The 144,179-nt window shown below is 42.5% G+C and overlaps 2 protein-coding genes across 2 annotated transcripts; one reads left to right on the top strand and one right to left on the bottom strand.

The window, feature by feature from the left end:
- Nucleotides 1–2,930: 2,930 nt before the first annotated feature.
- LOC147603158 (putative enoyl-CoA hydratase 2, mitochondrial) lies at nucleotides 2,931–82,500 on the bottom strand. The gene is made up of 8 exons (XM_086797398.1): nucleotides 82,196–82,500; nucleotides 64,922–65,091; nucleotides 64,736–64,810; nucleotides 64,513–64,603; nucleotides 23,460–23,511; nucleotides 3,648–3,751; nucleotides 3,482–3,558; nucleotides 2,931–3,389 (listed from the first exon to the last, which is right to left on the bottom strand). Exons 1-8 carry the CDS (start codon nucleotides 82,374–82,376, stop codon nucleotides 3,213–3,215), a joined length of 927 nt encoding a protein of 308 aa, XP_086653524.1. The 5' UTR covers nucleotides 82,377–82,500; the 3' UTR covers nucleotides 2,931–3,212.
- Nucleotides 82,501–117,542: 35,042 nt separating this feature from the next.
- Nucleotides 117,543–120,333, top strand: LOC147603159 (receptor protein kinase-like protein ZAR1). Its single transcript, XM_086797014.1, has 2 exons — nucleotides 117,543–119,342; nucleotides 119,466–120,333. Exons 1-2 carry the CDS (start codon nucleotides 117,875–117,877, stop codon nucleotides 120,140–120,142), a joined length of 2,145 nt encoding a protein of 714 aa, XP_086653140.1. The 5' UTR covers nucleotides 117,543–117,874; the 3' UTR covers nucleotides 120,143–120,333.
- Nucleotides 120,334–144,179: the final 23,846 nt, after the last annotated feature.

Here is a 144,179-nt window from a genome sequence, read left to right on the forward strand (position 1 = left end):
AACCAGTGATTAAATAATCCTTGGTGGGTGTGAAAGTTGTGGGTCTTTTGTGTAGTCTAATACTAACCTAATCAAGTGATATGGTTGATTGGGTCCTAAACAAAGGTGGTTGACATCTATCGACCTAAATTCAGTCTACGCAACCAAAGGTAGCGCATATTCATCAATCAAGCATCCATCTTTGTACTGTATGTACAGCGCCTTGGATACATAGTGCATACAACCATTGTCTAAAAGTTTTTGTGCATGCCATCAAACCTTGTGTCAACCGGAGTACATCATTGAAAAGTCGTCGCCATTCGATGTAACCATCACTTTACAATTTTTTGAGTATTATTCTCTATTTCTTTCATTTGCAAGTTGGGCCTAGCTTTGTCCTATGAAAGATCATGCATATTGTTTTAACACACGTCTGTAAATTGGTTTCCATGGAAATTTGGAGGCTTTGCGAAAAGGTTAAGTTTGCATGTCTTGGAGGATGAGAAGAATTGAAGGCTTGGAGAAATTCCACAAAGAAAGCTTGATAGGAGGCTTTGAATGCTTTGCCTTGGACGATGAGAAGAATCGAAGGCTTGGAAAAATTCCACAAAGAAAGGAGGCTTTCAATGCTGGCATTTTGGCATCAGTAAAGAGGCTATGAAGGTTGACAAACCTTAAGAAGAAAAGACAACAAAGGTGAAAGTGAGACACAGATGGAGAAAGCTTGATGGAAGAAATTGATGTTATATCTAAGACCTTTGACCACTAGTATCTAACCGATGTATCAAAATAGGTTCTTCATTTTTTGTCCACCTTCTTTGCTATATGGACCCTGAGTCCTTAATGGATGCTTTAGCTTTGTATTACTCCTTATGGGACCCTGAGAGAGAGAGTGTTCTCCTCACTTGTTGCTTTCCCTCTACAACGAAAGATCTAGAAACAAAAAGAGATCCCTTGTCTTCCTCTCCCAGGCTGGTAAACCTTCCTTGCTTCTTCATCATGTGTTGCCAGCTTTTTCTTGGCTCATAAAGAGTCCCAACATTATTTAAATTTAAGATTTTTTCTCATTTCTACAATTCGATAACAAAATCCAGGAGGTTTCAATGTGTATCAACTCAAACATAAGGGGGGCAGTCTAATAGAAGCATAGTTGGGAAATCAGTTTACATCTCCTACCTATTTGCAAAGCATTATCCTACACCACCCCTTATCTATGTTTTCTTGCCATGTGCATTCTAGCCTTAGACCAAATCTTAAGTATGCTTAACTTCTAAAGGTGTGCTTATCTTGCTGATGAGCTCTAGGTTTAGTAACACCCTCCACTTGTGGATGTACAGGTCTTGAATTCAAACCCAAACACTAATATAGAATAATAATAATAATTAAATCTCAAAAAAACTAGTGTGCTTATCTAGAAAGGCCTTCATTGTGATTTTGGCAAGTCTTGAATGTATTGCATGATCTCCCTCAACTTAATTTTGAGCATGTCACACAGTTTACTTATCTCGTGAATATGCTCATTGTTGCAAATCCAAACACTCACATTCTTGAACTCTTGTTGTGCCTCTGATAATTACGAGGGGAGGGGGGGGGAACTCATAAACGTACACTACTATGAGTATTCCTAAAGTGGTACTGGATCTAGCAACAAGTCCAAGCATGAAATTGCAACAGGACCCTGTCTCAGGGTCTAGATGTGTGCTCCCCATGAAGCCTTTAGAACCTATACATGACCAAAGTTTGTCTATGGCCAATACAAGAATTGTGCCTCTTTTGGGCTATCTCTAGGTACTAAATATGATTCCACCAATACCCATTTTGCTATAATTATTAGCTTTGATTCTATTTCTGACTAGATGGCTTTGTGGGCAAGTGTTTGTCAAGCATAAAACACCGTCTACAAAGTAACCATGGTAGAAGATCATGACATGGGTCTTGATTCCATGCATATGCCCAAGTAAAACTTGCATAAGGAAACTTGAGAGCATCCCAACTCCTCTAAATATAGTAAGAAATATTGCATCACTTGCAAAAATAAGGCAATTATGCCAAATGAGTTCACAAATGCAAGAATACTCAAATCCTAGGTTCAAATGCTACATACTCTTCTTCTCCAAGATCAATAGAAAATAGACTTAAACACATCAAGACCTTTAAGATTAGAAAACATGGGATGCGTTAGTTGCCCTTACATCCAAATCAAGGGATGGTCAACCTACCTCCACAAGAGTTTAAGAACTGAATGCTCAAATCCTTATCAATGCTTGTTGGTTTAAAGTTAGAAGGTAAGACTTTACAACCTCTCTGAATATAGTAAGTTTTAATAAGCTTGATTGTGCCAAATGAGTTCACAAATGCATGACTTCTTAAATTCTAGGTTCAAATGCTACATAATATATTGCACTCTTCTTCTCCAGAAGCAACTTTAACTCATCAAGATCTGAAGACCGGCAAAACATGGGATGCATTAGTTGCCCTTACATGTAAATTAAGGAATGGTCACACTTGCCTCCACAAGAGTTTAAGAATTGAATACACAAATCCTTATCAATGTTTGCCGAAAAGGTAAGAGTTTTACAACCCGTTTAAATATAGTAAGAGATATTGCATCATCACTTGCATAAACTAGTTTTAAATAAGGTTGATTGTGCCAAATGAGTTCACGAATGCATGACTACAATTCTAGGTTCAAATCATGCATACTACACTGCACTTCTCTTCTCCAGGAGCAATAGAAAACAGAGTTAAACTCATCAAGATCTTGAAGACGGACAATTACACTTACATCTAAATCAAGGGATAGTCACACTTGCCTCCACAAGAGTGAGTTCATTTGTTAGACATGTAACAGTTAACCCCGTGATCCGTTATCCCCCGTTTGAAACTTGGCAATCCATGATTTGTATGATAGAATGTATGCTTTTTACACTGAACCACAGTTGTCAAGCTTGTTTATGCACACAAGTAACATGTTTGGCATTTTTTGAGACTTTCCTTTCTCTGTATAAAACGTTTTTGAAACCTCTGAAATGTTAAAACATTTTCAAATGTGTTTCATGCCACTATGCTTGTGATCCATACGGCTGCATACTAAAACAAAAATAATTACATGGTGACTGCTCGTGTACAAAAATTGTACTTCTATCTTCATCCTTTTATAGCTGTACATTTCCTGTGGTAAATTTTGTGCATTCAGTCTTTGATGAACAACAAGAATGAGAGCTTTGTGCTTGTCATTCACCACAGTAATGAGGCTTTCGCTTTTCAGCAAATGCATTCAATGCTTCTAGCCTGTCTTTCGTATGCAAGGTTTGAGCATAGCAAGCTTCTTCCAACACCATTCCGGAAGCAGCCTCCATTTCAATACCACGGTCAATAGCAACCTTTGCCGCCCTTACTGCTAATGGACCCTGCAGTGCCAACACCATTGATTGCTTCTTTACATTGTGAGTGAGAAAGCACACAGTTTGTTTGGATTTTATGACACTGCCATGAAATCTACCTGCTTCATTATTTCTCTTGCTATCTCAATGGCTTTTGCATGTGCAGCACCACTGTCCACACAGTGCTCTACAAGACCTGCCAAAATTTTCAGATGTAAGCTATAGATACAACTACACATCCATAACTTCCCAACTTTCCCTACCCCAGAACTCAATATACAGTACCTATCTTCTCTGCATACTTCGCATCAATTCTACGTGCAGTGAAAATAAGCTCCTTTGCTCTGGCCTCTCCTATCAATCTTGGCAGCCGTTGGGTTCCCCCTGCCCTGCATGTAAATCCATCCCGCTGTTTGAAGATCAGAGGGGACACATTTTGAACCGGTAAGCTGTTTATGAAAGAACCTCACCTGCAGTGACAACAAAACTACTTGAGAGTACACGCATTTAATAACACAAACGTGCGTTGAAGAATTTAACACCATAATCCAGCTGCCCAAGGGCTATGTTAAAGCCATCATTGAACTCCGTATTTATGTGCAAGTGTGGGTTAATTTGGTCATGAGGTTAAAAATCGAGACGTCTAGGAATAGACTTGGGTTGACATGATACACAAGGTTAAAGTGATATGCAAGGCCAAGCTTATTGTGTAGAAGAAGAGTCCTGCAAGCCTGGCTACACTTGGCTTGCAAACTTGTAACAAAAGGGGGTTTAACCTTACTAATAAACAGAGGAGACATTAGTCATAAAAAAGAAATCTCTAGAAAGTGAACTACAGAACAGCCCCTAAGTGGAGCCTGATATGTAAAACCCTCAAAAGAGGTAGACTGGAAAGAAAGGAAGGGGCTTCCTCTCCAGCTGGCCACTCTCGGGGTGTGTGGCTACATTGAGGGCCTATAGTGTCAAATCGGTTCATCTTCTCAAGTGAGAAAGAAGCCCGTAGCGCCACTAAGACACTCCCAACATCCCGTAAGGTGTGGATGATGTCCAGCCAAATGGAGCGGAATCATTACCGCAGGGGGAGTGGATGCACCCTCACTGTCCTCTCTGCATCTAGCCCACCAGCTATGCGAAGCGGTAATACTGCCAATGATCTCCCAGGATGGCATGGTAGCATACAAAAGTGGCCCAATGGAGTGTGTATTAATAATCTTTACATCTCTTTCCCTTCTCTCTCTCTATCTCTTGTACACGTGGTTCAATCTGTCACTGCACGCTCCGTTGGGCTTAGAGCGAGTGGATGAAGATGAGGGTCTCCTTGCTCTCCACAAGCTTGATGCCCAAAACAAGAGGGCTCTAGCTTCTTTTATACTTGGGGAGGGCCTTGCTTTTCGCCAAAAAGCCATCAAGCTGTTGCTTTCCCTTTTTGCTTTTGCTTTTGCTTTTGCTCTTTTTACTTTTATTAATAAAATATTACTCAACTTTTGGTGCTTTGCTTTTATGGCTTTAAGGCCTTGTTTTTTTGGCCTTAGAGCTGCTTTTTGAGAAAGCGCCTTTTAGCTTTTTGGTCCGGCTCAATCTGCTCTTTCCAATGGTGCCCTTGGCTGGTGGTCAACCGTGTTTGACTTTTTGCTTTTTCTTGCTTTTTGACCAAGAATGGTGCTTTTTCTTAATCAAACCTTATGGATCTTGTCCCCATGTCTTCTTCCACATGTCTGGTGTCCGAGCATGGGTTTCATCATGTGAAATAGAGCTAGGAGTACCAAACATTTACATACAAGGCCTAATAAAAGTAGTTTTCCAAAGCTTGAGTTGTAGTCAGCCCTATGTAAGGTGGAGCATGGCTTTTCTTTGTTCACTTTTGGCCTTAAATCCTTTGTCTCATATAAACGGGTTTGCATCATAAGAAACCCCTTTTTGATGACATAACAAGTCACCAAATCTTCATTTTGCAAACTGTTCCAAAACATCTTTGAAATCCTCTTTGGTAGCATAAAGATCCTTCATCAAAGCAAAATCCATATGGTAACCCATAGAAACCGCATGGCTCAGCATTCTCCGAGATAATACATACGCTACCTTGTTGTCTTTGACGTTCCCAGGTCACAGCATGGCCGTCTTGGTTCAAGACTGCTCCAATGCAATCTCATCATGTTCAACCACAAAAAGGTCTAGAATAACCAACACCTAGTCCTTTGCTAGTATAAAGTCTCAATGCTTAAAGGCTTTTGTTTCAAAACTTGCAATGGTCTAAAATCCACTGCAAACAACTTGATGAACGTCGAGGCATAATGTCAATCTGATGATCTTCTGGCCTCTCTGTCTTCTTGCTTGACATAAAGAGGCTGCATCTGAGATGATAGGCCTAGGGATGGCCTCCTTGTTTCCTACATGAAAAGCAGACCCGGTGGCTCTAGATCCTTCTGCAATGGTGACTCCTTTGGCCCGAAGATAGGCTTTGTCAGCTTCATCTTCCTCAGCTTCGATGGCTCAATCATTAATGAAACCTTTGGTCCTGTTCCCTCTTGGTTCTGCAAGCAAGAAATTCTTCGTCTCTAAGAAGTCATCTAAACTACTAAAAGTCATGGTACTCTTCTGATGTCATAGCCGCGGTTTCATGAGAAATAGATTGACGGACATGGTTCCCATCTTGAAGTCCTGGATCAACTTGGTAATTGTTTCCTTTATTAGGCTCTTGGTTTCCCTCATCTCTTGACATGGCTCTATCACCCCAAGAAAGTTTCTTCAAGAGAAATCCTTCTCTGATACCACTGTAAGCCCAGCTAGGCGTGCCATGACAGATTCAACCACGTGTCCAAGAGATAAAGATATAGAGAGAGGGAGAAGAGAGAGAAGGAAATAGGATCTTGCAGAGTACACCACAGTGAGCACGGAACAAGCCCTGCCCCCTTTCAGGAATTTATTCAAGAACAATCCACGTGCACGTTGGCCAAGATCAATACAATCAATGAATACAAAACAAACAGATATGCCGATGTAGGATATCCAAGTCGATGTCGATGTTGAGGCACAAGATCTCTGATGTCAAGCACACCACGGGGATGACCCACAAGTATCTCTCACTGAGCTAGTACCATATCCAATATCCAAATCCAATGAATCCAAATCCAATATCCAATATCCAAGTCCAAATCAAGTCCAAATCCAAGTCTGAATCGACTCCCAAACCTCAAAGATGTCCAAGTGAACTCAATACCCAATCTTCAGGAGGAAAATCCTCAAGAAGCTTCTCGAAAAAGCAAACACCAAGGTGGCAGCGCTAGTGGCTATGGGCGGCGAGCGGCTATGCACAGGCGGCGAGCGGACAGTCGCGGCGGCGGATCTAGGCGCACAAAGGCAGTGGCGACGACCGCGGCGTATAGAGACAACAGTAGCGACAACGGATCTAGGCAACGGTAGCAGCACAAAGAGGCGACGACAGCGGAGCTGTGCGACGGCGGCATTACACGACGGCAACGGTCGGGCTAAGCTGGGCCAAGGTGGTGCAAGGAGGTGAAGCCGGAGGTGAGACAGATGATGAAGATAATGATCTCCATAACTTTATGCACTTGATTATCTTCACACTCTTGATGAAGCTCCTTCAATCTTCAATGATCTTGTTCATGATGAGAAGAGAGACTCATGCTTCTTTTATACCTTGGGGAAGCCTTGCTTTCTGCCAAAAGCTTGTCCATGCTTTGGCTTTTTCCTTTTAGCCTTTGCTTTTGCTCTTTTTACTTTTATTAATAAAATATTACTCAACTTTTGATAAAGTTCTTGTGCTTTGCTTTTCTAGATTTAAGGCCTTGATTTTTGGCCTTGAAGCTGCTTTAAGAAAGTGCCTTTTAGCTTTTTGATCCGGCTCACTCTCCTCTTTTTAATGGTGTCCTTGGCTCGCGGTCAACTTAGTTTGACTTTTTGTTTTTTTTTGCTTTTTGTCCAAAACGATCCGGAAAATTTTTATAGTTCTCTCCGACATCTATCCTATGGATAGAACAGCCCTACTCGGATACGATATCAAAACACTGTTTGAGCACATGGCTACAGGTTTCCAGAAGACCCTTGATGCTCAGAAGGAACTTTATACCAGACAATTGGACAAACTCCTTGAGCAGTTGGCCAAGCGAGAGTCTTTGTTGAGCAACTACCGACGCTACCCATATGTGGAAAGATTACTATCTGGAAAGGTAGCTTGTGACAAGTCGGTAATGGATATCTTTGGAGATTTAGCACAGGTTCGCTGAAGACCCCGCAGATTTGACTTTTAGGTACCTTTGGGAGAACGGTGACATCAAGGTGCAGCCAATGGCGAATTTCTCATTCCAAAACCTCCTGAGCAGTATAGGAAACCTTCACCCGAGGATTTGGATGAGCACTCATGTTATGTGAGGAAGAGACCTTGCTTTTTCTCTGTGACACCACCTGAGGAGCATCCGAAGACTGAAGATCTCACACAGCTCCCTCTCTTCCTCCTAGGTTCAAGGGAAGAGCAACTCTTGGTAGGAAGCCCCGCGCTAGAGTGAAACAGAATGTGTGGCAGCCTAAGTACAGAGATTGTGGAGCAGTAGGTCACACGACAATCTTTTGCCCTCATCCGAAGATTACACATCATGATGATAAAGAGGCTTCGCCTGAGATATAGATTATTTGACGACGAACTTCAGCCTCCCCATGAAGGCATATGTTTTTATGTAAAGAGGATGCTATTTCGCATACACCTCGGTTGTGTAGTTTTGCCAGTATCATTTGACCAGCTAAGTATTTTGGCTTATGTATATGCAATTCTTTTGAAAGATATATATTCAGTCTTTTGTCGCTTGAATATATGTTTTTACTTTTGCATATATATGTGCAAGGAGAATCCTCATGTTGGTGTTTGTTGCAAGATAGATACTTTGAGCAATTCATTATCTATCGCTTTTTCTTGGCCGCAAAGCCACTAACTAATTTATGATTTTGGTATTCTATGCAATACGGAGTCATTAAAATTCCGATTCATCTACCTGCAATGAGGATTTACTAGATTTCTATGGCACTTTTGTCATTTGCATACACATGACATTTATATTGGCGTCAGTTCTTAAATCACGTTTTTTGCTCCCTGTTTTCTAAGATGCATTGGATTTATGGAATTCATGAATATCTCATGGATCCAGGATTTTTCTATGGATTTCTATCATCAGCCGAAATGCCTGTAAAACTATCAATTGTAGACATACTTATGGAGACCAAGATCTCTATGCCTGTGACTCATTCTTATCTTATGTTGGACACCCAGGAGCATGAAAGACTCACTCATGGAAGAGTTGGTGACTCTTGTGAGCGAGTATCTAAACTCATGCAAGAGTTGGTGACTCTAGTGAGTAAGTCTTCGCGGTCATGGAAGAGTTGGTGACTGTAGTGAGTGAATATCTCTTCGCGGTCATGGAAGAGTTGGTGACTGTAGTGAGTGAATTGCCATGGCAAGATCTTTTGTGGCTATGTATTCTGCTTATTCTCTTTTTGCAGGTACTCAAAGCTACTTATGGATTTATGAATATTTGGGACACAATTGACTCTTGTGCCTGTATCTGGTTATTACTAGAGTTGTTGACTTGGTATATGGCCAAAGTTTGTTTCTCGATTTGGTTGGCTCTTGTGCCCGTATCTGGCTTCGGGTATCTCAACTTATGGGTTTAATGTCCTGATTATGAAATACTAAAGATTAGCAGTGCATCTGCTAAACTTGAAGAGTATTCGAGTCATATCACGCTTATACATGGACAACTGTTTTATAAGACAGAGGGGATGTCACCATTTGGTCCCTTCAACAGTCTTGATCGGTGTTTTGGGGCAAGCCCATGCACTGAACAGAACCAATGAGAACGGGGATTTTCAACAGAAGAAAGCTAAAGCATTCATTGGCAAAGATTGGCCTGAAAAATTGTTATACAACATGAGCATCATGGGATTTAATCATTGAAGTGACTTATAAGATTTATTAGTTTGTTCACACAACATTAAAGTTGGGCTGGACATATTATTATTTTGGGCATGTACAAGTGGAAAGGAGGAGGCGCCTAGCTACAGCTTGGGCAACAAGTTGGGAAAAAGCGAAAGCTGGGATATTTTGAGCAAACTCAGCCACTTATGGCAAAAAGGAAAAGCACAGTTAAAGATAGAGCTGGTCGACTTCATAGAAAGCAAGGAGGGGCTATTGTTGTGGCATCAAGCACACATGGGAGTAATGGCGGGCTGAAGCTGATCTCTTTCTCTCTTATGCGCTTGAGAGTACTGGCCGTACAGCAGTCGTTTTCTTTTGGCTTTCCTACGCTGGCCGTACAGGTGTTCTCCCATATCATGAGCTAGTTAGCTTCTACTGTTGCCTTTCTCTCCTCTCACAGCACAGCAGCACTCTACTGTTCAAAATCTAGTCGCCAGCCGTGTTTTGCATCTACTAACCACCCCCAAAATCTAGCCGACTCCTGGCTGTACTGACAGTCGTACAGTAGCAGTACAGCAGCCGTACAGTCAGCCACACATGTGACTTCAGCTAGTGTTTTTCTCTCTTACAATCCTGGCCATGCAACAGGCAGATTTGGGGCTGATTGTGGGATTGTTTTGAGCCAGAGTTTTTGGACAACTTTTGGAACTGTTTTTTTGTCTTTGGTTCTAGGAAGAGAGCCAGGCCAGAGTCTTGTTTACGCTTTGTGAAAAGTTGCTCAATATAGCTGTGGAAAATCTGGTGCACCTTGAGTTCTTGAAAAGCTTCTGCTGAATAAAGAAGTTCCTACGGGAGCCGGCCATTCTGGCTCAATGTGTTGTCTTTAAATTGTTGTGGCTTCCTGTTGTGTTCATACTCTGTTTATATATTTGAAGTGTTTGTCTATTGTTCCAAATCCCTAATCGGTTACACAGGATGCACGTGATAGCACATGTTCCTATCCACTCTTTGTGTAGACATTGAAAGGTGAGTGAGTCCTTGTGGACAGTGAAGCAGCTTCCTCTACAATAGAGGACAAAAAGGAGAGAAGCAGGCAACCACCGGTGGATGGCTTCAAGAGACCCAAGCTTGGACAGCTCCATCCTTGGGGAATGGTTTGCGGTGTATCTTTTCCCAAAATACACCCCTCACATACATGTCATGTTGGAGACTCAAGAGGTACCATATTGTCAACCATATGATGCTTCTGCAAAAGCATCAAAATCCCAAAGTTTCAAGGCCCAAAATGAGCATGCCATAGCTTTGCAACATGCATAGCAAGAGTGTGGGCAGCCACTGTATGTGCATCATATGGACACTTCTTATAGCTGTCCAGCTTTATACAAGCCATTGCACTGTGTTTCAGAAGTGACTATAGCATGACCCCTTGAAGGGTCCTTAACTAAACACTTCACTGATCTCAAGATTTACACTACAGGTAGTGTAAATACTAAAAGGAATCCGCTAAAAAACCAATAGTCAAATACCAATTGAATGCATACTCACAAGAAACATTTTGAGGGTTTTTTTTTGTTTCGAGGCTTTGAAGTTTCGCTTATAAACATTTCGTAAAAAACCAATAGGTTTTGAAAAAGCAAAATATTATTGTTATTTTTTAAACATAAAGCATCTAGGGACCATTATGTAAAATGCAAAAGCTTGATGGGTAGAATTGGTAACTTCAATGGACAGAATTCAGCAATCTTTCGCGACAAAGATAACGCACAAGATAGAAAACTGCACAGAGAGAGAGAGAGAGAGAGAGAGAGAAACACAAAGAAAGATATATTAACGTCTGCAAAAGGCCAAAATTGGCCTATGAGACAAACAAGTAGTACAATGATGTTCCTCCAGTCATCAAGAGGAAAATGTGGAGTGAGAATAAAATGTACAAGTATGACAACACGACCATAGGGGACTCAATGGTGGTGTACAAACAAGAGGGTGTGGATGGAGTACTAGGGCTACTAATGCATCTCTATATGCTGAAGGGGTGATACAAGTATGATATGTTATCTACTCCTAACTCCATCCAATCCCATAGTCAGGGTACAATATGTCATACTTTATACATCCGATCTGAGGATGCCGTAAATGTCTAGAACATGCGTCCTGGATCAGAGTGAAAATGTGCCAGCTGCTCCTGGACCTCCTGCTGGTGTCGAGACCGGATGGCCGCGATCTCTCTGTGGTGTAGCCGTGGCGTCTGGTAGCCGGCTAGTCTGGGTCGTCGTCTAGCTCGAATCTCCTCCGCTCGCTGAGATGTCACTCCCAATGTGTGTGGCTGGGCTACTGGTGCCAATCTCTAGAAGAAGTCAGTCAACTGGGACTGTCTTCCTCCGCTATGATGTGCGGGTGTCTAAAGTAAGATCTCCCTATGTCTCTGTAGTGCTAGTAGTAGTCTGCCTAGCTGTCTCTGGTCCGATGTCTCCCAGATCTATCTAAGTGATGTGGTCCCTCTAAAAACCTCAGGATAGCATGCCCTGATCTCCTGCAAAGCACCACACTGGCAAACAAAATGCTCCTCTGTCTCTACCCCCGTCTGGCATAATCTGCAAATGCGCTCTGCTCGAGGGATGCGTGCTACTCTCCCAGTCTCGATCTCTAGTTGGTGTGATGAGACCCTTAGTCGCCCAATGGCTACTCTGGCTCCATGTGATAAGTGGACCTCCGTCTGGATACCTCAAAAGCAGCCCGAGATACCTGATTTAGTGGGAGCTCCCGCATCCTGTCGCCCTCAGTCTCTGTCTCCGTGCCCAAGTTTGGTCAATCAGGCATCTCAGGGTGAAAATGTGATCAATAGTAGAGAAGGCTCGCCAAAAACCTGCCTGACCAGGGGCACGAAGCCCCTCCCTCTCAGCGTGTGTGCTCAATTCTGCCTCCAGGATAGCCCCATAGAGTTTGGCCAAGGTATGACCAATCATGATAGTCCTGTAATTACCGAGGTCCAACATGTCCCAGCTTTGTGGATCGGTACAATAGTGTGCATCGTCCACTCAGCCGGGAAACCTTCTACCAGAGCCCTGTTAAAGAGGTAAGCAATAAAAGGAGAGAGTGCGTCAGCTGCATAAATGAAATGCTCACCCTGTAAGCCGCTGTGATCCTCAGCTCTCCCATGTTGGAATCTATGTATAGCTCGAGATACCATATTGATAGTAAAGAAAACCGATGAGGTCGGTGGAGTCTCGGTGGGGCAAGGGATGAGTGGCTGGTGCGGAACATCATAAAGCCCTTCTGCATAACTCTGCCAGCGTTGAGGATCAGTAATCGGGGTGGGGGGGGCGTGGCTCTCTGAGTCGTCGCCAAGCAGTGGCTGCATCTTTGCTCATGAGCATGTGGTAGATGTCCCAGTATTGAGCCTCCTCATATGTGCGTCGCTTACGGCGTGTAAGAGACCGCATCTGTCTACGGCCTGCTGCTGTGTTATTTCCCCTTTCGCTATCTGGACTCGGAGATGTCGATGAAGCTCTCTGCACTCATTATCATACCATCTATTCTGGGGCATGTCCCCGGATCTAGGTGGCTTCCCTGTCTGGAGATGGTGTGGAAAGCTGTGGCTAGCTACTGTGTGCAGTATGTGTGAAAACTGGGCCGTCAGTACATCGATGGGTGCTGTAGGGTCCATACCAAAGAGGCCATCATGTACTTTTGAATCATAAACGTCTGCAAGCTCCCGGGTAAAGTGGAAGATGGTACGAGATGCCTGAGTGGTCGGGGGTGGCAGATCAAGAGAGCTCCTGAGAGAAAAAGCCAAATAAGTATGGTCCGCACCAATGGGGCATGTAGGGATAGTGAAAGAGTCTATCAGGTCTGTGTTCTCCCGCGAGCCCAATATGTAGTCCACAGTGCTGCTGCCTCCTGATGATGGGAAACATGTGAGTCTTCCCGATTCTGGCCATTGTGACATCCCGTTATAAATAACAAGATGGTGTCTAACTCCCACGTCTAGAAGGTGTTGCCCATAACCTGTACTGTCTGGCCCACTGTCCTCTGACATCCTCGTGGTCCCTGCATCTACATCGTCTAGTGCCTGTAGGATGAGGGGATCTGTGAAGTCGAATGATTCACACTGTCGATTCTGTGTGCGTGCATTGAAGTCCCCCATCAGGAGAACCTCCCCCATAGTCGAATAGTGTAGGATATCTGTGGATAGAGTGGCGTATGGAGACTCACTAGGAAGGGCCCCTCTCTTCTCTCCTCCTCCAATCTGGTCCTCCATGTGACCTGTGTTGAATCTCGACCCCTTCGGCGGGAAGTAGCATATTGCCAAGTAAACTGTTCTCACCTCTGAGAGCTGTAGGCTAATCCACATGTAGCGTGCCTCTGGGTCTCTCAACACCACCCTGATAGGCTGGTGTAGTGCTCGTCTGAATAGTATAGCGATCCCACCTGAGCCTCTTGAAGTGCCCTGTCCCATCCCTTGTCTATACACTGATTCCCACTGGTACCCTGCTACCCGTGGTAAGCCTCTCTCTGGGCTTTCATGTGTCTCTGTCAGAAACATGATGTCCCAGTTCTCAATAACCTCCTCTAGTCTGCCTGGATGTGTCCATAGAGCCCCATAGTAGTTCCAAACTGTTGCATATATCTCCTTGTGCTTCTTGATAATTTCCTGTATCCCATAGGCCATATGGCGCTATGCCACCATCTTGCCCTCTATGTATACATGGCCGTCTCTGTAATGTGCCTTTTTCCCTTCAGCACGTGCTGCTTTAATTTGTGGCATGCATGATTTCCTATGTTGTCTCTGCATCCAAGTTAGGTCATCATCAAAGTAGATGGGGTCCCCTGGTAGGTTTCTCAATTTAACTCTCTGTCTCATGAAGGTTTGCCTGCTCACTTTGTCTGCGAACTGTAGCACTAGGGCTTTACTTTGGGTGGGGTCCGTTGGGTGGGGTTGTCCTCCATATCTTGGTGAATGGAAGTGGTGCATCTTCCGCATGGCCTAATTTTATGCATAAGTTTCGGCCGTCTGCCTCAGGGGTGCAACCCTCTGTCTCTAGAATACCTATCACGCGTATATTCAGGCGACGGATTCTCCTCGTCTTCTCTTCATCTAGTGTGGATTGGACCATGTGCGTGTCCTCTTGTACTTCTTTCTTAATGTTTTTCTTGACCACTTCCACCCATCCTTCTCTTACTGCTTCCATCTTGCCCTCCAGGGTTTTGGTAATCGTCTGGGTGAGCTCCTCCTTCATGGCTTCTTTGTCTGCCTCGAGGATTTCCCCTTCTTCTGGGCGTTCACGCAGTGAAGCTACTTCGCCTTTAAGCTGGCTCCTCTTGCATTGTTTCCTTTTCTTTCTTCCATGTTTCTGCCTCGGTCTCCAGCTTAGCAATGCAATCAAGGAGGCTCTTCTGGACAGTGTTGAGGTTGTTGTCCGTGGTTTTCTTCAAGTCCTTCAGCATCTTTTCGAGCTTTTCCATACGTGCCTCCATGACGTTTCTTCTGTCGTTAATCCTTGTGGGCTGTGACTGTTACTTCAGCAGACCAGGGTTGGTCTCAACATGGTGCTGACCTTCAGGAGAGAGAGAGAGAGATGGAGGGGACAAAGGGCGGGGTGCAGGCGGGCAAGAGGGCGCACAGGTGGGAGGGAGGGGAGGGAGAGATGCGCAGGAGAGAGACGGGGGGAGGGCAGAGAGAGAGCGAAGGGCAGGCAACGTGAGGGGGGGCCAAGGTAGGCAGCAAGAGGGGGAGGGCGAAGGGCAGGCAGCGGGAGAGAGAGCGAAGGGGGGCGCAGGCAGGCAGCGGGAGGGGGGGGGGGGGCGCAGGGAGAGAGAGAGAGAGAGTTGGACACACTATTGGGTCCCAAATACCCTCAGTAGGGCCCCCACCACGAATGGTGTATTTGCTTTATTAGAATGATACAAATCTGTAAAATATTCTCGTTCTTGACCTTTCACCTTCATCTTGGTTGAGGGTTTTCCCCTTGGCTGTCCTGGCCCTTGGAAGACTCCCGCCCTTTGTGAATGCTAAGATGATTGACTCGATTTCATGCCTATGCTATTTATAGCACCTTAGGTGCTGGTCGGTTCTTGACCTTTCACCTTCACCTTGGTTGAGGGTTTTCCCCTTGGCTGTCCTGGCCCTTGGAAGACTCCCGCCCTTTGTGAATGCTAAGATGATTGACTCGATTTCATGCCTATGCTATTTATAGCACCTTAGGTGCTGGTCGGTTTGCTCTAGAAGCAGTCGGCCTGCTGATTTATTCTACACGAACTGAATTCATGCTTTTTAATCATGCGCCTGTTTTCACACTTGTCTTGGCCGCCTTTTGCTGGCTGTCCAGGCTGTGCATGGCTGGGTGCCTGCTGGGCAGCCACTGTGCCCTGGCCGCCTACAGCCTTGGCTGACCATGAGCTAGCCAACTGGCTGGCCTGGCCATTGGGGCTGGGCAACTCACTGCCCAGGCCATCTAGGCCTGGCCTAAGGCCTACCCCGTGCCCACTCAAGGGATACAAGAACCCCTTTCTGGGGTAGCCCAAAGTGCTGCCCCCTTCTCCTACATGCAATCTACATTGCATCCACACAGACGCTTGGTATCTGGCTACAAGCCGAACACCTTACATCATTTCAGAGGGAGACTCACAATATGGACTGGCACTGCTTCATGTGCAGGGCAATGCACACTTGACCAAGATCATGTACAGGACTTATACACTTAACCTTGGACGCTTAGAGTGAAACCCTGGCTAACTCATGGAACTAGTTTTCCACTAGTTTTCCCAGATTGGGGGTGACATGGAACTAGTTTTCCACTCTAGGTCCTACACGTGCTGTAAGATATGTCCACATGGCATCCAAGTACCGGATGCACATGACATCCCCTTCTGGTTAACTTGACGGAAGCTACATAGCCTCAAGATAGTCCGTCAATAAAGTTGGATAGTCTTCGAAGAATTCTTTGTCAAGCCAAACCGCTTCATGACTCCCTCGGTCTTGAAACTCGCGAGGAACTGTCTTTGCCTTCGGCTGGAGCCGTGTTTGAAGCGGTGCAAAAGGATGTGCTTGGGAACCATTACTTCGCTTTGTGAACTATGTCTAGTTCAGCTTCAACTTAAATCTATGAAGGGATTAGACCTGCATATGGTTTTAGCCAACTGACATGGAACACATCGTGCATAGTCCAACTTGGAGGTGACTTCAACTTCATTGACACCTCGTTAATCTTTCTCTAGATAGGAAAAAGTCTGAAGCTTCTGAAAGATCTTTGGGCACCGCTTGCCCACCTGTTTCAACCATTGCTTCATAATGCGAAGATAAACCCAATCTCCTTTCGAGAACTTCACATCCCTTCAATCTTTATTGGCCTGTCGAGTGTAGGGCTCCTACGCTTTAGCCAGCCTATCTTTCATTGATTCCAAGATCTCCTAGTAAGACTCCATCAATCTGTTTGCTTCAAGGAATAAAGACAAGATTTTGGTCAATAGCGATTGGAATGGCCTTTCAAACGCTGTTTCATAAGGAGTCCTGCCAATAGCTCAAGAAAATGAATCATTCAAAACTGCTTGAACTAAAGGCAAATATGGTTCCCACTTACCTTGCTAATCGTGGACATAGCACTTCAGCACATCAAAGGCCAACTAGTTGTAAATTTTTGTCTAGCCATCTATCTGTGGGTGAAACGCATTGGAAAATTTCAGTTTAGTACCAAAATTGTCAAACAACACCCTCCAAAAATGACTGGTTAACTCAGCATCTCAGTCTAATACTATGGTCCTAAGAATCCCACCAATCGGGTATAATTTCCTGGAAGGTAAAATTTGGCTCCAACAGTGCTGTCAGTCATTCCATTGTGCACTTGGCACTATCTGAATCCAGCGCAATGCCTGATGGTCACTGGGAACCTCAAATTCTCGACCATAAAGGAAATCCTTCCAATGTTTCAAGGCCTGAATTATTGCTAGGAGTTTCCAACAGTGCTGTCAGTCATTCCATTGTGCACTTGGCACTATCTGAATCCAGCGCAATGCCTGATGGTCACTGGGAACCTCAAATTCTCGACCATAAAGGAAATCCTTCCAATGTTTCAAGGCCTGAATTATTGCTAGGAGTTTCCAATCATAGACCGAGTAGACCTCGCCTTCTAAATACCAGTTCGCCAAGATCACTCTTGCCAATACCATTTTTTCTTACAGCAGCAAAATAAGCTTCAAATTGATGCAACCACGAATAAAGCTAGTGTCGCCCTTGCGTATAAAGCCGCAAGAAATCTTTCGTGCTCCAAGTGTCGCTTGGCATCTTCTTGTGTGGCAATACGGGATGCTGTCGCATGATCTTTCATTAAACGAATCTACAATGCTCGCATCTTTTGGAATCACAAGTTCAACCATGGAGCTATGGAGAATGAAATCTCTCCATGGTTGAGGAGAAAGAAGAAGAGAGAGGAGAGAGCAAGTTGGACACAACACAAGGTGATTATATTTTTTATTTTTATTTTTTTCAAATGGCCTTTGGCCCAGATCCTCCCATAGTTACCAAATGTCACCGCTCGTAGATAGCCGCCCGTAGGCACTTATTTATCCACCCGTAGGCAGTGCCGCCGAGGAAGCACCAAGGGGGGTTTTGAACCCAGGACCTCTTGATCCTGGGCAAACACCTTCACCGCTTAAGCTATAACCTCATTGGCCACAAGGTGATTGTATTATGAATGAATGAGAAAGATATAAATGAACCACCAAGTACAATATCCTTTTATAGGCATCAAACCCTATCTTTTGACTTCAAGAGGTTGTTCACACCTAGAGTGTCCACACCAAGTCATAATGACCGGATGCCCGTATCCCCAATGTCACATGGTATTTTGGTGTATTATTTCAACACCCTCCCTCAACAAAATATCCATGGCTACTATGATGTCAATTGAGATCTTTTATTTGTAGCTAGTAATGTCAATGTAGCTCTTGATCTTCTTTGTGTCGATGTAGATCTTGATGTTGATATAGCCCTTGGTCTTCTTCATCCTTGATTTGATTATGTAATGAAATCCATGTAGGCAAAGATGGATCATATTCTCAATGTGTTCATGAAGCCTGACATGATGATGATGCATGTCCCTTTCAAATCATAATACGTTGAAGATGCTGAAGGGGATCTTAGCCTTATCAATGGCCAGTGTCTTGCCCTTGTACAACTGATTTATGAGCATGATGGATGAGGTACATGAAGCATATAAGCTCATAAATCCCATTGTCCCAAACAATGCTAATACAGATTTATACCCGATTTTGGATTAACAAATAGACCACTCAAATCAAGGAGTAAATCTTATTTGAGGCTTTACAGAGGTTTAGCAACACTTGAATGTGAGATATGAACCATTAATGGCCCTAAAAACCTCAGAAGATTAGCACTAATCAAGGTATTAGTGAATGTAATTTTCTGTTAATTGAGCAAAAAATACCCTAATTTAGAGAGCACCGTCAGAGGGGCAAATCAAAGAGCTTTCTCAATATGAACCTTTAGCAAGCTGTAGCAAGTTCCCAATGGTATGATTGAACCCTCAATGGCCCAAGAACACAAGGATTAGTGCCGATTAATCACTCATTAGAAGAGGCAATTTATTGTTTGTAGTGCAGAAGAAGGGCGATTTGGAGTGTTAAATTGAAGCCTTTTCACAAATCTTCTTCAAAAAACCTTCAAGGGACACTAGTAGCAACATATCTAGTTGAGATTAAAGCCCATAATCATGAGATTAACCAAAATATTCATACCTTAATCTTTCTTTGACCAAAATGACTAATAGAAGAGTACCCAGCACTATAGCGATTTGTACATGCCTCCTTTTGAGAAACCGATGCTTCGGTCGGATTTGTAGCACCCAAAAACCCCCAAGGTAGTGTGGAATTGCACCGATTTGAAAAGATTAGGCCGCCATTGCATTTTTGCCCAAATAATTGCATTTTTCTTAATCATATTCTCCCGGCTGCTCTTGTAGACCAAATGACCTCACACTTTGTGAGCTTGTTGCTTATACCATGTAGTAGCTTCAGCTAATAGGAATTGGGCAAATTCAAAGTGGAAAAGATGCATTCAAGAAAATACTCCAAATTTGCTGCGTTTTTAAATCATCTGCTACTGGCGTTTTTGCGCGCGATTGAGCTCGATTGAATCGGCTGCCGGATGCGCCCTTAAGCTGTTGTGAAGCTCCAACTTGAAGATTATGATTTGGTTGGGTATAGCTCTTGATTTGAAGCCTCCAATGAGCAATAGTGAATGGAGAAGATGAAGTCTTGAAAAGATGAGATTATAGCTTAATTAGTAATAAGCATAAGTGGTAATGAGATTAACTATGAGTAAAGATTTAGCATGAATCACTGATCTAGGGACAGGAGTCACACCGAAAGGGGTGGTCCTTCGGAGTCTATAAACCAACCACACAAGCGAAAAAAAAAAATCTTTCTTTTCTTTCTAGTTTTCTAGCTAAGCCTTCAGACTTGAAGAAGGATTTGATACCAATGTAACGTGTGGAAGCTCGATGGGTAGAATGGATAACTTCAATGAACAGGATTCAGCAATCTTTCACGACGAAGATAATGCATAAGATAGAGAGAGAAGTGCAGAAATAGAGAGAGAGAGAGAGAGAGAGAGAGAGAGAGAGAGAGAGAGAGGGAGGGAGGGAGTTGGACACAGTATTGGGTCCTGAATACCCTCTGTAGGGCCCCCACCAGAAATGGTGTATTCGCTTTATTATCCGGTTCTTGACCTTGGAAGTTACCTTCACCTTCTGATAACTTCTGATTCTATCCACGAAATGGTGTATTCGCTTTATTATCCGGTTCTTGACCTTGAAAGTTATCCGAAAGGGGTGGTCCTCCGGAGTCTAGAAACCAGCCCCACAAGCGAAAAAAAATATATATATTCTTTTCTGTCTAGTTTTCTGGCTGAGTCTTCACACTTGAAGTTACCAATTCTACCCATGAAGCTCGATGGTGTATTCGCTTTATTATCCGGTTCTTGACCTTAAAAGTTATCCGAAAGGGGTGGTCCTCCGAAGTCTAGAAACCAACCACACAAGCGAAAAAGAAAAAAATCTTTCTTTTCTTTCTAGTTTTCTGGCTAAGTCTTCACACTTGATACCAATGTAACATGTGGAAGCTCCATGGGTAGAATCGGTAAATTCACCTTCACCTTGGCTGTCCTAGCCCTAGGCAGACTTCTGCCCTTAGTGAATGCTAAGATGATTGACTGGATTTCATGCCTATGCTATTTATAGCACCTTAGGTGCTGGTCAGTTTGCTCTAGCAGCAGTCGGCCTGCTGATTTATTCTACACAACCTGATTTCATGATTTTTAATCATGCGCTTGTTTTCACACTTGGTCTTGGCTGCCTTTTTCTGGCTGTCCAGGCTGTGCATGGCTGGTCTGGCTGCTGGGCAGCCACTGTGCCCTGGCTGCCTACAGCCTTGGCTGCCCATGGGCTAGCCAACTGGCTGGCAGACTGGCTGCCCACGCCATGTAGGCCTGGCCGACAGCCATGCCCCCTAGGGGCTGGCTGGCTGGCCCCCTTGTCTTTTATAGGCTGGCCCTCAGGCCTATGGGCCCTTGGGGTGGCCTAAGGCCTACCCTACACAGCGTGCCCACTAAAGGGATACAAGAACCCCTTTCTGGGGTAGCCCAAAGGGCTGTCCCCTTCTCCTACATGCTATCTACATGCCTCTACACAGACACCTAATATCTGGCTACAAGCCGAACAACTGGAATGCCTGACATCATTCCAAAGGGAGACTCACAGTACAGACTGGCACTGCTTCGTGTGCAAGACAATGCACACCTAACCAAGACCATGTACGGGACTTGTACACCTGACCCTTGGATGCTTAGAGTGGAATCCTCGCTGACTTGTCCCAGAGTGGGGTTGACATGGAACTAGTTTTCCACTCCAGGTCCTGCACCTATATGTCCACGTGACATCGAAGTGCGGGATGCACGTGACACATTTTACCTTTATAGATGACTCGAAAACATAACAAGTCATGAATTTGAAAGCTTGAAACATAGAAACTTCAAAGCTCAAACTCCTAGACTCTAAGATGTAATCTTAGAGTCTACAAGTTTGAAAACACATTTAACCTTTATAGATGACTCGAAAACATAACAATTCATGAATTTGAAAGCTTGAAACATAGAAACTTCAAAGCTCAAACTCCTAGACTCTACGATGTAATCTTCAAGGTGTAAACTCCTAGACTCTAAGGTGCCAAGTCTCAAGACTCAATAGTGAAGTTTGGAAAACATCAACTCCTAGACTCTTAAGATGCAAACTCTAAGGTGCAAACTCTCAAGATTCAATAGTGAAGTTTGAAGAACATCAACTAAATTTTAATTTCTGTGGTAGCTGTATAATGTCAACACGCAAGGGATATTGTACCCATCTGCTAATTGCCTATTTTAAAAATTAAATTTTAACGTCGTTAGACTAGGATCTCAGAAGGTAATTTTTTTTCTCAAGGTGGATGTTAGAATGGTGTCTTCCCATACATCAATGATAGAATCACCGAGATTTCGGTGAGGGATTGTGGAAAATCAGGAAAAATAGGGAGATGTTGAAAATTTAAAAAAGTGAGATAGGAAGATGGAGGTTTGATGGACAAAAGGAAGAAGAAAAGAGAAGAAGAAAATTGAAGAAAAGAGAGCAAAGGCTTAAGGGGGGAGAAAAAAATTGGAGGAGAGCATAGGGAGAAGAAAATTGAAAAAATAACAGCCAAGGAAGGAGCAAGGAGGAAGCAAAGGATAAGCAATGGGCTGCCAAAATGGGCTCCAAAAAAGGGGTGCGAGGATAAGCAATGGGCTGCAAAAGAGCTTAAAAATAGGCAAGCAGAGGTGTAGGGAGACACCAAACCGAAGGCGCACCAAAAAAAAAGACTTAAGGTTTTGGCGAATCATTTTCCAAGTGGTTTCACGGGTTTCTGATTTTTCAACATCAGTCGGTTCGGACCTCCACTTAGCTTCACCCAAGCTTCATCTTGGTCATGGATACCTCACCCAAGCAATCGTTAGAGCCGCTTCTAGGTGCAGTTTATTTTAGATTGACTGAAATTTCATAGTAATGTTTCTTCCTAGAAACGTCTCGAAATGCGTTTTTTTGTATCCCTTAATTCTAGGTTGAATGCAAAGCTTATCGCTAAACCCTCAACCTTATTTACACAAGGATTAAGGGATACATCTTGGAAGAGTTGAATGAATTACTGGACTTTTATTAGGAATAGTGATCTTTATAAAGGCAATACACACGAGATAAGAGTTTACCAGAGTTGACAAGCGTCCATGCCAAGTCCACAATTCGTCGATGGTCAACACCTTACACAGAGGATATAACATCCAAACTAAGGATTGACCATGAACCCCAATATATAGGTGTTATTTGATCTTATTTCAACCTTGAATCACACCATGTAATGTACTAAGTCACGTGTATTAGGCTCTTTATGAGTTATGCCACAGTACATGCACCCTTTCTACTTCATGGAACTTTACTCTGAAGTCTTGAGTCTAACCTCTGAACTTTCACCTCAGGACTAAACATTATTATCATGTATAGAATCTTCACCTTGACAGAAAATCTTGTATAGGTAATAGGTGTCATGCATGTATCTAAAGACAAAACACGCTTTTCTATATAGTTTTGATTTGTTAGAGAATGTGTGTGTGAATGTATATTTATCTATCAAAACGTGGCAGCATATAATACATTCTGTATTTTTTGAAGTCATTGCGTACTTGTACCACACACTATTCCACCTTGCAAAACACACGCCCAAACTCTCTCTTTCGTTCATTTTGAGCAATCTACAATTTACTACTTGATTTGGGAATCACTCCCATCCTCTACCGCTCCCCCAAAAAACCTCAGGTCCACCTCTTCCCTTTTTCGAAGGGCTATACCCTGCTAGATGTAAAATTATTTACTTATGTGCATGATACATAACTCTTCCTTTATCTCATAGACCTTTGCGGCCTTTTGTAAGACCTACCCAACTGATCAAACTATCTGACTGACCTCAACATCTACTATCCAAAGAGGTCCAAATAATCCATCTTACATTGAAAAATCACCATAACCCGTTGAATTTTTCTACACCTCAGCATAAAGTTATGAATAAAGCTAAAAGACGCAGTTTCACCACTTATTACTTACCCTGGAATAATCGCAAGACTCGTCTCTGGTAATCCAAGTATAGCTTCACTTCCTGCATTGCTCCCCATGGAAAACAAAGATGGCCTAAGACATCCACATATGCATGCCTCTAAAATATGTGTTTGGCACAGTAAATGTATTACAGAACTACTGCTATTACATGCATTTCACATATGCTTTCACCCTTTTTTATTGTTTTCTCATTCAAACAAGAAACAAATTTGGGAAAAAAAAAAAACAAGAAAGTCGATATATAAGAATGAAATAGTATATAATACACAATTACTGCATGTCTCCGGTATTTAAAAATAGAGCTTCAAAATATAATTTAACGTCATTCCCATTCTGATATGCAAATGAGAGATACAAACCTCACTTCTAGATAAGGTGCAGTCCAGGAATTATCTATGGCTTCAACCATTTGCAATCATATGCAGAAGAGAAAGAAAGAAAGAAAGAACTTAAAAGTTCATTAAAGCTATGCAGGGCCCATGATGATAAGTGTGTGAGTACAATGGTGAAGTATGCATAGGGCATTTTGTAAATCCTAAACAAAACATAACATAAATGAGCACTCAAAACTAAGAAGTATACCTGGTAGATAGTGATGGTAACGTTTGCCAAAGCCTAAGGCATGGCCATCTCAAGACCTTGTCCTGTTACAGACGTTACAGGGATCCAAACTTGTGGATATTCATGAAAGAAAAAATTAGTCCTCCACCTTGTAGGAGGAATGTGTCTCTTGGTGTGACATTGCCTAGGAGGTGATGCATTGTGTGTGACATCCAAGTGAATAACTACAACTAGTTGACTAGAAGTTACAATGGAAACTCCCTTAAATTAGGTATGCATGCTGTGATCTGACCCCTCGCATCTCCTCATCACATGGGTATATGTGCTATGAGATACAAGGGAGGTTTCACTATCTCTTCACGGAAGGGTTCGGCCTCCTCACACGGGAAATGCATTTTCGAGATCAAAGGTTTTTGGGCATCTATTTACTAGAGCTGCATCGTCTCACACATGGGCCTTGTTGAGGCTACTAACAAGGAGACAGAAAGGAGGATGACACGTGACAAGCCCCACTAGCACTATTCATTGTACATGTACTACGCTACGCAGACCTAATTCTTTTGGCTTTTTTTTGTTTACATGTTTAGGATCTTTAGTTTACACAAGGCGCATATGTAACACCTTTTGGTCTCATAGATCCGTTAGGTCTAAAGAAGATGTTGATAAATCTGTCTTTCTTTCTTTCTCTAGCTTGGTGCTATCAAATGCTTTGGTAGAAAGATGTGAGAAATGTCTAGTTCTAGCTATCGCCCTCTCGCTTCCTTTCTCCCTTCATGGTTCAGTCCGTACCTAATGTAAAAAGACTACCTGTAACATGAGCACGAAAGCTACTATAGATTGACACTAATTACAAGTTGATTAGGGATTGATTAATGCAAATGACAAAGCTAACAAGGCAATAGACCTAAACTACTATATATTGCAAAACATGAATATATACAATGATGTCATAGATCCAAACACATTCCACCTACATGGGAACGATACACTCCCCGATGATGGCCTCCTGTCTATCGAAAACTAGACTGATCACACATGGTGGCTCAAAAAACAGCATATCAATACTCACATATCTTGTAGAAGCCTAGTTGTCACAATCTGCAACTACAACTCCCAAAAAACTATCTACCCAATGGACAAATATCAAGGAGTTGTGAGCACCTCTCCCTTTATGTCATCGAACTGTAGGCTTTGCTGCAAGCTCTTTAGCTCTGAATCCAATAGTACCTCACATCCTCCTCCGTACTAGATTTGCAGGGAAACATCTGGAGTGTTGGGTATTTCGGAGCTTCACGTGTGTGTCCATCATGTGCGTGTCTACCCATGTTTGTGTACCTGTGTGTGTCCGGACGTATGTACAGCCTCTAAAAGGGGTAAGTATATGTGTGTACCGTTTATGTGCGTGAACAGCCTCGTGAACAGCCTCTAAGGCTAGATATTATGTCTGTGTGTAAAAGTGTGTGTGAAACCACTCTCAGGGTGGTTAGAACATCTATTATACTACATTAGCAATGATGTCATCTAGATGAGCCTCCAGAGGCTATAAAAGCATTGTACTTGGTAAAGGCTTTACATCAATCTAATCTAGTGATCATTGAGTCGTGCAATCTCTCTCTCACTTGAATATTTGTCTTTCTCTCTCTAAACACTGGCAGCCATGGCATTTGCGTTTGAGCCTCCATAGCCTCTATCTTTGCACCCCTAATACCCTAATACCTAACAGTGGTATCAGAGCCCGGTTTAGCAATTTCAAAGTTAGAGTTTCTGCTTATTTAGGGTTTTTGCATCTGCACAGTCTGTGCATGTCCCTCGTCTTTGCACCCACTGCACCAATCATGAAACGCCATCACTGTCGTCCAAGCATTATCCGTTGTTGATGACCATGTGCTCTACTAGTCAAATGCGCTAGTCAACAATGACATGCACCTCTGCTTCCGCATGTAGACAAACATTCCATCTTCCACGCAGCTCCTCGTGTTGACTCGTCGCCTCTGCCACTGTGAAGCACCACCTGCAAAGGACATGCTTGCGAATCACCGTCGTTGCCAGTTCATGTTCTGTGCCCACGTATCATCTCCAACCGCCGGTGACTGTAGTCTCCACCTACTACCTGTTGCCGACTCATCACTACTATGCTATCATAGTCGCCCCTTCTGCCGCCTAAGTATCCCGACTACTCTCTAGGCGCTCACAGCTCTTGCCGATGCCTGTTGGTCATGTCCACTCCCGGCTAGTTCAGGTGTGAACACAGCTTACTCACGGGCATTTTTTTCCTATGACTGGACACTCTATTGCACACATCAAAGCATTAGGGTTAGGGTTTTTGAGCATTAGGGTTAGGGTTTCTCCCTGCATCCTGCATTAGGGTTAGGGTTTCCCCTATTGCCCTCTGCATCCACCCTCAGCTGACCTGCCACCACCCTCAGATCTGCCGTTGCCCCTGCGCCACCCTGCATCGTACGACGCCGCCCGACTGTTGCTCAGATTTGCGCCGCCGCCGCTGTCACCCCTGCGCCGCCCTACATCGTAGGATGCCACCCAACTATTGCTCAGATCTGTCAAATCTACGCCGCCTGCTTTTTGTACGTGTTGTTTGCACTTCACTTCCCCCTGTGCCACCTGCACTTCGCTGCCCCAGTTCGCTACTTCGCCCGACTGTACCAACTACGCCTTACAACTGCCACCGCCGCCTGTTGACTGCCCGACTGTACTTGCGCCGACCTACTGCCCTTGCCCGACTGTTCACCTTTAGATTTCTGCAAGTTCAGTAATTTTTCATAGATTTGTTTTTGCAATTTTTTCCAAAAATTCAAAAATTGCTAGAAAATTAGCAAATTAGTTGCATTAATTTTGGGGCTTTTCACCATTGAGCCTGAGATTGCAACATTGGTACACATCGGCATTGATTTCAGCAGATTTGGTGCATAATTGCACTAGAAAATTGGAGATTTAGCAGAAATTGACACTATATGCAGGCATTTTTGGGTTGTTACGGGCACATTTACTTGGCATTGGGGCATTACAGCATTTGGTACAAGTGACAATTGCTTTAGCAGATTTACAGGTGTAGATCCAGTTCAGATTTGGTCTAATTGGCTACCTAAAAATTGGGGCTTTTCTACATTGAGCCCATTTTTGCAGCATTCGGCCAATTTACCTTTGATTTTGTCAAGATTTGAGCACTTGCACCTCTTACAGGTGTCAGCTGATCGTGTTTTTCACGGCACATGTATACATTTGTGGTTTGCTGCAGTATATGTATGCCATTGTGGACACTTTGACAGATTGCAGATTTGGGACATGCATATGTATTTCTTGTGGTGAAGGAGTTCCCTTTCAGTCCATTGATTATCCTGCTATTTATCTCCCGCATTCTTACAGTTTTGTTGGACATTGCCTACTCATGGTGACTTGTGACAGATTTGTTGTGTTATCATGGCCAACAGTAATAATGACCTCTTTGGAATGCTATCTCAAGAGGACAAGCTCAATGGGGATAACTACCCTATGTGGGCTTATATGATGCGTCATGTTTTGGTTGCCAAGAATGTATGGCTATATGTGGATGGCACTGAGGAGCGTCCTCTTGCACCTGCTCCAGCGGAAGGTGAAGTGATTCCCACTCACCCTCCTGTAGGTCCACCTCCTCCTACTCAGCAGCAGCGTCCTTGGGATGCTAGGGATGCTCACGCCCATGCGTTGATTGCTCTCTCGTGCCACAGGCATATCATTCCACACATTCATTCCTGCACCACTGCAAAGGATGCTTGGGATACCTTGGCGGCGCTGCATTCAAGTCGCAATGAGACTCGTGTAGCTTACCTTCAGGGCAAGCTTGAGACTGACCACATGCTTGAAGGTGACTCTATCGATCAGTACCTTACGCATGTGAAAGACCTACGAGAGCAGCTCATTAACATTGATGAGGTCTTGACAGATGGCTATCTTGTTCAGATAGTTTTGCGTAATTTTATCAAGCATTTGGCACCACTTTGCGGTTGTTGGTTGGCAATGCACCTAATGCGGTCACTTTTGGCAACCTTGTGACTCTCTTGCTCAGTGAAGAGCAATCTCGTTCCAACAGGAACAACATGATGTCTGTTGAGTCAGCAATGGCTGCTCCCTTTCGTGGGAATAGATCTGGGCCTAAACCTAACCCATCGGATCCTCCCAAGACACAGGACCAGCCTGAAAAGAAAAAGCGTTGTAATTATTGCAAGAAAACAGGGCACACCATAGAGGATTGCAGGAAGCGTATTGAGAGTGAAAAAAAGAAGCTGGCATCTTCTTCCACAAGTGCAGATCACGCCAATTTGGCTACACATGTATCAACCTTGACCCTTACATCTTCATCACCTACAAAGATGTCTTTTGATGCCGTTGCTTTTGATGACTATGCTCTATATAGTCTGTACTCCTTGGTATGCATTGTCTGGCAGATGCATTTCAGGGGGGGATTTTACTTGCCCACATGAAGTTGGTGATGCCTCATGGTCACTTATGCTTGTTGACCCTGATGCTTGTCTATGCTAGACGCTTTCTCTTATGTGATGTCTACTGGAGATGCCTTTTATGTTGTTTTTCCCTTGCAGCGGGATCGTTTCTACAGTGTTGACATTGTCACTTTCTCACATGTGATGTTTACTGGGAGTGCCTTTTACACACTTGGCCAGTGTTGGCTTGCCCTCATGGTTTTGACATGTCACATGTATATTATTCATTGTGGGATTATGCATGTTTACACTTGCCATACATGACATTAATCATGGCATCGCTAAGAGTTTAAACATCCTCTCATAGCATTGGCTGATGCCCGCCTCGAGCCCCCACTTTTTCTCCCGATTTTCAACTTTTCCCATTGCTGAATTTTTACTTTTATCAGCCCTACCATTGCTGATTTTTTCCTCGTCGGATCCTCCATTGATGAGTTTCTATCTTGCAGCTTACATTGCATGTCTCACAGGCATGACTTCTAGATCCTGTTGCCTTTACACATGCGTATATCTGCTACGGTCTACCTCTTCTTATGCTTATCACTGGTGCAGTTACAGAGCTATGCTTTGCTCTCTTGTTGTCACCGATGTGGATTACATGCCGTTCAGCTTGGCATTTGGATGCTTGCCTTCAGGGGGGTATCATGCAAAGCCTCTTGATTTGATGCAGTTGATGTCCACATGATCTTTGCCATGCATTTCAGGTGATGCGTTTATGTACTAATGTGCTCTAGCATTAGCACTATGACATTGGGGCTTCTCTATTTCCCCGTCATATAGTGCTTGCTTTTCCCATTGGCACTGCAGTTCATCTTTGCCATCATGATCTCTCTTGATCACTCTCACTATGGAGCATAGTGCAAGGCAGCATTCACAGCTTTATCACCCTGCTTCCCGTTCACACCGTTCACTTGAGGGAGGTTTGTTGGTCATGTCCACTCCCGACTAGTTCAGGTGTGAACACAGCTTACTCACGGGCATTTTTTCCTTGTGACTAGACATAGGTTTTTTCCCTGTGTGAACACACTTATGTGTGTTGGGCGCTTTGCCCTAGGCTACTTTATGTACTCACTTGTACTTTCATTTTATCATTATTAAGTACATCTTTTCCAGCACTCTCACGTTTCTCTGTGCTTGAGGTTGTGTGTGTGTGTGTGTGTGTGTGTGTGTGTGTGTGTGTGCAGGCTAGCTGCCCTCCTATCCAGCAACGCCCACTCCTCTACGTGGTGCCACTTCAACACGAACCTACATGCATTTTTTCCTTGGCATTTGTTTTCCTTTGACACCACATTCTTTACCTACATCAGCAGCAGCATCATCATCATCATCATTACCAGTACCTACAGCACCTCAAAATTTAGGGTATTTTTTGAGTAAAATCATCAAAATTAAAGCCCCATACATCCATAAAATTTAGGCTTTTACCAAAATTGTGCTCTTGCATCAGCATTGAAGCATTTGCTACAATTTATTTGACCCCTAAACCCTAATTGAGCCTCTCAATCGCACCATTTTCAGAGTCATGGACTAAATGCCCTAGCAGTTGTTCCCACATGAGCTACACCCACCTTATGTTCCGGGGCATTCTTGCCAAGATCTTCACCGATAACATCACTAAAGAGCAAGAATGTACACACGTGTGCAACAGCTATGTGAGAAGCATCTCCCAACTTGGGGGATTTATCACTTTTTCTACATGTTCCTATGTGTAAGGACCCTCTGCCCAGGATGTCCCCTGAAAAAGATGTGTAATGAATGTTCATGTGTGTCGGTGTTTTCCCATCTATGTTTGTACCGCCTTGTGATATAAAAGGCCCTATAATTTTCTCGTATCCCTATTTTCAGTCAAGGGAGGCTAGTTCAGAAGGTTGAGGAATCACATGTATGGTCAAGCTCCTATCAGGCCTAACATGAGAGCTTCAAGTGTTAGTGCATTGTGATCTTTTGTATCACATGTGCACTTGTTGGTCCAAATCATCATGTGTATGAAGGCTTATCCTCATAACACCTCCGTGGCTCCGAAGGGGGTTTGTCGGGTATTTCGGAGCTTCAAGTGTGTCCATATGTATACCAGTGTTTGTTTACTCATGTGTGTCCGTATGTACAGCCTCTAAAAGGGCTAAGTATATGTGTGTGAACACACTCTAAGGCTAGATATTATGTGTGTATGTAAGAAACCACTCTTAGGGTGGTTACAACATCTAGATATTATACCTATTTGACATAAGCAAAGATGTCATCTAGATGAGCCTCCAATGGCTATACAAGCATTGTACTTGGTGAAGGCTTTACATTAATCTAATCCACTGATCATTGAGTCGTGCCATCTCTCTCTCACTTGAATATTTGTCTCTCTCTCTCTACACACAAGCACCCATGGCATTCGCGTTTGAGCCTCCATAGCCTCTATCTCTACATCCCTAATGCCCTAATATCTAACATGGAGCTCCTCGGATAATTGTTAGCGTTTAGAAACTGGCTCCGTCTCTCGGAGTATCACTCCTTCAAGATAACACAATCTTGATTGTACATCTCCCATCCAAAACCCATCGAGAGAAAATGCTAATTTTGCCACTAGACCTAGACTTGACTTATAGAGACTCTCTACATGCAAGAACGAATGCCACGTGCCAAACTTGGCTATAAGAAACCCCAACACAAATCCTGCTATTAATAAACCACCATATCCAAATCATAAGCTTGATAAATAGACAAGAAGAAGATGAGTAAAGCAACTATGTACGACAAAGAGAGTGGGTTCAATCTCCCTCGTGCATGAGTGAGCACGCTTCCTCATGCATGTATTTATGTATTAGCAAAAAGCAAGTACTCACAAATATAGCTTGATACATTCCACTTTGGGCCATTAATATCAAAAAGTAACTTGGTCCCCAAGCTAGACTATTTACATTAAAATTATAGCAATTTAATTAAATGAAACTATGGACGGGCGACCATCGTTGCACATCAAAATACGACTGCCGCGCACCGGCCAAAATCCATCGCACCCACGCTACTCCGTGCACTGGTCTGCTCACCAAAAACACAAGACATATTAAATCTCGCTTATCCGCCAAACACGATGCGACCACTGCTCCACGCTCTCGCACGTAGCCAATCACAACCATGTGGCAAATGAGCGTACCATACATATCACATAAATATCAAATAATTCCATAATTCTCATTTCCATAACATACCTCTGTTGTGTGAAATAAACAAAAGCAAGGATGGCCAACCTCATGCTAACGTGCTGCATTAGTCGGTGAATCGGCACTAAATGAATGTGCTGCCTCAGTCGGCGAATCGGCACCAAAACATGTGGAGGAACTATAACACTGCCTCAATCGGCGAATCGGTGTCCATAAAAGAATCAATGTGAATGTTAGTGGTATGCTAGAATCAAGTGTCGATAGTGCGGGGTAAGCAATGTTTCAAGAATCCACTGTGATTCCTCAATAGAATGATTCTTATACTCACCAAGTAACGATGATACACAGTGCTAGTACGGGTGGTTGTTTGGTCATGGTCTATGATACTTTCAGGTACTAGAACTTCAGTGTCATCCTCGAGGAGAGATGGATCATCAATAACAAGGTTAACAGGAGTGGGACCTTTAAAGGGTCTCAATAAACTAATGTAGAATGAGTTATGTATCTTCCAATGAGTGGGAATGCCCAAGCGGAATGCATTTTCATTGATTTGTTAGATAATTGAGAATGATTCATAAAATCTAGGAGCCAACTTGATCTTAGGACGCTTGGCAATATTCTTTAAGCGTCTTTTCTCTATGCGAAGCTAAATTTTGCAATGTCATGTTTCATGTCATGCCAAAAGAAATATTCTTTACATGCAACTAATGTGGACTGAATGTCCCATATATGCAGGAGCATGCATCTCAGTTATGGTTAGTTCTCTAATTGATGCAGTGATGCAAAGTTTCTTTGGAAAGAACAAAAAATCCATTTGCATAAGAGTAATCATTTAGTTACAAAGAATAAACAGTTTAAATCTATATATTTACCTTAATCTCAAACGAAATGATAATGAAAAGATTAATTTGCATCTGAAGTTGAAATAACTTCAATAATAAATATGAAAGTCAGCCATCATAAGGTTGTGTCAAGCGTAAGAAAGTCATACCTTTACATATATTCGATTGCAATGATGTTTTTGGAAGATGTTCGAATCACTGTCTGCTTTGCTACAAGATACATTATTAAAAAGGACACCAATATCACAAGCATATGTGACGTTTTAATTTACTGTGATAATTAAAATTGCGAAAAAATGAAGAAACTTACTATGATAATAAAAAATAAAAAATAAATTGACTATGGGCATAAAGATAAAAGGATACCAACCCCGAGACAAAAATTATTTGATAACGTAAATAAAATAACAAGAAAAATGAATACACGAAGTCGGACAATATTTACATTCTTCTAATGATGCGGGTATAGTCGGGTACTATCATTTTCTCAGGGGATAATCTGGTTCCAAGGTAATGGAGTCGATTCATAAACTCTTCATCTGAAATCGACAAATTATCCTCTATACTATATCCACGAATGATATAGATCCGCTCCAGAAGGTGACAAAAGCGTATGTTTGGAGTAAAACTGTGGTGTTACCAATGGGTATGAAAAAGGAAAGAGAGAGAGAGAGAGAGAGCCTATTATTATGAGCTTCAAAAAACTTCCTGTAAAAAGGGAAGAGAGAGAGCTTATTACTATGAGCTTCAAAAAGCTTTAAACCTCAAAAAGCTTATCACTCTCATCCTTACAAAGAAAACATTTATAAACTTTATCTCAAGATCTCTCAACTCACCTCATCCCTAATTCAATTAAACTGACCACCTATATGTTTTATTCTTTTCTTTATTTTATCGATTTTCAGTACCTTCTAACTATGTTTAATAGTAAATCATAGCATATAAAAAAGAGTAGTTTAAAATTACGCTTCTTGTTCAATTGTTTAAATGTTATGGAAGTATTTAAGAGAACCTTACCTAGAATTTTACATAAAATACGTTTGTTCACAAGCTTCTTTATATTGTAAAGTTCGACGACTTTGGCTTGAAGTCAACATCGACAAAATGGCTGGTCAACCCTCAATCCGACCACTCTTATTGGCCCTCAAAGAGACTTTTGGACCACATATCTATCTTTTAGTCAAGAAACTCATCGACCACGAGCCTCCTCCATGGCCCTTCTTTGAGGGATGGACTTCTATCACCCTATGGGCGTGAGGAATCATTTGGGACTCAACAACAAAAGTTGTGGATTTTGACATCACAGCAATGACCCATAATATCTTTCCTGACGCCTTACCTAAACTGTATATTCTATACTTTTTCGACATTGTATCTGAAATTCGTATCCACGTATTCAACTTTTTGGTAACATTTCCGATAGTAGCTATCACAAACCTTATGAACACTTTTCCTCGACATCTTTTTAGATTGTTTGAACAAAGTTCTTGGCACCCTTAGCCCTAGACGAACGATATACTTAAATATATTTTGTTTTGAATTATAGACTTTAACAATTGTGTTCCTTCCTTTCATTTCTTTTACAATCTAGATTGTTAAAATTGTTATTAGTTTATCATTGTATTTAAATTTTAATAGTACACAACTCTATAAACTCTCCAACTGAAACCAAAATTAATTGTACAACATCGCACGAACTACACTCACCAAGTCCTCATGTCAAAATTTTTATGTTTATAGCATTATGACTCGATCATCACCTCATGATCCTCACCCGCCTTCGGAGCTCTTACGACTCATGACACAATGTCCCCGCTTAGCATATTTGTCTAAACGAAATCGTGCTATTTTTCAATAATTACTACGGATATTCAACAATCAACAACAAGCCGAATGGTCAAAAATCTAGACACATTATCATGAAGAATATTTTGTTTTCATACCCATTGGCAACACCACAGTTTTTACTCCAAACATACGCTTTTGTCACCTTCTGGAGCGGATCTACATCATTCGTGGGTATAGTATAGAGGATGATTGGCTGATTCCAGATGAAGAGTTTATGAATCGACTCCGTTACCTTAGAACCAGATTATCCCCTGAGAAAATGATAGTACCCGACCATACCCGCATCATTAGAAGAATATAAATATTGTCAAACTTCATGTATTCATTTTTCTTGTTATTTTATTTTCGTTATCAAATAACTTTTTGTCTCGAGGTTGGTATCCCTTTATCTTTATGCCCATAGTCAATTTATTTTTATTTTTTTATCATAGTAAGTTTCTCCATTTTTTCATAATTTTAATCATCACAACAAATTAAAATGTCACATATACTTGTGATATTGGTGTCCTTTTTAATAATGTATCTTGTAGCAAAGCTATCCGACACTTAAAAGTAGTTCCAAACGTATGAAACGGTACGACTTTAATAAGTAGTACATAACGTTGACGATGATAAAGTACGTACAAAACGTTACGTACTTTTCAATGTTAAAATCATATATATGCAATTTAGTTAACCTAAGGTTGTGTTTACGACGGTCAATTCTCCCACATGTCACATTGGTATCAGAGCGTTACAGGGTAACCAGCCTTAGATCACTTTCATTCCATCAGTCATTCAGTCAGACATCATGCTAAACGCTTCCGCACAGTTAAACCCAGTTCTCAAAATCTTGCAGGCCATCCTTAGGGATTTTCCCTTAGGTATGCATTAGTAACCCATCCATATGCATTCTTGCACAGCATATAGAGTTGCACATGGCTTGCATAGCAGACATCCTAGCAATCAGTCTTGCATCTGCAAGGCATACATGTTTTCCCATGAATTCTCTGGGGAAGAATGACATCCATCATCAAAGGAGTACATAAAGTTTTGGGCTTCAACTGGCAACAGCAAGGGGTTCTCTTCCACACAAAAAAAGACGAAAGTTTGCTCCAACATCGCCTCAGGAGTTCAGAGTTTCAGGAACGACCGAGATGGTAGGTGAAAGGATTCCAAAGACAGGTCAGGGGTGACTTAGGTATTTCCAAGCAGTTTTAGCAGCATTTGCCATTCAGTTCCCGCAGTAGACAAGCCTTTGGCTCAAAGGATTCAACTCCTACAGTCGACCTCAATCCCGGCACAAGAAGTCAAAAGGGGGCAGTGGGTTCAGTGGAGAAGGATCACCAGAGGAGTCGAAAGGTTGCCAGGTATACCACCTAGCAACAGTTTAGCAGAGGGGAATGTCACGTGCACACCCATCAGGTTTACAAGTGGCATGGCATCATCAAGCATTAAACATGACATCTAAGTATTAGTCACGCATATATCAGCATAAGCATGGGGGTGTTTCAGCACCAACATCAGCACTTTAGTCATCATGAGCATATAAGCCATTCAACCGACAGCGCATTTGCACCAGCCGACAAGCATTTATGGCATTTATGGCCAGTCGTGAGCATCCAGGAGCTGGCCGACTGCAGCAAGGCTGGCCAACCAGCATCATTCACACATATAAATTGTCACGTGCATCCCACACTTGGATGCCACGTAGACATTTCTGTACAGAAGGTGCAGGACCTGGGATGGTGAACTGGTCCCATGTGAGCCCAGTCCGGGACGAGTCAGCCAGGGATCCATCTCAGTCGTCCGAGGTCAGGTGTGCATTGTCCTGCACATGAGTCCAAGGTCAGGTGTGCAATGTCCTGCACAAGAAGCAGTGCTAGTCCGCGCTGTGAGTCTCCCTCTGGAATGATGTCAGATGTGCTGAGTATCTGGTTTGCAACTGGATGCCAGGCCTCTGTAGGCATGTAGTTTGCATGTAGAGATGGGGCCAGCCCATAGGGCTACCCCAGGGCAAGGATTTGCATTTGCATACTTAGTATGGGCATGGGGGAGGTATAGAACCACCCCCAAGGGGCCAGGAGGGCCCAAGATATTGCCCACCAGCCAAGGCAAGGGCTGGAGGGGCTGTCGGCCAGCTCCAGAGCTTCTGGACAGGCAGCCGACAGAGATTAAAGCCCTAAACAGCAGGCGGCCAGGTGTGGGGGGCAGTCCCACACCCATGCGCAGCATGCCCAGCATGCCAGGGTGCTGTCCAGAAGCATGCGCAGGCTGGACAGCAGGGATTACAAGTGTGAAAACACTTTATTAAAGTGTGTGAGTATTTTATTAAAAATACTCAGTCGTGGGCTGTCCTGAAGCCAGCCGACTGCATGAAGGGAGTAGTATAAAAGCCCAGCCCATAATTCATTGTAGTCATCTCATAATTCACCAAGAGCTCCAAGCAACCAAGGGCCAGGACAGCCAAGAACATTGCTAAAGCAAAGGGGTGAAGGACTGAAGGTCAAGGGCAGGTTTTCCAGCCAAGAAAAGGTCAAGTACTTTGTATTTGTTTCAGATTTACATCATTCTAATAAAGCAAATACACCATCCGTGGTGGGGGCCCTACAGAGGGTAATTGGGACCCAATACTGTGTCCTCTCCATCTCCCCCTTCTCTCTCTATTTTCTGCACATCGTCTTTCAGTTTGTGCGTTAATTCCGTCGCGAAAAGAGTGCTGTTTTCTGAGTTTTGAAGTACCGATCCTTCTCCGAAGCTTCCGCATATTACAGTGGTATCAGAGCTCACTTCAAGGACAAAGATTCAGCAAAGAAAACCAGAAAATTTTTTCGCTAGTGTGTTTGGTTTTTAGACACCGGTGGACTACCCCTTTCGGAGTGACTCCTGTCCCTCGAAGGACGGTTGGTTTTTAGCCTCCGGAAGCCTCCGGAAGTCTCCCACACAGATAGTGGATGGTCAGATTGCGTTCCGGAAAGGAACTGCATTTTCCCGCTATGGCGAACTTCGGCGACGAGAGAGAACCAGAACCATGGGACCAGAGTGCACCAGGCAGCCCAGCTAGGGCACCCGGCTTGAGTGTACAAGACATGTTCCAGCAGATGATGCGAGCAATCGCAGACCAGACAACCAAGTTGGATGAGCAGAAGGCGCGGATTTTGGCTCTGGAGGAGCGTTCTCGCTCTCCAGCGTCGCATTTTCCATCTCCTCCTCCCTCTCCTTCCGTACCCCAGATACCAGATCCTCGTCACAGGGACCCTTTCGAGGGGTCACAGCCGCAGCCAAGCTCCTTGCTTGAGATGCAGATGCGTGCATTGGAGATTCGACAACGAGAAGACGAAGCCATGAGACGAGTGGAACACGAGCGTTACCTCCGAGCTTTGGACGCGAGATTGACACCGGCGGCGCCCTCGAATCATTTTCCCGAGAAAATGAACTTCAGTAAGTATAATGGTAATCTCGATCCCACTACTCTGTATTCATGGTTACATCAATTTGAAGCTTACTTTGCCGTAGTTAGGAAATCAGATATTGACAAAGTGATCTTAGCCAGTTGGTATTTGGAAGGTGAGGCCATTCCTTGGTGGACTCAGTGGGCTCATGCCCACACCAGATCAGGTATGGCAGCTTATGGGTGGGACGAGTTCATCCGTGACCTTAAGCAGCGGTTTTTACCGCCCCACTACCTTGAGCGACTCGAAGACGAGTTCAGGGGTGCGCGTCAGAATGCGCAACCAGTCCTTCAGTTTGCCAATAGAATTTCGACCTTGTGTCTACAATTAGGCTTATCTGATGCGGACAAGAAAGGGCAGTTTCTGTATGGCCTGGACACGCAAATCCAATGGGAGGTGCGTATGTTTAGGCCAGCCACCTTTGAGGACGCACTCTCGCTTGCGCAGAGTGCAGAAATGAAACACAATGGTGGCAAGCCCAAGACTTCCCAGCCGGCTTCTCCCAAGGCTAACACCTCGGGGGGCAAAAGCCAGAACCAGACGAGGTCTTCCCCAGGACAGAGCCCGGGAGCCTCTGGCTCCAAGAACTCGAACAATGCGTCTAAGCTTACTCCAGACCAGAAAGCGGAGGCAGGCAAGACAGGTGGCAAGTTGAGTGCTGAGGAGCTTTCTCAGTACAGGAAGGAGGGTAGATGTTACTTTTGTCACACAAAAGGACATACTTCTCGGGATTGTCCGAAGAAGCCTCCAAAGGCCGCCGCCGCCTCCACAGCTTCCGTGGTGAGCACAGCTCCCACACAGACCCCAGTGGCTACCCCTAGTTCTTCAACCCCCGGTGCTTCAGTTGGAGCAATTATTAGCCGGGAGCTCGAAGATAAGCAGAAGGGCGCCCATGACCAGGAGTATGAGCGCAACGAATTGCTCAAGTCCTTTGGCTACATAGGTGGCCAGAGAGTCGTTGTCTTGTTTGACAGCGGCAGCACGGAGGATGTGATCACGGAAGAGGCCGCTAGGCGTGCCCGTTTCGAGCTGACTCCGGTGGACAAACAAGTTGAGGGTTTTAGCACAGGTATGACAACGAGCGTCAAGTATGAAGCTCTAGGTGCTAAGTTAGTCATTCAGGGCATAGAGTTTGTGCGTGACTTTATGGTTGCCCCTCTTGTAGGAGCAGACATAATTTTGGGTATCCAGTGGTTTCACAAGTTTCTTCCTGATGTCAAGTGGGACAAGCACACGTTCCAGATTGATCAGAATGTGTCAAACACCCCGGTGACCATTAAGTGTGAGCCAGGTATTCCAAACTTTCCGCTCATAAGCCACTTGCAGGCTAAGCGAGCAGTCAGGAAAGGCGCACAGTGTGCAATGATTTACGTCCAGACAGCCTAGACAGTGGCCAGTGCTTCCGAGAAGTACTCGGTTCTCCATGAAAAGTTCCAGAAGATTTTTCTTCGGGACAGTCTCCCTCCCCAGCTTCCCCCGTCCAGACCGGAGGATCACAAGATTGACCTCCTCCCAGGCTCGGAACCCCCGAGCAAGTTTCCGTATCGTCTTTCTAAGGCAATGGAATCGGAGTTGGACCGCCAACTCCAAGAATTGTTGCAAGCTGGCTTCATCCGCCCCAGCGTGTCGCCATTTGCAGCACCGATCTTATTTGTCAAGAAGAAAGATGGGTCTTCTCGGTTGTGTGTCGATTATCGTGCACTCAACAAGCTGACTATCAAGAGCAGATTCCCGATGCCTCGAATTGACTATATTCTCGAGAGGCTGAATGGAGCTAAGGTGTTCTCTAAATTGGATTTAAAGAGTGGGTACCACCAGGTTCGGATTGTTGAGGGGACATCCCCAAGACAGCTTTCCGTACAGAACGGGCCCACTATGAATTTGTGGTTATGCCATTTGGATTGACGAACGCCCCAGCTACATTTAACCGCATGATGATGCGTATTTTCCGGGAGTTGATCGGAGTGTGTGTGTTCATATTTCTGGACGACATACTCATATTTTCAGCTACAGTTGAGCAGCATGACATTGATGTGGAGAAAGTCCTTAAGTTGCTGGAAAGCAACGAGCTCTATATCAATGAAAAGAAGTCAGAATTTTATCTGTTCCAGGTACATTACTTGGGATATATAATCAGTGCCGAAGGCATTCGACTTGATCCGGCTAAAGTGGCCGAGATTGTTAACTGGGAAGTACCTCAGACTGCTTATGACATTAGATCATTTGTGGGTATATGCCAGGCATATTCCACCCACATTGACAAGTTTTCTGATCTCTCGGCAGACCTCACCGATCTGCTAAAGGGAGTGAAAACAAGGAGGCAAAAGATTCGAATGACTCCACGAGCGTTGGAGGCATTCCAGAACCTCAAGGTGGCTTTGTCTGAAGCGCCTTGTTTAGCCCTTGCCTCGTGGGACGAACCATTTCAGGTGATCACCGATGCGAGTAACATCGCAATTGGAGGTGTATTGCAACAGAATGGTCATCCGGTAGCTTACATGTCTCGTAAGTTACTGCCCGCCGAAAAGAATTACTCAGTCTATGATCGTGAACTCCTAGCAGTCATTCAGGCCTTGAAACATTGAAAACATTTCCTGTATGGCCGTGACTTCGAGGTTCGCACTGACCATCAGGCATTGCGCTGGATTCAGACGATGCCAAGTGCACAGTGGAGTGATCGACAACACCGCTGGAGTCAGATATTCCAGCAGTTCGGTGGTATGATTGAGTACCTTCCAGGAAAGGCCAATCCAGTGGCCGATGCTTTGAGCAGGAAGGGACAAGTATCTGCGATTCAGACCACTAGACTTGACCTTGTTGGTACAGGACTAGAAGACATGAAGCACACGTACACGGATTCCGAGGAATTCGGTACACAGTGGGAACAGGCATTGGATGCCACAGGACCATGCCATTTTCTGATACGCGATGGTTGGCTTTACTACAAAGGCCGACTGTGTGTCATGAAATCATTCCGGGCAGCTCTTCTCCATGATGCCCATGACGCCAATACAGGTAAGACATTTCAATGGATTTTGTCACAAATCTGCCTCCCAGTCCGAGTAAGCGTAATACACAGTGTTTGACTATTGTTGACAGGTTCAGCAAATTTGTGATGCTTATTCCTTGCAGGGCCAATGTGACCGCCGAGGATGTCGCCCAGCTATTCATTCGGCATTGGTACCCGATTGGTGGGATTCCTAGGACCATAGTGTCAGACCGAGATGCCAAGTTTACCAGTCATTTTTGGAGGGCATTGTTTGATAATTTTGGTACTAAGTTGAATTTTTCCAGTGCATTCCACCCACAGACAGATGGCCAGACAGAGATATACAACCAGTTGGCCTTTGATGTGCTGAAGTGTGTTGTCCACGATCAGCAAGGTAAGTGGGAATCGTTTTTGCCTTTAGTTCAAGCTGTGTTGAATGACTCTTTTTCTTCAGCTATTGGCAGGACTCCATATGAGGCAGCGTTTGGAAGGCCTTTCCAGTCATTGTTAACCAGGACTTCGTCTTCAGTACCGGAGGCGAACAGAGTGACGGAGTCTTACCAGGAGATCCTAGAGTCTGTTAAAGACAGATTGGCTAAAGCGCAAGAGGCCTACACTCGACAGGCCAATAAAGACCGAAGGGACATGAAGGTTTCGGAAGGAGATTGGGTGTATCTTCGGATTATGAAGCAAAGATTAAAGCAGGTGGGCAAGCGATGCCCAAAGTTGTCTTTCAGGAGCTTCGGACCATTCCCCATCCGGAAAAAGATTAATGAGGTGTCTATGCAGTTAAAGCTACCTCCGAGTTGGACTATGCACGATGTATTTCATGTCAGTTGGTTGAAGCCATATGCAAGTCCACCCCCTTCAGAGGTCAAAGACGAAGCGGAACCAGACATCATTGATGAAGCAGAAGTAATGGTTCCAGAACAGATCCTTCTGCACCGTTTCAAGCATGGCTCAGGCCGAAGACTACGACAGTTTCTCACGAAGTTTCAGGACCGAGGAACTCATGAAGCGGTGCGGCTCGACAAAGGATTTTTCGAAGACTATCCGGCTTTATTGACGGATTATTTGGAGGCTATGCAGCTTCCGTCAAGTTAAGCAGAAGGGGATGTCACGTGCATCCCGCACTTGGATGCCACGTAGACATTTCTGTACTGAAGGTGCAGGACCTGGGATGGTGAACTGGTCCCATGTGAGCCCAGTCCGGGACGAGTCAGCCAGGGATCCATCTCAGTCGTCCGAGGTCAGGTGTGCATTGTCCTGCACATGAGTCCAAGGTCAGGTGTGCAATGTCCTGCACAAGAAGCAGTGCCAGTCCGCGCTGTGAGTCTCCCTCTGGAATGATGTCAGATGTGCTGAGTATCTGGTTTGCAACTGGATGCCAGGCCTCTGTAGGCATGTAGTTTGCATGTAGAGATGGGGCCAGCCCATAGGGCTACCCCAGGGCAAGGATTTGCATTTGCATACTTAGTATGGGCATGGGGGAGGTATAGAACCACCCCCAAGGGGCCAGGAGGGCCCAAGATATTGCCCACCAGCCAAGGCAAGGGCTGGAGGGGCTGTCGGCCAGCTCCAGAGCTTCTGGACAGGCAGCCGACAGAGATTAAAGCCCTAAACAGCAGGCGGCCAGGTGTGGGGGGCAGTCCCACACCCATGCGCAGCATGCCCAGCATGCCAGGGTGCTGTCCAGAAGCATGCGCAGGCTGGACAGCAGGGATTACAAGTGTGAAAACACTTTATTAAAGTGTGTGAGTATTTTATTAAAAATACTCAGTCGTGGGCTGTCCTGAAGCCAGCCGACTGCATGAAGGGAGTAGTATAAAAGCCCAGCCCATAATTCATTGTAGTCATCTCATAATTCACCAAGAGCTCCAAGCAACCAAGGGCCAGGACAGCCAAGAACATTGCTAAAGCAAAGGGGTGAAGGACTGAAGGTCAAGGGCAGGTTTTCCAGCCAAGAAAAGGTCAAGTACTTTGTATTTGTTTCAGATTTACATCATTCTAATAAAGCAAATACACCATCCGTGGTGGGGGCCCTACAGAGGGTAATTGGGACCCAATACTGTGTCCTCTCCATCTCCCCCTTCTCTCTCTATTTTCTGCACATCGTCTTTCAGTTTGTGCGTTAATTCCGTCGCGAAAAGAGTGCTGTTTTCTGAGTTTTGAAGTACCGATCCTTCTCCGAAGCTTCCGCATATTACATAAATAGAGGCGCATCCATTCAGTCCATCAGATATCAGCGTTTCAGCATACAGCATCTCATATCAGTTCAGCAACGCATTGAGCATCCATCTTCTCAGCGTTTCCTTCCCAAGCAACAAGGAGAGCATCAATGTTTTCAGCATCAGTTCAGCATCGCATCAGTTCCAAGCCATTCCTTCAGCGTTTCCTTCCCAGGAGACAAGGGAAAATCAGTGGGACAGCAGTTCATCCAGCATATAGGCAGCATATTCAGCATATAAGTCATCATTCCTATCTCCTACATAGAGGGAAGCCGGCATCGAAGGGTGGACCTCAGCATTGGAGCAAGGAACAGTCCTCAGCATCAGCATTCAGCCCATCCATCTCATCCCGAGAAGGATCTTCATCTAGGACAGCATCATAGATCTATTTAGATCTCATTGTAACCCATTCATCTAATATAGCTAAATTGCATTGCATTGACACTATTTGTCTATCTCTTAAGCATCATTAAGTGCAGTTTAGTTAACCTAAGGTTGTGTTTACGACGGTCAATTCTCCCACGTCACATTGGTATCAGAGCGTTACAAGGTAACGAGCCTTAGATCACTTTCATTCCATCAATCATTCAGTCAGACATCATGTTAATCGCTTCCGCATAGTTAAACCCAGTTCTCAAAATCTTGCATCATAGATCTATTTAGATCTCATTGTAACCCATTCATCTAATATAGCTAAATTGCATTGCATTGACACTATTTGTCTATCTCTTAAGCATCATTAAGTGCAGTTTAGTTAACCTAAGGTTGTGTTTACGACGGTCAATTCTCCCACATGTCACATTGGTATCAGAGCGTTACAAGGTAACGAGCCTTAGATCACTTTCATTCCATCAATCATTCAGTCAGACATCATGTTAATCGCTTCCGCATAGTTAAACCCAGTTCTCAAAATCTTGCAGGCCATCCTTAGGGATTTTCCCTTTAGTATGCATTAGTAACCCATCCATCTGCATTCTTGCACAGCATATAGGGTTGCACAGGCTTGCATAGCAGACATCCTAGCAATCAGTCTTGCATTTGCAAGGCATACATGTTTTTGTCAAAATACACAGTGGAAATGATAACCAAACTTGGGTCCACAAGAGCAAGTAGAGTACAGAAAATAGACAGCACAAGAAACACTGAGAGATAGGCGTGTAAACTCTTCTCTATACACAAGATCCCGTAAAAAACTGAATGAGAAAATGGTGAGGAACATGGGGCCTATTTATATGCCCCATGGATGCAGTCGGCCAGCGCTTGAGGGCTCTCCACGACTACATAAAGCAAGTCGGCTAGCAGAAAATATCTCCACGACTGTACAAAACAGGTTGGCCACCATCAAAACCTCCACGAAGCATCATAGGCAATCGGCCAGCCACCAGGAGCACATGAGGTGCAGTCGGCCAGCACCAGGGGCTCCTGCCAACATGTGGCATCCATCCGCACCATGGAAAAATGGAAAAAAATGGGGAAAAAAATACGGGGAGTGAGGAAAAATGATAAAACACCTATACAGGGCAGGCACACCCACAACAGAAGCCCTGGTGTCTGATTAAGACAGGAGATGACTTCTAACACCCCCTCTCAGCTTCTGGCGGTGCAATCAACCCAAGGGAGCTGGAGTGCCACCTGAGCGTAGCCTGAGGTAGAGACTTCATGAAGAGGTCCGCCGCATTGTCCTCCGTCGAACAATAAAGGAGCAAGATGTCACCAGCCAAGATCTTCTCACGTACAGAGTGATATTGTATCTCTATGTGCTTGGTCCGGGCATGGAAGACCGGGTTCCGAGCAATAGCTATACAACTCTAGTTATCGCACTGGATGACTGTGGGCTCCTTCTGTGGCCAGTTTACCCAGCGGTCCAAGAAGTCCAAGAGGGTATAAAAGGCAAAGGGTGCTCCTCATTGTAGGCATTCTCTCCCACTAGGGGATTGGATCATTAGAGGTCCCATAGGGGACAGATTTAGGTGTCATCACCTTTTATGTAAGGCAGCCCCATGGCTGCAAATTCAGATACCTTTTTGTATCATAGAAATATACTGAATTTTCCAGCACTTCCCTCTCTCTCTACTCTCTCTCCATATCTGCGTTTTTGTGTCACCAGTCTGGACATTTCCCAGTTTGAAAGGGGTCTGGTGGACTCCAGAATGTTTAAATATTTGGAAAGTACAAGCTTTGGGAATGGGGGATTATCCTAGAATACAAAGAACCACACTCCTAAAGTTTAGGAGAGTTGCTACTTTTGGCCCGACTCCGATGGAAATTCTGTTCGCATCATTACATCTGGAATTGAGCAGATACCAAGAGTTGGCAAAGTGCCTATGAGAGAATGTCTACCAGTTGGGATATTTTTAGAGGTAAAGATTATGGAAGGACCCATCTCTTAGATTGGGACATGTGGCAAGAAAGTGGACCAAAGTGAGACAAGTGGCCTGACACTTGTTAGAAAAAGGATCAAAATGAGACAAGTGGCCTCACACTTGTCACTTCAGCTATTGTGTGGCTCTCCACTTGTCATCGTAGCCTTCTCTTGCCATTTTAGCTCATGGGAGGCCCAAATCTATAAATTGGAGCCCTCTCTCTTCATTAATGGCGGCTCTCTTGCTGCACACTAGCCTCTACCACCGTTGAAGGTTGCCCTAATGATGGCTACTCTCTTTCTCCCTCTCTTGAAGGCTGCCCATGAAGAATACCGGCTGTTGGGGACTGTTTTGGAGGCTTCCATCGCGAAGAAATACTGAAGGCAAGGGTATTTAATCATTTATTATGATTTCTAGCCATTGTACTTGTTGCACCAGCATTTGTACTTGCTGTACTTGCTGTACCAGCCATCGTACCGGCTGTACCAACCACTGTACCTGCTGTACCAGCCATCGTACCGACTGTACCAGCCACTGTACCTATTGTACTAGTCATTGTACCTACTGTACCGGCTGAATGGAGAGTTGTACTTGCTGTACCAGCTCTATTGCATGAAGACCCGTGGTTTTTGGGGAAGAATCAGTACCCACACGGAGGTATATGGATTATATTGTTGGCTCGGCATTTCTACAGCCTATCTTCCGGCTTGGTTGCCTCGTGTTGGGTTGTGTTATGGCATTTGTATATGGATAATCCGGCATCTCCCGTGGGGAGAGTAAGGCCCTCAAAGCTTGTACATGATATTATTCTCCTTGGGTAATAAAATACTCCAAGGGGGGGGGGGGGGGGGTCGGCCCATTCCGGCCTCTATGCGGTGTCACACGTGCAAGCTCCATTTTCAGCATTTGTGGATGTTTTGTCCAGCTTTATGTTTTATGCAAAGTGATGATGGATATGTGTTAAGGCTGTGGCCATGTTTAAATGTTTTAATATGCATTGATGGTATCAACAAGTGTGTAAAAGGCCCTAGTTCCCCGGGCACCCGCCGCGAGTTTCATTGGTATCAGAGCATAGACTTCCTTGGAAGCGGAGGCTTCCTTCTATCAATAAGGAAGAGAAAAGATCTCAAGTGGGGACCACACTTACCATCATTGCTATTAAGCATGGCCAGCCACTTCAGAGCCTATGAAGCAAGAGCATGAGCAATAGATAGCTTGGTCTAAGGATTTATGAATTCACAAAATTTATCTTGGAAGTATGGAGTTGGCTTTATGTGCACACATTTAGCACTCTTACCATATGAATATTGTGGATTATATTATCAAGCTTAGAGGCAAGCTATATGGAGATATATCTCAGGATATCTGAAGGATATGGTCACGAGATATTTCTTTTGGCTTCATGACCAACCTGGCAAAGAAACGCTAAGTATACTTTGAGTTTACAAAGTTAGTGCTTTTGCTATGAAGTGTTTTTGATGTTCACTAACCCTTGTATAGCTATGCAAGGAGAAAGGTGTTGTTGTTTGCCTTGAGATGGTTTCAGGGAAACACTGTTTATGGCTCCCTTTAATGGGATGAATTCTTTTCATGGCTCCTTTTATTGGGATGGATTATATCTATGGAGATTTCTTTCTTGGACGAGATTTATATGGATATTGGGCTTCACAAGCAATTTCTATGGACGAATCTGTCCGAGTTTATAGAGAAGAAATCTTTGGTTATCTCATGGATATGATGCTTTTATGGATAAAGTCCACCTCTACTCCAAGGTGTGTGGTTAGTACGGAGTATGTGGTAAGACTTATGGTATACAAGGATTATGGTATTCAGGTCTATGGATTCCTGGACTTCTTTTCTAGGAATTTGGATCCATCCTCAAGTTTATGGATTATTCTTTTTAGCTCCCTTTATTTGGGATGCATTGGACTTATGGAACTCATGGTTCACTTACCTTGTGTAGTGTTCTCTTGTCCTACGTGCTCTCTTGAAGATTGTTTCTACCATGTGTGGGTGGAACAATAGAGAGCAGATGGAAGGGAACATGGGCACTTCAAAGGGTAGTGACAAGCACAACATACCCTGTGTAGTGTTCTCTTGTCCTACGTGCTCTCTTGAAGATTGTTTCTACCATGTGTGGGTGGAACAATAGAGAGCAGATGGAAGGGAACATGGGCACTTGAGAGGGTAGTGTGAGTTGGTGGCCGAAATGCCTACAAACTATTGGTGGCCGAAATACCTATAAACCATGTGTAGCAGAAATGCTTATGGAACACCAGGTTATCTATGCCTGCGAGTGATTGTTTTATCTTGTTACTTGAGTCCACCTCTCATCCAAGGTGTGTGGTCAGAGTACCAACACGGAGTGCAAGTGGTAAAGTGGACATGACGGGACTTATGTCTATGCCAAGGGTCATGTGGACCGATGTCTTGTTGGCAGGAGACTTATTTTGTCTCGCCCATTTACTTGGGACATGGATTATGATATCTAGACTTATGGGACTGATTTATCTCGCCCATTTACTTGGGACATGGATTATGATATCTGGACTTATCGGACTGTTTTGTCTCGCCCATTTACTTAGGACATGGATTATGATATCTGGACTTATGGGACTGTTTTGTCTCGCCCATTTACTTGGGACATGGATTATGATATCTGGACTTATGGGACTGATTTGTCTCGCCCATTTATCTTGGGACATGGATTATGATATCTGGACTTATGGGACTGATTTGTCTCGCCCATTCACTTGGGACATCATTATGATATCTGGACTTATGGGACTGTTTTTTGTCTCGTCCATTTATCTTGGGACATGATTTTGATATTGGTATTATGGAGACTTATTTAGTCTCGCCCATTTCTTTGGGACATGGATTCTTCAGTTATATTGGATTTTTGAGACTCTCTCGTCTCGCCCAATCGATGGGACATGATTATATCTTGAATATATGGCTTGAAGCTTAAAGTTGCGGACAACTTTTAAGAAGTTGGGGAGGACGTCACCAGCCTGGACATTTCCCAGTCTGGAAGGGGTCTGGTGGACTCCAGAATGTTTAAATATTTGGAAAGTACAAGCTTTGGGAATGGGGGATTATCCTAGAATACAAAGAACCACACTCCTAAAATTTAGGAGAGTTGCTATTTTTGGCCCGACTCCGATGGAAATTCTGTTCGCGTCATTACATCTGGAATTGAGCGAATACCAAGAGTTGGCAAAGTGCCTATGACAGAATGTCTACCAGTTGGGATATTTTTAGAGGTAAAGATTATGGAAGGACCCATCTCTTAGATTGGGACATGTGGCAAGAAAGTGGACCAAAGTGAGACAAGTGGCCTGACACTTGTTAGAAAAAGGATCAAAATGAGACAAGTGGCCTCACACTTGTCACTTCAGCTATTGTGTGGCTCTCCACTTGTCATCGTAGCCTTCTCTTGCCATTTTAGCTCATGGGAGGCCCAAATCTATAAATTGGAGCCCTCTCTCTTCATTAATGGAGGCTCTCTTGCTGCACACTAGCCTCTACCACCGTTGAAGGTTGCCCTAATGATGGCTACTCTCTTTCTCTCTCTCTTGAAGGCTGCCCATGAAGAATACCGGCTGTGCTGGGGACTGTTTTGGAGGCTTCCATCACGAAGAAATACTGAAGGCAAGGGTATTTAATCATTTATTATGATTTCTAGCCATTGTACTTGTAGCACCAGCATTCCAGCCACTGTACCTGCTGTACCAGCCACTATACTTGCTGTAACAGCCATCGTACCGACTGTACCAGCCACTGTACCTATTGTACTAGTCATTGTACCTACTGTACCGACTGAATGGAGAGTTGTACTTGCTGTACCGGCTCTATTGCATGAAGACCCGTGGTTTTTGGGAAGAATCAGTACCCACACGGAGGTATATGGATTATATTGTTGGCTCGGCATTTCTACAGCCTATCTTCCGGCTTGGTTGCCTCGTGTTGGGTTGTGTTATGGCATTTGTATATCGATAATCCGGCATCTCCCGTGGGGAGAGTAAGGCCCTCAAAGCTTGTACATGATATTATTCTCCTTGGGTAATAAAATACTCCAAGGGGGGGGGGGGGGGGTCGGGCCTCTATGCGGTGTCACACGTGCAAGCTCCATTTTCAGCATTTGTGGATGTTTTGTCCAGCTTTATGTTTTATGCAAAGTGATGATGGATATGTGTTAAGGTTGTGGCCATGTTTAAATGTTTTAATATGCATTGATGATATCAACAAGTGTGTAAAAGGCCCTAGTTCCCCGGGCACCCGCCGCGAGTTTCATTTTGCATCAGATGGTGCGTTTTTGCATCAGAAGGTTTCCAAGAGTGTTTAGGGCTGAAAAAAGACCCCCAGAGCTTCCGCGTGTTACAAAAGCCCACTACATGCTCGGGGCCAACGATCTCCATGGTGGTAGCCCACTCCGCCGCAAGCACATCCGCGCTCTGCCCAGTGCCGGATGCATCATGAGATGAGATGAAGTACATCTCTCCGCGGGAATATGCAACCATGTTGTGAATACTCCTCTTGCGAGTGTCACTCCATCCATCCACAATGAGGGAGACTCCGTTCCTCTCCCATTGACGCTTTGTGTTGTCGGCCACTTGCTCTACAATGCGCTTCTCCTTCTCGAGCAATGTAGTGCGCAAGCTCTCGGATGAGGGGGGCGTATACGTTGAGCCATACTCCCCAATCTTCTTAACCATGACCTTGAAGTATTCCGACCTATTCAAGAAAGTAATTTACTAATGAGAAGGGGACTAGGATAATGAAAACATGAATGATGAATTGGCAATGATCGATTGCACTTACCTAGCCGCTTGAAAGGCAATGTGGTCGTGGAAGAAGAAGCGGGCCACCACCATATCCACCTCCTCCTTCAACTTGGGGTTCCAATTCTCCCGAAGTGTAGATTGTCATCGTGGGCCACGTAATGGTTGAGAGGCCGTGGAGATGGAGGGTGCCAGCGTCATGGATGGAGTAACATTCCGACTTGATGGTGAAGGTGATGGTGTGCATGATCCCGATCCACCACATGACTCCATTGTAGAGGCTTGAGTTGCTCTCCCCATCGTCGCGGGATCCACGGCCACTCGTGGTGTCCTTCTTGTCGCTTCGACCGCCTCGTAGATGCTAAGCTTGTCAAGAAATTCCCGTCTCTTCTCGGGCGTGACATTCGTGCAAAACCTCACCTCATGCCCACTCTCATGAAAGAGGTGGGCTCGAACTTTGTCGGTGCCACCCGTTCGCCGGTACGGGCAAAGCTTACATACCCATGGCCGAGAACCGCCTCCATGAGCGGATGGGGTGTAGTTAACCTCCCACCATGTCCATCTTGTTGTCCTTCTACGGGAAGCCCCGGCACGTGAGGAGGATGCCATGGTTGAAGATGGCTTGACTCTTGAGCCTTGAGGTGAGAGAGAGAGAGAGAGAGAGAGAGAGAAAGAAAGAAAGAAAGAAAGAAAGATTTTATTAACGTCTTCCAAAAGACCGAACTCGGCCTATGAGACAAATCGGAGTACCTGTATGGGGTATCCTCTATCATCCCAACAAAATGAAAAAGTACTGAATAAAAAAGCTGAATCTGGGTGTGCAGGGGATGGAGCTCTATTACTAGGAGAATGCAAAGCTATATGCATGGAGTATACAATCATGATATGCAACCTAGCTAGCTCCATCCTGTACCATACTGGGGGTATAAAATGGTATACATCAGTGAAGGGGGTGTCCACAGCTCCCTGAAGAACATGCCTGGGTGTGCTCTGAAGCGAGCCAGTCGCTCCGCACCCTCTCTGTGAAACTGAGCTCTGATCTCTGTCATCTCTCTCTGGTATAGGCGTGGTGTCCGAAAGCCAAGTGTCCTCTGTCTCCTGCGGGCTCTAAGTGTCTCTGCTCTCTGGAGAGTAATTCCCTGCCGTGTAGGGGCTGGGAGGGGTATGGATCTCTGAAAAAATGTAGTAATCTGTGTCTATCGCCCCCCCTCTGGAGCTGTCTGAGCCTGTAATAATGTCTCTCTGTGGCGCTGTATGTCTAGAATGTATCTCCCCAGTATGCGCTGGTCTGCTGTCTCAAAGATCTGGCGTAGGAAATGTGGCTCTCTGAATAAAATGGGATATCTCTCTCTGATGGCTGTATATGCTCTGCATCTGCATACATAATGCTCCTCACTCTCCACCTCCTCTCTGCACAATCTGCATACCCTCTCCTCTCGGGGGATCCGTGCTGCTCTGCCAGTCTCAATCTCCAATCGGTGTGATGAAACTCTGAGCTGACCAATAGCCACTCGGGAGCCGTGTGGTAAAAAGCCCTCCATGTATCTAGGCCTCTCTATAAATCCATCATCAGTGATACTCATGAAGTGATCTCTGTAGTATAGCATCTTCGGTGGAAGAGGCTGTGTAGGCGATATCCATGTCTCTCGTGTATAGAGCTGCCATAGATCCTGTCTCAATACTCTGTTCCTCTCACTATGAGAGAGACGGATATGTGGTGCATCCCTGTCATACTGGAATGGTGGTAGATGATCCATGTCTAGGCCATGCTGTGAGAACCAATGTGTGACCTGTGCATACCTTGATCCTCTGTCTCCTGCCTCAGCCAACTGTCTAGATGCCTGAAAAGCTCTGTATGATAATCTGTCCTGTGGCATCTCTCTAAATCTGTCTAGCAGGCATATAGTCTGAAATATGGCCTCTACCATCATAGGAGGCGTAGCAAACTCTGCTCGGATAATGTCATGAGGTACTGACGGTTTGCTGCGTATCATGCGTGCCATCATGAGGGCCTGTGGTCTCTCTATCTGTGTCCACCAATGGGTAGCAAGGCCTGGCGCCCATACTGCTGCTCCATACATCAATGCCGGTGTGACTAATGTGTCAAATAGCCACCCCTTCGTCCGGGGCTCCTGAAAATGCGCCTGGTGGCACTGTCTCTCTAGCATAGCCAATGCTGCATATCCCCGTGTCAATCTAGCTCTGGCTGCTGAACCCATGGTAAAGCGTGTGGCTGCTGCAGAGAAGGTAACCCCTAGGTACACGTATGATGTCACCACCTCCACCTGGCATCCGGCGAGAGTGAATGTCAGCTGACTCCTGCCCTGTCTCGATGTATGAAAGACCATAACCTTGGTTTTCCCAAGGTTCACAGTAAGACCCCTCTGTGTGCAGAAATCATGGAGTGCATGTAGATGCTGCTGTAGACCACCTGGGGACTCAGACACTAATACAATATCATCAGCATAGAGCATAATATGTACTGAGGTACCTGCTAAATCAACTCCATCTCCGCCTCCCCGTGTAATGAAGTCAGCCACCTCATCAATGTATAACCCAAATAGCGTGGGGGAAAGTGGGCATCCTTGCTTCACACCAATGGTGCTAGCAATAGTCTCGGACATACCTCCTGGACATCTGACTCGCCCAAAAACCTGCTCATATAATGCATAGATGCCCCATGTCATATCTGCTGGTATGCCAAGAGACTGCAGGCGCTGAAAGAGCCTCTCTCGTGGTACTGTGTCAAATGCCTTGCGGAAATCCACAAAGCAGCAATAGAGCTTTCTCTTCCTCACTCTGGCCTGATCAATCATACATCTCAAAGTGAATACATGGTCAGTGGTAGAGAAAGCTCTCCTGAAGCCTGCCTGCCCTGATGAGCGTAAACCTGCTCGCTCAGCATATAAGCTAAGCTCCTGCTCCAGCACTGCACCATAGAGTTTGGCCAGCACGTGGCCAACCATAACCGTCCTGTAGTTGCTCGGATCGAGCATATCCCCTGTTTTGTGAATCGGCACAATGGTGTGCATCGTCCACTCCGCAGGCAAACCCTCTGCTAGTGCCCTGTTAAACAGGTGTGCAAGAAAAGGAGCTAAAGAATCTACTGCATATATGAGATGCTCACCCTGCAGGCCCATATGGTCGGCGGCCCGTCCATGCTGTAGGCGGCAGATAGCTTCCTGTACCATCGAGTGGGTAAAGAAGCTAGCTGTGGTAGGTCGAGGCTCCTGTGGCTGAGGTATAGGTGGCTGCTGTGGGGCATGGTATAGACCCTCTGCATATGTGTGCCATGTCTGTGGGTCTGCAATAGGTGTCGGGGTCCGGGGCTCTCTAAAGTGCCGCCATGAGACAGGGCTATCTCTACTCATGAAGAAATGAAAGATCTCTAGCTCCTGCATCTCTGCGAAGGCCCGCCTTTTGCGGCGAGTAAGTCTCCTCATCTCTCTCCTCGACTCCTGCTCTGTGATGGCTCCCAAAGCTCTCTGTATGCGGAGTCGTGAGTATAGGGCTCTGCACTCGTCATAGTACCATCTGTTCTGGGGCATAGTCCCAGGTCTCGCAGGCTCTCCTGAGTGTACACGATGTGGGAAGCTCTGTAATGCAGCCGTGTGTAGGAGTGATGCGAGCTGGGCTGTAATGGTATCCATAGATGCCAGGGGATCCATGAGTAGGAGCCCATCCTCTACTCTGCCAGTGTATATGTCTGCCATGTCATGTGTGAAGTAGATGGTAGTGTGTGGCGTCGGTATGTGGGGGACTGGTGATACTGGTGATCCGGCTAGTGAAAATGCCAAGTATGTATGATCTGCCCCAATAGGACGAGGTGGAATGGAGAATGAGGTGACAAGCTGTGATGCCTCCAAAGACCCCATAATGTAGTCTACCACCGTGCCTCCGGTCCGTGTATGACCCCCATGTGGGAAGCATGTCAGCCCTCCTGATCCCGGCCACTGTAGCATCCCGTTATAAATAACGAGACGATGCCTGGCTCCCAACTCTAGTAAGTGGTCCCCATAATGTCCTCTATCTGGTCCAGTGTCCTCTGATGCCCGACTAGCCCCTATCTCCTCTGGATCCACAGGGTGGAGGATCTCCATGTCATCATAGTCATACACCTCACACTGTCTGCTCTGTGTGTGGGCATTGAAGTCGCCCGTAAGAAATACTTCCCCTAGTGTAGAATAATGCATAATCTCCTCTGACAGACGAGTGTATGGCGAGGCTCCTATCTCCTCCTCCTGTGGCATGTCCTCTGTAATGACATAGGAGGATCCTGATGGAGAAAAGTAACATAGAGCTATGTATATAACCATGTCCTGTGAGAGCTGTAAGCTAATCCACATGTATCTGGCCTCTGGATCCTAGAGAGAGAGGCCTAGAGCCTAGAGGCTTGGAAGTTGGAAGACTCAAGACTCAAGAGGCTTGAGGGAGAGAGAGAGAGAGAGAGAGAGAGAGAGAGAGTCTAGATAGTAGGGCGGCGGCCCGCGGGCCTTGTGTGAGAGGCTTGGAACTTGGAAGTTGGAAGCTAGAAGAAGCTTGAAAAGTTGAAAGCTTGAGAGTTGTGTGTGCTTGTAGCCTTGTAGAGGCTTGTTCTTATATAGATAGGCAAGAGAGAGAGACAAGCCTCAAGGGCAAGAGAGAGAGAGAGGGCCAAGCCTCAAAGGCTCAAGGGCCAAGGCCCAAGCAAGCGGCGGCTGAAAACGGCTGGAAACGCGACTGCAACGGCTATAAACGGCGGGCGCAACGGCAGAAAAACACGCAAAACTCCATCCCCTCCTGTGTAAAAGAGTCCTAGATCCTTCGTACTCTGCAGATACCGCAAGATCCGCAATCCTGCGTCCCAATGAGACTTGAATGGCGTCTGCATAAAAGAGCTCAACAGCCCCACGGAGAAGCTCAAGTCCAATCTGAGTTCAGCAACCAGATCAATGAACCAACCAACTTCCGGTACTGCAAGGCATCAACTGGCTCACAAGGATCAGTAACAGTTAACTTTGTGTTTGGGTCCATCGGCGAAGTAATAGGCTTGCAGTTCTCCATCTCAGGCCTCAAGCAACTCATGAACATACCGCTGCTGAGAGACAAAAAACCCCCTCTAGGTCTGCCAGATCTCCAATCGCAAAAAGAAGTGGAGTAAGCCTAAGTCAATCATCTCAAACTCCTTTGACAAGGCAGCCTTCATCACACCAATGTGCTCCACATGACCGCCGGTGAGAATGAGATCATCCACATAAAGGATGATTATCATAACCATGCCGTGTTCCCGAAAGAGATACAGGTTAGGATCTGCAACCGATCTCTGAAATCCAGTCCGAATAAAGAAGGAATCAATCTTCTGATTCCAAGCCCTGGGAGCCTGCTTAAGACCATACAAGGCCTTACGTTACCTGTAAACCATCCCTTCTGATCCTGGAACAACAAAGCCTGGAGGTTGCTCAACATACACCTCCTCCTGCAGGTCACCATTAAGGAACACAGATTTTACATCCATTTGATACATGTGCCACCTTTGAGAAGAAGCAAGGGCAAGAACGGTCTGAATCGTGGACATCCGTGATGTCAGTGCAAAGGTACCCTCGTAGTCGATGCCTGGCCGCTGAGCATAACCTTTAGCCACAAGTCTGGCTTTGTGTTTGTCCACCAACCCATCAGACGCATATTTGGTCTTAAAGACCCATTTGACACCAATGACTGACCGTTTCGACGACCTCGGTACCAACTCCTATGTGTTGTTCTTCTCGATGGCATCAAGTTCCATCTGCATGGCTTTCCTCCAAGTATCCTGTGAAAGGACTTCCTTGACGGAAGTGGGCTCTTTGTCCCGCATAATACGAGACATCAGAGCATAGTTTACCTGAAGAAGCTCCGCTGTATTGCTTTTATCTCGGACTCTGTGTGATCTTCGAGGGCCGTCCTCTGTGGTCCACTCGGAGGGTAACTCCGTGACACCTGACTCCCGAAGGGTGTCCAACAACCACCTAGGTACTCGAACAGATCGTGGAGCCTCCTGTGGTTGCGGGGGCTCTACTCCAGCTACAGGCTCAACCTCCTATACTGACTGAGGTTGATCAACTGGAATAATGGTCTGGGAATCATCATGAGACTCCTTTGGATCTCCAAGAAGTGGCGGCTCCTCGACAGTGGATACTGGAACATGCTCGTCAAAGACCACATCCCTGCTGACAACAATCTCGTTCCTGTCTGGATCATACAATACAATCTCGTTCCTGTCTGGATCATACAATCTGTATCCCTTGGAAAGAGAATTATACCCCACAAATACAAGCTTGCGGGACTTGGAGTCAAGCTTCCCCCTCTGCTTCTTCGGAATATGTACATACGCATCACTCCCAAAAACACGAAAGTGCAAGACATCAGGTTTCCTACCAAAGTATGCCTCAAATGGAGTCATATGAGGTACTGAAGTCGTCGAAGATCGGTTGAGGGTATGGACAGCGTTGCCACAACCTCTCCCCAAAGTGGACGAGGAAGATCACAATGCTCCAGCATGGTCCTCGCCATCTCCACCACAGTCCTATTCTTGCGTTCTACAACTCCATTCTCCGAAGGCAATCCTGTATTGGCCAGTTCCCTCTTGATGCCATGATCTACACAAAATCTGAGAAATACAGTCGAGGAGAATTCACCTCCTTTGTCAGCCTTGAGAATCTTTACCTGAAATCCAGACTCTTTCTCCACCATCACGTGCCAATCCTTGAACCGTGCAAAAGCTTGGTCCTTCTGGGAAAGAAAGTAGACCCACGTGGATCTGGTACAATCATCAACAAGCAGCATAAAGTAGAGAGATCCTCCTAAAGATGGTGTCTGTTGAGGTCCACACAAGTCAATGTGAATCAACTCCAATGGTTTCAAAGCCCGCCTGGAAGCCTGCTTCGGAAAGAATTCCCTATGCTGCTTACCACGTATGCAAGAACTGCAACGCCCTTGCCTACTGCCAACATCTGGCAAGCTAACCACCATCTGGTCTCGGAAAGCTCGCCGAAGTGCATCCACATTTAAGTGGCCAAAACGAAAGTGCCACAAATCTCCGACCTGAGAACCAGAGTGCAGAGAGCTTGTAGATACCATTCTCCACACCGCCTTCCCAAACAACCTGGCCAATCTCACGGTCCCGTAGAGCAACTGAATGCTCCTCAAATTCCACCCGAAAACCAGTCTTGCATACTTCATGCACTGACAGAAGATGAAAACCCAGAGCAGGGACATAAAGAACACGGGAAGCATGCTTGCCCACCTTGCCGTCGGGAATAATCTCCATCCGGCCCTCACTATGTATCGGAATCGTGGAGTTGTCGCCAATAAAGATGCGACCTGACTGCCGTTTCAGATCCAAAAAGAAGTCACGGGACGAAGTCATATGCCTGGAAGCACCACTGTCAAGAATCCATTCCCGGGTATCCTTCGCGGTGAAGCCAACTGCCTCCTCGCTTGAAGACGATGAAGCATCGGAGTCCATCATCTATGAGTGCATAAATACAGGAGTCTTTGCAACTTAGGCTGAGGAATCAGCACTCTTCCCAGTCCGCTTAGGACACTTCCTCCAATAGTGGCCTTTCTCACCACAATCATTGCAGGATCTTTCGGCCTTCAGCTTCTCTCGTTCTATGTCACGCTTCTTCTTAGAAGACTTCTCCGGTGAAGCCTTCCCTTTGCCCTTGTTGTTATTCCGGCCTTTCGACCGTTGGCCAGTTAAGGCCTCCGAACCGCCGCTGTGAGGAGGGTTCGTGAAACGTTCCTCTTGGTCCAAGACCATTGGACCAAGCTCCTCCCAGGTAATGGTGCTGAGCCTGCCACTCGTAATCAACGAGGAGTAGAAAGCAGAATACTGAGCAGGCAAGTGGGACAGCAAAGTGATGGCCATGTCTTCAGATGATATCTCCTTCCCAGCCTGGAGGATTGGAGGACTTCCTGCTGAAGGGCCTGCAGCCTGAAGGACCAAGAGGGTTCGTGAAACGTTCCTCCTGGTCCAAGACCATTGGCACAAGCTCCTCCCAAGTAATGGTGCTGAGCCTGCCACTCGTAATTAACGAGGAGTAGAAAGCAAAATACTGAGCAGGCAAGTGGGCCTGGAGGACTTCCTGCTGCTGAAGGGCCTGTAGCTTGTTTATGTGTTCCCGCATCGTCGAGGACTTTGCAGGGTTCATAACCCGCATCTGCACTTCCAAGGAGATCCTCTTCATGGGTGATACCCTGTTATAAAGAGAAGCCAAGTGCTGCCATACGCCTCTGGCCAGCGTCATGTGCTTTACATGATTGATCACTTGTGGTGTGCAGTTGAGGAGAAATAAATGACCAAACCCTGGCGTTGACACGATCCCACATCTGTGCCTATGCCTCCCGGTCCTTCTTCATCGACAGTACCTCCCCATCCTCTGCCTTCGGCCGTGGAACCCCGATGACGATGAAATCAGCAAGGTCATATGACTCCAATAAAGACTCCATCTAACCTTCCAGATGCCGTAATTGTTCCCGTCCAACTGAGGGTCCACAGGGAACGTGGGGAGAGTCGGGATCTTCACGTGCTTCTCAGCCTAACAAATCTGCCATTGCGGTGATTAAACTGAAAAAGGGTGGGTGGGTGGGTGGGAAAAAAAAAACTCTAAACCTGCAAGTGGCTGTCCAGCACCTTAGCCCGCCTTACTCTTGCAATTTCTCTTCCCGAACAGTCCAAAACAGTCCACCAATCAGCAACTTAACTATCCCCCTCTTGCTCAGAAAACTCCCAAGATCTATCAAGAGCCTAGGGCTCTGATACCATGTCAAAATACACAGCGGAAATGATAACCAAACTTGGGTCCCCGAGAGCAAGTAGAGTGCAGAAAATAGACAGCACAAGAAACCCTGAGAGATAGGCGTGTAAACTCCTCTATACACAAGATCCCGTACAAAACTGAATGAGAAAATGGTGAGGAACATGGGGCCTATTTATATGCCCCATGGATGCAATCGGCCAGCGCTTGAGGGCTCTCCACGACTGCATAAAGCAAGTCGGCTAGCAGAAAATATCTCCACGACTGTACAAAACAAGTCGGCCAGCATCAAAACCTCCACGACTGCATCATAGGCAGTCAGCCAGCCACCAGGAGCACATGAGGTGCAGTCGGCCAGCACCAGGGACTCCTGCCAACATGTGGCATCCATTCGCACCATGGAAAAATGGGAAAAAATGGGGAAAAAAATACGGGGAGTGAGGAAAAATGATAAAACACCTATACAGCGTGGGCACACCCACAACAGAAGCCCTTGTGTCTGATTAAGATAGGAGATGACTTCTAACAGTTTTCCCATGAATTCTCTGGGGAAGAATGACATCCATCATCAAAGGAGTATATAAAGTTTTGGGCTTCAACTAGCAGCAGCAGGGGGTTCTCTTCCACAGAAAAAGACGAAAGTTTGCTCCAACATTGCCTCAGGAGGTTCAGAGTTTCAGGAACGACAGAGATGGTAGGTGAGGATTCCATAGACAGGTCAAGGGTGACTCAGGTTTTTCCAAGCAGTTTTAGCAGCATTTGCCATGCAGTTCCCGCAGTAGACAAGTCTTTGGCTCAAAGGATTCAACTCCTACAGTCGACCTCAATCCCGGCACAAGAAGTCAGGAGGGGGCAGTGGGTTCAAGGGAGAAGGATCACCAGAGTCGTCGAAAGGTTGCCAGGTATACCACCTAGCAACAGTTTAGCAAAGGGGAATGTCACGTGCACACCCATCAGGTGTACAAGTGGCATGGCATCATCAAGCATTAAACAGGACATCTAAGTATTAGTCAGGCATATATCAGCATAAGCATGGGGGTGTTTCAGCACCAACATCAGCACTTTAGTCATCATGAGCATATAAGGCATTCATGTGCATCAGGTCGGGGCTGTTAGCATCAATCGATAGCGCATTTGCACCAGCCGACAGCATTTTATGACCACTTGACAAGCATTTATGACATTTATGGCATTTATGGCCAGTCGTGAGCATCCAGGGGCTGGCCGACCAGCATCATTCACACATAAATAGAGGCGCATCCATTCAGTCCATCAGATATCAGCGTTTCAGCATACAGCATCTCATATCATTTCAGCATCAATTCAGCATCGCATCAGTTCCAAGCCATCCCTTCAGCGTTTCCTTCCAAGGAGACAAGGAAAAATCAGTGGGACAGCAGTTCATCCAGCATATAGGCAGCATATTCAGCGTATAAGTCATCATTCCTATCTCCTACATAGAGGGAAGCCAGCATCGCAGGGTGGACCTTAGCATTGGAGCAAGGAACAGTCCTCAGCATCAGCATTCAGCCCATCCATCTCATCCCGAGAAGGATCTTCATCTAGGACAGGATCATAGATCTATTTAGATCTCATTGTAACCCATTCATCTAATATAGCTGCATTGCATTGACACTATTTGTCTATCTCTTAAGCATCATTAAGTGCAGTTTAGTTAACCTAAGGTTGTGTTTATGACGGTCAATTCTCTCACATGTCACAGGACATAACCCAATGTCCACCGCCCAGACCTTATCCCCTTTGTCCAAAGGGAGTAACCAGCCATGTGTCCACTCTAGCTTGCTCCACAAAGCACCTGCCTCCCACCTACACTGGACAACTCACCACCTCACTCCTCCCCTCTCTAGAGATTGGCGCCTCCTTCATGAGGGCTGTTGGGCTGCATTTTCTGCACTTTTCTTCTTCCCAACTCCATTTCCAAGCTTGCTAAGGTGTTTCTCAAGCTTCCAAGAGTGTTTCCGGATGCTAATCACTCTCCTACACACTCCCAATGACTAAAATTCAGCAAAACCGCTCTCTTTATTGCTGTAATTTCTGGTCTTTTTGCTGAAAACCCTAATTTCAGCCCTCCTTTCTCAAGTTGAACCATAGGGGAAGCTTTCCCAAGGTTCCCTTCATCCTCTTGAAGACTTTTGTGGCGAAGTAATGTGACAAATTGAAGATCTCATCACTCCAAGGACTTCCATCACGAAGACTTCCGCTGTCATCGACTCTACTTGCAATTGGTAAGCTTTAATGCTTAAATATGGAAGCAAGTAGAAGGAGGGAGGAACCGGATTACAAGATCACATACCCTGTGTAGTGTTCTCCTGTCCTACGTACTCTCTTGGAGATTGTTGCTACCATGTGTTGGTGGAACAATAGAGAGCAGATGGTAGGGAAGATGGGCACTTGAGAGGGTAGTGTGGATTGCAAGTCTACATCGACAACCACTTGTTTACAATACTGTATTCATATGCATTGGTATGGAAATCTGGTCAGAAATGCCCATGACACTATGTACTTGATTCACCCAAGATCAATCTACTTTATTTGAGAGAGGGGTCGGCCATTCCGGCTCATTGTATGTCTCTTGTCAATTCAACAAATTACTTCTTGTATTTGGGCAAGTGTCCATTAAATCTTAGTGTATTTAAGTGTATTGATTAGCATTGTGTTCAACCAAGTTACAACATCCAAGGCATGTGCAAGCCTTGGCTTGCAAAGCTTGCACATTTGCTTAAAAAGTTGTGGGTAGAAACTTCTTGTTGAGCGTAACCTTGAAGTCAGTCCACGTCTTTGGCTGAGTTCCTTCTTGTACCACCTTTAGCCACCAATGCAAGGCGGCATTCTTCTAGTGAATGCGAACCATGCGAAGCTTGGACTTTTTGGAGAAGTCCTCTCCTTCAAAAGTGGAATCAAATTTCTTAATAAAAGATAAAGCTTTTTGTGTATCCCGCTTACCATAGAAAGCATCAAACTTAACACTCCTCTCTTCCGACTTGAAGTCCACTTTGCTAGTTGTTGTAGGCTCCTTTGCCTTCCTTTCTCTTGCTCATCCCAAAGAGGTTGCATCCAAGAGAGCAGGCCTAGGAGTAGCCTAGCCTCCTCGTCTCCTTTGCAGGAAGCAAACCTGGTGGCTCTAGATCCTTTCACAAACGGCAATTCCTTTGGCATGCAGATAGGCTTTGGCAGCTTTAACTCCTTCGGCTTAGGTGGCTCTATCCTTTGATGAAATCTTCAAACATTTGAGCCCTTCTTTTGTCTTGTTCCCTTTTGGCTCTCCACGCAAGAAATTCTTCATCCCTGAGCAAATGCCTGAATTGCTGAAAATCATTGTACTGTTCTGACGCCATGGTCGTGGTCTGGATCGACAACCCTAGTTGCCATCATAGTTGTTCCCATCTTGAAGTCCTGGATCGGCCTCATAATTATTCCCTTCATTAGGCCCTTGGTTGCCCTCTACTCTCGACATGGTTATGTCACCCCAAGAAAGATTTCTCGAGAGAAATCCTGCTCTAATACCACTATAAGCCCAGCGGGGTGTACTATGACAGATTCCACCACGTATCCAAAAGTAGAGAAGATAGAGAAAGGGAAAGAGTAGGGTTTATAGAACTTTGCACAGGACACACACTGAGCGGGGAATAGGCCTTGCCCCCTTTCAAGAATTTATTCAGGAACAATCCATGAGCTCGCAAGCCAGGATCAATACATCAATAAATACAAAAGCAAACAAATATGCTAATGTAGAAACCGTCGTCGTAGTCAATATCGAGGCACGAGATCCCGTTGCCGAGCACACCACAGGCATGGCCCACAAGATCTCTCATTGAGCTAGTACTAAATTCAACGTACCCCAAGCTTGTAAACAAGGTACACAAGTGACAAGTGTAGATGATGAAGCTTATGATGTTCAGCTATAGATTTATCGCCCAAACTACAGTAGAAACAGCCCGTATAGAGGCATATGGACCAGATCAGGTCCACGTGGCAGCACGACAGCCACCACATGGCGTAGAACAGTAGGTGGCAGCAATTGTATGGTGCAGACAGCAGCAGCAGCAGCAATCGTACGGCGATGAGCAACAGTACAACAGCAGTCGTACGGCGCAAATCAACAGGCGGCGATAAATCAACCAACGCACAGTTTAGGCGACGACAGATCAGGCGGTTGATGACGTGGCACAAACAGTCATCGACATTCTGATTAGCTGCAGGCGACGGTGATAAGCTCCATTAGTTGATGATGATGATCAAGAGAGGTTCATGCTTTATACCCGCGAGCGGGGGGCGCGCGGGGGGGGGGGGGGGGGGGTCTTGCTTTTTGCCCAAAAGCTAACCATGCTTTTGTTTTTCTTTTTGCTTTGCTTTTGTTTTACTTTAAGCTTTGTTTTTCTCTTTTTCACTTTTTACAATAAAATATTATTCAAACAAGACTAGCTTATCCCAAGTGCTTTGTGCTTTGCTTTTCCAGCTTTAGGGCCTTGCTTTTTGATCCTAGAGTTGCTTTTTGAAAAAACAGCTTTTGCTTTTCGGTCTTGCTCAATCCCTCTTGCCAATGATGCTCCTGGCTCGCGGTCAACTCAGTTTGACTTTTTGTTTTTCTCTGCTTTTCGACCAAAACTAGTGCTTTTCCATGTGCAAACCTTATGGTCCATGTCCCATGCCTTCTTCCACTAGTCCAATGTCCTAGCAAGGGTTCCATCATGTGAATAGTGCTAGGAAGGCCAAATAGTTACAAATACCAACGTCGGACAACCAATAAACGGGTTGATGACTCTGACCTGTGATATATAGACTAATCATTAGCAAGTCTTGCTGCTCCGAATGATTCCTTGCCGGGACAGCTTGCCCATTCCAATCTCCAGAACATCTTTTGTCCTGCAATTGGCCCTTTGCTTCTATCCTCTCTGAAGTGGAATCATGTTATCTTGATCTTTGATGCTCCTACCAATGCCTATAGAACCTATTCCCTGAGTTGAGAGTCAGATGCAGCTCGGCCAGCCTTTTGCAAGACTTAAAGAAGTGTCATAGAAGTCACATAACATGTTCAAAAAAGGTTAAAAAGGTCCCCAATTCTTGGCCCCTAGTTTTCGTTGCCTAGTTTAAGGCTGTTTCTGTTGCATAGACATAATTTATTTTCATCTCAGTTTTCGTCACTTCTGTTTCCATTTCCGTTTCATGCAACTATGCTGCCCACGCTGTTGTCTATCCCTTCCCAAGCAAACAATCTCCTACTCAACTAGTTTGCTTGATATCCGACAGCCAACATGTGGCCTAATAAGTTACCAAAACATGTGTACACACCTCAACTCCAAATGGGTTACAAAACTCTATAGGGCTCATGCACGGGTTACAAAACTCTATAGGGCTCACGCATGGAAGACTACTTGGACCTACCCTGATGTCAACTGGCCTAACATGTCCATTCACAATGGAGCACACTAGACATCACTAACCCAAAACCGGTTTATAATGATTATTAGTATGCCACGTGGTACCCAAAAGCCAGGTGCACTTGAAATTTTTCCAAGGAAAAAAGAAACAAAGTTCTTAGGAGAAGTTGCGCGCACCACATATGCGCAAATCACAAGCCAAAGCCAGCTCCAATCCACCTCCTAATGCTGCTCCCTCAATAACAGCTATGGTGGGTATGCTAAGTGCCTGTGTTACAGCCATAAAATTCAGTTGGAGACCATAAACCACCAAAGAATTAAAACATAAAGCATTCCAGAAAGGAACCATTACTTAGTACAGATAAGATTGCATCCAAATTCTTCACTAGAACTAACCTACCTCTAGATATGAAAAGGTGGATCGAATTGTATGTGAATATCTTCGCAGTTCGAATACTTCCATTTGTCGTCTTTCCTGGGCAAATGTAATGTAGTCATTATGCAAAGGGGAAAAAAAAAGCAAGTTTGCTAGAGATGAACACAGGTTCTGGCAGCACCACAAACATGCAACACACCAAGCAAGTACCTTAAGATCAGCCCCGGCACAAAAGATACCAGGAACACCACTACGAAGTATCATAACCCGTGCTGAAGGGTCATGATGAACAGATTCGAAAACCTGACGAAACTGTTCTAGCATTGCCGTTCCAATAGCATTCTTTCTCTCTGGCCTGTTGACCACAACGTCTATCATTCCTGCCAAGAACAATAATCTGTAATGAAGCCTTCATTTCAAAATAGCAATAAGGCCCCTCCATGAGGCTGTTCTTGGTTTTAGTGAGAAAGGAGTACAGTAGGTGTTTAAACAAGTCAAGCAGATATGTAATGTAGCAGAATTTCGCTGTCATCTCTGTTCTCTCACTAAAAAGAGCAAACCTTACAGTGATTGGCATGCAACCATCGTCAAAGGGTAGAATTCATTGAGAACTTCATAATGATACCCAAATGTGTCTTGTAAGCATACATAGTACAACATGTCATCGCGCCCAATTAGCTTAACATGATCACTTCTATAGTCAGCATGTCATTTCATCATTCCATGTAGCACTACATCACAAGAAAGGCTTGTGTCCCCTTGTATTTCAGTTCTAGTTCTCAATCAAAGAAGTCTTTACTCGTGTGTCCAATCAACTCTTAATCTTGCATTGGATTTATTTTGTCACAAGTGTTACATGCACTGAGGTTGATCGTGGTAACGCACAACAAAGCCTTCTTCAAACCTTTACTTTGGTGAGATCTTTGGCATCCATTCATTGAGTAGGGTGAGAGAAGAGAAAGTAGACGACACAGTATTGAGTCTCGAATACCACTGAAGCACACACAACCCCCCCCCCCCCCCTCGGTAGGGCGAGATCTTTGGCATTCACTGAGTAGGGCGAGAGAAGAGAAAGTAGACGACAGAGTATTGGGTCTCGAATACCACTGAAGCACACCCCCCCCTCCCGCGCGGTGGGCCCAGTAGGAGTATTTGCTTATATTACTTCTTTGAAGGACTGTTGTACAATGCTTTAGAACAAAATCTATGACTGCCCAATGCAAGGACGAGGAAGACCGTGCGTCGACTCAGAATCCACCAATCCAAGCCTCAAGGCACTGTAGAAGACTTTTCTAGGCCACTTATGCAAGTCTAGGATAGCCGTAGAATTGCACAGCCACTTATGTAAGTCCAGGATAGCTGCAGGATTGCACATTCGCTGGCTGAATGCTGAAGAGGAGCTTCAGGGTTTTGCCTTGGAGAGGATGGAGATTGATTTCTGACTTGATGACTGAAATCTGCTTGATGATTTGGTTGATGATGAATGATGTTGTCCTGAATGTTGTCCTAACTGCTTTCCTTATTAGGGATTATGTTGTTCATGCTGCAAATTAGGCCATGACACCGGTGTGCACGTGACATCCCCTCCTACTAAACTTGATGACGGGGTGAGCACTCTGTCATCCTTCCTCCCTAGACTACTGACTTCTAACTTTGACCTTCTACTTTAACTTTGACTCTGACTTAACAGTTTTGGCTATCCCTTTCCCTTTACACAACAGAAGGTCACCTGCCGGAACTCATCATGCCTGTTGATAGGCCTTTGGAACTGATCTGAGAGCTTAATGATGCATTGGTTCTGAGTAGGGTGGAGGTTGGTCCTCACGCGATGAAGGTAGGGTGGGTGTGGCTACTAGTGAAGGAATGACTGCTAGTCCAGTGTGGGAACTTTACGTAGAAGTGGAGCTGTGGGACCTGATGCTTTGATACCAATGTTGCATGCGTGGAGGTTGATCATGCTTCCACTTTGTATCATATGGCTCGGATTTGACATTCTCAGCTCATAGCTCATCTTTGTTTTCTTTTGTATCATGATGAGATTACATGGACACTATTGTATCACTTTTGGTCTCATAGACCCACTAGGTCTTTTGAAGACGTTTAATATAACTTCCTTTCTTTCTTTCTCGTCTCTCTCTATTTCTGCACGTCTCTCTCTATCTTGTGTGTTATCTTCATCGGGCGAAAGATTGTTGAATTTTGAACATTGAAGTTACCGATTCTATCCACCAAGCTTCCACATGTTACATTTCCCCGCTCTATCTTGCCCTTGGATGCAAATCCTTGGTTGAATGTTGAAAAAATGTGTCAAGTTTAGGATTTAAGTTGCATTGTGTGATTGTTTGTGAGTGATAGAGAGTAGATTTGTGTGATTAGAATAGGTTTTTGCTTCTAACTTTAACCTCTTTGGTGTTTTATGGTGCTTATTTTGTTCAATTATTTGTCTCCTAGGAGTGGTGGAAAAAAGATATGAAGCCCACAAGGCTTTGCTTGGACTTCCCCACCACCACAAAAGATATAGCCAAACTCGCTATAGTAAACATTGGAGCAAGAAGAAACCTCATGTCCTATGAAACATGGATCTCAATAGGCAAACCAGTCCTTGATCCCACAAAGACCTTAGTGCAAACTGTTTCGGGTTTGTATAATGTGTGTGAAGGTGTTGTGAAACTTAAGTTCCACATAAACTCTTATCCCATGGAAGGTGGCTTCTTTGTCATGACTGCAAGAATTACGTTGGAGAAAATCATCCTTAGAAGAGGATGGATCACTAAGCAGGACTGCAACATCGACTAGAGGACAAGGACTGCAACTCTCAAGTTTGAGCAAACACCTGTGAGTGTCCTTCTTACTAAAGGAAAACCAAAACAAATCTCCTCAGAGATCCAAAAATTGCTCAATCTATTACAAGCATGTCCGATCAAGGCTCCATAGTAGCATGAAACGTTTCGTCCGTTTCGTCGTTTCGAAGGTTTCGTTTCGTCTATTTTGGACAAAACGCAAAGGTTTCAAAATGACACTTCTTATATATACATACCAAATTTATAACATAGCCAACAAAAAGATGAAGATGCATTTTTTGGGACTAGTGGGTATGAAATTTAGCTTGAAGAGGCCAAGGCCTTAGTCGATGAGTACCAATGGCTTCATGAGTACCAATGGCTTCATGAAGCCAACCGGGTAAGGGATATAGTTTATCCCCGAAAGAGCCAACTCAGGATAGGGAATTGGACGTGCCAACCCCAATTCAAGAAGGAACAGAAGAGGAGTCCCAAGCAAGCACACTGTCCAGAATGTTTGAGGAAAATGGGTTGGAGGAGTCCATCCATTTCTTCCCTATGGAAGAATACGAGACACCTACATGGGAAGAATATGAGACACCTACATGGGAAGAACCCTCTATCTCCAAAGAACCCAGAGACATAGGAAGTGATTTTGGGAGTAGGTTTTTTGGTATTTTCAAAATTTGGGCGAGAAAAGGAGAGAGAGGAGGAAAGAAACAAGTTGGAAGGAAAGAGAGGTGAGAAGAAAAGGAGAGAAAGTTGGAAGACAAGAAAAGGAGAGAAAGAGGAGGAGGAAAGAGGAGGGGTGGACCGTGGAGAAGAAGAGAGAAAGAGGAAAAAGGAAGAGGAAGAGGAGGCGTAGAGGAGAAGAAGTGAAGGAGCGAAAAGGAGGAGTAGACGAGGAGAAGAGGCGGAGCAATAAGTTGCGGCCGAGAAGAAGTGTCGGATGCATGAAGTGGCAAATGGGCAGCAAACAAGGACGGAAACGATGGCAAAAATCGCATTTGCAAAAAAAAACCTTTCGCCCGTTTTTTGGACGACACTTTACATTTGGGCGAAACACTGTTTTGATGGGCAGGTTTCATTTTGTTTCGAAACGTTTCGTGCAAGAAACGTTTCATGCCATTTCGAGAGGGCAAAACGGGTTTTTATGTTACTATGGATCGAGCCCATAAGTTCGATTATCGGAAAAACTCCAAGCCTCACCAAAACAACCCCAACTCTTCCCAACTTTACCACTAACATGGACAAACAAGCCAAAAGCCAAACCTAAGACAAAGAAGCCTAAGCCTAAACCGAGGAAAAACAGCACAAGGAACCAAAAAATGGCCCAAGAATCACCAATCCTTGCTGCCTCGACTTCGCCACCAATGCCCAAGAATAAACATCGACACGTGGGGGTACCAAAAGTTCCAACAATTGTAACCCATGCCTCTCCAAAATCGAAGGTAAAGCAACCAAAAGGAGTGTGGATCCCAAAAGCCAATATACACCAATTAGTATTTATACGTTTGCTGGGCCCAAGACTTGATATCTTTAGCTTGTTATATTTTCGCGAGAGTTTGTACGCTCAAAAACTCACAAAGCTCTTAAACTTTATTTTGGAGTTGTCTTTTTGAAAAGCAAGCTTTAATACATGGATGAGTGGTACGACAAGCCACACTCATCCAAGGCCCGATTGAACTCAATCTTTTGTCAACGGCGATCTCTCTCTTATTTTCAAGCTTTCATGTTTATTTACTTTGGTAGAAATTTGTTTACGTAAGGTTCATGCTTTTAATTTGTTTCAAGTCTATGGTTTGCTCTATTTTTTGTATTTGAGAAAAAGGACTCTTCTTCAAGTGTCATAAAGGTCCTAACAATGGTACCAAAGCTTTGGGGACCACTCAAGGAGAAGAATTTTTGGAAAAAAAATCAAAACAAAATTTTTACGGAAGCTTTTGGAGAAAAGGAGACCATGGAAATTATTTTTTAAAATTCTTAAGACTTCAACAAATCAAAGAAATCATTTCACGGGAAGAGACAAACGGCTGCAAGGCACTGTCATTAGGTACATGTGAATTGGAAAGGTTAAGTTACATGATTTTAAGGACTTTTGGAGAAAGACAAAGGGGTTTTGGACCATTGGATAAAGCTCTTCTTCACCACCTTCAAGCTCAAAACCACCTTTCTCATCTCTTCACCTGTCCAAGATCAGAAGCCATGAATGCAGTTAGCAAGGAGAGAACTTCACTTTTCTCTTCTCAGAATCACTAAAGCTTCACAATTGCGATTCTTGGCGAGGGTGATTCTCTCTTCAACGTTTTCTTCACAAAATATATATATATATATATATTGTTTCACCGATTCGTGTTGTCTTGGTTTCTTCCTTTCATGGAGTCGCTCGAGTTTTCCTTTTGTCTTGGTCGTTCCACTACTACCGGCCATTGTCAGGTCTCCATGCAAGGCAACCAAGATCACTGTATCAACCCTCATGCAAAAAACGTGAGAGAGAAGAAGATGAACTCAAGAATAGCAAAAGCAAATCTAGCTTAGCATACCATGTTTAACCACCCAACCATTATAATATTATATATGCCAGTGACCTCGGGCATCCTAGTGTGTACCTTTCCGGCCACACACCATACTCACATGCCCCATGTGTCCTCACTGGTACCCCCATGCTACACATCACTGGGTCTTTGGCCTACAACCTTCACCCACGAACGGTACCCGTTCACACTTTTTATTATAAGCGATGATGTGCAATAGTATGCCGCCATTAGTTTTCCCACACAACGTCCATGTCCCACACATTACTGGCGTGTAAATCCCACGTAACAGTGTACGCATCGGTCACCATTTGGTCCATCTCCATTTTTGGAGCCACTTCTATGGGACTGTCACTCCATAGAGCGGCCAGATTTGTGCCATATTCACATGGGGCCAGGCCAGTGTCCCATGTGAAAGGGCTAGTTTTATGGTGTCACATGGACGGGAGCCAGATCAGTGCCACCCCTGTGCGACCAGTGCTGCATCACATGGACGGGAACCAGTTTCGTGTCACCAATGTGTGATTTGCTTCGTGTTGTATGGACGGGAGCCTGTTGGTGCCACCCGTGTATAGCCAGGATGGTGTCTTACCTATGGGACTGTCCTCCATAGGAAGACCAGGACATATTTATTTATATTTGTCGCGCCAATTTTGTGCCCGACAGGAACCTCTTGTACAAGTTTCATGAAAGGGAGATTTCATCCACTATTTGTGCACATGCATTTATGCCTGCATGCATAAATTTGTTTTTGCATGACTTGTTTGCGTGTGTCTGCCTGTTATGCCGTGCCAGTACACTGGACAGGGACGCCCCCACTGTACCGTGGAATGCTATTTGCTGACTTGGTGGTGTGGCGTGTGAACAAGTGGTAAGTACATTCATTTTCCCCTCTTTAAAAGGTGAAATCCATAAACTAGAGTAAACCTTAACTTTTTATAAGCTAATGTGTTCACACACATGTAAAGTTGGGCTGGACATTTACTTCCTAGTGTGGATGCCCATAAGTATAAATTATGTATTAAGGTATTATAACCTTTGATAAGCCTTTTTGCATGGAACATTGTTCAAAATTCCCCACGTGGTGGGTTGGTAGGCTCTCTTTCTCCATCGCCTCCTCACGGCTGCCCACGCGTGAAGATTGCTGGCTGTACCTGCCTACTATCCATCGCCTGCAGCCTACTCCATACCTGCTGCATACGCCTGTACCTGCTGTGATTGTACCTGCTGTCCATCGCCTGTACCTGCTGTCCACGCCTGTACCAGTCCTGATTGTACCTGCTGTCCACGCCTGTACCAGCTCTGGTGTACCTGCTGTCCACGGCTGTACCAGCCCCTGTGTACTTGTCCACGCCTGCTGGCTGCCCCTGGTGTACCTACTATACCTGCTGGCTGCCCCTGGAGTACCTACTGTACCTGCTGGCTGCCCTGGTGTACCTGTTGTACCTGCTGTCTGCAAGTACAGATACCTGCATAGTACCTGGCTGGTTGTACTTGCACACTTGTGAAGTACCTAAAGTGCTTGATTGTACCTGCTACATATAGTACTGGTTGTATCTGGATTGTACTCACCGTACCACGTGCTCTCATATTCTTTTTCTCATTTGAATAAATCTGAAATTTGCTAATTTAAATTCAGAAAAATTCAAAAAATGCTTTAAGTTGTGTAGTGCAGGAGCATGGCATGTATATGCTGGCCATGTTCAGGAAATTCTTCCTGGTGTGGCTAGTATATTTCCCTGTGTGGTGTTGTTAACCGCGCTCTCAGAGCTTCTGAGAGCCAGTGAAGGTTAAACTCACCAGGGAATTTGGGAGCAAAGCTCATTGGGGAGAACCATGCCACATTTCCTCCGCGGTGTACTCCTTGGGCATCAATACGGGCGTGCCTGTTGGTGCACGGTCCCAGAAGACCAGTGAAAGGCAGGTGTCCACCCAGTGAAGGTGGGAATGAGCCTGTGATTTGGGGCTACTCTGCCCAACACCTCTTCACCGACTTGAACCCATTCTTTTTGGTTGTTTTCACTCCCTTGTGGAGAGATCTGGCCTGTCAGGCCCATGACACTTGTACAAATATAAATACTCCAAGAAATACAAAAAAAAAAGTATCGAGGGGGAGGCCGGCCCTTTCCGGCCCCTGTACTGGTGTCATTTGTATTTTCAGTATTTCCAGTATTTAGGTTGCTGATGTTGTTTCCATTGTTTAATAACAGTTAAATTAAGTGTTCTAAATATGTGTATATTGTCTTCCGATCTGTAGGCCTCCTGTAGGGAGCGATCACATTGGTATCAGAGCCCGGTCGTCTCTCTTTCTCAAGAGGAGACACGGAGTTTGAGATCGGAAGCAAGCATGAACACTTAATTCAATGGACAACCAGGGCAACCCATTGGAAGTACCAAATTCGAGGGGCCAATCAAGTGCTTCACGGGATTCCGATGCATTGCATGGAAGGCATAAGCCTCTTGAGAGAGTCTATGACAGTGCATACATGGAACAGCTATCACGTGGTAAAGAACCCATGCATGAGGAAGAGCCTAATGCATTGAGGGCTGAGTTGGAGCACATGAAGAGGCTCTTGCAGGCAAAAGAGCAAGAGCTGAAATTCTTGCATGAGGACCCCCATGTACAAAGTGTCATAGAAGCCAAGAAAGCTGATGCTATGGTGGACATGACTTTTGAGTCTATGGCTCGAGAAGTGGGTAAGAAGCCAAGGGAGCTGGCACTCTCTTATCTTATCCGCAAGGGTGACCTTAAAGAGGGAGAGGATGGACAGCTTATGTTCAAGAATCCACCCCGTTTGCAGCACGGAGACCCAGCCTCTCAAAGGTTGAGATCATATTTGCATAAAGAAGAAGTATCAGTCACCTCTCGCCATGCATCCACTCCTCATGGCACAGGAGGAAACAGATTTATGCATGCTCAAGGCCATTTGGATTCTAGGTATGTACATCATGGGGATAGTTGGTCGGCATGCAAGTCAAAAGACCTTGCCTATTGAGTTGTCTCGTGGTGAGACAAGGCATTTCTCAGCAAGGTCACATGCAGTGGGACCACAAGAATCAAAGACCCATGTCACTTTGGCTAGTGGAACACCTATCATTGCCCATGAAGCTCATGCAGAGAGAGCTACCCCGTTGGATAAGGGAAAGAGAAAAAGAGAAGAACATGTACCACATCCCAAGAAGCTCAAGGAGTTCAAGGCAGAGAACAAGTCCGTGAAATTTGATGCCTTTCATGGAGAGTATGATGCCTCTAAAGTGCTAGCATTTGTGGCACATTTTGATATTGCTTTTAGTGATGAGGACTTCACTGAGAAGTCCAAAATTCGTCATGCAAGCATGTTCTTCAAGGGGACAACTGCCCATTGGTGGATCACTGAAAAGACCACCTGGCACCAAAGATCCCATTTGCACTTGGAAAGAGTTTAAGGACAGATTTTATGCCCAATTCTTGCCTCCTAATGCGGAGCAAACTCTCACCCAAAAGTGGGATAGACTTGAGTAAAACTTTTAAATGGACTCCAAAGGAGCAAGATGCCTTCTTGCAACTCAAGAATGCTATCTTATGTGGACCCGTATTGATTGTTCCCGACTTGTTTAGGTCATTCATAGTGGAATGTGATGCTCGTGGCGATTGTATGGGGGCTGTCCTAAATCAAGAAGGTCATGCAGTTGCATATGAGAGCCGTCGATTGCATGATGCCGAGCTTCATATGGAAATCTATGAGAAAGAGCTCTTGGCTGTAATTCATGCCTTAAAGATATGGAAACATTATCTTCTTGGGGTTGAATTTGTAGTCAAGACAGATCATCAAAGCTTGAGATACTTTCTATCTCAAACAAAGCTTTCGGAGAAGCAGATGAGAATGGCAAACTTTCTTTCCATGTTTCATTTTCAGATTGTACATACTCCAGGAAAGAAAAATGTCGTGACAGATGCATTATCCAGGAGGCCTTATGTGGCTGCAGCAGTTTCAGTGGCCTCTCATGGGGACTTATCTGCCATGCGAGATTTGTATCATTTGGATCCTGATTTTTGCCATATATGGACTGATTTGATGGCTGGTCACTCGCATGCCTCTTATGTGCTCAAAGAGGGTTATCTTATGAAGGATAACTGCTTATGTGTGGTGAAGGAAATGCGTCCAAAGGTTATGGAGGAATGTCACGCTCCACCTTATGCTGGTCATAGAGGTATCATGCCTACTACACACATGATTGAGAGATATTTCTTTTGGCCAAGCATGCGTAAAGACATTGAGGCATATATACGTGCATGTCTTACTTGCCAAAAGGTGAAATTTGACACGCAAAAGCCTCCAGGTTTACTTCAGCCATTGCCTATTCCCTCGTCGCAGCCATGGGAAAGTATTACTATGGACTTTATTATGGACTTGCCTAGATCCCAGCATGGGAATGATGCTATTTGGACCATTGTGGACAAGTTTAACAAGCAAGCTCATTTCTTGCCGGTCAAGAAAACCATTAAAGTTGATCATATGGTGAAGCTTTTTCTTACTAACATCTTCAAGCATCATGGTATGCCTAAGTCCATTGTTGGGGATAGAGATCCCAAGACTATGAGCCTCTTCCGGAGGGCTTTATTTGATAACATGGGCACTAAACTTGAGTTTTCATCAGCTTATAATCCCCAAACGGATGGCCAAAGTGAAGCTGAAAATTCAGCCGTGTTGGATTTGTTGAAGTGTTATGTCACAGATCAAAAGACTGCATGGGAGACATATCTTCCACTTGTAGAGTTTGCCTACAACAACACAGTTCATGCCTCCACGGGAAAGGCCCCGTTTGAGATCATATATGGCAGAGTGGTCTTGCCACCCATCCTTCGTACAAAGGATGAGATTTTTGCAGTTGATGAATAGGATGTAGCCTTTGCTCAGGTGCGGACAGCCATTGCAAGGTCACAAGATAAGCATAAAAAGGCTGCTGACAAGCATAGGAGAGACATGCAAGTCAAGAAAGGTGATTGGGTACTGCTGAAATTTGAGAAAGCTGGGCTTCGGAAGAGGCCAGGACGAGAGGGATCATATCCAAAGCTTCCTACTCGATATTATGGACCTTTCCAAGTGATTGACAAGATCAATGAAGTGTCCTTCAGGCTTGCTTTACCCAGCCAGCCATTGGAAGATTCACAATGCTTTTCATGTGAGTCTTTTGCGGAAGTATGTGGGGCCAGATTCACAGAAGCCTGTCACAGAAGATCCAGCCAGAAGTTTGAGGAGATCCTTCAGCCAGAGCAGATTGTATTTCACAGGGAGAGAAAGTTACCACATGCAAAGCTTTCCAAGAGATACCTTGTGAAATTTAAAAATTATTTACCAATTGATGCAAAGTGGGTAGATGAGGATTATTTTGCTAACTTCCCTCAGCTTCTATAGGCATATTTTGAGGCTTTTCAGTTGAGGTCAACTGTTTAGAAGCCCGGGGGGATGTCACCATTTGGTCCATCTCCATTTTTGGAGCCACTTCTATGGGACTATCACTCCATAGAGCGGCCAGATTTGTGCCATGTTCACATGGGGCCAGGCCAGTGTCCCGTGTGAAAGGGCCAGTTTTATGGTGTCACATGGACGGGAGCCAGATCAGTGCCACTCATGTGCGAGACCAGTGCTGCGTCACATGGACGGGAACCAGTTTCGTGTCACCCGTGTGTGATTTGCTTCGTGCTGTATGGACAGGAGCTTGTGGTGCCACCCGTGTATAGCCAGGATGGTGTCTTACCTATAGAACTGTCACTCCATAGGAAGACCAAGACATATTTATTTATATTGTCACGCCAGTTTTGTGTCCGACAGGAACCTCTTGTACAAGTTTCACGAAAGGGAGATTTCATCCACTATTTGTGCACATGCATTTATGCCTGCATGCATAAAAAAAATTTTGCATAACTTGTTTGCGTGTGTCTGCCTGTTATGCCGTGCCAGTACACTGGACGGGGACGCCCCCAGTGTACTGTGGAATGATGTTTACTGACTTGGTGGTGTGGCGTGTGAACAGGTGGTAAGTATATTCATTTTCCCCTCTTTAAAAGGTGAAATCCATAAACTAGAGTAAACCTTAATTTTTTATAAGCTAATGTGTTCACACACATTTAAAGTTGGGCTGGACATTTACTTCCTAGTGTGGGTGCCCATAAGTATAAATTATGTATTAAGGTATTATAACCTTTGATAAGCCTTTTTGCATGGAACATTGTTAAAAATTCCCCACGTGGTGGGTTGGTGGGCTCTCTTTCTCCATCGCCTCCTCACTCACGGAGGCCCACGCCTGAAGATTGCTGGCTATACCCGCCTACTCTCCATCGCCTGCAGCCTACTCCATACCTGCTGTGATTGTACCTGCTGTCCATCGCCTGTACAGTTCTGATTGTACCTGCTGTCCACGCCTGTACCAGCTCTGGTGTACCTGCTGTCCACGGCTGTACCAGCCCTTGTGTACTTCTTGTCCACGCTTGCTGGTTGCCCCTGGAGTACCTATTGTACCTGCTGGCTGCCCCTGGAGTACCTACTGTACTTGCTGGCTGCCCTGGTGTACCTGCTGTACCTGCTGCAAGTACAAGTACCTGCATAGTACCTGGCTGGTTGTACTTGCACACTTGTGAAGTACCTAAAGTGCTTGATTGTACCTGCTACAAATAGTACCGGTTGTATCTGGATTATATTCACCGTACCAGGTGCTCTCATATTCTTTTTCTCATTTGAATAAATCTGAAATTTGCTAATTTAAAATCAAAAAATGCTTTAAGTTGTGTAGTGCAGGAGCATGGCATGTATATGCTGGCCATATTCAGGAAATTCTTCCCGGTGTGGCTGGTATATTTCCCTGTGTGGTGTTGTTAACCGCACTCTCAGAGCTTCTGAGAGCCAGTGAAGGTTAAACTCACCAGGGAATTTGGGAGCAAAGCTCATTGGGGAGAACCAGGCCACATTCCCTCTGCAGTGTACTCCTTGGCCTGCGTCAGTACGAACGTGCCTGTTGGTGCACGGTCCCGGAAGACCAGTGAAAGGCAGGTGTCCACCCAGTGAAGGTGGGAATGAGCCTGTGATTTGGGGCTACTCTACCCAACACCTCTTCATCGACTTGAACCCGTTCTTTTTGGTTGTTTTCACTCCCTTGTGGAGAAATCTGGCCTGTCAGGCCAGTGACACTTGTACAAATATAAATACTCTAAGAAATACAAAAAAAAAAAAAGTATTGAGGGGGGGCGGCCCTTTTCGGCCCCAGTACTGGTGTCATTTGTATTTTCAGTATTTCCAATATTTGTGTTGCTGATGTTGTTTCCATTGTTTAATAACAGTTAAATTAAGTGTTCTAAATATGTGTATATTGTCTTCCGATCTGTAGGCCTCCTGTACGGAGCGATCACAGCGTCCCAGGTGTTGCCACATGTAAGGATCGTAACATTCTTTCCCCCTTTTAGGAATCATCATCCTCAATGACAAACTGAGGATAACGCTTACAAAACTGAAACTCCATTTCCCAAGTTGCATCGGTCAAAGGATGTCCTTTCCATTTTACAAGGAACTCCCAAAGAATACGTTTTCTCAATCGCCTTTCTCTTCGTTCCAGGATCTGTTCTAGTCCATGATCTTCTTGATTAGGTTCCTGCAAAGCAATCATACAATCAAACAAATTATATATATACCTAGATGAATCCAGGAACATGCCCAAATTCACCTTATAAGAAAGCACAATTTATAACCTCATGGTAGTCATCCACAAGAAAATAAACCATCAACTCCATCATGCATAGTATAGACTAGATACTACAGCATCCCCACTAACGTCATCAGTGCCCAACAGTGAGTGTAGAACTTGGTATTAACAAATGCTCTCTCACACACACACTCCATGCATGGGCGCGCGCACACACACAAGAGCATACATTTATACAAAGGTCTATATACTAAGTTTCTGTCAGAGCTCCAAAGATATAGGTCAGACTCAACCATAATGAAGCATAGCATTAAGGATCATAACAAATAGAAAGAATTATTACAACAAAAAGGTAGTTGATAGGGCATATGCACCACTAAAGATAGAAAGAATCAACTAAATTATCATCGTCGTGAAGATAACGCTTCAATAGACACATGAAATACTGGGTGGACACGACCGTCTTGTGGTAAGTCTAACTTATAAGCCACATCTCCGACTCGTTTCAAAATCGTCCATGGCCCACAATATCTAGGCGACAACTTAGTAGATTTATTTCCACAAAACGTGTCAGTTCTCCAAGGACCAACTAGAAACACTCTCCCCCTCTTTAAAAAAACGAGCTATCCTCTAGAGGTTAGCATACTTAACCGCTCAATCCGTAGCCCGACGGATATAATCTCGAGCTCTAGCTAAATTTAACTGCATCTAAGATAGAAATTCAATTGCACTGGGAGTCTTATGAGGTAATCCAATTGTACCTGGCATCAATGGATTATACCCATAATTCAATTCAAATGGAGAAAAGTTTATAGAGAAATGCTTGCACGAATTATATGCAAACTCTTGTAAAGGCAAATGCTTTTCCCAATCACTCTGTCATTCTCCGACATAAGCTCTCAACATATCCTTCAAGACTTGATTGACTCTCTCAATTTGACCATCAGTCGGTGTATGATCACCGCTACTCATGCAGAGTTGCATGCCAAGTTTACTAAAAAACATGCGGCCAAAATTTACCTGTAAATTGTGCATCTCTATCTGACACAATGGATTCTGGCAAGACCTGTAATCTAAACACATTGGCACATTGGCAATAAATAATTCCGCTACTTGTGGAGCTTCAACCTTGTTCGTAGTAGGAACAAAATGTGCCATCGTAGATAATCTATCCACAATGACAAAGATAGCATTATATCATTTCTTGGTTCTGGCTAAACCCATAATGAAATCCATGGAAATACTCTACCGTTTCCTCTCTGGAATAGGCAACGGATGTAACAATCCGGGTGACTTCACACGCTCGAATTTAGTAACCGAACACTGTAAACAATGTGTCACATAACGATTAACATGCTTCTTTAATTGTGGCGACCAGTAGAAACGTTTAGTGAGCTCAATTGTTTTCTTTATTCTCGGGTGTCCAGCACATGGACTATCGTGACATTCTCACGTCACTAATACCCTCAAATTATCTCAATCCGGAACGCATACCTTTCCGTTCCTCTTGAAAATTCCATTCTCAATAGTAAATCTACGTTTCCCAGATAAGAAATTAGACGGGACTGATTCCTCATCTACTTGGCTAGCCTTATTCCATAACGATTGAGCCTAAAGATCCGTCTTTTGAGCTTCACATATTCTATGAATAATCTCATTCTCGACTATATTGAAACTCATCTGACACATTATACAAGACAATGCATCGGCAACAACATTCTCTTTTCCTCGTCTATACAAGATTTCCACTGGTATCTCTTGCATCAATTTGGCCCATCTTGCCTGACGGCCTCTTAAATCCGGCTAGTTACAAAAATACTTCAGTGTATCATGATCCGTGTATACCTTAAACTTAGCTCCATACAAGTAATGCCTCCACACCTTAAACTTAGCTCCATTCAAGTAATGCCTCCACACCTTCAGTGCATGTATAACTGCATACAATTCAAGCTCATGTGTGGGCCACTTGCGTTGCAAACTATTGAGTTTCTTACTTTCAAAAGCCATTGGTCGGCCTTCTTGGCTCAACACAGCTCCTATGGCAATGCTACTAGCATCTGTCTCAACGACAAAAGATAATGACAAATCCAGATCTTCAACAGAAGTGCAATTGCAACCACCTACTTTAACTTATCAAAACTTTGTTGTTGAATGTCAGTCTGGACATAAACAACGGTAACTTGCAACAAGTCAGTCAATGGCGCTACTATTTCAAAATAGAAAATAATAAACTTTCTATAAAAACCAGATAGTCCTAACAAAGATCTGAGCGTAGTAATGTCTTGTGGAACAAGTCAAGCCAAGATTACTCCTACTTTCTTCGGATCCATCTTTACGTCTAGCGCCGATATAATGTGTCCCAAATACACAACTTTCTCTTGACATAGGAAAGTCTTTTGTTTATTCGCATATAACACATTTTCCCTGAGCACACCAAATACTGTAAACAAGTGTGGTTCGTGCTACAGTAAAGATTTACTATAAACCAAAATGTCATCTATAAAAATGGAGCTAGAAAAATTTGAGAAAGCTCACATCATCTCCTAGTGGAACACTCCGATTGGCTTTCAACTATGGTCATCTCTCCTAAGAAGAAAACCAACAAGATCCGTGTCTATGTGGACTTTCGGTCCCTCAACAAAGTCACTATTAAAGACGGATTCCTAGTCCCATTCATGGACCGTGTCTTAGAAGTTGCTATTGGGAATGTCTTGTCCAGCTTCATGGATGGTTTCAGCAGGTACAACCAGAAGCCATCCACCCGGACGATTGCTCCAAGACAGCAGTTGTCACCCAATGGGATACTTACATCTACAACAAGATGCCCTATATGCAACGCCCCACCCACCTTCCAACGGATTGTCACCAATATCTTCAGCGAGTACCCTCTGCACTTTCATAGATGATTTTTCTAACTTCACAGGCACTCAACTCGTCTCCCGCATAAAAGCCTTCTCATTAGCTTTAGTTTTCACCAAGTGTCACTCTTCTCGGCTACATCTCAATCCCTTTGTCATTTCTTGGTGGTCCAAGGCATACTCCTAGGTCACATCATCTCTTCTGAAGGCTTGGCACCCGACCCAAATAAGATCGTCGGTGCCTCTTTTTGAGGCCAAATTCGAGAGAGGAGAACTAAAGCAATTTAGAGAGATTGCAAGTGATGGTGCTCTCACATATGATCCGGAGTAAGCCCTCAGCGTGTCACATGAGATCCCACTAGTTGAGTTTGAGGCAACCCATCAATTCTTAATGCCTTGTTCCACACTATCAAGTAAAAATATCATGTAAACACACTAGACAAAGATCACCTCTCGAGGTTGGCAGTTGGGGACTGCACCAAAGCTTCCCACCAGAGAGTACATTTTTTGAGAGTTGCATAGAAGGTTCATTGAGAAACCAATACATCTTAATAGGTGCATGTCTCATGCCATGAGGATTTGCATTAATCAGCTCAGGGTATCCTCCATCTCCACATCTCCAAATAGAGGCTAGGACTGCACCAACCGTCCCACAAGAGGAGTGGATGTGCAGACTATGCACAACTGAGAAGGTAGAGACAGAGGGCATTATCTGTTCACATGCCCCATTTATTAAGAGATACAAGGAGAGATTTCATTGTGTTTCGTCCTTTCACATCTGATGGCTAGAGCTGCGCCGCAAAAGAGCGGCCTTAATGAGGCTACATGCAGGCAAGCAGGATTAGCAAGAGACCACATAGACCTCCATCACATATTTCTTTGGCTCACACAGATATCTAGATGCAATAGCACCAAAGGGGGCAAACGAATCATGGATGGCACACTAGATCTTGACATGAGTGTGTCTCTACCCCCCTGAGATACGATGGCTCCACACAGAGAAGTCACAAGAGAGAGAGAGAGAGAGAGAGAGAGAGAGAGAGAGAGAGCCAGATGTCCCCGCCACGAGAGACCCAAACCCTCTTCCTGTCAACTCCAAAATTGGAACAAACTCCAGTGATGTAAAGAGGCACCTACAAAGGAGGCGGACATTGATACTATTATCTCTGTCTATGGGCCTTGGGTCTCATAGACCCTTTGGGTCTTTCGTGGACGTTGATATACTCTTCGTCTCTTTCTTTCTTCTCTCTGGCCCTTCTACCTCAGGATGTGCTCATCAGGGCTCTTTGTTTTGTGCCACTGCTCGAACTCTTCAAGCTGCGAGGCATGGAACACTCTCCTGCGCTCTCATGAGAGGCAGCCACGTTGCCTTGAGAAATGCCTTGCCGCCTGATTGCCCACTGCTTTTGATGCTTGCCTGCAAACTTCCACGCTGCCGCGTGTTGGTGAAATTGCATGAGCTTCCCAAGTTTGTAGAAAGAAGAGACAGTCACAGCTGCTCACTCTGGTATCCGATCGCTTAATAGACTAGTAGGCATCGTAGCCGTTGCAGAGGCTTGAAGTGAGCACCAAACGCATCTTATGGCTAAAACTTAAAACAAAGCACATGCGTGGTAAGTCAGAAACAGAGAATTTTACCAGTGTCGGGGCCTTCGAGCTTCTCCACGGTGACCTGCTGCTTGGGCGGGCAGGTTTCGATGATGAGAGAGCGACTGGATGCCGGACAACTTCTTCCGATGGTGTTGCTCATAACAGCGGTAGTCTTGCCATAGGCAAAACAGCCCTTCGTCAATCGAGCCCCAAGCTGTCGGGCAGCCATTCAGACGCTGGAGAGAGAGAAAGAAAGAGAGACCTAGTGAGGGTTAACCAGAGGAAGCAAGCCCTGCTCAATCAACGAAGAGTGAGTGACTGACTGATCATGTATCATGTATCGAAGAAGTGCTGCGTTTTGGGATTATAGAAATACAAAATAATAATAACTTTACTAAAATAGTAAAATGCAAGACAATTTAAAAGGGACAAAATAGCATTAAGGGACAAAATAGCATTACATGATTTGCACCTGTTCCAAATCCATTACATGATTTGCACCTGTTCCTCCAATACTTTTTTTTCGTACATACCCGGGGCCCACTCAAGTGGGTGGAGCCGATTTCCCCTTCCAACAATTAGCCAATTATCATGGTCGGGCAAGGGCCACGTACCATCGAGCAAGAGCCACGAATTAGGCATCCCCCATGACCACCGCGATGAGTCGAGCGCTGGAACAGCGGAGGTGTCTCGTATGGATCCTCCTATCTCGGGTGATCCACCACCCGAGGAGGAGGAGTCACTCAAGTGTTCAAGGGGCAAGAGCCCAAGCAACCAAACACATCAAGCGAGCATAGGTGTCCCTTTATAACATGAGAGAGCCTAGTGGGACTTGAACTCATAACCTAGAGGTTACAAGTCACAAGCTTGACCACTACACTAACTACTATATAAGTGGGGGATTGATTGAGGTGTGGTCGTACAGGTTAACCCATATGTTGCCAATACTTTACATCAAAGAGCAAAGATAGACACACCAACAAAAGGATATACAATCAAGCTATGACGCAATGGTGTCCATCTCTAAAACTTAGAGGAACGCTCGTAAATGTTCAGATGGAATACTTATGGTGATTCCCGCTCTAACAACCTGTGGTATCAAGCTAGGGTGCATTCCCCAATGATGTATTTCATGGATGTATTATGAGATAAAGCATTGTATTAGTGATATGTCACTTATAAGAGCTATGGGTGCTCGGTCAACCGCACTTTAAGTATGTGTGAATACTAAAAGTATGTATTATGAGATAAAGCATTATATTAGTGATATGTCACTTATAAGAGCTATGGGTGCTCGGTCAACCGCACTTTAAGTATGTATTATGAGATAAATAAAGCACATGGGAAGAAGAATGCGAGAATAGGTCCTTTTCAAAATCATTTGATAATGATCCTACCACATAGGGAAGCATCACAACAAAAAAGCTAGTCTCTAAAATTGCTCATGTGTTTCAATGTATCAAATGAGGAACTAAGTTTCATACTCTTGCTGTGATGATGGTGTCTATGTTCCTCTAGATACCCTTCACCTCTTCTGCTCCTTTGCTAACAAGCCTTAGAATCTTGCTAGCGTAAAAAATAAACATTAAACCCTACTTGTGAGTGTATAAAAGAAGCTAACACTTGCATTATCCTTAGAGGTTGTGTGTGTGTGTGTGTGTGTGTGTGTGTGTGTTACAGATTGTACCCACCCCCCCACCTACCCCCTTTTCTTTTTGACTTACGTGTGCATAGGGGGCTCCTGAACCTTGCCCTCTTCCTTTCTTTTCCTACACCCTCTCCCCTTCATAGCCTATGATTGGGGGTCTCTCTCTCTCAGACCACCCAATGGCTGCCAAATCTGTGGGGGGGGAGAGAGAGAGAGAGAGAGAGAGAGAGAGAGAGAGAGAGACTGCTTCTCCCCTCCTAGCTTTCCTTGATTTGCTTATGCTTCATTACTAGTGGGTGCCATAGAGAAGGAGAGTGAGCAAGATTGGTGGCATGGCAAGTAGCGTAACTAGAGGCCTCACTTTCATGCCCTTCATTATGCATATGCTTGTAAGGGCACTTTAGTGATACAAAAGCACATGGGAAGAAGAATGCGAGAATAGGTCCTTTTCAAAATCATTTGATAATGATCCTACTACTACATAGGGAAGCATCACAACAAAAAAGCTAGTCTCTAAAATTGCTCATGTGCTTCAATGTATCAAATGAGGAACTAAGTTTCATACTCTTGTTGTGATTATTGTGTCTATGTTCCTCTAGATACCCTTCACCTCTTCTGCTCCTTTGCTAACAAGCCTTAGAATCTTGCTAGCGTAAAAAATAAACATTAAACCCTACTTTTGATTGTATAAAAAGAAGCTAACACTTGCATTATCCTTAGAGGTTGTGTGTGTGTGTGTGTGTTACAGATTGTACCCACCCCCCCCACCTACCCCCTTTCCTTTTTGACTTACGTGTGCATAGGGGGCTCCTGAACCTTGCCCTCTTCCTTTCTTTTCCTACACCCTCTCCCCTTCATAGCCCATGATTGGGCCTCTCTCTCTCTTGGACCACCCAATGGCTACCAAATCTGTGGGGGAGAGAGAGAGAGAGAGAGAGATTGCTTCTCCCCTCCTAGCTTTCCTTGATTTGCTTATGCTTCATTACTAGTGGGTGCCACAGAGAGGGAAAGTGAGCAAGATTGGTGGCATGGCAAGTAGCGTAACTAGAGGCCTCACTTTCATGCCCTTCATTATACATATGCTTGTAAGAGCACTTTAGTGATACAAAAGCACGAGGGAAGAAGAATGCAAGGATAGGTCCTTTTCAATATCATTTGATAATGATCCTACCACATAGGGAAGCATCACAACAACAAAAAAGCAAGTCTCTAAAATTGCTCATGTGCTTCAATGTATCAAATGAGGAACTAAGTTTCATGCTCTTGCTGTAATGATTGTGTCTATGTTCCTCTAGATATCCTTCACCTCTTTTGCTCCTTTTCTAACAAGACTTAGAATCCTGGTAGTGTAAAAAATAAACATTAAACCATACTTGTGATTGTATAAAAAGAAAGTGAGAAAAATTAAACAAAAAAGCTCTCATGTCCAAAGATAGTATTTTGCAAGTTAATCATAATCACAATGAAAGATAACAATGACTATGTTGCTCAATCACACATGTTAATGAAATAATTAATTTGAAGATAATTAAGATGTTACTTAATTATATTATGATTATTAAGAAGATAATTAGTTTGATCAATTAAGATGATTAACAATAGTGCGTTCATGTTATGCTGTATATGGATCATTTTTCAAAGATAGAAGACAAGATAATTAAATGTGTGTGTGTCGACTTTTTATTATAATAATCCAATCACTTTATTTTCAAACACTTTAATAAATATAAAAGAGAAGGCATGATCATGAAAGAAAAGCCATGTTGAGAGCATGCCATCAATCCATCAGTGAGCCCACTTCTATTTGTGAGCCATCTTTGTCTCCTCCTCTTGCTCCTCCTCCTCTTCCACCTCTTCTTCTTGCTCCTCCTCCTTCTTCTCCTCCTCCTTCTTCTTCTCCTCCTCCTCCACCTCTTTTTCATCCTTCGCCCCTTCATTCTCATCCTACTTCTCCTCACGTGTCCACTCCACCTTCTTCTAATATGGCATCCACTCCACCTCCTCTCCCCATTCTCATCATCCTCCTCTCTCCCATTCTAACTCTCCTCCTCCACCCCTTTCTTATCTGTCTCCCCTTCATTTTCATCATCCTCTTCCTCATGCACCCACCCCACCTTCTTCTCCTATGGCTATAACACCACCTTCTTCTCCTTATTCTCATCATCCTCCTCTCTCCCATTCTTGTTCTCCTCCTCCTCCCCTTTCTCATCCATCTCTCCTTGATTCTCATCATCCTCTTCCTCATGCAACCACTTCACCTTCTTCTCTTATGTCTATCACACCACCTTCTTTTCCTCTTACTCAATCTTCACAAAGCTATAATGAAATCCTCATTGGTATCTACTGTCACTAGCATGTCATTTACATAGAGAATAACAATAATCAAATCTTGCTTATCTTTTTCACATATAAAGTGCAAACTATATAAAGCTTTATTAAGCTTCAACTTGGGTAATCTAATTGGTTGACTCACATAAACTTCTTGCAAGTCACTATTCAAGAATGTTGTTTTATTGTCTAATTGGTGCACTTTTTGTTGTTTTATTATCCAATTGGTACACTTTCCATCCATGATGGGCTACTAAAGCAATAACAAATCAGATAGCGGCCGTACGGGAAGTGAGAGCAAAAGTTTCATCATAATCAATCTCTTTCTATTGGGCATAACCTTTTGCAAAACAAGTCCAATTGGTGCACTTTTTGTTGTTTTATTATCCAATTGGTACACTTTCCATCCATGATGGGCTACTAAAGCAATAACAAATCAGATAGCGGCCGTACGGGAAGTGAGAGCAAAAGTTTCATCATAATCAATCTCTTTCTATTGGGCATAACCTTTTGCAAAACAAGTCTGGCCTTGAATCTATCAACAAATCCATTTGTCTTTCTCTTTATTTTAAAAACTCACTTAGTACCAATAACTTTCTTCCCAAGTGGTAGATCCACTAAATCTCCAAGTACCATTTTTTTGAATGGAATGAATTTCATCCTACATGGCTTTCACCCAATTTGGATCTTGTTCAGCCTCTTCAAAGGACTCAAGTTCATCTACATCATGTAGAGAAATAAGAAATGCAAACTCAGCAATATCTATTGAAGAAGTTGTTCGAGCATCGGATCTGGTGCTACTCTACAAAATAGCAGACAATTTGATATCCTGGCAAGATGCTTCTAATCCATCTAGACATAACCCTAGATTCATTGATTTACTAATCTTTCAACATTTACTACATCTTCCAACTTATCTGAAGTTGGTGCATCAAATCCTTAAGCATTCCCCCTTTGCAAAAACAAACAAAGATCAATAGACAAAATGTATTGAGAATCGACAGAAACTGGCATAAATAATAACCCATCAAACATATCCGAAGAATTGGCATAGGAATGGTTATTGAATTTCATCATTGGTGGATGGACAGAACGAGGACAAAACCCTCTACAAAAATGACATCCCTACTAACAATAATCTTCTTTGTGAGAAGATTGTAGAGACCAGTAAGAATGCATTTCACTACCTTATCATTGAGCTTAGTTCTGCTTTGTATTGGCACATGGGCATATGCCAAACAATAAAAAATGCACATGTGTCCAACTTTAGGTTTTCTATTGAACCAAGCCTCATAAGGAGTGATAGTCTTCAAAGCTTTAGTGGGACACATGTTCTTAGCACATAGGTAGCACAAAGAACTACTTCCATCCAAAAATTGTGTGAAAGCTGATAACCTTTAACTATGCATCTAAACATCTCTATAAGAGTTATGTTTCTCCTCTCAGGAACACCATTTTGTTGTGGTGTATAAGGAGTTGTACATTAATGCTTAATACCTTTTTATGGTAAAAAATATTTGAATGCATTAGATATATATTCCCCCCCTCTATTTGAACGAAGAGTTTGAATTTTCAAGCTAGTTTCCTTTTTAACGATAGCAATAAAGTGTTGAAAATGAGAAAATACCTTTGATTTTTCTTTCATAGGATATGACCAGCTATACTTGTTGTAATCATTAATGAATGTAACCAAGTAGAAATTTCCTTCCTTAGTAATCCTTATTGGACCACACACATCACTGTGTATGAGGTGAAATTTTGTAATCATCTTGCGTTCTTTGTTGGGAAATGTTGGCGAGAAAGCCTGCCAAGGATGCATCCTTCACAAACATCTCTTGGTGGTGGATCAAGTCGAGGAAGATTCTCTAACATTCCATGTTGCTGCAAAAGCATTAGAAGTGTAGCTATATGTAGCATGCCACAACTGGACATCTTTCATTGCATTAGAAGTGTTTGCCAGCAGACAACATTATACTTGCCATACATGTCCAATTTGTATAAACCATTGGTGGTTAAATCTTGAGTAAGAACAATTTGTTTGTCTTATTCTCTAGATAACGCATTTATCTTCTTAAAATTCAATATTACGACTTCTCCTTGCTAAAATGGGCATAGAAAGCAGATCCTTTTAAATACTGGATCAAAAATTGTATTTTTAAGACAAATATTCTCACCACTTATAGTAGTGAGAACTATCTCACCAATACCTTTGATGAGATAAGTGGAATTGTTAGCACACGTAATAGGGTGACCATCTTGTGCACTCTCAATATAACTAAACTTCTTTGAGAAGTTATGTGCTTAGAAGTGCCACTGTCAATTGTCAGAGGTAGTCGCATACTAATTAGGATTATAATTATGATTAGACATTAATGAGAAGTCTTGATGAATATAACAACATTAGCAGAGTCCATTTTCTTAGAACTTTTTTTGTTTGAGACAGAGATGCTAAAATTCTTCTTGGATTCCTTTTTCTTCTTTTTCTTATTTTGAAGTTTAAAGTAATTTTAAATTGCATAGCCAGGCCTTGAGGATAGACACATGAGCTATGAGTCTGGGGACATGAGTATGAGGTAGGTATACGTGATATTGTACCAACCAATTATTACTACCTTATAGACTTGAAACTCATGTACTTTTGTTATGGCTCACCCTAATCCCCCAACAAGAGATTACCTAGTGAACCACAACTATTGCGAGGATCTTTCCAATGGCCGAGCTCATAACCCTTGAGGTCTCCAAGCTCTATAACTCCTTGAGAAGCAATTCCACCGCTCCTGCGCGAGCATTGTCACATTGTCATGTTGCACTACAGGTACTCATTCCTCTTCTCACCTCACTTCACTCTCACACACACTCACTAGCATGCATTAGGGAGAGAGATTAGCAAGAGCAAGACTCTATTGCACAATGGGAGAGTGTATTGTATTATGAGAGGTATTCACTTATATACATGGCCATAAGTGTTCACACTCACTTAAACTGTGGTTGGCCATGCACTTTAGGCTTATAAGAGGCCTAATGCTATTACAATGACTACTCTCATAATATATCCATGAAGTACATCACTTGGGACTTCATCCTAACTTGGTACCACATGCTCTTGAAGTGGGAATCGCCATAAGTATTATGTCGAACCATAACGGGCGCCCGTCCAATTTGTAGATTTAGATGCCATTGCTTCATATCTTGAATGTATGACCTTTTGGTGTATCTACCTTGACTCCTTGATATAAGATAATGGTAGTAGCTCTTGTTAACCCTAGGAATGGGTTAATATTTCCCCCTTCCTGATGCCGATTGCGTCCTCATGATCGCGTTGAAGACCTTCTTTGCATGGCGAGAATTGATAAGCTTTGTTGATGGATTTTGATGTTGAGTCATTATTCCTCTCTGGAAGGAATGAGAAAGGCTAGTTAGTAATTGAAAATGTTAGTGGTTTATTGAAAATGTTAGTGGTTTATTGGGAATTCTTAACGGGTTCGAGGGGTGGGATTTTTGTGAATGATTGCATTTTTATATTTTTGTGAGAATTGTTTTTTCTCACTTTGTTTTTGGCAATCATGTGCAATGTTACAATTAATATGTGTTAGTTGGGAAACTAAGAGATGTTAAGGAGAAGAAAAGAAGGAAGGATCTGGAGAAATGTAGACATAATCATCAAAACGAGATTCGATTTCTCATGTTGTTGAGTAGGATCTATTCCTGCATGCTTCTTCCCATGTGTTTTATATGATTTTATGTATATTTAAGTGCTCTTATGATGTAGCTATACATGAAGTACAAGAATTGAGTCTCATAGACTCTTATAATTCTGTTGCTTTTTGTTGAAGTAGCTACTCATTGGCAAAACTTGAAAGAATTACATCAACTTGCGAAGCTTAGAGATATCTTTACTAAGGAGATCATTTTGTTGTGAAGATTTTTGTTTGGAGAGGTTTGGAATTTGAAAGAAAGTTCCAGGCAATGGGTTGTACCATTGACCAGGCTTTCACCCACCATGGCCCCCCCATCCAAAGATGTACCTGGAAAGTTGTTAATGGTGAAGCTTTGGTGTAAATGTCCTCCAGTGCATGAGTATGAATATGTACTCATGGAGTAGCTACTACATTAACTTAACCAAAATAATAGTAAGCTATAAGCTTAAGAAAAATGGAATGGTTATTTGAGATCCTTGGGGGTTGTTTGGTAGGCCATATGTGTGACTCCCTTATGTTTGTGTGGTTTTTTTTAATAAAGGTTATCACCTTGTGAGCAACAAGTTCTTGTGGCTACTCTCCTTTTTAAGAGAATAGGTTCTTATGTCTGCTGCGTAGCTTCTACACTTACACTTCACATCCAAAGGGGTGAAAAGAGCAATGTGAGTTTGTTTTTGATGCGCTCGTAAGTCTCTGTTTGCAAAAGTGGGAATCAATTATTGAATTTTTGGATCAAATGTTGTCGCGGTGGTAGGTAGACTGTTGGTTGGTTACCATTGGGGTTGCTTGAACACACAAGCTCTTGTGTAGGTGCTGAATGCACGAGAGTGGTTGGTGTTGCTTGGGCCTCCATTCTTGTCGAAATTATTAAGTCTATAGTAAGGTTGTCTTCACTTTGTTCGATTTTGGCATCCATATGATGGGACTACCATAATAGTATCCTTGTTGTTGAAGCATGTGCACAGGCACCCATCTTTGATGAACATTATAAATTGGTGGCCGATGCCTTTGATGCTGAGGTTTGTTTCTTTGTACAAGCTTAGGGGATTTTTTGATGCGCTTGGGAATCCAAGTTTAGTTATTATCTTGGTAGTACCCTTGTGTGTGCAATAATCTTTTTGGTACCCACACTTGTTGACTTGGTGGAGTTCTTTGAGGAACCTGCATAGACTTTTGTGGACGGTGTTGGGAAGTACTTTTATTTTTCCTTAGCCTTTGAGTGCTGCATTGAGGAGAGGCTTTGATGAGAACAGAGGCACCCAAATTGGATCAGTGCCTTTGTAGTAGCCTTGAGCTACAAGTAGCTGCTTCTCCACCCACATTTTGATACCATTAAGATATATTGATCTTGGTTGTCTTGGTGGAGTTTTCTTTTTAGTTGCAGTGGAAAGTTGTGGGCCCTCAGTCACATTAGTTGGCGCTGAGGGTAAGATTTTGAGACTCATGGTTGTTGCTACGCGATGAGGCTAGAGTCTGCTGTGGAGTGGCTGTTGATGTTGAGGCTTTGGAGCATATTTCCGTCTCCTTTGGTGAGGATTGTCGATGAAGAGGCATTGGCTCTAGGGCTTTTCCTTTGAGTTCCTTGTGTAGGGATAGATGGATGCACATGGGAAACTTTTTCAGGTTTTGGCATTGAACTTAGTTGGTGAGGATGGAGTTGGAGTAGATGCTTTATCAAATCTGTCGTTGTTGATGTAGATGGTAGGCCATTGTGTAGAGAGGCTTTCGTGGAAGAGGCTAGTAACTTTTTGCATTTAGCATCATAGAAATCCATTAAGGTTGGATCCTCTTCCTTGGCAGTATGGTATTGCCAACTTTGTGTCATTGACCATCATGGGTGGTGCTTGAGTATGATGACCCTATCGCTAGTAAAGCACAGTGGTGCTTGGGTAGAAATAGTCCATTTATGCCCCAAGATCAAATTTGCTTCCAACACATACTACATTTTATGTTCAAAGTACCCCAAACATGGCATGTTCAAGTCTTGTGTAAATGGAATTCTTTCAGGATGAGCCATGAGTGTTGGTTGACCTAACAAATTCCATAACTCGAGGGTCATGAGATTCTACTCTCGTGTTGGATAAAGCTGCGCTTGAATTGTGGTGATTTTATTAGAAAGTTTTAATTCAACCATAATTCTTGGGATATTCTCAGTAAGATTGGTTGGAAGTTCCAGCTCTTCCAAGGTCTCGTCCTCCCGTAAGAGCAATTGCACAATGCCTGTCTGCAGGAGTGTTCAAGGTGACTGTTTGCATGGATTCATCAAGTGAATACAACGAGTCACATATCCAAGTTCCACCAAGGACAACATCATACTCAAGGGGATTTGGGGTAACATGGAATGTAAATTCCATATCTCCACCGATTGTTTGAGTAGCATAGCTAAAGTAACCTAAAACTTCAATGTTTTATCCATTGGCTCCTCTTACAAGACCATTGTCTTTAGGGGTGAGTTTAGGTTGTCCCAATGACACCTAAGTGTCTATTGTCATGATGTTATGACTAGCTTGAGGGCTAATCAACGCGTGTTTGCACTTAACATCATTGCCTGCAAGGAAATCTAACCATACCATGATAGAATCTTCAAGAGGAACCATGGATGTTTTAGTTTGTGTTTTAGCTTCAAATCCCGTTTTGGTTTCATATTCCCATTCACTCTTATCCTCTTTTTAGCTCTCAGCGTTTTCAATAGTACCCAATGTGTACAATGGTACACTCGGTCCTCTGAAAATTCTAACTGAGGTCTGTTTGGAAACTTGTGAATCCATATAGTCCCATTCTATGTAGCTCTTGATGTCTTTAAATAACTCATGTTTAGTCATTAAAGGTGCAAGTGTTGAAGTGTTGATGCTATGCTGGCTTCACCATAAGAGAGGACCACTCCTCCAAATGAGGTTTTGAGATACTATTTTAATTTCGTAAGGGATTCATCGAATTCCTCACGTGCTTTTTCAACTGCATAATTTGTACAATCTGTCTCTAATGACTCTTCCATAGAGAGTATGTCTTCCTCTTGAAAGGGAAAGCGATACTCCTTAGGTTCTTGTTTTTTGGTTGCTTTTTTAGGATTGGCCTTATGAGATTCAATCACAACTGGTGATCCTATATAACACTCAACAATGCTAAGCATACTCTCATGAGCTTGCTTTTTACGTTCCGCATATGTCATGTGATCATGATTTTCAATTTGGGGTGGTTGGGCGGGTTCTAGTTTCGTGATTAGTCTATGAAGTGCACTGCGTGATGAATCATAACTTGTTTCATCCTCACTAAGTGACGTACTAGAACTTGTTTCATCTTCTTTCTTTGGATCGTTAGGTTTTCATTATGTTTAACACGATTGAATTTGGATTTTGTATCCTATGTTGCACATGTGGGTGTTGTGGTTTGAGTGGTGGCCTTTGAAATGGATGCTTTTTCATCATGTGTAGCTTCTAGCTCTTTTGAGTTTATGTTTTCCACAGGTTCCGTTTTCCTGTTCTCTCTTTTGACCTTGGTTTCGATAGTTTGTTATCCCTTGTTTTTCTTGGGTTTAGAAGGTTTTGTTTTTTCTTTTGGTTTTTTCTTTAAAGCATGTTCTTTTACCCATTTCAAAGTATTATCTTTTGCGTTCTTTTTGACCGTTTCTCATGCCTTGGCTTACAATCGTGTAAGCATATTCAAGGGTATCGCGGACAATTGCTTGTTTTGTACACTTAAGATGTTTAGAGTTTTATTCTGTGAGATAGGTTGCAGTGAAGCAACATGCCTTGGGAAATCTTGGAACATGTGGTTGATGCCACAACCTTCACAGATGGGTTTGCAAAGTGTTAGTGATTGTGGGTATGGAAGTATTTCAAACTGTGCAATCTACCACCTTGTGTGGTCCACGACAATAGAATCACTGAAGTATTTGCTTATCTGCTTCTTGGGTAGAAACTACTTCTTGAGCAGTTTCTACCCTTTGGACTGTTTCTGTTTGGTGCACAAGAGATGGAGGTTTTGAGTTATTTGTAGATGAATTGGGACACTGGGTAGTATCATGACCAAAGGTTTTGAAATCTATGCAATATAGAAAAACAAGTGCCTTGTACGTACAACGGGGATTGGGATTGTTGTAGTGATTGCACTTAACACAAGGCATTTCACTCATCACTTGGAGAGGCATTAAGGATGTTTGGTTTTGAAGGATCTCATTCTTTCTTATAGATGTCAATTGAAAGCTTTTAAGCAAGGCTGCATAGAATTCGGGGAATGACAATTCTGAGATCGATCGTTCTTTAGTCATTGATTCACTTGGTTTAGATGAGGAACATCTTGTATCATGATCATCTTCCATCGTGTTGTCATCTAAACGTATTTCTTCTTTACAGCATTGATCAAATGTTTCTGGATTGGATATAATGATTGTCATGGGACCCTTTTGTACTTGAAATCTCACAAATTACATCATGATTTGAATAAAGAGTTGAATTGAAATTGATAATTAAATAACTTAGTATAACATAAGGGAAAAGAATTAGAATAACATCACCATCAAAAGTAAAGGACAGAGAATACCACACACTTCTTTAAAACATTGATCAAATGTTTCTGGATTGGATATAATGATTGTCACGGGACCCTTTTGTACCTCTTGAAGAATTAATTAATTATCTCACAAATTACATCATGATTTGAATAAAGACTTGAATTGAAATTGATAATTAAATAACTTAGCATAACACAAGGGAAAAGAATTAGAATAACATCACCTTGCACATTTGCACATATATTAATCTTGTGCTCACTTGCACATTTCATTAAGCTCAATTCTGCATAAATTAAATTAAACATATTTTTGTACGATTATTAATTCATCAAAAATATGATAAAATATATACCTGTATGATCAAGTTGTGTAAGATGTTATTCTTTAAGCCCATCATGAAACATCTCTTCAATTGAGAATCATTTAATTTTTCCCATGACTCACATTGTGAGTCCAAGAGTTTTATCCAAATGATAAAGTCTAATGGTTTCGTTTAGTTTACGCTTGATTGCATATAGTTTGCTTGTTGCACTCCATCGATCATCTTGTCTTGAAAAGCCATGGATAAAGACTGACTTCAAGGTACTGAAGTTTGTCTTGATCGCCGGCATCAATGTGTTGAACCTTCGACTAGCCTTTCCCACTGAGCATAGGTTCAATGCATGTACCTTGGTGGGATAGTTGGGATTTCCAAAGGCCTCGCATTGATGTTTAAAAAGTTGTATGAATTGAACGGGATCCATTGTTCCGTCTTATTTGCCCATGATTTTGCAAATCTCTATGACCGTATTTTTGTATGAGTCACTAAGACCGTATGTGAGTGCTCTCGTGTGGATAGTGACTCACTTAGTCCTTAGACAACCCCCCTTCCTAAACTAGTCAATATGTCCAAGGTGTGGGCATCCATTGGTTGGAAAGGGTTGGTACCTATAGGATTTGTGGAAATGTTAGGTAAAGGACCAATGCCCGGTGAAATTGAAGTGAAAGTACTCGCTTGTTTGTAGGCATGGCAAATGGTATTGGGAGGTGCATTTGTGGCATGGATCTCAATGGCTCGAAGATGTCAGCCATTGGGTTCAGTGAGGGTGTCAGCCCACGTAGTCTCTCTATTGTTGCTATGTTTGATGCTATCAACAACTGCTCCTTAATGAGTAAGCACACATTTTTTTTTTTGCTTTTTAAAATTTCCTATAGCCCGTATTACAACCTTAGGAGGCCTGGCGTACACTTCATTGAATCAAACGAGTTTCCTAATTAGCGTAGGCGCTACACGCACATGAACGATCTCTTAAGAGATATTTTTCCAGAAAAGGTGCATGCTAGTAGTTTCCCAGATGGAAGAGGAAGTCCTAAAACCTATTTTCCATCACTGTCTCAAGATGGATTTTTTTAAAGAATTTTTTTCCATTTCGCAGCCCGTTTTTGAAGGTGTTCCAAAATGAATTTGGAAAAACTCTATATGAGAGAGTTGTATTTTTGGAGTACTACAACTTTATCTCTCTGTCTTTTGTGATTTTGTCGTTTAGACCCTCAAAAAGTAGCCCGAATATGGTTTGCAGTCGTTTTTGCACTGTTTTGGGCAATTTTTGATGTTGACTGTTTTCTGTCTCGATTTTCGGGTCGTATTTTGAGGCTGCTGGTCGGAGGCCAAAACGATCGATTTTGACCTCGGACGATTAAGACCAATTTTGAAGAGCTCGATGTTGGCTTTTCAATGAGCACTAGAACGCCTTTATCATATTCATGATTTAGGAGATACGAGCCTCCAAATAGAGCTGTTTTCTAGTGTTTTTTTCGGTCGACGGACCCCTTTCACGACGTGAACTAGCAGGGTGCAGCTCATGGCATGAAATGGACTTCACGGATTTTATCAAATTTGGTTTTTTTTTGCACGGTGACTTTCACAATGTGAAATAGTACGGGTTCATGGTGTGAATCGCTTAGGACGTGAACCGATTTTTCATTATTTATTTATTTTTTTACGCAGAGACTATTTCACGACGTGAAACAGTAGGGATTCATGGTGTGAAACGCTTCGGACGTGAACCGATTTTTGTTTTGTTTTTTTTGCGCGTGAGGCGTGAAACGCTTAGGACGACGTGAACCAATTTTTGTTTTGTTTTTCTTGCGCGTGAGGCCTTAAGGCGTGAAACGCTTAAGGTGTGAGCCGATTTTATTTTATGTTTCGGGTCTTGATGGAAATTCGAATTTACTTATTTGGAAATTTTTTAAAAAAAAATTAGATATGGGCATTTTTCCAAAAAGGCAAGTGGGAATAAAAAAAGTTAACCTTTTTATAACACCCCTTTACACCCTTTATAGATGACCCCTAAAATGGATAATTTAACAACTCATGAGCATCTACTTATTCAATGCTCATTAGTCTTAATGAGTTATGTAAAAAAAGTGATTAAGAATTAATCAAAGATTAATCCTTTCACTAATATTTTTCTCTTTTAAACTAATCAAGGATCCTAATTAACCCCTAATCACTAATTAATTCACACAATTGAACACATCATTGGATAGAGCAAGGAATTGCTAAGCTATGTGCATCAGCTAATGTGTAAATTAATATATAATTAGAGATTAATCACTCTTAATTTTGGTCTCTTCTTATTTTAAGGCAAAATTAAGCAAAAGAGAGTCAAATTCCTCCAATTGATGAAGAAATTCATGTAATTAGGTATTTTGATGCATCTAGATGCTCTCAAAACACTAATTTCGACTACTTACATGATCAATTTGGACCCCAAAAAATATATTTTCTTAATTTTTTACCTCTTGAATAAGATTAATCACCCTTAATGATAAAAACCAGTCAATTAAGAGAGATTAGTCGATTTCAAGAGTTTTTTGATATTTTTGAGAATTTTTTTAAATGATTAAGCTACTCTTAATGTTTGCTAATGCTCTAATGCATACAATTCCAACAAAAAACACATAATTTAAGCTAAAATTGATGATTCTAGTTCTATGTTTAACTCTAAAGAGAGCTAACATTCACTAAGAATTGCATTCTATTGCATTGTTTGATGCAATGGATGTAAAATAAGCCTAATACACTATGTGTAAGCCCTAAGAACATTAAAAACCACATTAACAAAAAAGAAGAAGCTAAAAATTAAGCAAAAAAGCATTCTTTACAAAACAAAAAGAGAGCTAATTCTTTCAAAATCACACACAAATCTCCATCAAATCCACATCTTTAGAAGGGGGGAACCTTACATTGGAATTCAATCATTTAAATGGTAAAAGTGAAATTCTTGGCATCCCCGACAGTGGCGCCAAAAATGTTATGGCTCACCCTAACCCCCCAACAAGAGATTACCTAGTGAACTGCAATTGTCGTGAGGATCTTTCCAATGGCCGAGCTCGTAACCCTTGAGGTCTCCAAGCTCTACAACTCCTTGAGAAGCAATTCCACCTCACCTCCCGCCACCACGAGCGTTGTCACACCGCCGCGTTGCACTAGAGGTACTGGTCCCTCCTCTCACCTCACTTCACTCATTAGCATGCATTGTCACACCGTTGCGTTGCACTAGAGGTACTGGTCCCTTCTCTCACCTCACTTCACTCACACATACTCATTAGCATGCATTAGGGAGAGAGATTAGCAAGAGGGTTAGCAAGAGCAAGAATCTATTTCACAATGGGAGAGTATATTGTATTATGAGAGGTATTCACTTATATATATGGCCATAAGTGTTCACTCACTTAAACTATGGTTGGCCAGGCACTTTAGGCTCATAAGAGACCTAATGCTATTACAAAGACTACTCTCATAATATATCCATGAAGTACATCACTTTGGACTTCATCCTATATGCTACCACATGCTTTTGAAGTGGGAATCGCCATAAGTATTCTATCAAACCACTACGGGCGCATGTCCAAGTTGTAGATTTAGACGCCATTACTTCATATCTTGAATGTATGACCTTTTGGTGTATCTACCTCGACTCCTTGATATAAGATAATAGTAGTAGATCCTAGGAATAGGTTAACAACTTTAAGGATTCAATTTGTATGAGGCGAGAAGAGTTTTGAGTAATAGGTGTTATGTGAGGTGGTGGTGGCTCGTAAGGATGAGGCTTGGGATGTTGATAGGTTTGGGGTGGTTCGATAACCATTCCGAATGGGAGATTAAGCATTGTAGTCCTTTTTCATCCACCAAGGGTACAATAATCATTCCAAAGGGATGTTGATAGGTTTGGGGTGGTTCGATAACCATTCCGAATGGGAGATCAAGCATTGTAGTCCTTTTTCATCCACCAAGGGTACAATAATCATTCCAAAGGGAGTTCAAGCATCACGATCCATCTACAATCTGTGGCTTTATGATCCATCCTCTTGCGGTCTTTCAATGTACCTACAAGGGTCACATAAAACTTTCACAAAACAAGTCCACATCCAATTAGAAACTCCACTTTAAAATAATTACCACAGTAATGGTGGTGCATGAGGTCTACATATCCTAAGACAGCACGTTGTGGCTAACCCCAAGGTCAACCAGGGTGGGCCATGTAGCTACATGGTCTTTTTGGGTAAATTTTAATGTAAAGGTGAGCAAGTTTCATCTCTAGTCCTATCTCGAATACCACAAGCACGAACATGAATGTGATTTCGGCAAACCTTGTCCCAAGCTTTGGTGGATGAGTGTCCATGGTTTGCAAGAATGTGGATCCATTTCTTGAAGTCGGTAGGCTTTGAGAGGGACTGATATTCTAAGGACTCATCTTCACCATCCAATATATTTTTACAAGCACTATAGATCTCTATAGATGTCAATCGACATGATGTGAGTTTCTGTGTTGCATGCTCTGAATCCGAGCGATTGTGTCTGACTCATTGGCAAGAATGCCTTAGCCCATGGGATGAGTCTTCCATATTTTTAGGTTTATCTTCAAGGACTTTCCCAATCATGAACCAGCCTTGCGTCTCTCATGTAAGGCCTTCCGACATGGTACATGATCCTCTTCTGAGGACCGTGGTGTATGATCATGGTATATGATTCTCTTCTTTGAAAATCCATCATTACAAATGTGTGGCCTTGCATCTCTCATATAAAGCCTTCGGTGGATAATGGTGTATGATCCTCTTGTTTGAAAGGAAAGGCAAATGCCAACCCATGTTGCCCATATGGAGAGAAGAATACAACGCGGCTATGCACAAGCAGTAAGAAAACTTTGTAAGCGATGTAACTAGTAGGATTTGAAGATGGTATGTGTGATAACTTAATGAGCTATGAAGTACCTTGTAGAGCCGTATAAGAAGCATCCAACGCGGCTATGCACAAGCAGCAGTAAGAAAACTTTGTAAGCGATGTAACTAGTAGGATTTGAAGATGGTATGTGTGATAACTTAATGAGCTATGAAGTACCTTGTAGAGCCATATAAGAAGCATCCAGTTGATGAGGATAGCGATGATGACAAGGGAGAGGATGATGTCACTACCTCCATAAGTCTTTATGTAGATTGTGTAGAATAATTTCCACCTCTTTCTTGTGCTATGGGTCTTAATGTGTTGCACTCTTTCCAATGTAGACAACAAGTGATGCATAAGAGGGAAGGTGAACCTTTACCTAAGAGAAGAAAGTGTGATGCTTCCTCCCCTGCTAGTGGGACAAGAGCATTTCCAGGTGATTCTCCTATCCTTGTTATGGGTGTACTATGCACGATAATCTTTTCCATGTAGTATCCTAATACGTTTCACTCTTACCATTGTAGAGGGTTGATGTGCCATTAGCTCCACAAAAAAGACACATAGGAGAAGAAAGTTTGATGCTTCCTCCCCTACTACTGGACTTGGCTAGCATGTTGATGATGAGAAGGTGATGTGGGAGTGTCATAGTCAGGTGTTTCTCCTCTCCTTGTTAGAAAGTGGTGGGTGTACTATACACATTAATTAATTCCATCATGAATGTTATTTGGTGAAAGAAGCCCGAGTTTGTAAATAAGCGTTGGAACTAGTAGAGGATTTGAAGATGGCATGTGCAATAACTTAATGAACTGTGAAGTACCTTGCAGAGCCATATGAAGCATCCACTTGATGAGGATAGTGATGATGACGAGGGAGAGGATGATGTCACTACGTCCACACTAGACTTGTCTACTCATATGTTCACCTTTTTCCCTATCATCGATAGGTATAGTGTGAAAGAAAAATGGGGTGCTTATAAGCTTCTTGTCATGCATGGTTATAACGGTTGTTTATTTTGTAGATTACATTAGACACTTGTGGTCTTTTACAACGGACACTTAGTGTGTTTCCATGGATTGCTAAGAAAACCTTTTGTTGTACTTTACTTTGATTCTTTGTTTGCTCACTCTTTGATGGACAATTTACCCACACTCCATAGGTATGCAACTTACATTGCTGCACTTTTCTTTGTTTGTTTGTTTTGTCCTTTCATTGCCATGACCATGGTATATTAGGGTTTTACAATACTTCTCTAAGTTTTGTTCTAGTCCAAATGTAAAGAGTGAGCTTGAGAGTCCACATAAGATCGATGTGATGTCACAACGGCAGTGGAGGTATGCTAATATGTCCATCTTCATTGTGTTTTTGAGCTCGATTGTTGTCATTCTTCTATCAACATAGTTGTGCTCTTATGTATCAGATGCCAGCAACCCAATGACATCAATTGTGGATATTACACAATGGCATGCATGATGTTCTTAATCAAGGCAGGATTACAAGGCAAGAGGGCAAAGAAATGGGTAAGCTTTGAATCCTCTTATTTGTTGGAATGAATTCATAGAATGTCTAAGTGATAGAATGTCTTGGTGTGCAGCTTACAAGGGCTATGTTTACACATGCAAATGTGGAGATTGTGAAGAATAGACTCCTTCAATGGATTCATGGCATGGAGTTTGACCATATACCTTTTTCTTGGTAGGGAGCTTTGATGGATATCTTTTTGGTCATAGTCCTCTTGTTTTGCCATAATATGAAAGAGAAGTTGTCGATCGATAAGCTCCTTTAATGGCGTGAATGGATCCATGGCCTTTTTCTTAGCATGGAGCTTGATGTATATCTTTTTCTTTGCATGGAGCTAGACGTATATATTTTCCTTAGCATGGAGCTGGACTAAATACCTTTTTCTTAGCATGGAGCTGGACTTAATACCTTTTCTTTAGCATGGAGCTTTGATGTATATCTTTCTGGTTGGGCTTTGCGTAGCCCTCATGTTTTGCCGTGATATAAAAGAGACGTTTTTTATTGATAAGCTCCTTTAATAGCGTGAATGGATTCATGGCCTTTTTCTTGGCATGGAGCTTTGATGTATGTCTTTTTTAAACGATTTCAATGTGTAAGTTTGAATGATTTCAATGTCTTTTTGTTAGTATACCAAGTGTGAAGTGGTAAATTTCAATTTCCTTTTATTGAGAGCCATCTCCTCATCCCTAAAGAGAAATCTAAAGTAATTATTACTGAGATATTGCATTTTTACCTAATCTAGCCCCTAAACGTTTGTACCTGGGAGACAAGGCCCCTAGCACCGAGATTGACAAGGGCACGGGTTTTGTAAACTTGCATCGTCTTTCACATCCAATCCTTCACCAAATGAAAAGGAAGAAATACACAAAGTTTACATGCTGAACCTCTTTGATCTCCTTGCTCACAATGGTGCCGCCTCTTCCTTTCTTCAATTTCAGGCCCATTTAGCTACCCTAGCATATAGTGTTATCTCTGTGAAGCACCATCAGGAGCAACCCAATCTATAGCTCATCTAGACTCTTGTTCTCCTTGGTGGAGGGGTGTTTTTTTCTAGTTTGGCGTTGAGGTGAGGGGACTCAATGCTACCTAGAGCTTTGATCTTTTATATGTCTACTTCCCTCCAAGGCTTTCAAACATTACAAACAATAGGTTGAAGGGTAGAGTCTCCCGCCAGGAGATCTTGATGCCAAAGGGGATAAACATAGGAGAAGATTGGATGGTTCCCTACACGAGCTCGCGAAATGGAAAGGTTGTGTTGAATAGGAGAAAATTGAAGGTTAGACTGTACCTCTACTATAGGAAGACAATCTTATTCTTAAGTGAAGCTAAGCTCCATTAGGGCAGGTGGGTATCTGGTTGTTGGGTCATGCATGTTTGAATGTTTGAACATCTTCTCCTATAGAGCATGGCTAGGGAGAATTCGAGGAGATTGAGTGTTGGGTCATTTCTATGATGAAGTAGTCTCGAGCTCTTAGAGTAAACTTGGGAAACCACAGTAAACTCTCTATTCATGGAAAGTCTGTAATAGTAATCTCGGGTGGCCTGAGATAACTATCATAGTCTAAGAAATTACTATGTTGGCAGAGAGCAAACCGCCATACAATTGCTCTCCATGAAAAGTATGGTATAGTAATCTCGGGTGGCTTGAGATTACTATCACAATCCAAGATTACTATGTTGGTAGGGAGTAAACTACGATACAGCATTTGTTCATTATAAGTTTGCTATAGTATCCTCGGCAGGCCCAAGATCACTATGATAGTGTGAGATTACTATGTTAGCAAGTAGCAAACCACAAGCCAAAGTCTTTGTCTATGGAAAGTAATCTCGGATTATTGGGGGCCTAAGATTACTTGCACAGTTTGAGATTATTGTGTTGTGTTGGTAGAGAGCATCGAGTCAATCTCTTCCACAATGCATAGAAACTTCGGACTGTTATAGTAATCTCGGAATCTCGAGATTACTTTGCAACTTCTTACAGAGAGAGCTAAAATGTCTTCATGTAGTGTCATGGCTTTATTGAGTAATCCATGTGCGGAATTATTTATTAATCAACCACACTTAAGCACATGTTAGTGATTTCAAAAACTTATTAACAATTCTCAGGATACAAAGTTGAATTGAGCATATCACACATCACACAAAGTTGAATTGAGTTGGAATATGTTGTGTGTACATAAGGATCATCTTCACTTGGGATGCCAAGATATTGTGAAGGTGATCTCCATTCACAAGAGTCAAAGTGAAACATTGCTCCTCATGCTCCAAGCTACCATACTCACAAGAAGTTATTATACAGTAAAAGCTATTAGAGTCATTATAGACTTGGACCTCCTGCTCAAGAGACTTGCCTCAGAGGTGCATGCCTCATGGTCAAAGGAATGCATGGAAAGTGTGACATGATATGGTAATTTTAGAATCCAGCATCAATGTTTTGGTGCAATAATATGGGCACCAAATGTGAGGCCTTTTTTTCAAGACGAGCCATGCGATGATGCTTTTTCTTTAGAACACCAATTTGGTGTGTCTCCTTGTTGGGTGACCAAGTTGTGTTTTGTGCATCTATGGGTTGGGGCACTTCTACTTTGTGGTGTGCCATGACCAAGTTGGGTTTGGGGATGTGGGCTTGAATTTCTTGCACACTGCCTTGAGTTGGCATGTCGATTTGCCGCAGAGCTGCCAACAATGAAAGAGTGTCTATTGAAAGGTTTAATTGTTGTAAGAAGAGTTACACTTCGTTGGGACCTTTATCTGACATTTCATGTGAGATGTTAGAAAGGATGTTTTTGAGCTCTTGTATGCAAAAGGATATCTCCTCTTCAACATTAGGTTTACGTTCCATGGGTTCATCACATATGCCATTAGATGGTGGAGATGCAATTACATGTGCATTGTCTATTATGAGAAGAATGGATTGCAAGTGTGGAAAATGCTTCGTGATTATTAACCAGATGCCATAAAGATCCTTGCACATTCATCAGTGCTCCAATCTAGACAATCACAACAATAATTACTTTACATGCTCACATGGTACCACTGCCTTGGATTAGAGCTGCTTTGTATCTTGAATCATCTCATTCACAATTTGCAAGCAAGATGAGTCTTCTTGATACCATTCTAGAATTTGTTCTCCCTCAAGCAATCTAGAAGTGTGCTTCTTGACAATCCACGAATGCTAAATTGACCAGAATTAGCTGTCACACAAACACACACAAAATGAAAGGTGATTGAAACACAACATTCATGACACTATTGGTATTGTAACATACCTATTTCCTACTTTTTCTTGAAGAACTTAAGTAAAGTTCCACCCATGTGATCTCGCCAGTTTTGGAATCTCCTACAAGTGCATGGAGACGGTCTACCATAGGCTGATTAATATGGGCATCCAAGAGTACGTATTTGATATATTGCCATAATCTCCCCACCAAATTTGTTGTATCAACATTTTCATGGTTAAACAAATGTCCGAATTTGGGCCACCGTCTCTTCCACATGCAATTGTCCCCACACCATCCATTGGTGACATAGCAGATAATGGTATTATGGGTTAAATACCTTTGTAAAAGTAGTTGATACCTTCCCTCAAAATACTCTTATGTGGCATTGTGCATGAGATTTGACATTTCAGTATATATCATCCCACATGTCTTTTGGAACCTGAAATCCCACAATGCTGATAATACTCTTGTCCCCTACAATCAAAGTACAGAGACATCACAATGTTAGATTGAAAAATATTGAATTGCCTTTACCTATGGAAGAAGATTCTCAATTTCTTAGCATGAAACCAACACAATGGAATGTGGAATGCAAATTGGCATCGAGTTCTGCTCTCCTCACGAACCCAACAATGTGGGTCTTCATTGACCACATGTAGTATGGCTTTTATTTTCCTTTGTGACTTGTCAATCATAAGAGCTGTAAGGAAAACATTACCTAATCTCTAGAGAAAATAAGTCTAAGAGTTAGCTCCAAAGGCAGTGACCTCTTGATGGGCCCCTGGATCACATGTCCACATCATAAGCCATATTGGTATGCCCACGCCAAGTTTATTTGGTAGCACTACAACATACAAGGGTAATCCAAAGACTTATGTTTGTCTTGTTGGAGATCATTGTTCATCCTCGCTCTAGATTTGTATGGATATAGCTAGCTCGTGTTTGTAAGGCCCCCTTTATTAAGAGAATCCGTGTTTGAGAAGCTATGCACATCATCCTAGTTTAGACACTAGATGGTGGCCTTTGTGGAGGGATGTTTTTGGTAGGTGTGGCACATGACAAGGCAGGCTAATGATGGGAGCCAACCATTTAGGAGTTAATGAGCCAAGTAGCTATGCATTGAAGCTAGGTCCTTGCCCAAACTTACAGGGCCTAACTAGGGGCCTTGGATGAGCTGGAGCGAGAAGCTCCATGGGAACCTTCTCTAACTAGCTGGCTAGCATAAGTAAGCATGAAGCTTGCATGGGAAACTTCTCCAACTAGGGGGCTAGCATGAAGAAGCTTTTAGAAGCTTCTTCACCTTTTGAGGTGGGCCCTAGGAATCTTCCTAAGAAGCTTTTCCCAGAACAAGACAAACTTGTGCACCTCAAAAGGTTACCCCTAGGAAGCTTCCACTTGAGGAGGTGGCCCCTAAGACAGTTCCCAAGAAACTTCTCCTATTGAAAAAGGTGACCCCTAGGATGCTTCTCACTTGAGGAGGTTATCACTCAGGGAGGGGCCTTATAAAAGGACACCCAAGGCTTCCTCCCCCTAAGTGTAAAAGTTGCAATGTTTGTAAGTTGCAAGTGCATGGAGCAAGTTGTCATCACTTAGCAATGCCTCTACCTTGTTAGCCACTCGATCTCCTAGCATTTTCTAGTAGCCATCTAGCTTGTCTCACATAAGTGCATGGTGTGGAATGCTACCATCTTTGTATTCTTGCTTTGTGCAATAATAATGCATCATTCTCTTTACCTTGTCTACTACTTTTGCATAAGTTGCTTATTTTTGCATTAAGATCCTCGATGTGTGCATGTTTGATGTTTTCACCACGCTAAAAAGTCCTCTTTCCCTAGTGAGGCTTTTCCAACATGATATCAGAGACTTGGCTCTAGATGCTTCTTCTTTGCTCTATACGCAATGTCTTCGCTCTTTGTAGTTCATCCTAGGATCTTGAGAAATGGATGATGGACCACTACCACCACAATTGGCTAACAAAGAAAACCTAGGTGGAACAAATTACAACCTATGGAAGCTGAAAATGAGAACAGCCCTTGACTACTTCGATTTGTTGGGATGTGGTGCTTGGCAACGACGAGAAATTGACAAACCACCAAAGATGATGACGATAACGATGTTCCAAATTCAGCTCTTCTTCTTGCTTGGAAGCAATGACAAGCCGATTCTCTTTATGCACTTGCAACAAGTAACATCTCAAATGGTGTGTTATCTTCAATACAACATCTAGATTGTGTTTTTGAGATTTGGTTTGCTTTAAAAAATCAGTTTGACGCTAAAAATATAGCTAGGAAGGTGAGACTTTAAGCTTAAGTGACAAGAAGCTTTGGAAAGAGGTTGCCGTGCATTCTTCCCTGAGGAAGATCAAGGGTCATGACTACACGACTTCAATTGGTGAGAGAGTCACCAAGGAAGGTGTGGCATCAAGGTGTGTCCATTATTTGTCCACAAAGCTCGACAACATGGAGACCATTCTTGAAAGAAAAAATCAGCCCAAGCTTGTCAGTTTTGGGAAATTCAGCACCATACTCATTGAGGAGGAGACTAGGTTCAAATTTGAGAGTGATGGAAAGGAAACTCTAGCAGCTAACATGAGGGAAAGAGGTGAAGACTTGAATACATCCATTATTAAGATGAAGAGGCATGTAACCAAGGAGTGCATCCACATGCTATGAGTAGCACCCTAAAGAGTAAGCCTTCCAACACTGCAACTTCATCACCAACACAAGCAGAGCTATTTCTAGCTGTGAAGGTATGGTAGCAGCTTATGTGTTGATCGGCAATGATACATGGATCATTGCAAGTGGTTCTTTACACCACATGACTAGTCATCAAGATTGGTGTTCCTCCCCTTGGCCAGCAGGACATGAAAGCAAGGAGGTTGTCAACAACCATTCAAAATGTCCATTGGAGGGCATAGATAACATCCCATTTATGTAGTTGTTAGATGTCTATTGTATTCGAGACCTTGGAAGGAACCTTTTGTCAATCTTGGCTATAACTAGCAGTGACTTAAAGGTGGTCTTCATGAAGGAAGATACGGTCCCCTTGGATGGCAAAGGCAAGGTACTTGGAGGAGGCATCTACAATAACCTATATGAGCTAGCGGCTCTCTTCCCTCAGTCTATTGTACCAAGTTATAGCATAAGCACTTTGGGTATCTCATTATTCAAACCAAAATTTGGGATAGCGGTGGATTGCCGCCATTTGCTTGTAGCATGAAGATATGCAGGGCTTGCATGATGGGCGAGCATCACAAGGAAACCTTCCCTCTTAAGAGATCAATAAGCATGCAGTTCCTCTTTAGCTCATGTGTGCAATTCTCTATGGGAAGATGAAATTTACAACACTGGGCAGTTCTTTCTATTTCCCGTCTTTGATTAAAAACTACAATAGAAAGTCTTGGCTTTGTTTCCTCATGGATAGATCACATGCTCTTAATCAATATTGGCTTACTCTTGTGAAATTATAAATAGGCATGACGGTACTAAGTAATGCAAAGAGGAGACCAGTTGGCTTTAAGAGCAGGAAATGCATCTTTCTGGGGGTATTCACCATATACACTATATAGACATAAGGCCAAGAAAGTGCTAGTGATTTGTGATTTCTTGATTAAGGAGGAGTCTCAGGAGATGCTGGAAGCCTCATCTACTTCTTCATCTCAGCAAGAGGATCAACAAATTCAAGCATTCATACCCCCAATAGGTACGGGTAGTATCTCCCTTTGTCCGGAGAAGGGAAGTCGGTAGTCCCACATGATGTGGATTCAGATGATGATGTTGAGCATGCATTGTCACCTTGTAGGGATCACCTGTACCCTAAGTGGCACATGCATCTTTTGGACAGGGTAGCACTATCAGCTTTACATAGGCTAGTTTATGACATACACAAATCTAGGAGGTTCGAGGAACGATTGAGGACTCTTTTGTATTTGCTTAGTTGTGCATTGATGTTGTAGGTTCTTACCACAATAGAGTCCAGTTATGTTGATGAGGTGAGGGGAAACCCTCATTGGATGGTAGCCATGCAGTCGGAGCATGACTCTATCGTATACAACCGCACATGGTATTTTATTGGCACACTTCAACGCTGCAAGGTAAAAGATACTAGGTGGGTTTACAGGGCTATGTACAACTCTAATGGCTCTCAACAAGAGTACAAAGCCAAGCTTGTGGCATAGGTGTCTATGCACACAGATGGGCTAGATTTTGATAGGACCCTTACCCCCAAAACAAGCATAATCACTATTCAATGGTTTATGCTTGGCAGTGTTGATAAAGTGGCTTGTTTCCAACATGGTGTTGAGAAATGTGGTGCCAAAGAGCACAAGGAAAATATGGACTCATGATGAGTTTTTTTCATTTCTATCCACCTTAGTTTAGCATTGTGATTAGTGTTGGATTAGTTTATGATTAGGTAAATGTCTTGTTATTAGGATGTGTAGTTAGGAGAGCTCGATCCATAGTTTCAATAGGATGTTGTTCTTACATACGAACATTGAGGAGGAGATAAAGCAACCCAAAGTTTTTGCTATCCCTATTTCAAAAAGCAATGTATGCAGGTTACAAGATGCTTTGTATGGCTCCAAGCAAGCTCGAAAAGTAGGGTACCAGTGGATAGTTCTCTCAAGGATTCCTTGTTGCTCTTCAGATGCACATTTAGATGTTTTTTTAGAGATTGGTAGTTGTACGATCATTGTCTTGTATGTGGTTTACTTGATCATGATAGGTTGTCATAAAAAGAAGACATGTCAGGTGAAGGAGTCTTTTAGCTATGAGTTTGAAATGTCAGACCTTGGTCTCATGCTTCAATGTGTAGGAGGAGAAAAGTGGTAACCTTTAGCGGAGTGACACCTATCCAGATTAGTTTGAAGCTTTCACTAGAGAATGCTTCATCACTTGTGGACGAGACCGTGCACAGTGTTTTTCTGTGTGATGCTACAACATTGATAGTTTAAGTAGGTTGTTAAGCCATCCACAAGAGAAATGTTAGAAGGAAGGGATGAAAGTGCTACGATATGTTGTTGAGCCAGCCACAAGAGAAGTGTTAGAAGGAAGGGATACAAGTGCTACGATATATCTGGGTGATGTTATCATTTAGCATCACCTATACTTCATATGAAACTCTTGAAGAGTTTTGCAGTACACAGTGGATACAGGACATTAATGGGACATGGTCACTACTAGGCTATAGCTTCACATTGTGTCCAAGTTGTGTTTCTTGGATCAGCTCAAAGAAACCTACAGAGGCCTCTCTTTAACAAAGGCTAAGTACAATGCTTGATGCATAGCCTCTTGTGAGGCACTTTGGCTCACATGGATATGAAAGCAATGCGGGAGCAACCTATGGTACCAGATTGGGACACCAAGAGTTGCATAGCCATTGTAAAGGATCCAATATTCCATGCCTACGCCCAACACATGAAGGTTGAGTATCATCTTGTGCTGAAGTTCACTATATCATAGGAGGTGCAGCTAGTCTATTACATGCAGACTTGGTGTGGAGTGGCATCGGCATCGACTTGGCATTGGGCAAAATACCTATTTCTTCTCGTGTTCATTGAGGGGGGGTGTTGGAGATCATTTTGCACCCTCCCTCTAGATTTGTATGGATATAGCTAGCTCCTGTTTGTAAATCCCCCTTTATGAGGAGATACCATGTTTGAGTAGCTATGCACATCAGCCTAGTTTAGACACTAGGACACTAGATGGTGGCCTTTGTGAGACAGGATGGTTTTGCTAATGATGGGATCTAGCCATTGAGGAGTTAATGGCATGGAGCTAAGTAGCTGTGCATTGAAGCTAGGCCCTTGCCTAGACTTACGGCGCCTAACCAGGGGCCTTGGATGAGCTGGAGAGAGAAGCTCCATGGGAACCTTCTCTAACTAGCCGACTAGCATAAGCAAGTGTGAAGCTTGTGTGGGAACCTTCTCTAACTAGCCGACTAGCATAAGCAAGTGAAGCTTGTGTGGGAACCTTCTCCAACTAGGGGGCTAGCATGAAGAAGCTTCTTCACCTTTTGAGGTGGCCCCTAGGAATCTTCTCGAGAAAATTCACCTAGAAGAGGTCAAATTTTTCCACTTGAAAGGGTGATCCCCAGGAAGCTTTCACTGGAGGAGGTAACCCCAAGGACGCTTCCCAAGAAACTTCTATTGAAAAAGGTGACCCCTAGGAAGCTTCTCACTTGAGGAGGTTATCACTTAGGGAGGTGCCATTCCCTCCTTATAAAAGGACACCCTAAGCTTCCTCTCCCTAAGTTGCAAAGTTACAATGTTGTAAGTTGCAAGTGCATGGAGCAAGTTGAGTGCTCATCACTTAGCAATGCCTCTACCTTGTTAGCCACTCTATCTCCTATCATTTTCTAGAAGCCATCTAAGCTTGTGAAACACAAGCGCACACTATGGAATGCTACCAACTTTGTATTCTTGCTTTGTGAAATAATAATACATCATTCTCTTTACCCTTTCTACTACTTTTTCATAAGTTGCCTATTTTCACATTAAGATCCTCAGTGTGTGCGCATTTTATGTTTTCACCACACTAAAAGTTCTTCTCTTTCACCAGTGAGGCTTTTCCAACATGTCTTGAAGGTGTTGTCTGTGGCCCAAGAATTTTTTTGCGAGAAACGTATGGACATTTCAAACATCCATTCATGTTGAATAATTAAGATGAATGGCCTATCTTTCGCCTCCTCTGCATTAGGGTTATATGGCTGACAATATAACACCTACATGGCACAATGGGTGAGATAAGAGAGACTGTACATGTTTCAAGCCCCACTAAGGTAATGCATGCTACCTTTTTTTTTTTGTTGTTGCAAAACTAAACCCTCCATGTACATTGATGCCCAATCATCGTTTGAGAATCTACTTGCATCATGTCAGAGATTCAATCCATCAATCTAGAAACCCTAAACCATCCTCGAGGCTAAACCATGGCAACTTTTAATTAAGGGGCAAGACTTTCACTTGCATTGCAAACTTGGTATGACAACAAGGAGATTTCTTAAGGAATCATGAAGAACCTATAGATAGTGCAATCAAGAAAAGAGGCTCTTTTCATGTGAGATCTTTTTTTTGACAAGGACATTTGTGCCACATGTCAGGAGCTACCCACATCAAACAAATCTTCCAATGCAACATTCAATAATGGATGGGTGGACTTGTAAGTGATACAAATCACTCCTTGTATACCCCAGTGCATGCCCTTCATAGATTAGGTTTAAAATAATGAAAGCCTCATCCTTCCCATCCATGTATTCCACTTGCACTTTGAAGACGCAACCACATTTCTTAGATGTCCTCAATCTCTTTACCTTTCCACTTTATTTGGCTCTTCCTTCTCTATGGCATATATAGTCCACCAAACTCTTTGGTGGCCCATATTTGTTTGATAAACTCACCATCACCAGCCTCACCTTTTGCTCAATCATTATGTGCTTCAAATGGATGTACACATTAATCTTATCTATTCTCATTACATTTGCTGGCTCCTTGTTTAGATCCAGCTTGTGGCGCCAAGTTAGAGGGGCAAGTTGGTTCTTGGTGCTCATACACCCACATGCATTGATCAACTCCTTGATGTAAGATGTGGGGTTTCCACCATGTCGACTTGATTGCTTCAAGTGTGCCATTTACACCTTGATGAGGTCCTTCGCCTTCATGCAATGACCAGCTTTAACAATGCGTTCCCAATCCTCGAGACATGCGATCCTTAACTTCGGTGTCTCCTTCAAACAAAGGCAATGGAAACCATCCTCTCCCTCTCCCAAGCATAGTCCATCTTTAATTCTTCACCACCTCTTCAAATCCAGCACCGCTTTACTATAGTATCACACACTTTTAACATCTCTAATGTCATGGTCACATCATCTTGTATCACTCTCATCATCATGTTATACCTGTGCCAATCAAAGGAGAAAAAAGTATGGGATAAATGTTGAATTGGATTAAGTGATACTTTTTCCGGCTTGAACTTATTAAAGTAAGAATCAATGCATTGGCGTGAGAAAGAGAAGAGATAGAAATGCCTTGATAATCGAATGGAATACCCTTCAAAGATCCATTTTTTATCAACACCCTTCAAGGAGAGAGGGGGAGAAAAAGAGAGGGAGAGGGAGAGGGAGAGTGGGGATGGAATATCCGTAAATCTGCCATAGTCCGAGTTTCCCCGAGTTTACTTATTTCTTGAGAATACTTTCATGGGCGCCGGCCTTGTGCGTGGAGCTCAAATTTGACAAAATATTTTACTTGTTATTAACTCTCAATGAATTGCATTCATTCGGCCCATGTGCTATGTACTACCACATTTAACCCGCAATGAATGTTGGCGTTTTGAATCGCATTCCTCCAAAGAAAGATCCTGCGACCCACCCCTCCCGAGATTACTTTGTTCCCGAAATTACTTTCCACTGGAGATTGTTGGCAAAACCGTCTCCCCTTCTACAAAAATGGATCCATTGGCACTCATGCTGCGATTCGACCTCATGTCGTCGATCCCACTACTCACCTCCTACTCACCTCCCGTGTCAAATAGAGCTAAGGATACACAACCCAAACCTTTTCTCGGGAAGTGCATGCATCTCGTTTTAGCAAGTAGACCTCATCGGTTGAAAGTTTTCGTGCCCATCTGTTTAGTGGCTGCCCAAACATTTTGAACTTACGAGCACAAGGTGGCATCAAACTCAGAAAATGAGGAGCTACACTTTGGGCTTAAATGTGCACTCTCATTGCCACGTGGTTAGGTAGGTTTGTGTGTAAAGGGCCTTTACCAACTTATGAGATAACACCTTGTTATGCATGTATGTATGGTCACGATATATCGATTTTATTGCAAGTGTAGATTGCTACATTCAACATAGTTTGGCTCGTGGTGAACCTTTCGATCATGTGATCAGAATGGAAGTGCTGCTTGGGGAATCTAGCTGTGTAGCAAAATATTGAAAGAGCACGGCCTCGTGAGTGGCGTGGCGTGCACTGGAAGCTTGGAACGTGAGAGTTGGAGCGCGGGCTGCGAAGTCTCAACAGAGACCAGTCTTCTTCGTATATTTTGCCTTTTCACTCGGGGGAAATTTCGAGACTCTGAACCTGGAGCTGCAAAAACAGCCTTTTTGTTGGCACCATCGTACTAGGCCTACAGCCGAAGGGTTTTTTTGGGAGTGGAGCACTGTGTGCGATTATGCTTTCTCACTGCACCAGGCATGAGATTAACATGCCCTTACCTTAGTTGGGTCTTTTAATCCTTTAATTAACTGTACAAGTGGTCACCTTGTACCCCTCAAAGCAACGCGTGTACTTGCACAGGCTCCAAAAAGTAAATTGCTAGTTTCTATAAAAATGCATTAAGAGTCAACAGTCTCAACGCAGGTAATAAGACAAGAACATCACCTTCCTGTTGGTCTACCTGCCCTACCTTGGTCCAAAAAAGCTTAAGCCTCACCACTCACGAGTCACCTTGGTCTAAAAAGCTCAAGCCTTAAAAGGACAAGCCAGCCATCTGGGGCAAAATAGCCCAGCGTGTCATAGAGCTCAGTGCCTTTTAACTTCATCCGGTTTTTATTTTAAAAATGCTTTTAAAAATGCATAAGTTAATGAGTTTATATATATATCAGGAACTAGTTGCATCTCAACACGAATCTCAGGGGATGCCATCCACTTATTTCTAGGACCCACACCTCTATTCTCCATTGCTTAGCAGTTTACATAACAACTTCCATCATTGCTCCCAAGACACTTTATACTCCAACAAAACACAAGCTTCCATTAAAGCCTCTGTGGTGCATCCTCTAGGAGTCTGCTTTTCCAACACTTCTTCTTTGCCTGTCCAGATCTTTATAGTGGGTCTTGTCCTCCCTACTGGGTTTTCTATGAAAGCCACAAAAGTGTATTTTATTTGTTTCTCTTTTAAGTACCATCTTCTAGTCTTAGGACTAAGTTAATGAGTTTTATAACTATTCAAAAAGTTGAATCTAAATACTTTCTCAATTTGAGCCATGAAAATTACATTAAAGGACTGTTTTAAAAATAAAATTTGAGTCGTGTAAATTACTTTTTTATATGAAAGCGTAGATTTATATTCTAATAAAGGGAGTGAATACACAGTTACAAGATGCATTGCTTTTTAGTAGACAAAGCATAACTTCAAACTTATGTCATATGATTTCTCAGACATGGAAGGTTATGAATATATATGAATATATTTAGTCAGCTCGGTGTCCCTTCTCATGGTATCAACCTCCTTCTCGGCTGGAAAAGGATGGACAGGCAGCCGAGGAGGAGGTTGATACCATCTGTAACATTCATCAAGGTCATTCTTGGTATACTGTGCTTTACAAGAGTTGGTGGCTTTGTTCAACATCTTCATCTGCACATACAATTCACATCTCAGACCAGGGAGCATGTTGGCATTTACATGGTTAAACGTGCAATTATTATGATTAATCCATACGGCCCACAAGTATTCTTTCCAAATTATATTCCACACTACTGCAGAGCATTTTAACTATTGGCCTAAAAGAATTTCCTGCCAGTTCAATTCCCAGTTCTGTAGTGGGGACACACATTGGATCAAAAACTACAAAGCTTCTCTATTATGGGGACATCTAGTGAAGAGATACGCAATGGTTTCTTGTACCTTTTTACACCTAGGGCAGAATCCATCCCCATATCCAATTTGTTTAGCTCTTGCATTGGTCCAGAGTGCTTTTTGCATTATCAAGCACCAAAGTAGGCATGATTTTTTTAGTGGTATCACTCGAGACTAGATTTTTGAAAATTTAAAGCCCCATTGTTTTCTGTCCCACAGTAGGTTCCATCTTTTGTTAAGCTTGCAATGCGATGGAGTACCTTATGGAGGGATAGGCAACATTTTATATTTTGATTTCCACGAGAAAGCCTTTAATGATAGAGGTCCCTTTAATTGGAGCAAGGCTGTCTTCTCCCCCACCCAAAGGTTCATCTTCTTTGTGAACCAACATCTAATCCAAATAATTTGAACTGATTCTTGAGCCCTTGATCAGTCAACCATCTCTGGTTATTCCTGCACCATATTTGGTCCCACGTATGGATTCTCTTTTTTGTGTAGTTTGTGAGCTTGTTTATATGAGTTTTCATCTATGCAATTCCCCACTGTCATAGAAAACCAGATGGAGTCCAAGTGCAAAGTGTGGACGTGTTTCCTGATTTTCTTGTGCAATCTAATTTCTGTCTTGTATCTATTCCAAGCCTACTAAATATTTCTGCCCAGTGGGCTACCTTTTGCTTTTATTCTTACAGGATTGAAATACAACAGCAATTTGGGGAGCTTCTTCCATGCTTCTTACAAGACTGAAATATAGTAGCAATTTGGGAAGCTTCTTCCATGCTTCTTACAAGACTGAAATGTAGTAGCAATTTGGGAAGCTTCTTGCATGCTTCTTACAAGACTGAAATATAGCAGCAATTTGGGAAGCTTCTTCCATTCTTGAAATCAAGACAATTTGTAATTTTCCAGGTTTTGGTTGAGAACTAGTCTTCCTGAGGATTGAGAAGGCTTCGAATTAGCCATTTTGCAGCCCTTTTGTCTGCCATTTAACCTTCGTTTATATCCATGCATCCTTGTTCCAGGAGCCACTGCGGAGGCTCATTGAGCATGGTTTTTCTCATGGTTGATAACTAAACCTGACGCCGAGCAAAACAATCAGAGGCATTCCGAGAAGGCTAAAATAGATGACTGGTCATTATGAATTAGACCATTGGTGTGATTTGCAAACTGTTGAAGGCATGTTTGACCTTTATTGTCTGGTAGGGATATACCTTTTAACTGCCCTTTGTCCATTGCATTTTGAACCAACTAGCCTAAGGCATCCATCACTACAATAGCAAATAGTAGGGGAGCCAAGGGGCATCCTTGCCTTAGGGATCTCTTTAGATCAAATGTTTAGTGAGATGCCCATTGACTGTCACTCTAGCTTGTGCATTATCAAAAAGTACTTTAGTCATTTGGATGAAGTTCGGTTCTAGACCCATATCCCTGAGGGATTAGAGGATGAATTTCCAATCTATCTTGTCCATAGGCTTTGTCAAAGTCTATCTTGAGAAGAACACAAAGTCTTGCTGCATTTGCTAAGCATGTTCAACACCTTCCCACAAGGCTAGATGGCATCCAATATGTATTTGCCCTTAATGAAGCCTTTTTGTTCAGGCCTTATCTAATCTTTTAGATGTCTGGAACGTCTGTTAGCCAGGGCCTTTGCATAAATTTTCGGTTAGCATAGTGATAGGACTCGAGTTGGAGATGTCATCTTTGGGACCCTTTTCTGAATTAATTTGATGACCCCTTCATTTATTGAGAAGGGGAGGGCACCAAATATGATTGATTCTTTCCATACCATAAGCAGAGGGGTTAGCAAGAAGTCATTGTACGATTTATAAAATTCTATAGGCAGACCATCAAGTCCAGGGCTCTTACCATTATGCATGGCATCAATTGCATCCTCTAGTTCTCCCAAGGAGATATCCTCTTCTAGAACTGCTGAAAGACTCACTGGTACTGTTTTCTTCCTGCATTCTGAAATGACATGCGATTTGCAAGAGATGATTAAAGTTAGAGATGCCCTAAAGAAGGAGGAAGAGATTCAATGAGAACAACAAACTCTACCTTAAGGTATAGATCATATCCCTATGCTAAGGGATAAACGAGGTAGACATGCAGAAGAGCCAGCCCTGCAAATTACACTAAAAGACTTGTTTTTTTCAAACACTGCAGGGAAGTCCAATAGTGGAGTCCGAACACCCACTAGGGAAAAAAAACTACATGGCAAGCCAGGCAGCTAGGGTAAGCACTGAGCAGTTCTTTTTTTAAAGGGGAAGTTGAGTGTCCTGGGTGGTTCTTTTACCAAGAAGATCGGTGAAAATCTTGAGGGGTGGAGATATATTTGCAACAATACCCGAGACTCGATACCTGTCGGTTCTGTCCTTTTTCTTTCCAAAGTCCAAAAAAGTAAAAGTAAAGAGACAGCTGTTGGTAACTTGGGTTTGCTGCTGCAACACGACGACGGGGTCGTCGTTCTACATTCCTTCACGGGGCAGGCAAGCGTCAGTCCGACTCAGGCTAGGAAAATGTGGGGGCCCATTGCTCCCGTGAGGCCCGCTTTTTTGCAAAGCCACTGTATCCAACGGCTGAAAACATGCCATTTGTAAAAAGGCCATTCTTTATTGGCACACTTCATCACGCCGCCCACTCGTTTTGTAGAGTTAGTACCACGCAGTTGCTTGATTTGTTATTTTAGAATAAGAAAGAGATTGCTCACAGTAGTCTCGAACTATAGCAGAGAGAGAGAGGGGAGGGGACGGCGGGGAGGAAAGCGCATGTATGGCATGCAGTGGCGCGCTTGCCCTTTTTCGCCAGATTAATAAAGAAGCAGCAACACCGCCACCATCACTCCGCGGTTTCATTCAACGCAGCGGGAGCTGTTGGGCAACGGGAAGTTGCAAATGCCTACTAGTAACAATAGTTAGTCTAGGTTGCTGAGGTGAGGGCTTACTGCTCTCATTTTGCTAATGTCATGCCCAGAATCCGATCACAAGCAACAGCACAGTCTTGTTCCAAAGGCTGCGTTATAATATGGCAGGTGTTCTGATGTGGAGCCGAAGCTGCCTCTTTTTCTTCTTGAGTACCCTTACCTTCACCACTATTGGCAGCTATGGGCTTCTCAACTGGGAAGGCCAATTGCTGCTAGCGTTTAAAGCAGCCGTGCAAATTGACCCTTCGGACATCCTGAGCAACTGGGTCTCCAGCGACCAGAACCCTTGTATTTGGAACGGCGTGGAATGCTCGCCACCCAATGAAGGCGCTGTCGTCGTTGCGCTCAGCTTGCCTAGGGCCCAGCTGCAGGGCTCTTTGGCCCCCGAGCTGGGCGGCCTCCTCCACCTCCGCCATCTCAACCTCCACAACAACCAATTCCACGGCTCCATCCCGCCCCTCCTCTTCCACGCTACCCAGCTCGAGAGTCTCTTCATCTTCTCTAACAACCTCTCTGGCCCTCTCCCTCCTCAGATCGGCCACCTCTCCGGCCTCCAAAACCTCGACCTCTCCCGAAACGCCCTCGGCGGCAGTATCCCCGACTCCCTCGCCAACTGCACCCGCCTCACCACCCTCTCCCTCAACCAAAACTTCTTCTCAGGCCCCATACCAGCCACCATCGGACCTTCCTTGCAATCCTTGAAAAAACTAGATCTCTCTTACAATTCTCTCAGCGACGCAATACCTCAAAGCCTCAGTGAGCTCCGGTCGCTAGTGGACATCCTGAATCTATCGCATAACCACCTCTCTGGTGCCATTCCGGCAAGCTTCGCCATGTTGCCGGCCAATTTCACCTTGGACCTCTCGAGCAACAACCTGAGTGGACCCATTCCTCGAGATAGAGCTCTCGCTAATCAACGGCAAACTGCCTTCTTGGGAAATGCAGGCCTATGTGGCATCCCCCTGTCTACTTCGTGCTCTTCCCCTAGCCCTCTTTCGTCCCCCCGTTCTAGCACTACACAAAGAAGCAAGGGTCTCAGCAAAGGGGCCATTGCCGCCATAGCCATTGGGGACTCAGCAGGGGTGGCTTTGGTGTGTCTTGTGTTTTTCTACTGCTACTGGCGCAAGTTTTCTCGGAAGAAGAGGAGGAAGGCCAGCTCTACGCCAGAAGCTGGGGGTCCTAATTCGAGCTGCCAAGCGAGCTGGCTCTGCACAAAAAACAACACCACAGAAACCCCCGAAGCTCTTGAGCATGGGGAGCTGGTGGCTCTGGACAATGGGGTCTCCTTCAATCTGGACGAATTATTGAAAGCGTCTGCCTATGTTCTGGGCAAGAGTGGAGTGGGTATTGTGTACAAGGTGGTTATCTCCGACGAGCAAACAGTGGCTGTAAGAAGGCTAGGAGAGGCGGGTTCCGACAGGTTCAAAGAGTTCCAAGCGGAGGTAGAAGCCATCGGGCGCATCAGGCATCCCAACATTGTAAGCTTGCTAGCATACTACTGGGGAGTCGACGAGAAGCTCCTTGTCTACGATTTCATCGCCAACGGCAGCATAGCCTCTGCACTACGTGGTACGATTAGCCCATAAAAATAAGAATAATAATTGAAGTATTATTAAGCCCCACCTATATTCTTTCAGGCTTAAGAATAGCTTGCCAAGAGTTCTCATACGTGTGGAGGCTTTGCACATGCAGGTCAATCTTTGGCTGTATCGGAGCCCCTCCCTTGGGCCTCTAGGTTAAAAGTTGCAAGAGGCACTGCAAGAGGGCTTGCTTTTCTTCACGAGCAAGGCTCCTCTGGATCAAAGTGTGCCCACGGGGACATAAAGCCCAGCAATATTCTACTAGATTTGGAGATGAAGCCCTATTTAGCAGACTATGGTCTCAACAGGCTGCTCAGCATTGTAGGTAGTGGGGTGCCAAACCAAGCGGGGAAGGTGAGCGTTTCATCTCGATCCTCAGGAAGCACGATCAGCTGCGGGCCGCCCATCAGCCCAGATGACCGGCATTACCAGCCACCAGAAGCCGCACTGTCAAAGAGCAGCAAGCCCACGCAGAAAGGGGACGTCTACGCGTTCGGGATGGTGCTGCTGGAGCTCTTGACGGGCACACCGCACGTGCGGTCCCCTTCAACGGAGGTGCATTTGGCACGGTGGATCGAGGCGGCACTGGATGGCAAGAAGCCCGTGCTGCTGCGTATCGTGGACCCTACGCTTGTGGATGAGATGCATCGGGCAGACGACATGATAGGAGTCTTGAAAATTGCCCGGGCTTGTGTTGCTTCACAACCTGATCAGCGCCCCTCCATGCGACGAGTCTCCAACTCTCTCAACCGAATTGGGACCGCATCTAATGTGAACTCCTCCAAGTGATCGAGTCAATGCCATTCAGTTTGATCACAACGCCCCCTTTTTCCAGTAAAAGAAAGGGCGAACATTCGTTTTTACACATGGCTTTGTCATTCAAAGAGCCCTTACACAATGAGTAAAGAAATATGCATTTAAAAAAAATGTGTTTAGCTTTTCGAGAGGGTATTTAAATTTGATTCCATTTTTCTCACCAACTTGTTTGTGTCTATGTGGTTTCCCTTAGAAATACAAAATACAATCCTTTTGGGATATGAGATATCTTGGGAAAAATCCTGTTTTTTAATGGACTAAGAGAGATGGGAATTTTTGGGTAAAACTCAGAATGAAGTTGAGAAGCACTAGTAAATATGGATACTGTAGCTCTGATTTGGTTGTATTGCAATTTTTGAACAGTTTCAGATAATATATATAATTATTATTGATCCAAAATAAATAAATACAAAATACACTTGGTTTGTACCCTTGTATTATGCTTCCCAATATGTTCCGTTAACCCATACTATTTTAACCCATAGCTAGCTTCTCTCTCTCTCTCTCTCTCTCTCTCTCTCTCATGCTTCTCTCTCCCACTCTCTACCATGTAATGGGAGTTTCTAGTGCTCGTCCCACTCTATCATGTAATGGGAGTCTCTAGTGCTTTTTACATCGGAGTCTCTAGTGCTTATATATGCCCTCATGTTGCATTCTACCAACGATAATACCCCTCTCTCTCTACCATGCAATGAGAATCTCTCTCCTCCACCTCAGGTAGATGCCTCCCTGCATCCCAACCCCTCTCGATCCTCTTTCCTCTTTCATCTCTTCTTTTCCTCTACATTAAACGAATGATTACAGTCACTATATATAGGCAGCCATACCCTACAGTATATCGCAAACCTTTAAGAGTTTCATAGCAAAAAATCGAGCAAGAACTCACTAAGGTCTCTACGTCTGGATGAATTCGAGCAAGAACTCACTAAGGTCTCTACCATGTAATGGGAGTCTCTAGTGCTCGTCTCTCTGACTCTCTACCATGCAATGCGAGTCTCTCTCCTCCACCTCAGCTAGATGCCTCCCTAGAGCTAGCCCAACCCCTCTCCATCCTCTTTCCTCTTTCACCTCTTCTTTTCCTCTACATTGTACGAATGATGACAGTCACTATATATAGGCAGCCATACCCTGCATAATATTGCAAACCTTTAAGAACTTTCTAGCAAAAAATCGAACAAGAACTCACCAGGGTCTCTACGTCTGGATGAATTCATTGGAAGTGTAAAAAATCATTTAGGATACCAAGATCAAATTGTGTGTCAAGTGAGAAATGGAGTTGTAAACAACAGGTGAGAACTTTCTGGGATACAATCTTGTGGGTATGCTGACTAGCCAAAGAGAGAGAGAGAGAGGTGAAAGAAGCAAACTAAACCCCATTGAGAAGCCCTTAAGGAGCCATAAGAATTGCAACAAGACAGGAAACACGAAGCTACATGAATGAGGAGTCAAAGTCAACCATATTAAAGCAAACTATTGACGTCTTTTAAAAAAAAACTCATGGAATATGATAGGCAACTACCATTTTGAGATATAAAGACCCGTACTTCTTGTTGTTACATATGGGACTCAAACAAAAAATTATAGGAGGGTTGAGACGTGTGTGCTTAAAGATTTATGAGAGGAAAAAAACTCCTTTTATTTAATCAATGAATACTAAATAAAAGAATAATCATCTTAAAACCATTTACCCCCCATTCTTAAGTGCCCCGTTCTTAGCAAGCTTTACCATCCGCTATGCCTCCTTGCATGCTCTTCTCTCCTATTCACAATTTCCCTTGGCATTACTTCCAAAGAAGAGGCATTCTACTAACGTCCATCCCTACCAAGTTTGACTCTTATCCCCTTGCTCACAAAACTTGGATTGTGACATCCCACTGCCCCCTGTGCGCACCGGATTCCTGGTTGGTAGCAACGGAAGTAGCTTCCTTGTCAGATCCCTGTCCCTACCACGCAATGGATTCGAGATGCTAGCAGTGGAAGTAGCACTTCTTGCGCGGGGCAGGGTCCCACACTCGGGGCCTCGTCCACGGATATCCGGACAAGAGACTAATCCGTCGGTTTTTCCAAAAACCGAACCCGGAAAAACTTCCTTTACCCGAAAAGCACGGGCGATTCCACCAGGATAACTTTTTACTCTAACTTAGTCAAGACCATTACTGGATCAAGCTGATCCGACTGCACCTATAAAGATACTCGGTCAGATCAAGGAAGAAACTTGCACTTGGATCATTGGGATCAACGCTTTTTTTTCCATCAAGAGGCACAGCCGTTGATTCCTATCCATAGAATAATTACTGTCCGAGATTTACTTTATCTATCGTAATAACAGAAATTGAGTCTCGATCTACAGATCCATCAGTCTAGCCTAACCCCATCCAGTCCCATGGGTTAGCCAACCTCCCAACCACTGTAGTGATGGGATCCAATTAGGAATTTGGTTAGGTTTTGTCCCGGGTACTAGGGAAAAGAGTTCCCAGGTCCCCTAGCCGGAAGTTCATGCAACATAAAAATAGTCACACCACTTACACACCCAATATGAAATTGCCTTTTTCTTAGCATCAACTAATGACACGCTCAGCTCTTGAGGGGGAAAAAAAGTCAAATCATGGCATATGGGCCGTCGATCGGCATTTTGTAAATTCGAGAAAATTGGTAAATTTCAGAAAGTTGGTAAATTCGAGTGTAGGACGGCGGAGGGGGGACGATGCCAATAAATGAGAAGGAATAATATATTTTTTGAAGTAAGAGCCCCAAAAGTGAGATGGGTATGACCAATTATAGTAGGTATGTAAAGTGTGAAGAATTCAGAAGTTAAGCATAAGAAGTTAAGCAAGATACGCTCGCAACTAGTAAATTCGGGCTGTCAAGTAAATTCGGACTGTCAAGTAAATTCGAGCTGAGTGATGTGTGTCCTCTTTATTCTTGTATTTTATTGATCCCTCAACTAAATACCTCTTTTCCCTTCTTTATTCCTCTTCTCTTTGTCATTTTTATTACACCCTTGCTCTATCATCACCATGGAGTGGTATGTTCAAATGGATAATGTGGATGATGACTTTCTTATTGAAGAAAGCTCATCTACTAGCTCGAGTGAAGAAGACGATGATGTACACAAACACAAACAAACTGAATGGGTTGATGTCCACGATGAGGATTCCACGTTAGTTAATGTGACCCAACATATATCGTCCAGGTATTTATCATTTGATAGAGATGCTTATACTCTAATGGTCACATCACTAAAAGATGATACCTCCATGTCTTTGCATACACTCAAAATGATCATAGAGGAGTTCTTGATCTTAAGAAATGGCGCAAAATAAAAGAGGTATTGTGCTTAAGAGAGGTAGAAAATGGTTCACTTTGTATTTGTCTCAAGTCTAATCCATCCATAAGGGTTGCTTGTATGGAGGATTGGCAAAACATTATTGAGGGTGTGTATTGCATAGATGGCGCATCTTGTCATAGAGATCTTGCAAATACACTTGAGGCATTGAGGTCTACATGGTGCATTGGTGCCCGTTGTTATGGAATTCCTGTATCCTTCATCAAGGACTTTGTCAACTCTTGTGGATGTAGCCATCAAAAGAAGACTAAGGTGGTTACTCAATGTAATTTGGATCTTAACAAGCCCCCCATCATACATAATAGGTACACTTAAAAGCAAACTAGATTTTCAACTAGAGAAACTAATGATTGAGCACAAAGTGAGATTAGTTATGGTGCGATATGCAAAGAGGCATCATTTGTCAACTCTTGTGATTGACTATATTTGTCATAGAGGTGGAAAGCCTAAGCGTTGTGGTTCATAAAAGAAAAGGATTAGAACATCAAAGAACTGTGGTTGTCCATTCAAAGTTGAAGTGCAAAGCTTTGATGATAAAGATGAGGTTACTATACACATTCATCCAAATCATGATGGCCATATCCCGGGCAGCAAGAGTGATCTCTATCATTTGCCGGTACACCCATCCATTGTGGAATGTTGTGCAGAGGATTTATTTGATATCGGTAGTTCTCGTCATGTTGCACAATTGTCAATATCCAAAGAAAGGTATCAGTTGGAGAGAGCTACCATGCTTGATCAAATCATCTTTCGATTCTTTATGATCCCAAAGGAGGTTCAAATGTTGTCATATCAAAAACGCATCGAAGGTATAATGAGTAAGATGTTTTTTTTGCTATTATCAAAGTGCATGTTGTTGCAATTTTTATCGAGACCTTTTGTGCAGGTAGGATTCCTAATGATGATTGGACAACCATGCACATTGAGGTTGCAATTTTGCAAAAACAACAAAAGGTTGCAAATTTATCTCTTCTTTTCCTACAATTCTTTCGTTGTATTGTATTGACATTTGTTATGTTTATAGGTGGTCTACTTTCAACCTTATAATCCAACCGCACAAAATCCAAAAGACAAACCATTCATTTTAATCATACAAGACAATTGGATGCTGCAAATGGCTAAGCAATTTTCCTCCAAATTGGATGCTGCAAATGGCTAAGCAATTTTCCTCCAACCGCACAAAATCCAAAAGACAAACCATTCATTTTAATCATACAAGACAATTGGATGCTGCAAATGGCTAAACAATTCATGGGCAATTGATAGCACATTCGAAACAAATGTGTTTGGTCTTCCCTTATTTGCAGCAGTACTACCAAACCAACGTGGGCAATGCATCCCAATATGGTTCATGTTATGCACAACAGATGCAGGGGCACATAATGATGTTATTGCTTTGGAGATGACACTCCGCATTATATTTTCAAGAATGGGAAGCATTCGACCTGCTGCACTCGTCATTGATAAGTCACAGCAGGAACTTGAAGCATTCTTGAAGGTGATAAATGAAGATCCACATTGTTGGGAAATGCCAGTAGAAGGACCATGCCATCAAATTGCCTACCACATTATTTTATGTTGGTTCCATGCCAAGAAGGCATGGGTAGATAATCTCCTTCCACAGGTAGAGGCATCTCTCACTTTTAAAAGATAGTCTAACAATTTAGGCATTCAATGTTCTCTTTTATGTTTGAAGGTTCCGAAGGAATTACAAGGAGAGCTATATATGGAAATGTCAAACCTTATGCAGTGCCCAAGTGAAGTGGAATTTGATGGTCAATTTCAATAATTACTCAATCGATATTCAAACCATCTCAATGTGGTGCGCTATGTCACAAATGGGTGGTGCGGAAAGTATTGCATGTGGAGATCACGATGGCCAAAATTTGGAAGGTTGTTTCCCCATGGTAACTTTGACACCACAAACTTGATAGAACGATTGTGGCAATATATCAAGTATACTGTATTGGAAGCACACATCAATCACTCTATTGTGGACCTAATACATGCACTTGTGGGTGATTCTAAAACTGGAAATCGCATGGGTGGAACCCTTCTCAAATTTTTTATCCAAAAATAAGAAATAGGTATCATGAAAATCATATATCAACAAACGTATACTATTCTTTTTGTGAAATGACATGCATGCTCACAAGTTTAATGCGTGCAGTTGACTCAAGCAGATTTGGACTTCAAGGTTCTTCCTAAAAACATACTAACAAGTTGCGAGAGGGAATTTTGCAAAGGTATATACTTGACCAATCATGCCTAGTGGTTATCAATGAATTGAGCTTACAATTTAAAATACAAAGCTCAAGTGTCCCAAATTAGTGGTATAATGTTAGCTTACAAGCAAACTACTGTGATTGCCCGGATTGGAGCTCCGAATGCAAGCACCTATATGGTATTCGATTGATAGCTACACGATATTTTCAACACTTAAATGCTCTTCTTCCTATCGTGGATAATGCTCATGAAATGATGGATGGAATGGAAAGTGATGCTTGTGATGACATCGTCCAAAAAAAAGATGCAATTGAATGTCTACAAGACATCAAGGAGATGGTTCAATCACTTGAGAGAAGCCTTTCAAATAGAAGTTCTAGAGATATGAACATTGTCATGCATCAACTCAAGTCTGCAAGAGATACTCTTGGATCGCTAATGAGTCCAGAGGAGATTCAATTGCCAATGCGAGGCAACATCTGCCAAGTCCAAGCACATGTCACTCAAACTCGACTTGGTCATGGAAAGCGCAAGGTGGATGTTGAAGCTTTGAATTCCGAGGTATCAAGGAACCCATCATCCAACCTGAGAAGCTGACTTGTCAAACTGGCATTCTGCGAAGAAAGCACCAACGAGGTCGTAATCGTGTTCGATTTGACGAGCGTCCTCGAATTTTTTGTCCTCATTGTTGTACAAAAACCTTATTGGTGAATCCTAAAGCTACATTTTGTTGCCACACATGTAATGCTTTGTTGCCCTTAACTAATCAACATTGTGAAGTGAAGGATAGTAAAAACCTTATTGGACGAGAGGTTCAAGTTTGCAATGGACCTAGTAGTTTTTGTGCCACTATTGCTTCTTGTGAGCATGGAGACCAAGACATTGAGCGTGTTTTCACTCTTATTAACCGGAATGGTAACACTTGTAAAGTGCAAGCCTCAAACATGAGGATTTTTCTCATGTATACCATAAATCTGCCATCTCAATTGCAGTTGTTGTAAGCTTAACCCTAAGTCCGTATGAAACTTTATTCCATCTTTTGTAAGAATACGACTGTTTTTTGCTTTATCAATTTTGTTTCCATGTTTCTTTTTTGTTGTGTGGAGTAGAAATACTATCTTTTTCTACAGCCCGAATTTACAATAATTCCAGAGAGTCTCAAATTTTAAAAGTCCTACAGCCCGAATTTATAAATTTTGCAGCCCGAATTTACAAAAATTCCAGATTATGAAAAGCAGCAAAAGATTCATCCCGAATTTACATATAATGCAACCTAAATTTACAAGAATTCTAAAGAGTATATCTAATGTTAAAAGTCCTACAGCCCGAATTTACAATTTATGCAGCACGAATTCACAATAATTCCAGAGTCTCAAATTTTAAAAGTCCTACAGCCCGAATTTACAAATTTTGCAACCCGAATTTACAAAAATCCCAGATTATGTCAAATAACCCGAATTTACATATTATGCTCACTTGTAAACAATAAAACTGAAGGAAAGTTAGTGGAGAGGGCCTATTGCTCACTTATTGCAGGAGTAGTGTCACTGTGCCATAAGGATATGTCATCCCAAGATTAGAATCTGGTGGTGATCTCAAGGAGAAAATGGATACCACCAGAACTACTTACAAGGGTGCCAGTTAAGCCAAATAAAAGACCTATTTTGCACATTCGACACTAAGCGTGGGAACAACCAATCCACACTACAAACCTGAACGAGTGTGGAGCAAAGAAGGTGATGCTCTTCTACCCAAGGCCTATGTCGCATCATCATGTCCTATGGATAAGAAGGTAAGAATGACTACAGCTAGCACAAGCATGCATGCAACAGACTATAGTCATGTTGTTTAATTCTTATCTATATGCGACATTGGTAAACCCTCATCCATCCATCCGACCTAAAACTTTTGGTTCACGCTCAATGACTTGTTGAGAATCGCTTTCCTTCATTTCCACTTGGCATGCTATGGAATCTCAAGGACAATGACGCAGACAGCAAACATGAAATGCATGGGGAAGGGTGTGGTGTGACGAGGTCAGTGGAAATTCAGATGCAGTTGTTGACTCCAAATTTCCAGTTTACAATTACAAGTGTAGAATTCAAGTGATTCGCCCCCTAGCTTTCAACTAAAGTTACAATACATTGCCAGTGACATGCAGCTGTAGAAAAAATCATCAACACACCCTAATTGATGCTGTCTAAGTAACAGAAAAGGGGGGTACCCACATTAACATTCGGCAACTATGGACAGATCAGTAAGGAGTAAGAACGTGAATTTACAAAAATTTCAGCCCGAATTTACAAAAATTCCAGATTATGTCCTACATACCAAATTCATAAGTTATGAAGCCCGAATTCACAAAAAAGTGCAAAGCAAATTTACACTTGCCGGAGTTGAAGTTTACGAGATTAAAAGCACTCATTACAAGATTAAAAGCACTCATATCCAACATGGAGACATAACATAAGTGTATGTTCTTGATTCCAAAAGAAATTGATACATGATTATTCCAAAAGAAATTGATACATAAAATAAGTGTATGGGCATCTAGCTTGGTAGCCACCAAAATATACATCGCTGTCTCCTGCTTGCTACTTGGTGGAATCCGAAGCCTCATGTTGCGCCCATGCTCCAAACTCCATCTTGAGCGCCTCCACAATTGCATGAGAGAACCAACCCGAAGTAAACTGCAAATTTTCAAGACAATTATTACAAACCATTCTACTCTAAAGTATCATAAGAAACATAACTCCATGATTTACTTACCCACTTCTTTGGTGTGCAATTCTTCACACCACGGGTTTTGTGAGTACTTAAGGAGGTCAAGCATAAGCTGTTGCAGCGAGTGCTGCTTACCTACCCTGAACTTAGGTGAAAGTGTTTTTTTGGGTGTATATGTATGTGTATGTAAATGCTAAATTAGGGAAGCAAATGTAATTTATGGTCGAATCATGCTTGAATTATGTGCTGGTTAATCATGTAGTTGCATTCAGTACTTGTACATAAACTCCTATTTGGATCAAGGTGTACAGAACTGTGCATGCTCTTGGTATGAGGCTAAGGCTACTCGTGATTGCCAAGTGTTCAAGAATAGTGCTGGTAACTCAGCTAAAGGCATCCAAGAGTAGGTCATAGTGGTGGCTCAAGTATTATCAAATATGAAACATTTCTGATGGTGTAGTTCACCCAACGAGGCATTGTACAAAAGAGTGTCCCACAATCTGAGGGATATATGATTCACAGTTGTAAGAGGACTCTTCTTCTAATGACGACTCTAGAATTGAGATCTATAGAAAATATCCTTTTTACCGCAATGCATATGTATTCATGCACATCCAGGCTTTGTACGTGTGTGATTGGTACCACCTTCTAGAAATCCATATTGAAGAGACTCTGGAAATTCAATGGTCTCCCATTTTTTGTCAATATCGAAGAACATAATGCAATGCCATGCTGGGGCTTGCATTGGGGAAACTTAAATGTTTAATTGGAAGGTTATGTAGATAGTCACATCTGAATCCAATTTCACTAAGATTAGAAAAATGTGCTTGAAGCTACTCCGAAAAGCTCATGCATCAGAAGTGCTATTTGGCTACCATGTTGTGGAAGTTTCTTTGGGAGAATTGTAACCATAAATTTTAAATTTTAAATTAGTGTCCTTTTGTATGTATGGATGTGAATGTGAATGTGGATGTGGATATGGATGTGTATGTATGAATGCGGATATGGGATTGGATGTATGATGTGGATGTATGAACATGGATATGTATGTAGAATAATTAATGTGAGCGTGTATGTGAAATAATGTGTCGTCGATATGAGTGAATGGATGAGAATGAGTACACATATGAATGGAATGTGGAATAAGTAATGTGGACTGAGGAGGGATAATGTGGAAAGACGAGAGTTCGATATAGAAACTGTATTTTGTGACTGTTTGTAAATGACTGTTTTATGTCAAGAATGCTGGGGAAGCATTTTGATCGTCTTATGGATTAAGGTCATGGGAGACCTAACTGATAAAGTTGCAACTGTTGACGGAGAGTCAATGGAGGACGTCTCGCGTAGCAAGGTCGACCGAGGTCTTGACCAGCCTCGATTCGATTTAAATGGTGAGCTTCCGGTACGGTGGATGAGGGACCAAGGAAGCGGCCTATGAGTGAAGCCATAGGTCACCTCTGCGAAGGATCCTAGAGGGTGCTGACCATACGGTGCTCGAGCTCTGGGTCGCCGAAGATACCCACACGTGCGTCGTGGAAGATATTGGAACAAGGAGTAAGAGTTGTTTTCTGAAACCGGGCATGGATCTGGTTGATTGACCTTGCTGGTCCTCAACGAATGAGTCCATGGCTCTCTTATATGGATCTGTTGATTGATCTTGCTGATCTTCAACGAGAATCCCATCTTGATTTTGTGAAACTATTGTCGGGTACTATGAGCTAGGAACTATTGAAAAGGCCCTTGAGTGACCAGGTGGTGAGCGTTCTGGTTGCCAATGATGCCATAAGTACGTCAATGAATGAATGATTGGTAATATGGATTCAACCAAAGATTTAGAGGATTGTCATCAGTGATATAATGGTTTCATTAAAGGATTGTTTAAAAGTTAGTTGATGCTGAGAAAAAGGCAATTTCATATTGGGTGTGTAAGTGGTGTGACTATTTTTATGTTGCATGAACTTCTGGCTAGGGGGCCTGGGAACTCTTTTCCCTGGTACCCGGGACAAAACCTAACCAAATTCCTAATTGGATCCCATCACTACAGTGGTTGGGAGGTTGGCTAACCCATGGGACTGGATGGGTTAGGCTGGACTGATGGATCTGTAAATCGAGGCTCAATTTCTGTTATTACGATAGATAAAGTAAATCCCGAATAGTAATTGTTCTATGGATAGGAATCAACGGCTGTGCCTCTTGATGGGGAAAAAGCATTGATCCCAATGATCCAAGTGCAAGTTTCTTCCTTGATCTGACCGAGTATCTTTATAGGTGCAGTCGGATCAGCTTGATCTAGTAATGGTCTTGACTACGTTAGAGTAAAAAGTTATCCTGGTGGAATCGCCCGTGCTTTTCGGGTAAAGGAAGTTTTTTCGGGTTCGTTTTTTGGAAAAACCGACGGATTAGTCTCTTGTCTGGATATCCATGGACGAGGCCCCGAGTGTGGGACCTTGCCCTGTGCAAGAAGTCCTACTTCCACTGCTAGCATCCTGAATCCATTGCGTAGTAGGGACAAGGATCTCACAGTTGGTATCAGAGTGAATTGGCTAATAAAGATCAACTGAGAAGCCAAATATGTCAAAAATTTATCAAGAAGCACAAAAAGGTTGTAATTGTGTGATATAATTCATACAAATTGATATTCAATCTGAAAATTTGTAAATTAATAATTGGGTCTTCAGATGGAAGTATCGCAATTGTATGGAACCCTGACTTGCTTGAGGCCTAGACATGATGGTATTTACCTTATAGTTCCAAGTATCATGACTGTCGTAAATACCCACGGTATAACTGCAGCTCTTTACCGACAGTATATACGAGTAAATCTAAAACTTGAAATTATAAACATTAATGCTATCCAGATGATGATTTCGAATGTGGTTGATATGATTTTTAATTCTGTGAGAACTAATGAATTGATTTGGATTCTGATTGAAAAATGATGATTTCTGAAATTAAGTTGAAATATAATAACCTGAGCGAAACCACAATGAGGATGAATGGGACGAGTCCCTGTGATGATATTCATAAATAGAATGATGATAATGATTTCAGCAAATCACTATGAGATTAGTGGATTGTGCTGTCAAATTGCTACTGTTAACACTTGACTCGGTAGATCAAGTTAAGGAATGACAAATTGAGAACTTGCTTGACTGAAACTCCCGTAGAGGAATGTTCAGAAAGAAATTTTTCGGTCTAATGGACCATTATCGTGTCAAAGATATGAATGATATGATCTGAATGAATTGTTATTTAATGATGAGTTCTATATAAGGGATATTTATCCCAGTATTCTGTTGGGTTGACCAGAATATAAGAAACCCCAGAATAAATTGGATCTTAAGAAAAAGAGTTATCCTCTACCTTGCGAGATGAGGACATCTCACACTTTTTTTTAAGTGGGGTAGAATGTAAGATTCCTCCCCCAGCCTTCGAGGTATGCAGGAGTAAGAACCTCCCTTTCTGATCTTATAATTATTCCCTCTCTAAAATAAAAGAAAGATTTTGTTTAAAAAGGGAAGACCCTTCCCCAGAATACTTTCTTAGGAGGCCCACCTATTTTAAGGATTCAGAACGATGAGTTCAGAAGTGAGAACCGGTGTTTTGGGCGCCAAGGTTTTGGTCATCAATTAAAAGACTGCCCGACTCCTCCCATGTCAAGAGCACAAGGAAGTCAAGAACCCCGAATTCAAAGACCAATTCCTTCATACCAATCTAATCAGGGTCCGTCTCGGACATGATTGCTTAACTCCATTAACTAGGTCCGACCCATTGATTAGGGTCGAGATGTCCAGACAAATGCTTGACGACATGGAGCAGCAGATGCAAGCAATTCATAAAGATATAAAAGCTGCACATGATCGACAGAAACAGTATGCAGGTAAGAAGAGGACAATCAGAGAATTCAAAGAAGCAGCTATGATCTTCATTCGAGTACGGCCCAAAAGAAGTTCTTTATCTCTTAGGAAGTATAAGAAGTTATCCCCCAGATATTGTGGGCCATATCCGATTTCAATGACAGTAGGTGCATTAGCCTACGAGCTTCTTTTATCTCCTCATCTCAAAGTTCATAATGTATTTCATATAAGCCTTCTATAGAAATATGTGCCAAACCCAAATCATAGAAAGACGGTAAAACTTCAGTGGCAAGATACCCCGTTAGCTTCTAGGTTACGCTAGTTCCTTCTTTTATACAAGTCGTAACTCTTACTTGTCGCTCGCAGTAATCTTACTTCCATCGATCCCCTTTCTTCCTTAATCTCTCTTATGGCTTGGCAGCAAGACTTGGTTTTATCCATGATGATTTCTCACCTTCAAGACGCAAGCGAGTCTGTGAAGAAGGATTTTATAAAACTGTATAAGCCCTCACTTTTCCCTCACTTGGGAACTTCTGTAGCTCAGACCAAATGGTGGACCTGTTGAGACATAACTAGGGTGACACCGTGGGGTCGGCAGCACTTTCGTAACAATGTCTACTTGGCTATGGTAATTGAAGCTTTCGGTTTGGGTCCCCGATACTATTGCGTGATGAGATCAAGGCATGGTGGATTTTCTGAGCGGGTCTTCTTACTAGCGTGCTTTCTTCCTCACCAGAAGATATACCTTTATCCCATTTTTGGCTTGCCTCTTAGAGGTCCTTTTATTAGGTCACCTCATACCAATGAGATAGGTGCTGCAATAACCGGCCGAATTATTCCCATAGATGAGTTACCTTATACGTGTGCTGCTTGTGAGTGCTGCTTTTGTAACCATATGATGAACGGGCTTATTCTTCTATCCTTGCTGTATATGTTCCAAGAGTGAATAAAGTTGAAATCTTTATTCTTGTCTTGTGTCTTACTCTCTTTGAGACTTTTCTTGGTGGTTAATCTTAATTAAATTTTCTCTTAGTCTCATATTCGTGCATCTTGCGAAATTACCCCTAGTTTGCGAGATGAGGACATCTCGCATTTTTCAAGTGGGAGAGAATGTAAGATTCCTCCCCAGCGCCTCAAGATGTCCAGCATCTTCCCCTGTAATCAATCCCCTCTTCAAAAATATAAAAGATCTTGTCTCTGCCTGTTTTGACATAGAGAGAGAAAATATTCTAGAGAGAGAATATTCAGATTTTGAATATTTTTAGATAAAAAAATTTCTCATAATATTAAAATGAATTCCCTTGAAACAGAAATTCAAAAAGAACTTTCCAATGTGCAATTGGAATTAATTGGAAATGGGTATAAAGGACCTTAGCCTAAGAGTCTAGATTTTCAAAAAAAATTGGATTATGATCCAATTAAGGTTCCTGTGGGCCAATAGGATCAATCCATGTGTGGGGAGGAGATAAATCCAATTTGTTAAAGAAGATACCCAAAAATGAGTAAATGCTCACATAAGATGAAGAGTTGACTATGTACAAGGTTTATTAGTAAGAAACTATGAGAAATATAAAAAATATGAGATATTTTGGGTATAATGATTCCATTTTGACATATATGTAAGGAAGGGGAGTCGCTTTAATGAGGTGCATAATTCACATGCTTGAATGAATTTTAAACTAAAAAATAATGTGATATTTTTATCTCTCCTCTCTCTTGAACCAAACCAAATCAAAATGGAACCAAATCGAATCAAAAAGCAACCAAACTAGGTCCAAATCTATTCCAAATTCAACCAAACTGAAATCTAAAAAATTCTAGAAATCAGTTAGCTTTGGTTAGAGCTTCCCTCTTCTATAAATAGAACATGAATCCTTTGAAAAAAAGAGGAGAATTTTACTATATTAGAATTATGCTGAAATAATGTTAATTTTTACTATTCTCTAAAATTCTCTCCAAATTGGAGAAATTGGAGCTTCCCTCTTTCTTCAATCCCCATTGGTGGCTCCATCAACATACTAAACCAATTGATTGGTTGGGGGCCTCTATCGCGAACAAAGAATCAAGCAAATTGTAAGGTAAATGGTGAATTTTGATCTTTTCTATAATTTCTCAATGTTTCTCTCTTCTTAACTTAATTTCTCTCTCTCACTCAAGAAATGGTCATACTCATGACCCATTCTCAATCCAAATGAAGCTTTTCATAAAGCTTTTCCTTAATCCAAGATTAATCTATGCTTGAGGCCAAATTAATAGCTTTTTTCTATGCTTTTAGTTTATGTATTTCATGAATATTGATGATTCAATCCATTATGGATTAATGATCCAATTAGGGATCATTCTAATTATTTTCTTAATGATAAGCTTTATGAATTTCATTCATTGAATATTTGCTTAACTGATTTCTAAACTAATCACGAATTCCTATGAAGAATAAAATTAATCATTTATTTGAAATTCTGACTTTGATAGTTTTTTTTCCTGAGTTTTCTTATTACCATCCGAGTGAATATGAAACGATAGAATTTTCCTCTCACAGAGTATTTACTTATTCATTTATCAATTATTCATGGAAAATAAACATAGAATTAAAGAGAACTCTAATTTTGATATAAAAATCATTTATGCATCAATTTATGCATAAATTCAATTTTGATGAAAATAACACTTTTATAAAATAAAAAAAATTTCTTTTATGAATCACTTTATGCATAAAAATTAATTTTGATGAAAGTGACACTTTTATAATAAAAAAATTCTTTTATGCATCACTTTATGCATAAAAATCAATATTGGTGAAAGTAACACTTTTATAATTAAAAAAATCTTCTATGCATCACTTTATGCATAAAAATCAATATTGGCGAAAGTAACCTTTTTATAATTAAAGAAATTCTTTTATGCATCATTTTACGCATAAAAATCAAATTTGATGAAAGTAACACTTTTATAGTTAAAAAAAATCTTTAATGCATAAAAATCAATTTTGATGAAAGTAGCACTTTTATAATAAAAAAATTCTTTTATATGCATCACTTTATGCATAAAAATCAATATTGGTGAAAGTAACACCTTTATAATTAAAAAATTCTTTTATGCATAAAAATCAATATTAGTGAAAGTAACACTTTTATAATAAAAAAATTCTTTTATGCATCATTTTATGCATAAAAATCAATTTTGATGAAAGTAACACTTTTATAATAAAAAAAATTATTTTATGCATCACTTTATGCAAAAAAATCAATATTGGTGAAAGTAACACTTTTATAATAAAAAAATTCTTTTATGCATCATTTTATGCATAGAAATCAATTTTGATGAAAGTAACACTTTTGAAAAAATATTTTCAATATGCATCTTTCTCTGCATAGAAATTAATTCTAATGAAAATAATGCTTTTATAATAAAAATATTTCCAATATGCATCTTTCTATGCATAGAAATTAATTCTAATGAAAATAACGCTTTTATAATAAAAATATTTCCAATATGCATCTTTCTATGCATAGAAATTAATTCTAATAAAAATAACGCTTTTATAATAAAAATATTTTCAATATGCATCTTTCTATGCATAGAATGAAAATAACACTTTTAGAATACACAAATAGAGGGGGATTACTCTTTTTGAATAACATAAAGATAAAACTTATTTCCACAAAATTTAAGAAAATTTTGCCATAACCTCCTTTGTATGGCTGACCATTTCTCAAATTTTTTCATTCTAAATCTACTTAGAATTTACCCCAAGATGAAGTTAGCACTCTAATGTAATCAATTCTCATTTTTAAAAGAGTAAATAATACGAAAAGTTTAACTCTATTTATTTGATTACACATCTTGGATAAAGAAGGGCTAAATTCACAAATGAAGAGAAGGGGGAAGCCTTTCCATCAAGGAATAACATCCAATTTCACATAAAAAAGCAAGAAATCAGAAAACCATAGAATAGAATTAAAAAAAAGTAGAATTTCTAACTTACATGGAGTTTTGTGAGCTTTCCTTTGGCTTGAGGGATTGAGGGTTCTACTCTTGCTTAGATCAAGAGTGACCACCAATTCTTTGTAGAGGAATTAGTAAAAAACAAGTGAATTATCAAAGAATTCAACGTTTTTGGTTGGGGAGGAGTAGAGTAACAGTGCATAAAACACTATTGAGCTTTTACAAAGGGGGAGGCTTCTATTTATAGGGAAAATGAGCCTCTAACCAAGCAAACTAATTCTAGAATTTTCCAGATTAGTTTGGTCAATTTTTGACCATTTTTGGGTCAGTTTAGCTTACTTTTTGGAACTAGACTTGAATTAGGAGAGAGGAGAGTGAAATATCTCATTATTTGGGAGTTTAAAACTCCACCACACATGTGAAATAGGTGCCTCCTTCATGAGGGAGAATCCCCACTCTGAGGTGTCAAAAATTTATTTTTTTAGTATTTTCTTTGGTCATTAGGTCCTTAGTCCACTCTTCATCTTATGTGAGTATTTACTCATTTTTGGGGGGTTGTTCTTTATTTCTTCAATTTATCTCCTCTCTACATTTGGATTAATTTGATTGGCCCCCTCAGAACCTTAATCTAAAATTTTCAAAAAATCTGGACCCTTAGGCTAAGGTCTTTTTAGCAGATTATAATTTATTTCTAATGCACCTTAGAAAATTCTTTTTAAACTTTTATTTCGGGGAAATTTATTTTAATAAGATGAGATATTTTTCCATCCAAAAATATCTAAAAACTGAATAATCTCTCTCTAAGCCAAAATAGGTAGAAATAAGATCTTTTATTATTCTGAAAAGGGGATTGATTACAAGGGAAGATATTGGACATCTTGAGGGGCTGGGGAGGAATCTTACATGGATGCATTCTCCCTAATATAACCTCCATGCATCGCCACATTAGCAATATTACAACCATCATTAGCATTCATTACTCTTGAAGAAGTTCTAAGAGTAAAAGCAATTTGATGGCATTTATATTTGCTAAGCTTTAATTTGCTAGTGACAAAGTGTTATATCCATGGTCTTGTCCATATGTAGGCAAAGAACTTATGTTCCTACAATTCTCCACTTTTGCTAAGTTTTAGTCTTATTCATAATGCTAAAGAGTTGTTCCCATCTCCATCTTAATAATACCTTGATATGTTCATAACACATTAGCAATATTGCAACAAACATTACCATTACTTTTGAAGTATCTCTATCCCTAGCAATCTATCGATGTTTATCCTTGGTAAGCTTTAATCTCATCGTCGTCCTCGCCAGTGAAGTGTTATGTCCATGGCCTTGTTTATACGTAGGATTTCAAAGAAGTTATGTTCCTAAGGGTTTCTTATTGATTACTTCTACTCTTCTTTACTTTTATTGGTAAAATGACAAAGAGTTGTTCACCATGATGCATTTTCCCTAATATCCCTAATATGATCCCCAAGCCTATTTAAAGCCACCTTAAGGCTTTTTATTTCTCTTCCAAATTCCTCCACATGAGCCCCTAATTTATCTTGTTGTTCCTTTATAAGAGCAACTGTCTTCTGACAACAAACACTACAAAATCCGCTTTCCTCCGTAGAACTAAAACATGTATTGGTATACATGTCTTTAACAATCCCTTTGATGCAACGATTGTGTCGGTTAGCAAGGGATTCTCGAGAAGTGCCACTTTCACCACATGAACTTGTGACCAAATGAAGTAAGCCCTTTGAATTTGGATAACATTCTCCTTCATCATCATCTTTCCAATTCGTGGAATGCACTTTTACCAACCTTTTGACTTTTCTTACTTTGTTAAAACATGTCTAGATGTACACATGGAAGATTGATCATAAACTCCTCCTATGACTCTTCATTCCTCCATATTGAGATTTTGAACCAACTATGCTAACATCTTTATCCTAAAGAACACTTGACAAACATTCCTCACCATCCATACTATCCAAGAGTATTAATATTATAATTAGAATAATATTCTCCAACACATATCACTTTCATCAATATTAAGATATTAAAAAACAAACCATTAAATTTACACACTCATTCTGTCCAAGAGTATTAATATTATAATTAGAATAATATTCTCCAACACATATCACTTTCATCAATATCAAGATATTAAAAAACAAACCATTAAATTTACACACTATGTAGAAATTACAATAATATTCTCCAACTTATATCACTTTCATCAATATCAAGGTATTAAAAATGAACCATTAAATTTACACATAATATTATAATTACAATAATATTCTCCAACGTACACCACTTTTCTTAATATCAAGATATAAAAAAAAACCATTATGAGAGCCACAAGTATATTGTCATTTTTTAATGTTGCTCAATGGTTAACCTTCAACTCATTTGGACAAAGCCTATGTAAGTCATATGCATGCTTTGACCTGAGATTTTTTTTATTTTTTTTAAAAAACTCCAAGAATCTATCAGTCAAGGAGCAATGGTCTTGTATTATAAGTTAACTTTCTGTTGAACATCTCTGGGCTTCTTTGTGAAAAGAATTACAAGTACAATGTTTTTTGTTAAAAATTGCTCCATGGTTAAATTTCATTTCATTTGGAGAGAACATTCGCAAATTACACACACTCTGAGTTGAACTACCTATTACTATTGTATCTTAGGCCTCCGTCTCAGTGAGATATACCTATTATCCAGAAATCGGTTTCTTTTCTTACAGCCTTATGATTGAGGGCTACAAAGATTCTCAGGTACGTTGCTCTCTACAGGAATTAAATGTGAAATTTTATTTCAGTTTGTAAGTTTTTTTAATGAATTATTGTTGTTGACATCTAGGTAGGATCAATGGAAAGAAATATCTAGTGTAGATTTGAACATTAAGTTTGTAAGGTTAATACATTCTTGTATTTAGAATCCAAAATTATAATGCTATGAACAAGAAAAGATTTTGTTAGTTTATGATCTTGTTAGGATAATTTTTTAAACATTCTGGAACGATAAAATAGCATGAGATAGTATCAGAGCTATATTACATAATATGTTTATAGTAATGATTTTATATATGGACAAATTTACTTACATGTAATAATAAAATCACATAAAAACATGCTGATAGGTAACTTTTGTATTTGGTTATTATAGATGTCTTCACACGAAGGAAAAACATCAGTAACATACTTGCAGTGGAGGTCTTCAACAGGAAAGATAGTGACAGTAATTGGATTTGTGATAAGTACTATAAGTTGGATTGGATTTTGATGCACCCAAGTACTTGAGAGAGTTTTAACGTCAAGCGTAAGGATGTTGCAAACCCCAGCAAACATTTGAAAGGTAGAATTTTAGAGTTCAGAAAAGTGTTTAATGGAACAAGTACAGTAACAGAATTGTTGATCCAACATGTTTATATGCACAAACAAATCTCTGTACACGATGAGAACTACATTGCAAATTTTAAACAAAATAGTAAAGTTTCAAATTTTATCATTGTTTGGTCATTTGCATTAAAGTTGTCTTTAAAAAATCTTTGCATTGTTCTAATTCAATATTGTTTTACTGACAGCTCTATATCCATTGACTGCATGAATGGCAGAATGTGGAATGTTTGAGCGGCAAGATACATGTTTGGCATGAAGATATAGGTTCTTTGATCTATGATAATAACTCTACAAGTCAACTTGCAACTCAAAATATCTTTTTTTATAATTCATTGTATGTAGTAGAAAGCCAGAGATTGCAGCATATCCCATTGCCGCCACTATCTAGTGGGTGGTGAATGGTTGATTGGTAGCTTGGAGTTGTCAGGAGCATGTAAGTCTAAGATAAAATCTGACATCAATAGTGCTATGAAACCCACCACAGGCTCCAAAGATGTGCATCTTAGTTGGTTTATTCCATTCTCATTGTTTGCACATTTGTTTGGTTCATGTGATGTTCTGAAGAAAACAAAGATTACTTATCAATGCAATTGTCCATCTATCTGAGGAATGGATGAGTCAGCTATTGGGTGAGTCTTGGCGAGTCAAAAGAACACATTTTGATGAGACGATTGAGTGGAGGGTCAACCAATCTGATCTTACATTCAGGTAAATCTTTTTTACTATTTTGTATGCCTCGATTTAATTGACATAGGTATTGCTTAGATAAACTATTGTGTTAGGCACATTTACTTACCATTATTTTTGTTTTGATTACAGGTATTTCATTGCTAGACAAACTCTGTGCGTTCGCTTTTGATATAGAATATGGTGACTTTTGCGAGGGGAGTGGATCAGCTTGGATCAAGATACCCAAGATGAGATACATACAGCTCTCATAGATGTGGTTATCTTGTGGAATGGTCATAATCCTTTTGTAGTCAGTGCAGAGAGTCATTGGCCCATTTTTTTTGGAGACAAGAAATCCAATTAATGTCCAATGAGCCCCTGTGCAACTTCTATTTCAAGTTAGATAATAGAAAAGTCAGGACTCGTATAGTGAGCAATCCGTGACATGTAAGCAATGTGCTTCTCCACATATCCTTGAGATAGTGGAATCCTTGTAAATTTTTTTTATAAAGAGCGAATACAAACCTTTTTAAACTTCTGAGTACTTTCAATTTCATTAATCTTAATTTATTGTGATCCACGCGTGCGATAATACATACTGTAATTAGTCAATTGTGTTGGTTAAAATCCTAATTAAATTACAAACTGGAATTCTGTTATCTATGGAATATTGTCTTTGCATAATGATATATTGTACCTCATCTCTTCTACTCATTTCTTAAATCAGAATATTAAATTGGATACAAAGGGATTTTGAAGGTCTTTTAGATTTTTTTCTTAAAAATTTTAATATTTTCTCTAGTTGGACTTGAACATACTCTGTTCCAAACATATTCGAGGATATAATAATGTAGAACGACGAAGTGTTTGTTCGTATGAGTAATTTTAATGGTGACTTTTAAGTAATGAAATAAAGAAACTAAGATAAGAGTTTTAATTTAAAACTTTAGGGTTAAAAAATTTAAAAGAACCTTTATTTAAAACCCTGGATACATAAAAGCTATAACTCCAAACTCATTTTCACTTTCATTCTCTACTTCCCTACACTTGTGCTCTCCTTCCTTCTCTCTTTGTATGCCATGGCTACCACTCCCACCTTCGCTGCATGGATTAGCTCCACACGCTACGCGCATATAGGAGACCAGATATACCAGAGGTTTTGCATAACCTTGGATCTAGAGAGCTCGCTTTCCGCAGTAGACCCTAGCTCTAGTTTAGTGGCATCGATTTGTGATGCGGTGAACCCTCTCACTTGCTCTATTCCGGACTCTGCTCTCAGGTGGGTTCCCATTGATTTCTTGTATAGTCTATGTGCCGGATCGAGCCATGCAAAGGTCATAAATCGAGCCCTGGTGCATGTCGGGCAACATCTTTGCGCTAGAGCGGTGCCCACCTCGTCCCAGGACCGCACCACCATGGATCTTATCGACCGCGATGCAGCCTTTGCCATATATATTTTGTGCACTGAGGTGCAAGAGCACAGTGATGAAGACATCAATGCACCCTCTCAGCCACAGCTATAGTATTTCGAGAGGGAGCCTGAGGAGATCGCTCTCAATCTGAGCGAAGAGGCAGCACAGAGCTTGGCCATTGTACATCCACCTCCCTGCCCTGCTGAGACGCCTAGCGATGAGCCACCCCTTGCTTCTCTCCATGCTGTCACCATCAAGGAAGGGGGTGGAATATCTATTCATGCAAGATGTATTGGAGATTTTGGAGCTGAGAGAAGAAGAACTATATTGTATCATGGTGCGTGATGCACCAGATGATTTTATAGATTTTGATATATCCAGGATGCCCCAGCGCATATTGATGAGGTGGCTCGATATGATGGCATGAGCGTCGATGACATCTTTGCCATTGTGAGCATCCAAAAGCAGATTGAGGATGCGGCGCCAGAGTATGACATCACTGATGAGGAGTTTGAGCGCTTGCAAGAAAGCCTTTTTGGTCCTCGACTCGAATACACAGTACCTTTCGAGGAGAGAGACGAGGGCGGCCCAATTGCAGGAGCAGACATGGATGCTCCATTACAGCGGTAGATAGATGATGCAGAGAAGGTAATGTTTTTGGTTTTTGATGCAACTTGACTAGCAGGGCCTCTAGGGCATCGGGACCCCCCAATCAAATTTTGCCGGCATCATTGGGCCCCCAGAGCAGCCCTGGCCGGAGGCTCGTGTCTGGGGGCCTGAATTTGCAACTCACGTCTGGGGGGCTGAATCTACAGGTTCAAGCCCCCAGACGCGAGCCTCCGACCAGGGCTGCTCTGGGGGCCCGATGTCAGCAAAATTTGATGGGGGGGTCCCGATGCCCTAGAGGCCCTGCTAGTCAAGTTGCATGCGTTGAAAACCAATGTATATATCTTTAGCACACTCCATGCATAGTGAGTCTGAAACTAAACTTGTGTGATGCAGGACATTATCTATATAGATGAGTTTTCATCCAGGCAAGGTGGCCGATCTGGTGGCCAAGGAAGGATGCAGGACTCGGCATTGAAGGACTACATTGGGCAGCTTGTCAGCGACATTGTTGTATTTCATAAGACATGCTCTCTTTCTTTTGCTAAGAACTTCCTGAAGTTGAGGGCACTAACAAAGGCTGGGCCCTTCAAGACCATCCCGACCAACTCTAGCTCGGAAAAAGTAGTGTTGCTTTGACGTTCGAAGTTTCTCTACTTATTCACAAATACTAGGTCTAGCCCACTCTTCTCCATGGTGGCCCGTGGCATGGTTGCTGGTATTGAAGACCCCACTGTAATTAGGCAGGAACTACAGGGGCAAAATGTATTGATTTCTATGATTACACTTATCGCCTGATGATATCTCTTTACCAATGTAATGCAGTTTGTAATCTTCTCTTGAAGCAATGAAAATCGATGTTTTTGGGATATGCGTGCAATGTAGTTTGTGATACGTGTCGTTTATTATTGTTTTTTATTTTAATGTAACATTTATTTATCGAATTTATACGCAACATGATTCGTACCCTAAATTTAATGCGTAGTGCTTTATCGAATTGGTGTGCAACATGTATTCGTCCAAACGTTTGTAAGGATAACTCAAAGAAATAAATAAAATAAATAACAAGCGACTAAACAAAAATAAGACGTGCCAAAAAATTTGTATTCATATTCATAGCAATGTACATGGGATCCATTACAATAAGGGTTTTATAAAATCTCTTCAGAAGCTACATTCCACATATGTCAAAGTAGTACACCCCTATCGTAGTTGATCTCCGCCACCCAGGACTATCCCTCCATCGCCGAAAGAACCTCACTATGCGTAGATCCCTGTTGGTGACCGGTGACCCTCCTTGCATGCACCGCTGCATACACTGAGTCTCCGAACAAGTCGATGAGGAAGGCTTCAGCAGCTTCTTGTAGTGCAAGGAGGGCCTGGGCAGTCCACCCCAGTGACGGGTTGTTCCATGCGTGATCTATCTGGGAAGTTCCTCCTACTGTTCCTAATCGGTATGCACTCCATAATCTCCCGCACCAGCTTCTGGAATAAAGCCTTTGGTATTAGGAGGTGCATGGTCTTCTGGTAAAATAGCGGATCTCTCGAAGAGCCACTGTGCATGGCCTCCATTGACGCTTGCGATGCCAACGTGGTGGTGGCGGCGGTGGATGTGGTGGTGGTGGAGTTGGAGGAGGTTGCCTCTACACAGGATTTCTAGGGGGGGATCTTCGGGCCTCTTGCTTGGTGTGTGCCATGTCTTCCAAGAGTGAGAACTCAAAACTCAAAACTCAAAACTCAAAACTCAATGTGTAAAATGAGGTGAAACTTTCAACTTATAGCCAAACTTTTTAAAAACCTATAAACTTGAATTAATGTATCTAGGCTTTGAAAAAA

Source organism: Cibotium barometz, chromosome 65 (assembly GCF_041138505.1).
Source record: "Cibotium barometz isolate CiBa-2024 chromosome 65, ASM4113850v1, whole genome shotgun sequence".
Lineage (NCBI taxonomy): Eukaryota > Viridiplantae > Streptophyta > Polypodiopsida > Cyatheales > Cibotiaceae > Cibotium > Cibotium barometz.

Excerpts from the sequence above, each read along its gene's own strand:
- LOC147603159 (XM_086797014.1), top strand. The coding sequence starts at position 117,875 with ATGGCAGGTGTTCTGATGTGGAGCCGAAGCTGCCTCTTTTTCTTCTTG. Across the intron at positions 119,343-119,465 it reads CATAGCCTCTGCACTACGTG|GTCAATCTTTGGCTGTATCG; the intron begins GTACGATTAGCC and ends TTGCACATGCAG.
- LOC147603158 (XM_086797398.1), bottom strand. The coding sequence starts at position 82,376 with ATGGCTGCCCGACAGCTTGGGGCTCGATTGACGAAGGGCTGTTTTGCC. Across the intron at positions 65,092-82,195 it reads GCTCGAAGGCCCCGACACTG|GAATGATAGACGTTGTGGTC; the intron begins GTAAAATTCTCT and ends TGTTCTTGGCAG. Across the intron at positions 64,604-64,735 it reads CCACCTTTTCATATCTAGAG|GCACTTAGCATACCCACCAT; the intron begins GTAGGTTAGTTC and ends GCTGTAACACAG.